The following is a 122,441-nucleotide window of genomic DNA, read 5'->3' on the forward strand; positions in this document are numbered from 1 at the left end:
ATGTGTGCAACAATAAACTGTTAATAAATAGTTTACTAATGTAATCAGAATGTAATTTTTACCGTCTCTTATCAGCTATGATACAATATATAATTTATAAACAAATGATTTTATATTACACAAACTAATGATAAAATAACATAAATTATAGCATTACTAATAATTAGTAAACATTATTAATGATAATTTCATTGTTTGTTAACAGTAAAATAACTATTAACTAAAGTTTAATTAACTATCAATTTACCATTTATTAATGATGGTTATTATAAAGTGTTACCCAACCTGCTCCTGTAGGTTCTCCCTCTACAACATCCACAAAATTCACCTGTCCTTACGAGGAAAGCAGTACAACTCCTGGTCCAGGCACTTGTCATTTCCCGCCTGGACTACTGCAACGTTCTTCTGGCCGGGCGACCTGCCTCTGCCATCAGACCTTTACAGCGCATTAAGAACGGCCGAATTATTGCCCATCATTCAGCGGAGACTAAAGACACATCTCTTGAGGTTACACCTGCACCCCTCTTGAACTAACCTATCTGCTTCCCCCTTCTTAAAAAAAACAAATTCAATGAATACTACTTATTCCTACTGAAAGGCTTAGCTGATGAAGACTGTGCTGCACAGTTGGTTTCACTACTGTTGACAAAATGCACTTATTGTAAGTCGCTTTGAACAAAAGCGTCTGCTAAATGATGTAATGTAATGTCATATGTAGCTGCTTTCTCTACACTGTGGTAAACACAAGCTAAAAAATTAGCGCAAAGCTTATTGTATGGTATGAGATCCATTAAACTGTCGCTACAGGTAGCACACACCACCAGCGCTAGGCCAGGTCCAATATACTTCTCCCTGTGTTACTTGAGGGATTCCCCCACCCCAGTAAACATAGTGTCAGGTCATTGAACTTTCAGTCATGTGTGTATTGAGTAAGCAGAGCAAAGCCATGTGAGGAAGACATATGGCACTAAATATAAACAGATCCAGTGAGTTCACCGATTAAGCCATCCATATGCGACAACGTCACATATCCTGATGAGGAAGTAGGACCTGGAACATTTCCACATCTCTTTTCATTTGTCAACCCCACATGATGAATGATGACATTCATGCAGCTGAGATGACCCCAGCATGGGACTCTTCCCTGTGTGACATCAATTTATTCAGTGACAGGAAGCATAAAGGTCGGCTGTAAACTTGGATATAGGTAAACATTAACAACTAAACATGAAACTATGTGTCTCACCCTTCCTCTCACACATAAGCAAATATAGAGAAAGGTTATCTTAGTATAGCTCCAGCTGTTTAGGTTACATGGGAGCAACATAAAATTTGTGACTGGGTTAATACAATACTTGAGGGCCAGTTCTTGGTTAACTCAAGGCCTAAGAGGAGGTGCTGCCATGCAAAGCCTCCACTCCTGCTTCCAGTGCTGGTTTGAGTTTCTCTCACCATAGCAAGTTGCAAATTGCATAAAAATGGAAGTATTTGCCGAACATTATTTTGCATTATGCTATAAACAGCTTTACAACAGGATATGTCCTGTGCAGATACTACTGCTGATATATAAAAGCTGATTGTTTGTATTTGATATGACAGGCAGACAAAACTAATCTTCATGTCTGTGATGTTCATAATATCCACATTGTACAGGTTTTATTACAGTATAGTTAGTTAAAAACAAATGATATATCTGTTACAGTTCACTTTATTGCACAGCGGCCATTACTAACTGCACTGTTTGTGAGTGAGCTCTGTATTCCAATAACATCAGTATTGGCACTATTCCAAATAAACATTTAAAGCCTACAGGGAACTTCAGCCCTCTCAACAGGTTTACATTTGATGTTGACATTTGACTTTGCCCCCAGGCGCTGCAACAAACCAGCACAATGAATGAGCTATCACTGAGCAGGGATGGGCAATATGGTTCAAATCAGTATCACGATAATCATTGGGATATTTTTTAATATCGATGTATATCATGTTATGGCTGACATATGCGAAATCACATGTTAAATAATCAAATTATTTTTGATGCCATTGAACCAAATGGTAATGTTAGACGTGATGTTCAAGAAAACTGAAATTTTCAAACATGTTCCATACCTCATTTTGTCGATTTAAAAAAAACAAACAAAAAACCATTCGCTTGTTACCATCAGCCATCAGACTTGTGTGTCACAATATCCCAATATCACCATATAATCACTATATAATTCCACTGACAAACGATAATATTGAATTATCGCCCAGCTCTAGCACTGAGTATGGTCACTTTACAAACCTCATGTTTAGATTGGAAAAAGGAGCTTTAAAATGCCACAAATGTTCTGATGTCAAAAATCCAACTGGGACATTAAGCTGCACCTGCCCCTTGTCTTTAGTCTTTAACGCCAACACGGGATATGTCAGGGAGCACGGCAGCCTTGTTCTGTGTCTTCTTAGGTCCTGAGTCACTGTCAAAGTCTTCTTCATCATCAAAGTCTCCAAAGTCGTCATCATCATCATCATCATCATCATCATCATCACTGTCCAAGCCATCCAAGTCCTTCTTCCTTAGCCCACATCCTTTCTTCTTCTGATTGCCATCTTCTTCCTGCTCTTCCTGCTCGTCTTCTTTTTGTGAGTTTATCCTACACAGATAAAAAACAAAATGAAGGAAAGTTTAAACTGGTGTATCGTTTTCTTGCACTCTTATAATACCACATAAGAGAAAATCCTCCGTCTGTGCTCTGATTGCCAACATGCTTGTCCTTAACCTCCCTCTCAGACCTCTCAGAGAGATCAAGAGGGTGATAGATGGGAAGGAAGAGATGCAGAACATTTGAATGCAGCCAATCTGTGAGGGACGCATGGAGTGGGAATTAAATAAAGCTCAAAGTGAAAATGCTGAGAATCAGCACTAACCCAATTCTGTTGTAATGTATCTCATGTCCACAGGATGGCGCACTTGTTAAAGGAATGTACTATATGTGGTTGTCTACAAGCAAACCTGAAAAAATATCTAGCATCATGAAATGAAGAATAAATAAATAAATAAATAAATAAATACAGAACATTTATTTTTACACATTTAATCTTTGTCCAATGACAATACACATTGTGATATGAATGGCCTCTTTTCAAGTCACTGATAGTAATGTGGAGAATAACAATGCTATGCAGTTGTAGCATGGCACATTAAACAGATATAGGTTTTAACCATCAAATAGCAACAGAAATGGCTAATTTATGTAAGGTCAGAACACAAACTGACTTCAGAACCATTAATCCTCTGTATGTTCTTGGATGAATCAGAATCCCCTGTTCCCCAGCAACGCCTGTCAGCTTAACCCACTCTATGGCATCTCTCTCACACACACACACACACACACACACACACACTGCAAGACAGAGAGAAAAAAGAACAAAGTCATACTCTCTCTCTCTCACACACACAGAGCAAGAAAGAGAGAGAAAAAAGAACAAAGTCATACTCTCACTCTCTCTCACACACTCTAATGCAGGAGCACTTACGGAATGACGATGTCCTCTTTCTTCCCACACTTGGCGCAGAGCTCTAGCTGAAGGGAGCAGGGCTTACAAATGATGTGATACGCATCCTTCACAGCCTTTTGAGAACACTTGACACTGAAATAAGAACACAGACACACACAGTTGAAACAACCCCGATTATCAGACAGCATTTGCCATCACTTCCCCACTTTTTTTTTTTTTTTTTTACACCTTAACTGTTCTACTAACAGATCAGACCACTTCAGACACCCTTTCTCTTGATCAGTTAGTTACAGGAGAGCAGAAAGGATGCTGCCTCCATTCTGTGTGCACCAGTGAACTCACCATTTTCTGGGCTGTGTTAGTGATTTGTATTTGTTGTACTTGACTTTCCACTCCAGCACCTCCTTACAATGTTGGCAGAGCCCATCATGGGTCTTCGATTTTGCCTTCTACAATTTAAATGACAGGAGCACAGAGATAATGTAAATAAACGTTAGAAATTGTTTTAGATTAGGCTACTATGCCTACATTACAAGATGGAATTGTTGATCCTTAAGGGGAAGTTGCAGCGACGAATAGAGGTGTAGGCTGGAGGAAAAAAAAGAGTAAAAATAGGTAATAAAGGAGTAATATGTATAAATATAAAAACAGATTGCATTGTGCGTCTCTAAACCCTTCCCCACGATTCTAAAACAAAAATCGCTTAAGGATAGCTATTGATTACAATTGCCAATAGTTATTAACTCGAAACTCAAAACAATGGCTGTATTAGCTGAGTGGTAATAGGCCTATAACTTAATGTATTAATTCACAACCTCTACGTTATTTAATAGTTAGCTAAGTATCAGTAGACTGGCTAACCACGCGACTGTTATTTCAAGCCTTTTCACATACCTTCACTTGCACAGTCGCTCCATATTTGTCGTTTCTGAAGCCAGTGCTGTTTTGATACTTCTGGCGCCGCGACCGAGATACATTACCTTTTTGAGAACTCATCTTATTTACTAGTTAGTAACACATATGTTCTCATATAAAACAAAACTTCCTAACACAAGGCATGCCGAAACACTGACCCGGAAGGATTATGGAAAATTCGTGAGACGTCATTAAGGTCAAAACTTGAACCCTCCGCTTTTCTCGGCAGCAGTAAAAGTTAAACAGGGAGCTGCCTATCAGATAAAAATACATTTCTTTCCAACACTCTTTCACATTTTGAAAAAAATATTTTACGTTTAAAATAAAATACATATACATCCATGACGTCACTCAATAAAGAAAAGGAAACGCCTCGAGTGATACTGATTGGGCTTTGCCTTTCAATAGTAATTTCCGATAGGCTTCCTAAAGAGTCAATCAAAGAATTACGTCATCACTTTGCGGTTTCGACAAAGACCACCCATAAATATCAATACGTCATACTATTGGTGGGCACCTTTGACCAGCCTCTTGACTATTGGTTCACACAGCTGTCAATCACCACATCTCCTTCCCTAGAAGCTGAAGACATCAAGTGAAGTGACAATCGCAGCGATAGCGATGTTTCAGAGGCAAGCGGCACTCTTGTGAAAACCTTTGGCAAACCAGCACAGCCATCAGGCAAGCATTGACTTAATTTTAGACCTTTGCTAATATTACCCATGTCAGCGTTTTGTTGTATAGATTTAAACGTTGTGAATGAATCAACCTTGTTATCGTTCAGGACCATATGAAGACCGAGCGAGCGGAAGAAAAAGAAACGGTAGTTAGTTTTTGGGGTTGTCTGGACCGGAGGACCTAGCAGTAACGTTAGCTAATAGTAACTCACGGCTGCGGTGCCAAGAAGGATATACACACTCAAAGTGACACCGCACCGCCAACGTTAGCTTGCAAGCAGACGACACGAACAGAGGATAATCTGGCCAAGGATAACCTTGTCAATCTCTCGGTGTCAAGAAGAAGATAAGTTCATTGGTTTGGTGTGAAGATAAACCGAACAACCGTAACGTTAGCCAGTATTGTCATCTCAAAATAGAAAGAAAACAAAACAAGCGTCCAGCCACCGTCCAGGTAATGTTAATGTGATGGTTCATATTTTCATCAATATCACACACACACACACGTACGTACACAAATGCACGTTTAGCGTTGCTGGACAATTAACCATTCACACCTGTCAAAATGCTGTCATTGCATTGGAGATTAAATTCGCACAGTTGTAAACTAGCCTACATTCATTGTAATCTCGTTGAACAGATTGCTCCCTCCACCACCATATTACAGTGCATCAGTGTTAGGCTCCATTCTGCCTCCATGGCAAAGAGATTATGGATTATTCTGGGGAATATGTGAAATAAACAGCCTCTACAATTAATTGTGCTGCGTGCTCCATTTGGGTTGTTAGACCTTGCAGCAGAGTAGCATTCATAGATTAGCTGGATCTGAACACACACACTCACACTCACACTCTTTAATGTATCATTTCAAGTGCCTTCTCTGGAAGTCATAGGAAATACAAGCCACAGCGCGTGAGCCATTTCTCCCTATTCACAGAAGGCATGTGTAGTTCACAGAGTATAGGCTCAAACTACAAGGCTGTCTCCAGAGGCACAAAATGACATAATGAGCTTGCAAGGCATTCCAGGAAGACCATAAGATTATGTCATCTTGACCAACCAGCTTTGGTCTCACCAAAACCAGCTCCGCAGACATCTCTATGTTTGGTACTACAAAACAAAAGCATCCTTAACATCTAAAACATCTAAAAGCGAGCCTTGGGTGGGGGTATGGGTGTGGGGGATGAAAGAGGGAGGCTTTTTAGTCAATACTGTCTGAGTGGCTGCGGAGCCTTGAGGCAGACGGAGAACAAATACTCATCAGCAGGACTATATCTTTCCAGTGATCTTGGCTGAAGAGAGGCCATACATTCAGGGGAAGGGAATCAATAGTGAGTGTATAAAATAAACAAAAAGAAGAAACTCTGAGCAGGCTCCAGGCCCGGGAAGTTCCTCCTTTTCCACTTAACAAAGACGACCGTTTATGTGCACAGAGAGAACATCATTCAATAGTGCGGCTGCATGTATTCACTGTAGCTCGTGGCTTTTCCTTGTGATCAATCAGCAGGGGATGCAGAGACAAATTAGTTGGTTAAGACTAAGAACCCAAATCTGTTGTTTGAGAGGGATAGACTTGTGTTTTTAGCATCCAGTAAGGCAGGCTATGAGAATGATAGAGAGGGGGAAAAAAACAAAGGAGAGAAATGGTGGCGCTAAATATCAAAGTGGCCATCAATAACTCATTCTGTGGTTCTGCCTGACTGATCACGTTGATCCTTGCCTCCTGGATGTTTTCCCCCACACTTGCCTTCTCCTTCAGCTTAATGTCGTTCTGTCTCTCTCACTCGCTCACTCTTAATTCCGAAAGGCAATAAAGTTCACAACTGTTTCTACTGCTAACACCATTCCCCGCTCTCCCGCTCCACAGTGTTTTGAGGATGAACCACTTATCCCTCAGCGAGCTATGTTGCCTGTTCTGCTGCCCGCCGTGCCCCAGCAAGATCGCCTCCAAGCTGGCCTTCCTGCCCCCAGAGCCCACCTACAGCCTCATGTGTGACGAGAGCGGCAGCCGCTGGACCCTGCACCTGTCCGAGCGCGCCGACTGGCAGTACTCGGCCCGCGAGAAGGACGCTATCGAGTGCTTCATGACGCGCACCTCCAGAGGGAACCGGATCGCCTGCATGTTCGTCCGCTGCTCGCCCAGCGCGCGCTACACGCTGCTGTTCTCCCACGGCAACGCGGTGGACCTGGGCCAGATGAGCAGCTTCTACATTGGCTTGGGCTCACGGATCAACTGCAATGTCTTCTCCTACGACTACTCTGGTTACGGGGCAAGCTCTGGGAAACCCTCGGAAAAGAACCTGTATGCTGATGTAGATGCTGCCTGGCAGGCACTCAGGACACGGTAAGGAGAGAGGGTGGGATGGATGGATGGATGGATGGATGGATAGAGGAGGGGCGGAGGAGAATCTGTACACGGATGTCAGTGCAGCCTGGCAGGCATTCAGAACCTGATGATAAGCCACGGATGGATGAATGGATACTATCGATCGATAGTAATGAATGCGTGGATATTAGAGTAATAGAATAGTCTGTATTATGGGTTAACATATAGATACAGGGGAGATAGGAGAACCACAAATGTGTCTTCTCAGAACATGGTAATTAGGGACAGAAGGATGAATAGAAGGATGATGAATAAAACCTAAATGGTGATGTAGATGATGCTTGACAAGCACTCAGAAAATGGTTTATGATTTATGCCACATGCGCACTTCGAGGGGGTGAACTGCTTCTGGAGACGGTTTGAAAAGCATCGCTCGGCTTTAGCTTGAACACCATGAATGACTGTCGAGACGTTATCCTTTCTATCACATGTTGTAGTCTTGCATACACTGTGTGACAGTTCAGCGTCTTTATACTCTCAGGTTTGGTTTAGTTAAATGTTCCTTCTAATTTAACTTTTCTCTATATCTTGGGAAACTTGAGTGACGTTTTCAACTCTGTAAGCAGTGAGGAAAGAGTCATTTACAGCTTTGCATTGGTGAACAATAAACTGGTAAGCGTTCTGTTTTTCACATCGTGTGAATGTGTACAGTCATGGGAAAATTGCAGAAGTCACAAAATTAAATGTTTCCAAAACATTAGGTGTTAGATTAGGTCAGCTTCACCCAAAATAAAGGCACGAATTTGTTGCAAAGCTGTATCCAAGGAAAATGTACAAAAATGCATTAGATATTACATTTTCATATAAGGTACAGAGAACCCCCTGTCAGAACCCAGCAAGTGAAGAAGGAACAGCTGGATTAATAGAGGAAGGAATGTAGAGTCAGAAGAAACTGGGCTGTGATAGATTGATAGAAAGGAGGAATGACAGCAGGATAGATAAGGGGGAACCACAGAGGCATGGAGGGATAAGAGTTGAAGATGTGAAGGGTCTAGAGAGGAGCTGGGTGGAGGGTTTAGATTGGACTTGATAAAATCATGGGTGGAGGAATGCTATTTTAGTAGGAATGACATGATGTTCCTGTAGGCAGATGAAGTGAGCGTGGTTTCTTCGCTGATGTTGGCTAGCCGTATGCAGAAAAACTGTGGGCGTGTGTGGGCTTTCCGCCTCATCTTTTGGCTCTGCAGGCATGGAACCTGCCCCCCCCTCCACTCCCTCCGTCTGTCCGTCTGCCCAACCCCATGTCCCTTCATCTTTCTTCCGTCCATGTATCAGAGGCTCTGCTGTGTAGCCTTGCTTATCCTCCCTTTTCCTCCTCTCTCTTTCTTTTGTCCTCTCTGACCTCCTTCCATCCCCCGCTCTCCTCTCAGTCCATATCTTTGTAGCTGGCTTACTGGCAGAGCCTCTCTAAGTCCCAGGTGGGATCTCACCAACATACACAGAGACACAAACACAAGACACACATATTTTCTCTCTCTTTCTCTTTCTCTCTTTCTCTCTCTGCATAAACAAAAGGGCACACACACACACCTGTCCTGTCAGAGGACAGGATATAGAGTGGGCGGAGGAGTGTGTGTGTGTGTATGTGGAAATGACGTGTCCACTATGTTTGTGCCTTTTTGTTTATGCAGAGTTCTGCGGATGAGGGGGAAATAAAAGTTCATCCAGTAGGCCTAGTTGTTGTTGTTGTATACTTCCTGCTGGAAGACAAACAAATGACTCTGAGAGGGCAAGAGGGGGAACATTCAGGGAAACAAAAGGCACGGAGGGAAGAGAAGAGCCAAAACAATGTGAATCAGAAGGAGGAGAAGTGGAGTGTTGAATGCTCATCCTGAATGAATGTTGACGCAGGTCTGTGTTCTTCACTTGGTAAATTAATGTCAACACTGCAGAGATAAAAAAAAAAAAAGCCTGATAAATGTCATTGGGAGGGCCACCGCTAACAAAATGTTACTGTTGGTTTGTGTTAAATAGCTGCTAAATGACCTTCGCCTTGACTGTCAGTACTTCTTTATATGTGCCACTTTGTCCCAAACTAGCTTCCAGTGCATAGAATATAGTGAGCGGTCTCCTCTGTAGCAGATGCCTTCCTGGTCTTAAATAAGGAAGTTGGCGAGCTAAACAGGAAACTCATTATCATAAAGATTCTATATACAGGAAATAGGCCACTGCTGTGGAGAAAAACCTGCTTTTCTGGTGGCCAGACAATTACTAGCTGTGTGTGTGTGTGTGTGTGTTATCCAGCACAATTCACATCTCTGACTCTGAAACCTTTCTGCGTCTTTTCACATTAACACACTGTGTTTGAGAGAAACAGGACTATGTGTATAGCTGCTGTGTTGTCGTGCTCTCTTTGTTTGCCTTAATTTCTTCTTGTCCGACTCGTCTCTTTTGTAGTTTTACCATGGAACCTCTTGATCCCACACACAGTCGTGACCGGCACAAAAAATTAGCTTTGAAATTTCATTGAATCTCTGCAGAAAAGAATTGGGCTTTATCAAGTTATGCTTGATTGCTCTTGATTTTTGTGTGTGTGTGTGTGTGTGGGGGGGGGGGGGGGTGAACCCTCACTGTTGGCTACTATTTTCATGGAAGCTCAGTCGTGAAGTCTCTTTGTGTGTGCTTTTCAGACACACTGCCCCGATTGCTGCCTCCTCTTCCCTGTCTGATTATTTTTCTGCACACTGTGTGGCCTGGCCTCTGCGTTCATTGGCTGGTCCCCAGCTCCAAAGACTTTGATTGGAGGAGAGTTCTTCTAACTGCTAAATCTTTCTGGTGTTGAGTCATTTTGAATTCAATTCAGAAAGCTTTTGTTATCAATCTAGTGTATTGACAAAAAATGGGTCTTTTTATATTGTTTGTCTCAGTCTTTTTGGCCTGCTAATTGATGTTCCGCATACAGCCTTGAGGTCTTTGTCACTTTGCTTCTGTCAGCCTGCATTCAGCTGCAGAAAGCAGTCAAGTCACACTTGACAAACTTGATAACCAGGGGTTGGATCCCTTTCAACTGTAACCTAAGGCCTAATAAAGAGTATGATCTGTCTCAATTACTTTGACATTGAGTTGATAAGCAAGTTTGTCTGCTGTGGCTTACAGTACAGACAGCACCTACTGTAGTACAGACAAACACTCACACATGCATCACTCAATCTGTTTTTGTGCCTGAAGGCTGCCGTAATCATTGCTTTATTGCTTTTTGCGTGGCACACTTATTATTCCATACCTGATTTCAGAAGAGCATGAAAGCAGACAGAAATGCAATTGTGATGCGCACTCCTCGCCACTTGGGTCTGTGTACGCCCGCACAAAATCTAAAATGTGAATATAACTTGACTATTATATAGGATCATAATTTGTTGGCATGTGTTAATGTATAATAATGGCAGTAATATTGATATTTAGTCATGCAATCCTCAACTGTTATTTGAAGTAGGCTGGGCTCACCCTTGCATAACAGCACTAAGACTGTAGTCACGTCCAAACTGCTGCTAACTGATTTGCCTAGGCCAACTACACATTTACACTTATGTCAGACAAGGTGATCATTTGCCTACTATCGTCAGAGACGATAGAGCTTTCAGAGTTGTAATAGCTCTAACCGACTTTTGTGTGTCTATGCATGATGTGAATCAGCCACTTGTCAACAGAAGGGAGCGCAGGCATTGGGTCTTCTCTCAGGAGTATCCCAGTCACCCGGTCCAATCCCAGTGTAGCATAAAGTCTTGGGAAAAACTCTTGAAGATCAGATGATGGGCGTCCAGGAACCAGGACATGACTTGAGATTCACAAGGTTTCAACTTATGTGTAGAAGCGTATGTGCAGGTATCCCGTGCCTAGCTGTCCCGTGGTTTACGATCCCTCAGCGATATTGAGTTAGTCTATAAGCTACCCTCTGGCTGTCAAACTAATGACCAGTGGAACTGGGTTAGGTGACTGAGCACTCTTTGTTCTTTCTCAGCAATGCCTTGTTACGCACTTGTACAGTTGGAGTCACACCGTCAGGTCTACTAAGTACACAGATTCACACAGTGAGGCCCACTCATTAGTACAGCTATTAGGCTACGTTAAGTCTATACGCAGTTAACATACAGGCTACTTTTTAGCATTAGGTCAAGGACAGAACTATCCCATACAGAGTTGGCCTCACACACAGACCTGGCTGTCTTGTATCACATGCCTATACTCTATAGATAAGAGTGCGCATTTTGCATATTTGTATTTGGTCTTGGGCTGTGTGTGTAGAGTACTATTTAATCTATATCAAAAGGTAATGTAGACTTAAGAGACCTAAGAGTAGTCTTAAAAAAATTATATTGTAACTAATTTTACAACTACAGTGTTAAGTCAGAATTACCATAATATCATGTTTTGTCAGCTGTGCTGCCCAGAGTCTCGCCATCACATTCGAGTGTGTTGTAATGTTTAGATAAGCAGTGTTTTTATGATTATTGCTTTTTGAAAGTACATGTTTAAGTTTATACAGTATTTTATCAACTGGTGTCAGACTTGATATGTAGCAGATGATTAATGTATTTTTTAATTTTAAATTTCAAAGGAAAACTAAACATTACATACAGGACAGTACACAGTAAATGTTACAGTACTTCTACACCTTCACCCCCCCACCCCCCTCCAGCTGCAGATTATTACTGTGTCATGATAAATTCCTTGCAAGATTGTGTGTCTTTTGGAGATCTTAGGAATGCTAATACCAATTATGTCAGGGAAAACATGTCACTTAAGTTGCAAGTCTGAATCCCCATCATGTCATGACACTTATTATTTTGGGGGAGCACCATCCCACTCATGCTGCTGCTTGAGGAGTGCTTAAAACAAAATATGTCTGAATAATTCTGCTATTAGGCTACTGTTTCCTGCTTATTTTCTGTTTGGCTTAACTGCCTGTGACTATGCCTGATGGTGTCTGCACCTAACTCCTAATTGAGTGTCTGTGTGATAGAAAGAGGGCACAACCCAGCCTTTTAACCCTGACGCTGAACATGAATCAACTAGATTGTGTTTATCACATCAAAAGGCCCCTCTGCATGGCCTCGCTTTAGTAGACTGTCTACATCCCTCGTGCATGGCTCTCATGTTAGATCAGACGCACTGCCTGAAGAAGAGAATGGCCCTCATATCTCTCTCTCTCTCTCTGCCTGTGTCACTGTCTCAGTGTCTTTCTGTAATTTTTCAGGGTTTTTTAGAATTTGAGATTTTGAAAACACAGACAAATCTACCTCCTCCCGAGTATCTACATAGGCCTACTTGTATAGCCTGTTTTACTGTTCTCCTTGGCAGCCAATTGGCGTTTAGCTAACTGTTACCCGCACCTACTTGGCCAGATTCTGGAGCCTAAAACCACACCGACACACACACTCTCTTTTGTTCAGCCGTGGGAGGAGAGGAGAGGCACTCCCTTCACCTGAGCAGTAAGCCGGTCAGATGATTCAGATATTATATGAGTCAGCAGGTTCACACACACGCGGCCTCCATTATAATACTAATGATTGCGCATACTGTCAGTAGGAGTGTGTGTGTGTTGTGTGTACCATTTGCTCAACTACTATCACATGGAGAGAGAGCGAGGAGGAGAAGAGGGTAAAAGTTATTGACGAGAGGAGAGACAGAGAGAGTAGGACCAGCTGACAGAAGCCATCAGCCCATTTCCTCTCTCTTACATACACTGTGTGTGTGTGTGTATTTTCCACTACAGAATAGCGCTGTATCATTTTCTTTTCACTCTGAACTGGAGGCGGGCCAGCAGTCAATCCTGCTAGTCTAATATTGACTGGTAGCCTAGCAACCGATTTCCAATGAGCTTTCAGACTGAGGCCTTCCCATACTGTGGGCAATAAAAACAAACAAAAAACCCTCACATCCTGGTCAATCATCGTATTGATCATAATCAAAACATCATCCTTCTTCTCTGCCGTTAACACACAAATACTCACACACAGCCACACAGAGGGGCAACCCACTGTGTAGATGAATTATTTTCTTTCCCTCTCCTGTCATCGGCTGATCGGGCCAGTAGACAAAGGCTGCTGTGTCTGTCTAGTCATTTGGGTGGAGTGCAATCACTCACCTGGCCGACCTCCTTAAGCACAGAGACAGGAACCAGGCCTAGTAATGGTATTTGCTGGGTACACAACGAGCAAGTCTACAAGTCTCCTGGCTCTCTCATTCTCACCGTCTTAATATTCCATTCATTCTTACTGACTTTAGTGAAAGGTGTTTGAACGTGGAGCTATACACTGTGATCTCAGCTCAGCTGTTTTGTTTACAAATGTGAATAGGCAAGGACACGGTGGGAGGAAATGAGTGGAAAGGTACAAAGCACAATAAGAGATCATTAGTAAAGGCTTCACTAAAATATCCCGCTGCTGTAGTACAGATGGTACGCCAATCTATGAAAAAATTGCCATACAGATGTTTAGAATTTCTTAAAATATCATAGTGACTGTTGTGCGATGAGAATATTTTTGGTCTGCAGGGAGCAAGAGGTGGGCAGCTGAGAGAGAGAGAGAGAGAGAGGGGGCGAGAGATAGAGAGAGAGAGAGAGAGAGGATGTGATGCATAATAGATTGGATTTGTGTCAGGAGACTAAATTGATGAAGGTTTGGGGGAGGGGTGTAACCACAGAGCATGGCTGGCTGTGGCTAGGTGAAGTCTGTTCGAGCTCAAATTCAGTGGAGTAAACAGTGGAGTAGTGCTAGCCTGTCCGAGGATTCATCCTGTGTCCAGTTGGGCTGGTCAAGGCCTGCTGTGGTACGCTTTAACACTAGTGCAGCCACAGATCTGACCTGCACCCTGTCATCCCAGACAAGCTGTTTTTTCTTTACATTGCCTTTGCATTACCCGGATTAGTTTCAGCACACGCCACAACGGTTGATAGAACCAGAGGGGGCAGGGGGCGGCAGTGTAGGATGGTGGTTAGAGGACGCTGTCTCGTGACTGGAAGGTCACAGGTTCGATCCTCGCATCATCCACTGTGTTCATAAGCGTGTGTCCTCGGGCAAAACACCCCATACCCGCTCAGTCGCTCCGGATAAGAGCATTGGCTAAATCCCTAAAACCTAAAGATGTAAGTAGAGCATGTTCAGCTTGGTTTGGCCTTGCTGCGCTTGCTATCCTATATTGTATAGCCTGATGTGCCATGAGTAAGCTGTCAGATGGTTTCAATTTACCGTCCCCATATCAACATTGCATTGGCTGCACAGTGTTGTGACATCCTTGTGGTGACTGTGTTTGTGTGTCTCGGGATTGGCCAGGCTGTAGTGGCCTGATATCGCTGATATGGAGGAGAACATGAACAAGATAAGCATTATCCTTTTAAAGATAAAAGTCTGCTCTAGGCCTGCACTGTTTAAACTGTTCATAACAGATGACAACAAACATGCAAGACTACAATGACAAGACAAGCTCTAATCTTTGACGTGAAGTTAACAGGCCACAGCTGGAGGCATTGCTGTCCCCCGTTCAACTTTAAGATGGGGTTGTAGGGTCCTAATAATAGGAGCAAAGTCACAAGTAATTCAGAATCCATTAAGATCCAAGGCTGCTTGTGAGCAGTGTGAGTGTGTGTGAGTGTGGAAAGTAAGCAACCAAACAACTGATTTACTTTCATCTCTCCTGGGCAGGATTAATATTGAGCATCAGCCCGTAAACCATGGTTAGACTTACCAGAATGGCAGAGTCATCTCTGAAATGGTTTTTTTTTATCCTGGGTTCTGAGAAAAGACTGTATGACCTATCCTACTTCCTCTCTAACCAGTTTACTGACCTTTCACCTTCCCCTCAAGCTATTGTTCACAGCTCAACAGGAAAAGTGGGGTGGCTCTTACTGCAAGATCACTGTCCTTTAGCCCAGTTATCTACACCTTAGCTAGCAAGACGAGAAGGGGCTGTTAGCACTTTCTCTTTCCGTTTTTGTTTTTTCATCACATGAACACTGAACCAGATAAAGGTAGAAATCTTAATTGTCCCGCTGTCATCAGGCAAGAGGATTATCTTTGGGATCGAGGGCTTCCTGCACATCTCTAGTGAATTCCGTGTTCACAATGATTGAGCTTTTGTTTTTATGATGACAATATATTTCAGATTACACAGCACATGATAGGTCATATAGTGGCATTTACCTGCAAAGAAATAGTAAAACAGCTGTCTAAATTTGATGTTTTTGGAAGCTGTTGAACTTATCAGCCCCACTCTCCTTCATCTCTCTTAAACCTCCAAATTGTTGGTTACTATTATTATTATCGAGTCAGGCTTTCAGTCCATGAATTGTGTGTACTATAACATATTCAGCCAACCTCCAGGGTTAATGGTGATCTAACACCGCAGCAAGGCTTTCCCATGCCGTGCCAGTATTTTTCACCCCTATTTATACTTTGTGAAGGCCAGCTCACACACCAACTCTTCCTACATTGCTGTTAAATGACTGTCTACAAATTTGACTGTGTGTGTGTGTGTACATTTCCATGTCCTAGCTGAAGTGGATCTGCCACGATTGAGATTGACTCTTACACTTGAGTTAGGCCTAAAGCCCTTTATGGCAGTACATCACTGCAGGCGTTCCTTTGCAAAGGTTGTGTCAGACTTGTGATTGTAGAGTTCCTAATGATAATAATATATCACAGCACTGTTGCGGTTGTGTCAGACTTTGGTTAATGCATTGTTCATCACAGCGTGTTATTGTGCTTCAGTGGTAGAGTCTATGCTAAGTCTGTAATGCTAGTGTTCCTAATTATAATAGTAGAGTAGTGTAGAGATTGTGTCAGACCTGTTAGGGTTGTTTACTATGCAATGTCCAACAGTGGTAGAGACAGTGATGCAGTGTTCTCGGACTAAGTTTCAGGTCGTCAGCTGACTGCCTGCTAGAGTGGGTCACGTTCTCCATAATCAGCTGTGGAATGTCTTCTCTTCCCTTTTTCCCCCTCTCTCTCTTTCTCCCTTACCCCAGTGTCACCGTCGATGTCTCTCTCTCTCTCTCTCGCTCTCGCTCTCGCTCTCGCTCTCGCTCTCTTTCTCCTAGTTTTGTTCTCTGCTGTGTTCTAGTTTCCCCTCCAAGTCACGGCGGGGCTCCAGTGGTGGTCTTCTGTTCATCTGCTTCTGGAGGCAATAGAATGCCAAATTCAGTGGACCTTGGCTGTATCATGTCTGTGTGTGTGTGTGTGTGTGTGTGTGTGTCTGTGTGTGTACGGGCGCTTCTTTCAGAAGGCTATATAGGTTAATCAGTGAATCACTGTACCATGACGTTTTATCTGATAATAGCGTGTGAGTAAGGCTTTGTTGGCACACAGGTGTGTGTTTGCTTATGGAACAGCATGGAAATGGGAGAAACAAAAAAAAAAAATACAGCCACTCTCACTATTTTACCAGCCAAAATGCTTTAAATAATAGAAAGGGTCTGATTGGGTGCCTGCCAGCGTCTGGTAGCATAGACAAGCTTACCGCTTGGCCGGTGACTAGTGTAAATCCCCCCCTGTTCTTGATCTTTAGTGAAACCGTGATATTCTGACATTCTGTGTCCTTCTCCCAGGTATGGCATCCGTCCGGAGAACGTGATCGTGTACGGCCAGAGCATTGGCACCGTGCCCTCCGTGGACCTGGCTGCTCGCTACGAGAGCGCCGCCGTCATCCTCCACTCCCCGCTCACCTCTGGCATGAGAGTGGCCTTCCCCGACACCAAGAAGACCTACTGCTTTGACGCCTTCCCAAAGTGAGTGTACTGTACAAACAGATGGCGAGTGACGTGCATGAAAACACAAATACACGTGCTGCACACATCTATTAAAAGGCCCTACCCGCTCCCTGCACAGTTATGTAAATACAGAGAGGAACACGTGCATTTAAAACACTGCATAGTGTTGCATGAATTTGCACTAACAAAGACACACACACACAGACAAGCAGGATAAACATGCACTCATAAATGAACAGATGTGTCAGATGAATTCAGAGAGTCTTTTTCTATGAATGAGTCACAGCGCTTAGTAAATATGCTCAATAGCTTCCTCTGGTGGTCAGTAGGCAGACTAGCTGCTCCTTTTCTCCATTACTCAGAACTTTCTTCTCCTCTTTTGCTTGTGGTGCATTTTCAACATCTGTCGTTAGTTTTTTGCACAGTTTATTATTACAATCACCCAACCCAAGTCTTCCTTTTCCTCTTTGTCTCTTCACATGTTCTGTGTGTGCATGCGTGTTTGCGTGTGTGTTTATCTCTCCCTAACTGTCCATTTCCTTTTCCTCCCCACCTCAAAGCATCGACAAGATCTCCAAGGTGACGTCACCGGTGCTGGTGATCCACGGTACAGAGGACGAGGTCATCGACTTCTCCCACGGCCTGGCGCTGTACGAGCGCTGCCAGCGGCCCGTGGAGCCGCTGTGGGTGGAGGGGGCCGGACACAACGACGTGGAGCTGTACGGACAGTACCTGGAGAGACTCAAGCAGTTCGTAGCGCACGAGCTGGTCAACTTGTAGAGGAGCGGGACGAGGCGGGGGCGATGGAGAAGAGGGTGGAGAGGGAAGCGCAGGAGAGGGCAACCGTTCACAGCACCTGGAGCGCTTTAAACAGTCCTTAGCCCGCAGACTGGTCAATGTGTAAAGGATTTTACACATTGAGAGAGAGGTGTCATGTTTTTGTCTAAGAACAAGAAGATGCAGGTAGAAGCGGTGTGTCGCTGTGTAGTACTGAGTCTACGGAGACAGACTTCTCTCAGCATCCAGCGCCTCTCCACCTTGGAAGCCCTGTTCCCCCGGGCCGGGGGCCTGCCAGTACCGTCCACTCCACATGCTGCAACTGTGAACTTTAAAACACTCATCCTTTGGAAACCCATCTTTTTTTGTTTTGCTTTTAGATTTTTTTGTTCTTTTTTATCATGTTGAAAATTGCACATAGTGGTAATGTGTGAATGAGAGAGGGAGCGGATATGTGCACAGCAGAACGGAGAGACAACATACTGCGTGCATACGTATGAAAGACTGTGTGAATGTGTGCGTCACATTTTTGCTGCCTTTGAGAAGGTCCGCGGTCCTTAGTGGAGACTTCTGACCAACTATTCAGAGGCTTTTGAGGTTCTGAGGAACTGGACTGGACCAACATGGATCGGACTGTCTCTAACCCAACCGACCTCCGTCTGGCTGTCAGGTCAGGTCAGGTCCTACCCACTGCAGTCACCATGGATTTCTTTTTTTTTTTTTTTTATTGTTTATTATATTTTTTATATTATACATAATATTTGCACGTATCACATGTGACTGAGAACTGTACAAGACAAAACTGACATATGATCTAGCTGTGCCAGTGTTGCCAAATGTTTAGTATAATATATTGCAGAGACTTAGAACAGACACACAAAGAAGTGTACTTTGTACGAATGACATCTAGAAACATCTCCAAAGCTCTATTAGCTGTGTAAAGACTTTTTATTATCATTATCTGTTTAGTCTTAAAAAGGTACAATCGGCAGTTTGCTGTAACAAACCACAAGAATATGATGCAAGATGGCGCTCTGTCAGCAGCTGATGTAGCTGTATATCATTGAGTAATAAGGCGTGGTGTTGCCTTGTTGCCTCACACTCCTTTGTCTTTTTAAAAAGTTTTTCCACAGTTCTTTCTTCTGAGTTTACCTTGAAATATTGTTGCTGTAAGATCAGTATCACTACATTGTAGTCGATGAACTTTGTGTTTTTCAGAAAAAAGAAATGCTGGACAGTTCTGTGGACACGACAATTGACCCCGCTTTAAAAATAACAGCAACTATTCAGACTTTATAAAGCCTTGATACAGTAACTCTATTATGAAGCCCAATTTTGACACAATGTCATTTTGTGTCATTTGGGTCTGAAGACATTAAGATATATATATATAATACTTACTACTATAGATCTCTCTTATGTACCTGGATCGGATCTTTCTAGATATGTCTTTTTATATGATAAAGTTAAACTACTGTGACAGCAGGTAACTGTCTGTGCTCTGATCAAGACTTATACCACTAATGCCATTCAGGACTGAACAGTGAACGTCATTAACACGGTTGGTGTTGATTCATTTTTAGTTCAGGAAGTGAAGTGGATGTGGTTAAAAAGAAAATAATGTTGTAACTTTCTTTTACGTTAACACGTTGTGACTGAAAGCGAATGGACACCAATCCTGCTACATGTGTACTGGGAGAAATGTTTTGCGTCAGCTCAGTCAGCTCAGCATTAAAGGCTGTCACCATAGACACAACTGGAGCCTTTTTTTGCACATATATTTTGTTGTCTTAACTTTCTGTTATCCTACAGTCTGCATGGTATTTCTGGATCCATTGTTGTTTGTTGAATTGCCCTTTAATGCTGAGTGAGGCGACACAAAGCATTAGCCAGTTGCGTTCATTGTACTGAATACTCCATTAAGGCGCTGTCGCAGCCCTGAAAAGCAAATGTCGAAGTGCTACTGCATGCCACGTACGGCTAGTCTCTCTAACGCTATTGGCCTGTTTAACGAACACAGAACTACATATAAAATCTCAAGTAATTTTCTTCCAGGTGTTTTTAATACCTGGGATTGGCTGAGCCTGTGTTCACAAAAGCGGTCAAATTATGTTGGTAAGTGACAATTAGCCAATAAGCCCATGGGTGCTATTGTAAACCTTCAGGTCTGATTACTATAGGTTGAGAGGAACTGAAGATGACTGGTGGTTGGTTGTTGTGATGTTTGTTAGATTGACCAAGATCCGTTAGGATTGGTTACTGTTGTCGTCAGGTGGTCTGTTGTGATGGAGAAAAAAAAAACACTTCTTAGGGGACTCAACACAACTTCTTTTCTGTACTTAAAACCAAGGTCATGCTTTCTTTACTTTTCAGTTTGTAAATAATATTTGTACTGGACATGTTTATTTTGATTTTGATTTTTCTTTCACAAGCTTTTGTCATTATTTCTCAACTGTAGTCGTTAATACTACTAACTGTTGGTATGACAATTATTAGACCAAGGCAGGCCGTTGTTTTGGCTTCAGATGACCTTTGTACTTCAATCCAGTCACCTTGACTGATGTCATCTATGATTTGATTAGATTCTTTTGTATAGCATATTTCATTACAGAAGGAACTTATATGTAATAACAATATTGATTATAGTTATACTAAAATGGATATAGAAAATAAAAATGGTATTTGAGAAGCAATTTAATTTCTGACTGTTGACCTTTGGTGGATTGAATTTCTCCCTAGGGCCCGACAAGATGGCAGCACGACATGGAAAGCTGCTATACCTGATACATAGAAGGCATTCAGTGAAAGATAAACCATACATGTTAGAGGCACACAGTAAGCTGTAGAATTGACTCATGTTTTGAAATAGAGAAATGCGGTATACAATGTGAAACAATAGAGTTTTCATATTTGAAATGGGAAGGAGGCAGTCACTCAATTAATTATTATGAATTCCACCTAACTGGGGGGAGGGGGGTTGTCAGACAGAGGCAACACAGTCATATGATAAGACACTACAATGATGTAGATAAAGATGCAGGATAAAGCTTCTTTATTTCAGCTCTGCATGATGGCTAGAGATGGGTCATATTGTACTATTACAATAAGTAATGCCATGCTGTTGTATTTGATTGTTTGGTGACAATAAAATGGTACAATACCCCCTCTAGTAATGATGGAGAGTCACCCTCTAGCAGTGATGGGGACTCACTCTTATAATGATGGGAGAGAGATCAAGTCCTCAGGACAACAGAGCATTGTTTTCCTGGTAAAGCTTGGATTAGGCTCGACTACTGTATAATAGGTTGGCATTTACTGTCAACAACAGTCTTATTTCACTATGCCTCTCTCCTGAGTCATGGGACCAAGAGAGTTTTAACTACAGAGTTCCTACGGGTTACAATGTTTACGGAAAATAACTTCAAAATTAGAATGCTCTCTTCATATGGATATGCTCAAATCTGTAACTGTTGATTTTTGCTTGTGTTTCTTGCACAGAACCAACCAGCATTCCCACATTACCCTATGTTTTAATGTTGAGAGAGATAATAGTGGACAATGCCATTTTCTGCCCGGTGTCTCTACCTGAAACGCAATGCTTTCCCCAAGTCAACTTTAAGAGATAATATTCAAAAGGGGCAAACAGACCGTTCCCCTTAACAAATAAGAAAACTATGTTAACTTGAAACTGCTTTAGGTCAGGAGGTCAACCCTACCGCTTAGGTTCAGTGGCAGTAACAATACAGGATGAGGAGAGGAGTGGGAGACTGCTGAGAAGTTATGGGAGAGGAGAAAGGGGGAAAAATCTACTGGGTGACTGCAAAGAAAACAAGGGATGAAAAGGAACAGGAATGGCTGTAAAATGATGTTTCTTAGACACAGCAGACTCTCTCTCTCTCTCTCTCTCTCTCTCTCTCTCTCTCTCTCTCTCTCTCTGTCTCTCTCTCTCTGTTTGTGAGGGGGCTAGAATTTTACATTTCCACCTATGCATTTTTTAATTCAACTTATAAAAAAAATATAATTCCTAATACGTCGACAACATCAAGATTCAGTTCTTCGGTTCTATTTACAAGCCTGTCGGACTCCCTGTCCTACCAAAGGGCGGATGGCAGACTAGACCCCCTCCTCTCCTTCTCTCACAACAGCAGGCGGCAGTGTGGCTCAAGTGAAGCCCCACCCCTGAACCCCTGCACTCCTCCAATGCTGCTCGCCCTCCATCTCATGCTGCGTTCAAGAGCTCCTTGTAAGTTCCTACTTCTGATTTTGGAAGTCGTAAATGCGACTTGTCCGCGAATTCAGGTGTTTTTTGTCGGAAATAAAAACATAATAGACCCTGCAACAAAATTTTATTTTTTTAGTGGCTGTTGTTTTACATTAGAAAGCAAGCGACACAGAGCTACTTTGTGTTGCAGCAGCAGAATAAACAGGGGACCAAAAGTTAAACAAACAGTGAAAATGAATGTATATAACAAAATTATGTGCATAGAATGTCAAACGATAACATATAATTATAGTAATAATAATGGTGGTAATAACAACTATAATAATAAAATCAAAAAGAAGAAGAAGAAGAAGGAGAAGAAGAAATAATATATCAATTGTTGACTAACCCTATTTGCTCCCCTAAATGTCACATCTCGACATCTCGGGATCATACAAAATTCCTACTTTCTAAATCCAATTTTCCACTTTGTTGGGCCGTTCGTGAGCGCGCGGTCTTCATAATTCCGCTATTCCTCGCAGTACCTGAACGCAGCATCACTTCCTCTCTCCCAAGCCGCGCCTGCTTCCCTCTCGGTGGGACGAGGGGCTGACCGACGGACGACAGCCCCTTAGCAGAAAAAAAAACACCATGTGAAGAAAAAGTATATAAAAGGGACAGGGAAAGCAAACGGCTGTGGTCAGAAATCATTCATTCGCCTCGGCACCGGGTCAACCTTTTCACGGCACGGCACGGCACGGAGCGAATGGACAGAGGAGGAGAGGAGCTGGACAGTCTCACCGAAGGTACGACCTCACCGTCCGTGTACATTGTTTCCCTGCTCCGCCGCTTGTCTGTCAACCATTGGGGGGTGATAGAGGATCCACTGGCTTGTTTGTTCTAGTGAAGAGGCTCCGGCAGCGTTAAAGCATGTGCGATAGAAAACACAAGGTGAACTTCAGAGCTTTTTCTGTTTTTCAAGCTAGTCCATGCTGTCCAAAAGTTTTGGCTGCAGTCAAGTTTTGCTACGTGTCCCGCACACACCTTGTGAACTGTCAAGTGTGGACAGATAGCCCACAACCCTAACGAAAATCACTGTAATATTCCTAAAGTGTGTCTGTGAAACTCAGTGACCTTATCAGACGTTATGGCATTTTTATCTCCTGTGGTAGCATCTCCTGTGGTATTTCTGCCTAGTACCTGCATGATATTTTAAAGTTTTGTTGTTGTATTTGAATAGTATCCTTCTGAAATGTATTATCGGGTTGCAATAGTTCTTTATCGTAGAAAGGGTGGTGTGGACTGTGGAGGAGTCACTGTGGCCAAAACAAGCCCATAAGTCATCATTAGTCACGAATTAATCTGTAACAAATGTTTTTTTATCCTTTGGTAGGCTACTGCTTATGCTTTCAGTACACCTTAGAAGCAGTAGGAGTAGTGGTTGTAGTAGTAGGAGTGTTGTTGTTGTTGTTGTCCTGAAATATTGCTTTGGCTTATACCTCAGACTTAATATAGGAACACATGGCTTGCTATTCAGTTCACTGCCACTGTTGATTTCAAAAGTAAGGGATTATTCTTCAACTGAGGAATGTGTGATGGCCTATCCCGGTTTGATTTCAGTGTTTCCCTACTTCTGTTTGGTATTCAGTAGTTCTGAAGTGAGGACAACCTGGGAATATGGGAATAGTGAATCACTGACATATATCTCCAGAGCAGAGATGTATGTCCATGAGGTGCTCACCGCTCAGTCTTGTAATTATTGTCATTTCCAAACGATGAATAGCCTAAGGTGACTAAGTCCACAGCTCCATATGGTTTGACAGGACAGTAGTAGAGGACCAGCAGTAGCATGGCCCTTTTATGGTGTGGAATGTGAATAATTTATGATGGGCAAGCGTAAAAAACCCACTGGTCCTCTGTAGTATGAGATAGGGTTATAAAGGCCGATGTCAGAGGGATAGTCCCATTCACAGAGCCACCACTGACCTTGTCTAATGCAGGACACAGACTGCAAGGCTTGGAAAACGCAAAGAAGGTTTGTGAGCAATGTAATTGCCGAATGCATGCATGACTTAGATGAAAATGAAGTATCATGCATGTTTGATTTACTTCAAGGAAGGTTCAGAGAGAGACTCTAATGGGCCAATTTGAGCTGAATTGGGTAAAAGTGCTGTTTTAGGCCCAGCTTATATCGTAGCCTACATGAATGACTGGGCCCTCTTTGTGGAGTCTTTGATTATATTGCTTTCTTTATGAGATGAAGAGGTTTGTTGTGCTCTGGGGTAAAATGATGAGATGTGACTAATTGGCTTGGCAAGACAATGGTCGGCTGTGTGTCTGTGTGTGGGCATGTGTGCATGTGTGTGAAGTATTGATACACACAAGCCAATACTGGTTTCAGAGGGATGATCTAAGGACTGAAATGAGTTAGAAGAAATTAGTTAGTTACAGGGTGTCTGCGGTTTGAATGAGCCTGTTTCGGACAGTTGTTGTGGTTATATAGTTTTAACGACCTCTTAAAAAGACTGGGTCATTCTTCAAGTCATATGCCCCGAAACCAAGGGATGAAGCTTCAACTTGCTGACATTTTGGTTATGAAGCCCTGTAGTGGAGGTTAGGGTTAGGGTTAGTGGTGCATGGGTGTTTGGTTTTTAAAAAAAAAGTGCCATGGAGGCCTTTTTTTTCTGCAATGTCATTTCCTTTCACCCTGTGTGTATGTGCAGGTGTGTGTCCGTATGACCTCTCTGTGTGTGCGTGTGTGTGTGTGTGTCTATGGTTGCGGTCTGCATTGTGCTACTTTCTTCATTTGTGTGAAATAAAGGGGGGGACAGACTGGGGCCAGAACACTCTCCTCCTTCCCTACTGTAATTGGTGCCATCTGTTTTCGCTGTGTTAACATAGTCTCGGGAATGTTGCGATCCATTATTCAAGACCCCCTTCATTACTGTGGACAAGAGCAGCCAAGGTCACTGCGTCCGAGCCAAACCAGCCAGAAGACCTGTTGAATGGTTGAGAGGAATTGATTAATAGTCAATTTCAGGCTGACTCCCAGGATCTTTACCTGGGGGCGATGAGCGAGATGCCTGGTGGCTTATTGCGCGTTTCCCCAGAATCAGCCCTTTTCTGTTCCTTCGTCTCCTGCTGTTTCTTTAACTCTCATTTTATGTCCCTTTTTAGTGTCTTCCTCCTCCTTTTTGACCTCTAGGCTACTACTTCATTCACCCACTCCTATCTATTCTCCTCTCTTAACTCTTTCCTTTGACCAGAAAATGTAAATGTTTTTTTTTTTTTTTTTATATGATTTATTTATGGGTTTTTTCAGGTTTACAAATCAAACAGACAAAACACAGGTACATCTCAATACAACACATGGAGCTTCACAGTTACAACAACAAGAGAGATTAACAAACAACAAAGACGAACAAACTAAATAAATAAATAAATAAGTAAATGCATAAAAGGGGAGGAAAATATATATATAAAAAAGGGGGGGGTATTAAGTAAGTTATGGTTAAAGAGAGGTCGTGGTGTAAATACAAAGGTCAGATAGGTAGGTAGGTCAAGGTCAATACTAAAGAGGGGAGAGATAGAGGTTTTTCAGTCGGGAGGTGGCGGAATAATTTGAATGCTATCTCTATATATTCTGAAAAGGGCTGCCAAATTTTATCGAACTTGGCTAGGGAGCCTCGTAGGGTATGCTTGATTTTCTCCAGCTGCATAAAATGCAGCACATCCCCAACCCAACACGAATGCGTGGGAACATAGGGACCCTTCCAATTCATAAGAATTAACCGCCTTGCCAGTAGAGTTAAAAATGCCACAAAATCCAAAAAATATTTGGGCAGAGGTGACTCGGCTGGCAAGACTCCAAACATAGCAACAATTGGGGAGGTTCAATGGGGACAGAGGTGACTTTGGACAGAGTGTCAAAAACAGACTCCCAAAATGAAGAGAGAGAGGGACACAACCAAAACATATGACAAAGATCAGCTGGGGCCTGCCGACATCTATCACATGTAGGATCAATGTCAGGAAAAATCTTTGCCAGCCTACACCTAGACCAATATACCCTATGGACCACCTTACACTGCAGCACCCCATGTCTGGCACATATGGAGGAGCGGTGAACTCTGTAGAGGATAGCCTCCCAGGTCTTATGATCTAATTCAAATTGTACGTAATGTGAAAGAATCGGGGGATTATAGCATGGATATCTCATTGTATAAACATGTAATGGCACCTTTTATAATTGGATCTTGTTTCAGAAGTGAATCAATGGGAGAAATTGGGGGAATTGCAGGAAAGCCTGAAAAATGTTTGCGGACAAAGTTACTTGACTTGCAAGTATCTGAAGAAATGGGCTCTTGGAAGATCATATATATTTACCAAATCCTTAAAAGAAGCAAATATGCCATCCACATACAGGTTACTGATGGTGGAAATGCCCTGACTGTGCCACAGATTAGAAAATGTAAATGTTTTAACCCAGGTGATCCAAAAGTGTTTTGCTGTTAAGGCCCCCTGAATAGATGCACATTGTGCCATTTGTAAAGATTTGTCCCCACAGACTCCCATCTAACAAAACATTGTTATTAGATATGATTTTTATTACAAAGTTGGATATGCTTAATACTGTAGGTGTGCAGATATCAGTGGGGAAATTAAAGGTCTAATTGAAATATTTGTTCATATACATTCTCTCAGTGTGTTGACTGCTAATAGCAAAATTCAAGTATTCCACATTTTCCTGAGGACTCCAAGGACCGTCTTCAAGGACCCCCCGTAGGTCCCTGGATCCCACTTTGGGCACCACTGTTTTAACCCACATTCTCAGATGGTTTACCCTTCAACCTGCCTCTTACTCCTCTCCCTCTTTCCCCCTCTTTTCCTCTCAGGTAGCAGACGGATATACCATGCCGACTAATGATGGCCCTAGCCGCTTCCCAGTCTTTGTGGCTCCGCCCAACGGCAACCACCAGCGGTCTCCAGGATATGTCCCCGGGCGGGTGGCTCCGGTCCGCTCACCGCCACCTGCCAAAGCTCCGCCACCGCCTCCACCGTTAAAACCCCACGGCCCGCCTCCAGAGCGACGAGCCACTTTCAGCCTGTCGGAGGAGAACCAGCGTAGGGAACGTGCTCAGAACCTCCGGAAGAGAAAGAACGCATTCATCTGTTTTGGAGTGTCGCTCGGGGCTTTCTTCCTCACCCTCATCCTCATCCTGAGTCTCACAGGGGGCGACGTGTTGGACGGTCAGTGTTAGGAATTGCTGGTCCAGATTTTTGTGATTTATTAATAATATATTGAATATTGTTTATTTAACCAGTGTGCAAGTCCCAGTGCCCAACCTCTGTGTTACAACACATCGCTGTATGGATTCCAAATGCAAAACCAAAGAAGATTGAGTTCAATAATAGTTCTTGCTCAATCCCAGAGGCAGGAATTCAGTTTATCTGCTGCTACTACTGCTGCTTTAGTTTTAGTTTTATTGAAACCATAAGCAAAACACTGGCCATTGAGTAGAACTCAGAGAACTCTACAGTTCTGAAGTCTAAAACACTGACATTTGATATCAGTACTGCATGGATATCTCTGCCTTTCATTTGTTATTTTATTAGTCTCTGTTCCTGATTTGGACCACTGGACCACTGTCCAGACCAGAGCTGGTTGTTTGTATGGATTCACACTGGGTACAGGTGACTTGCCCACAATGCTGCAATTCTCTCAGTTGGCAAAGTTATTCATTCTTTTAATTTTACAGTCTATTGAAAACAGAGACATGCTATCAGCAATAAAAAAAAAAAGAGCCAGATGTTTAGATAGCCAGATGTTTAGGCTGACTGGCAATCTGAAAATATATGGTTTGTACAGGAATTTATAAGCAGGAAACCTGCTAGTTTGTTTTTCTTGCTTAGCACTTTCTGACGCTTTACCCAGAGCAAGTGTTGGTGACACTTCACTTCAGCAGGTCACATGACTGTTGATGGACACACTTTGGCTCTTGTGGGGATCAAACTTGTGATCGTTTGGATACAGGACTATCTCTCTAACCCTAGGCCACCCACCCTGCTGCACATACAGTTCATGCTGCAGATACCCTCCAAGTATATTTATATATATCCCTGTCTGATCGATTGTATAGATTTCTCAGATTTCTCGCTGATTGATTATGTTCACAGAGAATTGTCCAGACCACAACCCGTCCCTGAGCAGCTGGAGCCCAGGCCACCAACCAGAGAAGGCTGTTGTGGTCCGGAGGGGAAACTTGTTCCGATTGGATGCCTCAGCTACCTTCCACTCCCTAACCATCCAGTCAGGAGGTAAGCAATCATCAGGATGCATGATTTGTTAAGCAGAATTTTGTGTTTCGATATTGATGGATTCACATTTGGAATACACTTGTTCAAAATACAACCAGGTAATTCCTCTAGAAATGTAATAAGTACAGTAAATGGATTGTTACAGTTTGGCAGATAAGATCAAGTTCAGTTTAAGGACGCTTGTGGATGTAGCGTACAGTATGCAGGTGATTGAACACTGTTTTCCTCCCTCTGACTTTTCTCAGGTCGGGTGGTTTTTGCAGACAACATTGATGGCTCCAAAAACATAACCTTGAGAACACGGCATATCCTGATAGAGGACGGTGGAGCCCTGCACATTGGTGCGCCCAAATGCCGCTACCGCTCTCGTGCCTCCATCGCCCTTGTGGGGCGCTCCGACGACAAGGCGGCCCCTGAAGTCCCCGGCCTGGGCCGTAAGTTCATCGGCGTCCTGGGCGGCGGGACTCTGGAGCTCCACGGTACTGAGAGAGTTTCCTGGTCTCTGCTTACCCGAAGTGTCCCGGCTTCCGGTCTGGCCACAGGGGGTTACGCCTTCCAACGTAACTTCAGCCGTGGCATCAACCTGCGCGTGGTTGACCAGGACACGGCCGCCGTGTTGTTCACCGAGCGCTACGACACACACGAGTCCCGCAACGACAGTCGACGGCTCACCCAGCTGCTTCGATCGCTGCCGGCAGGCCGCATCGTCACTCTGGCTGTAGGAGACTCAGCTGTCAAAAGTCTTCTGGAGGAAACCAAGAAGACCATTGAAGAGAGGCTTGGCAGCAGCTATGTCTACGATCTCAAATACAGGTAAATAAAGCCATGAATTCATGGATTAGTATTGAAGGTATTGACTAGAGCTTTTTCGGCTACAAGTGAGCGGCTGTTTTCAGCTCATTGTAAGTGTGTTGCAGTGAGAAATGATGGTTTATGTCCTTACTCAGATTTGCTATCTATAAATTAAAGCTTAAGCAGCACAATGTCACTCTATAGAGGAGCTTTACTTTCTAAAGTGTAGAATTGCATATCTTGCTCCCACAACTTGCCTTATAGTGTTTGCCTTAAGGTGCATTCAGACTACTGCCTACAAAAGCTACAGAACGGTCTGGTGTACCAAGCTACACTGTTGCCAACGGAGCAGAAAAGTGTTGCCCAGGTGGTCGCTGGCGGTTCATGTCGTTGTCATGCCGGGTTCACCAACTGATAATGTCAGACTGTCATAGTGTTGCATTTGTCTCATTTTTATTTTATTTGGCAAATACTCGTTCTTCTAATTCAGCAAATAAACAATGATAACGTAAATATAACGACCCTACACTACCTTGATTTGTTTGCGCTTCACCGCGTCATCAGAGCATGGAAAAAGGTTAAAGTCAGCTGAACTTCAGTTTGTAGCTGCGCTCGTCCGACGCGCTGCTACATTTTACGCTCTGGCATTTGTAGCTTTGTGTTGCCGGCTTCCATTGAAAATCAATGACTTCCTGTTGCATTGTAGCCACCATTAGAGCTCCATAGCACTGTGGGCTACTTCTTAGTGTCTGTCTCAGTGTGTGCAAGAGAGAGAGACAGAGAGAGAGTTTTTGTGTGTGTGTGTGTGTGTGTGTGTGTGTGTGTGTGTGTATTTGGGGGATGGGGTGGGGTGGGGTGGCGGGGGATGCAATGTGGATGTCATGCACTTCAAGATTCACTCCCTCTGAGACTAAAATGATGGATAGGCCTAAGCAGGTTGCCTTGAGTCTTATTGATTTTTGTAATGTGTGATGTTGTCATCAGCTTAGCCTAGATGTTGGGAATTATTGGAAATTTGAATGTACAATTTATGTACTGTACTTGGGTTTGATATGTTAAGCTGTTATATTGGTCAGCTTCACCAACAAATCAGGTGGCCAGCTTGAAACTAGAACTACGCTAGTTTTCACTTACATTAAAATACCCTATCCTTATATAACTTCAGATCAGTTATTTGCTACTTGCTATCATGTTTTGACAATGACCACCACTCTGGATGTGTGGCTGACCGGTGCTCACCGTATGGATCTACTCTGGGCTGCCTTGATGAGTGGGAGCCAGTACTCAAATCCGGCTCGGAAATTATGAATCTCCTCGTTGAATGCAAGGTGGAGGTATTTGATGAGCAGCACCTCTACGCTTCATCAGATCTCTCTAGATTTGTGGTTGACTGCTCCCCACAGCATGGACCGACTCTGGACCAACTTGACAAATGGGAACCAGTAATCAGCATTGATTCTGAATTGATGCAGTTCCTTTCTGACCTGGAGGAGGAGGAAATTGGTAAAAAGAGGGGAAACGTTCAACTCTTGTACACAGATTGAGGCCGCTGCTGTAAGCACTGTCACCTTCCAGCAATGTTGCAAGGGAAAAAATGTGACCACTATCCTCTCTGCTGGACCTGACAATAAGACACCCTGATTCACCTGCTTAAGGATGGATCAACAAACCTCCTTCAGGCATCAGAGGCTCCAGCCATCCAGGTTGAGGTTAAGGTAAAGGTGGCAGACGACAAGGCAACAGCCATCCTGAACCTGGAGGATATCAGTGTATCAAGCACTCAACATCCACCCATCCAGGAGGCTGAAGCTGTAAAGGTCAAGGTGCAAACCTGCCTGATGGAGGAAATCCATGTTCCTCAGGAGATCCAGGCTGCAGAAAACGAGGCAACCAACAACCTGCACCAGGCGGCTGAAGCTGTAACCAGCCTACCTCAGGAGGCTAAAGCTTCATGTTCATCCACTCAAATGTGTGTGAGGCTGCTGTTGACAGCAAGGCTTCTGCCACTTTGCCCCAAGAAGCCAAAGACACCAAGGATCTGTCCTGTCTGACCCCAGAAATGACATGTCCACCTGTCCAGGTGGTCAAAGCTACAGGACTTCAGAGTTCCAGTGCCAAAGACGACCTGCTTACAAAACCAAAGAAGAAGAAGCGTGGCCTCTTTTCTTGGCTATCTTGTGTATTCCGGTGGAAGAACAAGAAATCGGCTGATGTATCCAGTTTGCAGAAATGAACAACTACATTATATTGTTTGAATACATTTATTTGAACACTACTGTTAGTGTCTTTGCACATTTCTTCAAACATGTGAGGTAACCTGTAGCCTAAAGCAGTGAATGTGTAACAGCCAATGTCTTTCACAGTGATGTAGTGAACATGAACAAAAATCATGTATAATTTGAGAAAAGCATCAATTTATGATTGTTAAGTGAGCCACTTGTAGTGGTGAGCTTCTACATGCACTGCGTCTCCCTCTGCTTCTACTAGCAGAAAAAAACAAAACGGAGAAATGACTACTACTGTGAGTCTACTTTGAAGACGGTTTTTGCAGTCCCAGTTTCAACTGTTTATTTCCTTGTCTTAACATCCATCCAGTTAATTTAACGTCAGGCTGTGTGAGGCTATGTGGAGAGGTTGGCTAGTAGTAGCTTAGTCTCAGCTGGAGCCATCGTGGCAGAGACCAGGCCAAGGACAATTCCCCGCCGTAGCTCCATTACTTGGCTATAAGAGATGCCACACAGGTGTGTATATATACAGTATGTAAATGATAAAAAGACATTTCATTGCTAGGTGTACCAGTTTCATAGTCTGAAAAACATATTTGTTCTTGATAAAAATGATGTCATTATGTTTAAACTTTAAGTTGTTTGATTAAATAATGACTGCTGGGACAGAAATCATAACAACAGGCCTTTGGATCTCTATGAGGGTCTTTCAAATCAAAGGCTTCCATGAAAATACACATTCAAAATGTCTTGATTGTTTTATATCTGTGTGCGTCACTGTTTTGGCATATGTGTGTTGTCAAACTGAAAGAGTGTGTGTGTGTGTGTGTTTGTGGTTCAAATGTCTCACTGATTGTGCCAGCTCTCAGAGAGTTTGTGTTCATTCTCTACGACATGGTGTCTGTTGTCTGCTTGTCTTTGGGAGTGTTTTGTTTACTCTTCGTCTCCTAGGGGTGATAATGATGGTTTATGAGTCTTTTGTTTAGCCATTCAAGTTTTTCCCCTTGTCTTTTAAGTCTCAACACTTGGACTGACAGACAGGCTGATACACCCTGTCCTTCAGTGCCATTGCCAGCATCTCGTTCCAGCTCCGTCTTCCCTGGAAAAACGGCCTCTTTCATGATCATCTTTTTCATCCTGCATATCCCCCTGAATCGTTGCGATGCATTCCACTCCCTGTTTCCCCTGTATTTCCTCTATGTCGTGTTCTGCCAGGAGAGGAAGCACGTGGAGGATAATGGGGTTATGGTCAGGGAGTTTCCTGGATTTGTGCGAAATCTGCTGACTCAGGAGATTTAATGTCCTTCATGCTTGTGTTCCCTCAAAGGACAAATACTGGATGTTCGACAGAGGGTATAGCCTCATCCACACAGAGTTAAACTTTCTTTTTGCTCATAAAGTTTGTTTTTGCTCATAAAGTTTAGGAGCAAATTGGATTATAGTTGTACATGACATTAGATCTCTTGTCTGTCACTGTCACTCAAACACACACACACACTTCTTTTTTCTCCCGAAAGTCTTAGAACAGCATTTCAGTCAGAGTTATTTGTAGCCTGGCCTGGTCCCTGGTTGGTTGAAAAGCCAAGTGCTACGCCAGATTCTCCAGTGTCACATTTCGCCTCTGGGGGTGGGTGCCAAGGCAACACAGAGGTCCTCAGCCCAAATCCACTCACATCCAGAGCACGGCAGTTTAAATGGATCACAAGACAGGGCCCTGTCTGTGTTAAAAAATGTGCGTGTGTACACTATTCTTATCCTTTCATCATTTATTCAGCTGGACATTTACGTGTCAGCTATGGATGGCCGCGTGGATACACATACACAGTGGATACACATAGCATGTAGTTATGAGACAGCATGCAGTTTAATGTCTTGTTAAAGTCATACTGTGTTAGACTGAGTGATGTTAGGCTGAAAAGATTGGTCATCTAGGATTCAGTGTAATGATGAAATGTAGATGTGTAGTGTATGGAATGGAGGGAGTCCAGTGAATGTAGCTGGAACATACTAGGAAACCGATCATGGAGCTTATTTTTCCAGCGTTTTTCCTATTTTGCACCAATGCTACATCAGCACGCCATAACATGCTGGTCAAACCCCCTGAAAATGCTCCTGGTAATGTCCAACAAATGTACACATATGAACAAGCACACACTCACAGACCAAGAGACCTTCATAAATTGACAACAGTAGCTCCAACCATTCCTTCCTGTGGCAGACACATCAAAAGGTGTGTTGGCTCCTGCCTCGTGCCTGTTGACCCTCCTGTCTTTCATCTTTCATCTATCAGGAGGACACTCACTCACACACACATTCTGCTGGTCTTTACTGAATTCACCTCTGGCCTCCACATGTTGTCATTACTGGTCAAACAATGAGGCCGTTAAAAGGCTGATGCACGTCAATTTGGGCATGTGCCAAAAGGAGAGAGAGTGAAAATAAACAATTGTATTTATACTCTCTCCTGCTTCCTATGTGTGCCTCTAACTTTTGTGTTTATCTATGTCTGTTTTACATAAAGTGTACACACACACACACACACACACATATACACAGGCTGCGTATCAGCAGCCCAAGGACAGAAAGAGGCCTTCTTGATTTTCTCCAGCAGGAAAACCCTCAGAGAGCCACACACTGGGTCTGTAATGACAGGGCAGCGTGGATCCCCAGATGGATCCTGTTTGTGTGTCGGTGGGGTGCATAGTAGCCTGGCACAGGGGCTCTTTCATCTACATGAAAATGTGTTTGGGCTGTGATTGTGCTGGCAGGACTAGTTAGTTATGAATAGGGACAGATATAAACACAGTGACATATTGGAAATGAATGGCATCACTAATTTCTACTACCAATTCAGGGGGTCTCTAAAGATTCTGAATCTTAAGTCATTCTGGCGGTCATAGTAGATTATACCTGGTCCACATTTACTTATGACAGCAAATGTGGAAATGGTTTCCAGGGAGAGCTCCTCCAAGGGGTTGAGCTTGTGTTTTGCCACTGCTGTACTGTGTACAACTGTGGCATGAGCTGCTGGCTTGACTACAGATCCATCATCGTACCTGATGAAACTGAGCTGGAGAGGCTAGTGTGAAGGTGAATCTAGGAAACTGCCTCTGGCACTCTTTGTGTGAAACGGGCCAAGCTCTGCCTCAGTAGAGATGTGAGACTTGTGCTGAAACCGCCTGCCAAATATGAGGCCAGAGATAAAAAACAAAACAAAAAACTGACCATCCCTCTAGCCTGTGGCTGCTCTTTTTTCTGACTGGGTGAGCCCATAATCATTCTCATTTACCAGAAATCGAATAATGGGTCATGGAGATGGTATGTAGAATGTCCCAGCTGTGTAGTGGCCAAAATCCTCTTAGTCCAACACTATGAGGCTGATGTGTGTATTGTAACACAAAGTGAAGGTTTCTGAAAGGTTACAAGCTGCGAGAAGGTCATATTTGTCGGGGAGAGTTAGTGTTGATAAGAAGTTTAAGGTCATGCAATAGTCTCAAAATGTTATGATATCCAGGAATGGCAAAAAGGCTTTGAGGTTGTTTTGGAGTTGTTCAGCTGATGCTGGCGGATAAAGCTGCAAGAAGTCATGCTTCAGAAGCTAAAGGCGTGACGTTTTGAAACGTCCAAGCCAGCGAGTTGCAGTACAATGCCTTGTTTTAAGACATACACCCTCAAACTCACGCCCAGTCCCTTTCGCCATCCACACCCTCCAGCTCCTCTGCAGAAATGATTTCAGTCTCTCCCTCTCATTTAATCATTCTAATCTCATTTAATTTTTTATTTTGACATTCCTGCTTCATACGATAGTGTTTAATGGAAAGAGAAGGGAGGGCATGCAACAAAAAGAAAGAAGTAAAAAGTTGTATTTTAATGTTTTGTTTGTGGTAAAAATTATCCCACTGAGCCATAAGAACATTCCTCATGAAATCCTCTGTCCGCAATTTAATAATTACATAACTTCCTTTCTTTAGTTTTCTACCTCTCTTTGTCTTTTCCATTATTTTATGCCATTCACCCTGTTATCCAATCCCCCGCTCCTCTCTCACCACCCATCTTCCTCCCACCTTCTCTCATCCTCTCATCTCTTCACAGCCATTACCTCTTCCATCCTCTCCCTTCAGGCCATTACACTAGCGAATAGTTTAATGTGTGTGTGTGTGTGCATTATGGCCCGTAGCTTCTGTGGTCTTAGTGGAAGTGGGTTGTGTGTGGTAGACTTGCACTATCTCTCCCTTACACATCCTCACATGGTTTCCTGCACCAGATTTCACTCTGAATGATGGGCGCACACACACACACACACTTCATTATTCAATCGAGGTCACACCCTGTGTGTGTCTGTCTGACTAACTGTCCCATCTGTAAGATATTACATAAGAATGACATGAATGTCCTGTTATATTTTCACTCTCAGCTCCCTATACTGGACCGGTCTGCTAACTGCTGCTCTGCCGCTAGCTAATGCAGCTACTGTCATTTTCAGATTAACATATTGGTTAGGATCGTCTATCACCAATCATGGGTCATGGTTGTTGATAATGGTAGAGAGTTATATTCTCATTCATCAAGCAGTAACAGACTGCTACACTGTCATGAAACTGTTGTAGTCCTACTGTAATAAAAGTGCCTTTTAAAAGCACCACTACAATTGTATTATTAGCAATACCATGACTATTCAAAATGATGCAGTATAGCAAAAGTAGTAACTTCTCAATGAGCCTGTAAAAGGATTAAGTCAAGGCTATTTCGGTGTGTGTGTGTATGTGTGTATGTGTGTGTGTGTGTGTGTGTGTGTGTGCGTGCGTGCAGAATTGAAGGTGAACCCAATGCATGAGTCAACTCTTTTCAACTCTTCAATCCAGACACACAGACATACACACACAGACACAGACACACACACACACACACACCCACACACACACAGCGATCAGCCACGTTTTTCATTAGGGAGAAAGATGAAACAAGTGACCTAATAGTAAATCTGTGATGAATGTTAACAGTGAGTTGGCAGTGGGAGCAGCTCAGCTATGTGTTGATGTTGATTCAGCTTTATTGCTGCACTTTAAGGCCATCTCAGTCATCAAAAGAAAGATTTTGGAAAGCGTGGCTAATGCTCTTTGAATGTAACGTATGAAAATCATTCCCTCTCCCTTCTACCTCTTTCTCACTTCACTTTTCTCTCCCATCCATCCCTCCTTTTCTCTCTCCAGGCAGGCATGGGCTCTGGTCTCAGTGGTAGGCGGTGGTAACGCATCGTGTTCGGAGGACGTCAGGGAACATGAGAACCACGACACGGGAGGGAAAGCTCTGGCCAGAAGGAACTTCACCACCGTGGACGGAGTGGGTTTCTCCGTCACCGCATACAGCGAATGGAGGAACGGTGAGAAGCAGCTCATGGTGGAATCAGTTCAAAACCAGTTTGACAATCAAATAATGTATGATTCATCGTTGACAGCAAATGAGAACGATATATAGTGAGCATAATGTGGCTTTTGTCACTGAGCACTATTTTCTTCCATAGGTTGTCTATTGTAGAATGTGTTGCTAGCTCGTTGTTGACAACAACAGGCTTTTAATAGCATAGAAGCTGGTACTCAGGTCAATCATGAACATGAAAGACATTCCTGAGCATGTGTGAGCGACACTGGTTTTGTCCCCATGTTGTTATGACAAATACCAGGTCTTAAGGCAGGTGTGTGTGTGTGTGGTTTGGGTGAGGCACTAGCACATCCTGTCAGATGGTTTGTTTTCCTTATAACCGTTATTTAATGCAGCCATGCACGCCCACACCTTGTAAAACACATTTTGACAGTTACATCATTTCATTGTAAAACATAAAATGTAAAATGACAAAGCATGAGAAAGGAGGAGATTCATCAAAAGAAATGAATTTCTATTTTTTCTTGTTGAAGTTGTATCCTTTTCTCATATTACCTAAAGTTTTTGTTGATAGGGAGAGGGTTGAGGTTTTGATCACTGTCTACAACTGAACAGTACAAATAATTGCTGTAAATATACAGATTTCTTCCCTGATATTCGTTCAGAATTAGTATTTCTTTACTAAATGTGTCCATGGTTAATGAGCCATACAGCGGCCAGGATCCAAATTACTATTCACTGGAAACAAATTACTATTCAGTGGAAATAAATTACTATTCACTTCACCCTTCAATACACAGTGGTGTCGAAATACGTACAAATTACTATTCATCTTTTGTTCTCTCGTCTAATTGTCTTGTCTCCCCATCTGAGGGTTGTGCAGATTAGATGGAGGTTGGGACTTGGGAATAATATGAGCGCCAGCTAAAAAACTCTTTTATCACTCTATTGTTCTTCTATTAGGTTTCTCAGTCTCAGTGTAATAAGATTTTGCTACTGTTGGTGTGAAAAGCTGAGGGGATTTTCTTTTTTCTTTTTTTTTCTTGTGAGGGTTTACAAGATCCTTTATGGCTATGGCCTATGATACCAGATAAAACTCTGTTGTACAATTTAAAAAAAAAAAAAAAAGCATGTGTGTCAATGTTGAAGATAAAGGTTTTCCTAAATTCCTGAAAAGTTATTGGAAATAGCAATTTGCCCTGTTTAGTGTTATACTGCGCTCCAGATCTCCCTGCCTCTCATGTTTCTATAAAATAAAGCTGCGGTTGTTGTTCGCTCCCACCAGGTTTCCCCATCTCAGGCTTCCAGGTGGATGCAGTGGACCAGGTGGTGCTGAACCTGCAGGATGAGGTGCAGCAGACCTGGCAACCTGGGGATCAAATTGTGGTTGCCAGTACAGACTACTCCATGCACCAGGCTGAGGAGTTTACCCTGCTGCTCTGCCCTCACTGCACCAGCAGGCAGGTCAGGATACAAGGTGAGAGGGGATATAGCTGTGTGTGTGTGTGTGTGTGTGTGTGTGTGTGTGTGTGTGTGTGTGTGTGTGTGTGTGTGTGTGTGTGTGTGTGTGTGTGTGTGTGTGTGTGTGTGTGTGTGTGTGTGTGTGTGGCTTCCAGTGAGCTAAAGTTGGTTTTGTGTGTGTGTGGAGGGGGTATGAGTGTGTGTGTTTGTCCTCTGCTGCTTGTCTGTGTGTCTTGTAATCTGACTCCACCATTTATAAACAGAGAGCTATCACTGTACACCAGCAAAAAAATGTAAAATGACAGAGAGATAGAGAGAGAGTAAGGAAGAGATGTGGGAAATGGAGCGTGATGGACAACAGGGGAATGTCTGGACTTTTTACTTAATATTGTGACGAGTTAAAATAAGAAGTGATAGCTCAAAATGTACCTGTAATATCAGTCAATGTAAATATCAATTTATCCAAAGCTACACAGGTTTTTTGGACAGCATATTTTAGATTAAAGTTCATTTGGAGACTCCAGGCTGATATACCAGTGGAACCAGCAAGCTGATAAGATCTTACACCAAGTTGTTACTGCAGTTGATTAATTTGATTAGCAGTGCTGCTAATCCTGAGATCAGATGGATCATATGTTATGTTCAGCTGTTACGGTGATGTAAGATTACCAAAAGATAATAAGAGATTGTCAGTTTATGTTTTGATAGTAACAGCAGCTTGTACGGATTTGAAATCATTGTCCCCCCCACCTTCTTCTGTTCCCCGTTCTCTAATACTCTGTTATTCTCTGTCCATCTGTCTGTCAGCAATGTTTCCTCAGCTCATTCCTCTGTTGTCAACAATTACCAACTCCCTTCCTGAAGGGAGAGGAGGGGGTATTAGCGTGTGTGTTCCTGATTTTGTGTGTTTGCCGTGAGGAAGGGCTGAGCAGCTGGTGAAGTGCTGTGCAATTTCAGTGGCAGCTGCACCCTATGGGCAAGGTGGCTGCTTTTTGCATCGTCGAAGAGCTGATTATTTTGTGTTTCATGTGTGTTTGATTAGTTTGTGTTTCTACTCCTCTATTATTTTGATTGGGTTTTTTTGGAGTGTGGGTAGCTGTCTGTTTATGTTTGTGTATGTGCTGCTAAGCATACTTCCTGTAGTTGGCAGTTGGAGGCACGCCATTTTCAGAAATACAATACCTCAGTTTAGTTAAAGTGCCACTACCCATTTGTTGCAACATTTTGATTTTGTTTTAACGGCAAACGTTGAGCAGTTTGTCTTGTACCACCTGAGGAATGTTCCACAACAAATTCAAGCCAAATGGTGTTGAATGTTGCTGTTAGATTTCATATCTGCTGTGCTGTTATTCAGTGTTTATTTTCTTTCTGCTTTCTCTGGACGAGACGCATGGCGGAGATTGACATTTGTTTTCATGCTCAGTAATGACTTGCATCTTTTCATCAGCTTTGTCCAATGCTGTACCAGGGGTTTTTTCAGATTGATCATCGAGCCCCTTCCACCTCTTGGTATGCATGTAAGCTGTAATGTGTCACCATGGATATGTGTGTGCGGCAGGGAGGCCTCAGTATAACCACGTCGGAGAGATCGTAGATGGGGTGGACATGCGTGCCGAAGTGGCTCTGCTCTCCAGGAACATTCTCATCTACGGAGAAATGGAAAACTCCTGCTATGGAAACAACGGGTGCCAGTTCTACAGCCACGACACCTACGGAGGCCACATCAAGGTGTGTGTATGTGTGTGTGACGCGTGTGTGTGTGTTTACAGCATAGGCTCTGTGTTTAGACTGTGCCGCGTGTCTGTTTTTGCTGATGTATGTGTCTGCGTGTTTCAGTATAACTTAAAAATCCTCATTTAAGGTCACTGTGTCTGCTATAATCTGCGTGACGATTTCCATATTGCTGAGCTAAAAGGTGCATACATTATATATTTATACACCGTCCTTAATGAGGGAGAGTATTCATGTTCCCTTTCAGTACGTTATGTGAAGAGCTCTTTTCCTTTTCTCTTTCTTGACCTAGTTCTCTCACTTCTAATCTCCCATTCTCTCTCTCTCTCTCCGTCTCATCTCTCTCTCCTCATGCCAAGCTCTCATTTGCTTGGATGCCACTTATTCTTCATAAGACACAAAGTCTATAAATCTCCTTTGTGAACAGTGAAGCACTGCAGACAGATTAAGGTCAAACACAGTGACAACAGGAGCATCACAGGCTCCCTGACTTACATGTGTGCGTTGTATATAATAATGTATATTTATTCACTGTCATTTGGTTAGTGATAGTTACAATTTCATTCACTTTGGTGGTAAATACACAGTAACATTCCTCAGGCTTTATGTAACTGCCCCCCTTACGCTCAACAAAATGAACCCTCTTGTTGCTCATCAGTTACCAGTCTGGTGTCCAAGTGTGTGTGTGTGTGTGTGTGCGTGTGTGTGTGCGTGTGTTTGAGAGAGAAAGGGAGAGCGAGAGAGGTTTCTGGGTGTGTCAGAGAAAGAGAGAGAGCTGGCTGGTATGTACAGTGTGTGTGTGTATGTGTGTGTGTGTGTGTATGAAGTGGGTGAGTTACAGTTAGATGGAAGGATTGGCCAATACCTCCTTAACAGGAACCAGACAGTGTGGATTATGCCGTACCCACAAAAGACCTCCAAGAGAGCATTGTACAGTGTATTTGTGTGTCTCGGTTTATTTGTTGACATTGATATTTAAGTTTAATTGTTCCTCAGCTCATTTGTGTTTTGCGTGTGTGCATCCCTGTGCATATTTAGCATTTAATTCATGCCTCTATAACACGTCTCCTATTCATGAAGAGGAACATCAGTGGTTTTGGCCCTGTTTGATTCAGTGGAGCTCGGTGCCAACAGTGCTATAGTTCATATCCTACTGGGACCATGGGCAAAAAAGAGAATAACACTATAGACCCAAACATTGCAATGGGACAGGAGTGGATAAATAGTTAGCCTACTTTTGAGACATAATACGAACCTTGTGTTACCCTCCGCAAGGCCAGCATTATTTACTTTGTGGTATATAATAGCTCACTGTTTTTACTCGATTGATTTTAAATCTCTCTCTCTCTCTCTTTCTCTCTCCCCCCTCCTCTGCTCCCCTTATCCCCCCCCCCCCCCCACCTTCAGATCTTTGGGAACTTCTCGTCGGTGCATCTGTCCCAGGTGGAGCTGAGGAACATGGGCCAGCAGGGAGAGAGAGGCCGCTACCCCCTCCACTTCCACCTGTGCGGGGACGTCGACCAGAGGGGAGGCTACTGGGAGCCCACTTATGTGGAAGGACTCGCCATACACCACTCCTTCTCTCGCTGCCTCAGCATCCATGCCACCAACGGACTGCTGGTTAGTAAAGAGAGAGAGAGAGAGAGTGTGTGTGTGTGTGTGTGTGTGTCTAATGTCTGTGAGAAAGACGAAAAGAGAGCTGTAGGCACATCGGTATGTTTGGAGGATGTATGAGACAGCTCTTGCTAATGAGTTCCATGTGATTCTGGCTGTTAAATGCACATCAATTACAGCGTCCATCACTAGATTACTGTAATGGCTTCTTTCCGCCTTTCCTTTTCTTCCTCTCCCTTCTTCTTCTCCTTAATCTCTCTCTCTTCAGTCCTTCCCATCTTATCCTTTTCTCTATCCTACCATCCTCTGTCTTACAGTCTCTTTGGAGAGAGGTAGAATGATATTTGTTCTTTACCTTGGGCAGATGTAGATGTTTTTATTGACTTTGTTATAGATATGTAAAATCACATGAGGAGAGAATCTACCTCTCATGTTCACACAAGTACGTCTGGTAAACAGTTAAATCATAATGTCTTTGTCTGTGTGTGTGTGTGTGTGTGTGTGTGTGTTTCTGTATTTGTGTGTGCTGTACAAGATTGCTTGCATGTGTGTGTGTTATGTCCCCTCTTGACGTCAAACGGTGATGGGTTAACTTTTGTCCTTGAGGATAGAAAGCATTCATCCTAGCTGCATTGAGGAAATGGAATTTACTAACTTTCGGATAACATTGTTTGACTCGACTGTTTTTCCTGTTTCCCTTCTGTCGCAAGGACAATGTTAATATTCTCTTGTTGTGTATGCTCTTCAGCAACTGTCTTCATACCATCATTCACCACAAAGTTTCAGTCTAGTTTGATGAAGTATGTTGCATTCTAAGCATAAAAGTGTATTTTTTTTCTGTCTGGTAGGAATTTTAAGTATTCTAAGAGGCAAACGCATCTGACAGCTGGAATGTACAATGATTTTTTTTTCAGTATGACTGGAAGTCAGTGATTCTAAGATAGACTTAAACATACACTTTCTATAACAACTTTCTTTAAGAATATATTTCCAAGGTATTTACATTTAAAAGCATTTAAAAGCTTTTAAAAATGTATACTTCTTCTCCTTTAAGTTCTTCTCTCTCTGACCCAGGTGAAGCACACCGTGGGCTACGACACCTTGGGTCACTGTTTCTTCCTTGAGGATGGGATTGAGCAGCGTAACACTTTCTACCACAACCTGGGCCTGCTGACCCGACCCGGGACCCTGCTGCCCACCGACCGCAACGAGACCCTCTGCACCAGCATCAAGGACAAAGTCTACAAGGGCTACACTCCCTCACCCAGCACAGAGTGCAAGTAAGAGATTAGGACTGTGACCTGATATATCTTGGGTTAGAGATGTAGGTACAGAGCAAGTAGAGAAAGAGTGACTGAATGATTCTCTGCACCAGCATTGAGGAGGGGTGAGGAGGAGGTCTTTGAGGGGCTACACTCCCTCATCCAACACTACAGTAATGAGTAATCCAGAAAGAGATAAAGATAAGGGGTTGTAGGTGTGGTGATAGAGCATGTACAATATGTACAGAGCAATGAGTATCTAGGACTTGGTCTATGGAGGTATATAAAGGTTACACACCCTCAGTGAGCATGGAGGGCCAATAAGAAACTGCACAGCAAAAACGTCAGTGTCAGTTTAACTCTGAGAGGATAAAAATCAACACTGTGCCAGTGTTTATATAAGTCCACATCCATCAGAGTTAATTCAACACTTCTGACAGTTTTGAACAGCCGCCCCAGAGCCATATCAGCTCTATGAGTGGACAAACAACACACCAATCAACACTTATACACTTGATAATAAAATAATTGTCACTGAGACATCAACACTCATTAACACTGAAAGATTTGCTGTGTGGGTTTTTATTATATCACAAGTTATACTGTAGTTGTAGTGATACTGCTGTTGTAGAGAGAGCAGTGAGACTTTCTGCACCAACATCATGTACATAAGGAGATTCGCCCTCATCTAGCACCGAGTGCAAGTAAGAGACAATTTCTTAGTATCTCTTGATATAAAATACCTAATCGATCTATCCATGGTAGCCAGCCACAGCTTTAATTTAGGAACTGCGGGGCTTGGCGGCTCTTTAGTCTAAGGATAATAGTAATGACAGATAATAGCAAATACATGCTTGCCAAGCACACAGAACAATTGTTATTGTAATTGCTAATGTCTTTATATTCTAAAGTAGCTTGATAGTCATGTGGGAAACATAAAGACATTGAGCAACTATCTTGTCTTCGAAAACAGTATGGCCAAATGAACACAAATGATTTGTTGCATGTGCAAATGTGTAAGTATGTGAGTAAGCCTGGGGTACTGAAGTCAGTGTGGGAAGATGGGTGAGATAGTGCAGACAAACTTTGAGAGAAGACAGAGGGTCCATGTCCGTTGTGAGAGAGAAACTGTAACTGGTGGTGTGTGAGTGAGATAGCGGCGGAGTGGTCTTATCCATGCAATAACAACCTCGCCTCTCTATGGGATGTTTTTATGTTGTCGTAGGAGCAAGAAGAGGGCCTCTGTAAGGGAAGCAGCAAAGTCTGTTTTCAGGAGTGTGTGTGTGTGTGTGTGTGTGTGTTGGCAGCGCTGTCTCCGTCCAGGGTTGATGTTGGAGAGGAGGATTATTGAAGGAATTTTGAAGGATCACAGGATTGTTTGATCTCTCTCTGCTCATTAGTCAATAGTCTCTGATATGCCAGTGTACAGACCTTTTAATATCTACTCCTGCTTTTGTGTGCGTGTGTTTGTCTGTGTCTGTGTCCGTGTGTGTGTGTGTGTGTGTGTGTGTTTGTTTTCCAGGGCAGTTTCAACATTCTGGATTGCCAACCCCAATAACAACCTCATCAGCAATGCAGCTGCTGGTTCTCAGGTAGTAATATCAGAGCTATATTAAAAAAAAACAGCTTCAAAATAGCTTTTATTAACTGATTAATGAAGAAATGAATCAACCAGCAAAAAGAGACCCTCAGTGATGCTCGTAGTATATTACATGAAGCTACACTGGCTTAGGTGTTCCTGAACTTAAAAAAAAAAAAGATTTTCATGCTCATAAAAATGTGATCCGCCAATAAAATGGGATTTAACAGGCTTTAGTGTCTGATAGAGAGATGCAATAAATGTAGTGAGATCTTGTCTGATATCAGAAAGCAGATGACGCAGATCTCTCATGATCCCACATGTTGGTAGGAGGTATTCGCATGATATCCAGGTCCTTTATCTGCATCTGATGAAGTGCAAGCTTTTATGAACCCTTGAACACTGATGAACTCTTAGGCCTGGTTTGTGCTTTCTGTGTGGCTCAATCCGCTGGGGGCATATATTTTGAGCCCAGAAAATTGATACAATACATTGCAACATAATTTATTTTTTTTATCACCGTATTATTTCTCTACTCTCCCTTTCTGCCGCAGGACGCTGGCATATGGTATGTGTTCCACAGCTCTTCCACAGGAGACTCTCATGGGCTGGTACCAGAGACCAAGGCAGAGCTCACACCTCTGGGAATTTTCTACAACAACCGCGTACACTCCAACTTTAAGGTATTATAGCTGCCGCTCATCAAGTGCTGTCCAGGTTTGGAAACAGCCTTGAAAAAGCCCCAGCATTAAAAGACTGAACAAATATCTCTACACCAGAGAACCAGTAATTCATTTTCACATACACATTTCACATCCTGATACAGTAGCACAAAGCGAGGGTTTTCTTTCCTCTTTCTTGTCTTTCATACTGACAGGAGAAATATTTATGACCTTTAAACAGTATTGCACATAATTCTTTGCTTAGTCACCAAGCCAAGAAAACACACACATACACACATACACATATACACACAGAGGTAACCTCTACAATAGCGCTCTGTTGGTGTGTGTGTAATGACAGAAGCCGGGCAGGTGAACTGTAAGTTCTTTGTCCAGTCCGACCACAGCAGCCTCTCTTATAGAGGAAGGAGCCCCAAGGCTTAAGACTATACTTCACTTATACCACAGGACCAACGCAGAGCACAGGTTTCCATATGTATTACATATATACACACACACACACACACACACACGCTACATTCTCCCCTTAATTCATTTGTACAGTTCAGTTTTTAACCATAAATTTCAAGTCAATTCATATATATGATAAAAATAGAATACATATCACTTTTTATCACTTTCCTCACTTTCCGCAGTACCCTATACAGCAGTAATCCTCTAACTCTGTTAGCCCAGGATTTAAATTTAGTACATTTTTTATTGCCCCTGGACCCACACTCATGAAAACATACTAGTGCTCTTGTGTGTGGGTCCAGCAGAAACGGACCTGTGGCCCATCCTGGATCTGTACTCGTGGTTTTAAAGAAAACCTGCCATACATCATTTTACTGCAATCATATTGCGTCTTCCCAGGCAGGGCTGTTCATTGATAAAGGAGTGAAGACCACCAATGCCACCGCTGCCGACCCCCGGGAATACCTGTGTCTGGATAACAACGCCAGGTGTGTATGTGCATGTGAACATGTGTCTATGGGCATTTCTCTGTGTACATGAAATATACAGTGTGTCATCTCTACAGTGTTTAAAACAATATGAATTGCTCTTAAAAGAATACATCTATAGAGGGGGAATTAAAATGGGGCAGGATGTTTGTGTAGCTAAATGGATTAGTGACTTACAACTCACTGATATATGTTTTCACATATAGCCTATGACTGTGTACTTTTAGGGGCTCTGTGGTGGATGACCATAAGCATTAGGATATGGTGTACAGATATATAAATATTAAGATATTTGTGGCCCAATAATGTATTTGCATTACGCCACAACCTGTGACTGTACAAGAATGAAGTTATTTATGGCTCACTAGTGTATATGTATGAGGATATGGCCTGTGACTGCAGGGTGAGATAGACAGCCTTATGACTACTGTGTTACTGCATTTTAGTGGAGGGTCTGTCAGGTTCGTGTTGACAGAGAAAACAAGGCTTCACAGATAGAGTTTCCACTCTGCTGCTCTCTACCCAAATACAGCCCTCGACCAGACGGAAAAAATCTTACGTCTCCGCTGAGACTGCTGCCCACTCTCTCCGTGTGTGTGTGTGTGTGTGTGTGCGCGCGTGTGTATACGTGTGAGTGTTTTGCTTGCTTAGTGGGTTTGTGTAGGAGATCCCTGGGTGTATGTGTGTGCATGTGTGTGTGTGTGTGTGGGGGGGGGGGGCTTGGTATTAATCTGTTTATATGAGAGAGAGTGCTGTGTACTTGATTGTGAGAAACAGTAGGAAGAGCGTGTGTGTGTGTGTTTTCACTGCTGTATGTGTCTGTACTGTAATATATAGTGTGTAACATCTGCATGTTTATACAGTATGTGTGTATGGATTCATGGCCTGATGAAGGTATGATGACAGGCTCCATGAGTAACCTTCATATTTTGAATATGTTAAATCAATCTAGTGCATGTGTGTGTGTTTTTGGACTTCTTAATTAGGACCAAATGTCTTCACAAAGATCGAAAGATGAGGAAAATCCTCCAAAGTGAGGACATTTTGCCAGTCCTCAATACTGTAACGGGATAGTTTACAGTTAGGGCTTGAGCTCATGGTTAAGGTTAGCTTTAGTATTAGGTTTAGGTTGGGATAAGAATTAAGGTTAGGCATGTAGTGGTGAGGGTGAAAGTTTAGGGTTAGGGAGTGAACATAGTCAATGGAAGGTCCTCACAAGTATACTAATACCAACCCGTGTGTGTTTCAGATTCCGACCACACCAGAACGCTGACCCTAGCCGCCCTCGGGTGGCGGCGCTCATCGACACCCTGATCTCCTTCAAGAACAACGACTTGGGAGCGTGGATACGGGGCGGTGACATCGTCATCCAGAACTCAGGGTGAGGCGGCTCACAGGCTGTGATGTCATCAGTGTGAGACCAGCAGCCAGCTCATAGCTTCTTCCAGACGACTGGGGACTGGGAAGTGTCTGACTTGGAAGGAGAGGCACGGAGCGGACTGTGTCATCACAAAAACCTGAATTGGGGTGTTGAAAATTTACGCTGGGTATGTGATGTAGCCCCACCTCAGACTCCTGTGATGACACCATCCGCTCCTCAGGGCAGAAACATCCTTATTTTCAGATGTAATTAATGCACCTCTATACACTGTTATCATTTGACTGAAATTGCCCTCTCAGATCATAAGATAAGATAGCACTTTATTGATCCCCTTGGGGGTGCCACAGCAGCAATTGGCAGAACAATGCCAAAGAAGTCAAGTACAGGAAGGTAATAATAGAAAAGGGGTAATAAAATAAAATGAAGGTAATTCACATAATATAAAACTATAGAGACATTGCAAATAAATGCAAATAATAAATGCAGATTCGGAGAAGTCCATGGATATATTCCAGAGGTACGTAATATCCATGTGCAACATAGTCAAGATAGTCAATTCAGTAATTATCTGATCATCATTATGAGAACAACAGTTAATTTATACACCGATATCAAGACTGTCAATAACTGGTCCCTGATTGGCATTGGTTACTTCATTACTTGATGACTCCACTCTATGCGATAGGTAGTTTCTTCACTTTTTATTCTTCACAAAACCAAGGTTAGTGAGGAAGAAAAGCTGACACTCACTCAGTGGGGGATAATAGCAAAATACTCTCTACTTCTCTCACCCCTTTGTTGCCTGGACAGGCTCAAAATCTTTCAATAACAGACATTTTGTGAAACTAACACATTCAATTTTTTTTTCTCTGAACAGCTTTGCAGACAATGGAGTGGGATTGTCCTTTGCCAGGTGTGTACTCATCTAAATCACTGTGTTTATGGCACCCTCATGATTTTATTCAGCCGTGCTTGCCTTCCTCCTCTCCCTGCCAGAAGAACTTGCCAAGAACCACCTATGATTGATAGATACTGGGCATGTAGCAGACGCTTTAAATTTACTGTGTGGCCACAAACGTCTCTCTTGCATAATACAGCGGCATGCCCACTTCTCTCCTCTCCTTGCTTCCCTAAATGAAAAAGCATAACTGATAAAAATGCATGACTATGTTTTGTACTATATGTCTGTGTAAGGCTTTTCTGTGGCCATGAATTCCTCTCTCTTTCACTTCCGCTCTCCAACTGTATTTGTATGGTATTTGTGTTTTTTTTTAAATAGATATATCCATTTTTTATCTCCCATTTTTCTCCATTTCTCCCCTCTCCTTTTCCAGTGATGGCAGCTACCCAAAGGACGAAGGCTCCAGCCAGGAGGTGACCCAGTCTCTGTTTGTGGGTGAAAGCCGAAACAGAGGGACCAACGGAGGCCAGAATAAATACTGGGGCCTGGGAGGGGCTGACGGGAAGATGAGGACACTACCTAAAAACAGGTGAGAGGGAGTGATGGGAGGGAGGGATTAGATAAGAAAGGGAGGGAGTATGGAGAGAATGATAAGACCTGTGAGGAGTTGACGGCAAGATGTGGACGTTTCTTAAGAATGGGATGTGGGAGGGCGAGGGGAAAGAGACAGGCAGAACGAGACAACGTAAATAATTCAGTAGGCGAGATGCGGCGAGGCAGACGGCTCGTCAGACAAATGGACAGAGGATCACTGACAGAACTGACACAGGGTGCAACAGCTGGTCTTACATTTGTGACAGGAAGTTCTGTTTTGACTGACTTCCTTCATGTGGTATTTTAGACGTTTTGTGAAAAAAAATTGGTGATAACACGTGCGTGGCTTCTTGGAAAGGGATTACTCAAATAGAACTTGTTGATGACTGAAGCATGAGTTGTTTTTCTTTTTCTTTTTTCTCTTTTTCTTTTGGATTTTAAGCTTTTGAGACACACAACTTGCATTGATTTCAACTGGATATTACCATTTTTCTGCTTTGTTTCTATTATTTCCAACTTCTTGTGTTTTTATTCAGCTTGTTAAGGGAACATCTTGTTAATTCAGTATCAAAATGAAGGCCTCACTTACAGTGCTCTCACTGATACGTAAACTACATAAGGAGTTATACAGGGCCAAAAGCAGGTTGAACACACCATCAGCCTGAAATACACATTTACAGTTAGTCAGTCTCACACTAATAGTAGCACACTGACAGTGCCTGAAAATGGACTTCCATTACCAGGCAATTTATATTTATTTATACCCTCTATGTGATGCCATGTAGTGCTGAGTGGACCTTCCTAATCAGAGTGGAGTTTTGAGCTTCATGTCCCCTCAGGGCTTCCTTAGTGAGCTGCCTCTCTCTCTCTCTCGCTCTCTGTCTCTCTCGCTCTCTCTCTCTCTGTCTCTCTCGCTCTCTCTCTCGCTGTCTCTCACTGTCTCTCTCGCTCTCTCTCTCGCTGTCTCTCACTGTCTCTCTCACTGTCTCTCTCTCGCTCTCTTTCTCGCTCTCTCTCTGTCTCTCTCTCGCGCTCTCTCATCCTCTCTCTCTCTCATCCTCTCTCTCTCTCATCCTCTCTCTCTCTCATCCTCTCTCTCTCTCGCTCTCTCTCATCCTCTCTCTCTCGCTCTCTCTCTGTCTCGGTCTCTCGCTCTCTCTCTCTCTCTCTCTCTCACTCTCCCCCTCTCTCTGTCTGTCTCTCATCCTCTCGCTCTCTCTCTGGAGACTGTTACACAAGAGAAGAGGAACGTAAACAATGGGCTGGCAAATTGCTGCCTGCTCTAGTTTCAACAACAATGGCCCTTGTCTGTTTGTGCCCACTGTCACCACTGTGTACAGCTTTACAACCATTTTACAGGTTCTTGACCGCACCGTGACTTCTTGCTCTGTCTGTTTGTCGTCATCGTGGTTACTTCACTGTTCCTAGAGAGAAAATGATTCCACTAAAATGGATTAGAAAATATGATTCTTTAATTGAAGTGCAAGTCCAAGAAGTTCTCATTAATTAGTTATTACATAAGAGTGTCAAGTCATGTTTATTTGTGTAGCTCACATCACAACGTCCACATTATGAAAACAATAAATGAAAACGACAACTTTAGACACTTCAGCTGAGGACAAGGAAAAACTCCCACGAAAACCTCATCAGGAAAAATAAATGGAGTGTGACATACTGGAACATTTTCCTCCAGCATGGAGTGTAGATATAATTAAAATATCCATGAGCATCAGTCGTATTAACTTCTGTCCATCTGTCCATCTCTTGAAGTGAAGTTTTGGTTTTCTAATGTGTGGATTTCACCATTATTGTCATTTGTATAACACACTGTTGGTGAAAGAATAGGCATGAATACAGTAAGCCTTTTTGTCTTTACGGATTAACTGATATTCAGGTATGATATTCAGATGGTTCTTTGAATATTTTAGTGCCTTGGAATCCATCCTTGTTCATATCATGTCTGACATTTCTATAACTACAATGTCGAATGTCTTTTCTAATCATGGATTCATCCCTCTCCTTCTCCCCTCCAGGACGTTCCCAATCCGAGGTTTCCAGATCTACGACGGTCCGGTGCGGTTGACTCGCAGTACGTTCCGTGGATTCGTCCCCACGGCAGAGCGTTTTACCAGCGCAGTGGGATTCAACCTGAAGAACACCTGGCAGCTCACCCCACGCAACAACTTATCCCAGCTCAACTTTCACTCCACTGTTAGTATATAAACCGAGATTCCCTAAGACTTGAAGTGCATTGTGAGGCATCATAAGCACATTATTCAATTAAATGTGTTGGAAATGTCTAATATTATAAATACATAAGAAAACTGAATCTGGTATTGCTGTTATGAGATTGTGGCTAGCCGTACAGAAAGCAGTCGGCCCCTAGGGTTTTGGACATTGTGCATATTATAGCATTTTATATCATGTTTTGATTGTAATATGCTCATAATGTGCTTATAATGGCTGATGAACAACATTTCAAGTAAAATATGACCCTAGTTTTTCTTATTTCCTACTCTCATTTTTCAAAGTCATTCCTAACTTGGTTTGTTTCACCATATGTCTTGAATTCATGTGATATTTTATGATAAATAATCCCATGTGGCTCATATGGTCTTGTTTTCAATCTTGTATTTTGGTCAGGTCTCTTTTTCTTCTCCTCTCCTCCTCTTTCTCCGTCTCTTACTCGCTTGCGCTTCCTCCCTTCTCCTCAGAATCAGTGCCGTTAAGAATAAGCTCGACCACTGCTTGCTTTGGCGGTTTGCTCCTATTTGTTCTTCACCCCCCCTCCCCTTGGCCTGGATCACAGCTCGCTCAACAAGAGTTACTGAGTTGGCACTTATTGGAAACAGTGGTTAAGAGAGGAGAAGGAAAAAGGAGACCCCATGCAGAGTCTCTAGCTGAAGGAACCCATTGTAAAGCACCGGTGCCCTCTAGTGATGGTAGAAGTAACAGCATGGTTTTCTGTGTTTTCGCTGGTTAGTGAGGTGTTTACATTCTCAGTGAATGAAGCTCCTCTGTGAAAAGCCACTCATCAGAGCACTGCTTTGCCTCATTCCAGTGCTTTTTAAATCTTGTGTCATAAATTGAAATAACGGGCTGAATGTGGCTAGAAGGAGATAGCTTATCATGGTTGGAACTAATGTAATAGCAAGGTTATCTTGCCATAAGATAATCAGTGGGAAACTAGCAATAGTGTTGGAGGCAACATGCCCAAACAAACATTTACCAGAGGTGGCACTTTCCTGTTAAACAAAGAAATAATATACTGGACTGATAAAGCATGATAAAAGTTGCATGATGGGCTTCACAACTAACCTTGCAAATGCCATCCTCAGGTGGGTCTGAGGGCGTTCTTTGGTCGCCCGGGCCAGTGGTTTGAGGAGAACGACCTGGATGGTGATAAGAACTCAATCTTCCATGACGTGGATGGGTCGGTGACGGGCTACAGAGACACCTACGTCGGCAGAGCAGACAACTACCTGATCCAACATCCTGGCTGTGCCAATGGTTCCCAGTGGAACGGAGTGATCTGCAGCGGCCGCTACTCTCAGGTACGGCCGGGGGATCGGCATGACAGGGTGTCTGCACGTCCTGAAGAAGTCTTAAAATGTGTCCAATTATCTAAATTCAAGGTATTGAATACTTACGTATAGCATTTTAAGTTTTAAATTCACTTTTAGAAGTCTTGCAGTCAGGATATTTGCACACCTTCTTTGCAGATGCAAAGGGAGAAGAGTAGAGCTAAATGGAAAGGAGAGTATGCAGTGTGCATGGAGTCTCTCCTTTCTTAAAAACTGATGTACTGCTTTTCCAATAAGAAGTCAGCCTAATTTTAAAACCTCTTAAATTCCTAACTATATATTTTCTAAATTCAAGGTTTTAAAAGGTCTTGAATACAGTTAAATTCACTTTCCCCAATTTATAGTGAATAATTATGGTGAATAATTTCACTACCTGCTACAACGTCATGGTCATCAAGAGCAAATTCAGGTCAGACCTGTATTCTAATACGTGTACAGTGGATTTCATTTTCATGCTTTTTCAATCATGAAATTGGTCTTATATTTTATTCTATTCATTCTAACTGCATTAAACAGGTCTTACATTGAATGTAGTGAAACTTGCGGACACCCAGCGTGAACCCAGTGATCAGACTCTGATAGATTCATTGTACAGGATTTTTTGTTGTTTACCTTTTTATATAAAATGTATTAATTTAACCTGTCTACTCTTGCATTACTCTTCTTCCTTGTCACCCTGTCATCCTCATGTCACCTTCATGCACACCTCCCTCGTCACCTTCCTCTCATCCCACTCTCTCTCGTCCACCTCTCTCTCCTCCACCTGTTTTTCCCATGTTCCCTATCTCATGCACCCCTCCTCCTCCACGTAATCCTGCCGTACTCACCTCACCCCCTTCTCCTCCAGGTGTACATCCAGACCCAGGGAGCTCCCAGCCTCAGTCTGTCCATCAGCAGAGACGAATACCCCGACGCTCCTCTGGTGCTGAGGGGCATCAACAGCCAGGGGGCGCTGTCGCAGCAGTACCAGCCCATCCTGATGATGAGCAAGAGCTACACGCTGCACTGGAACGGACCGGCACCCAGAGAGGTCGTCCTCTCCCTCATCAACTTCAACAAGTGAGTAGACAGAAACGGTGCTGTAGTCGTGGAATTTCTGGAATATCATGGAATTTTGAAGGGGTATTCCAGACTGGGTAGATCAGGGAATTTGGTCAATTCTCTGGGGAAGTCAGGGAATATTTACAAATGATTCACTTTACAGGAATATACTGGAATGTATTTTACAATTTGCCTCACACCCTCATTGCATTAGATGGTGGTTAGATGGTTTTCCACTGTTTTATACATTATATGGCCACTTTTCCACAGCAATCCAAGCTGTAGTGGAAAACTGACTCTTTACCCCATTAGAACTCTTCCTGAGCTGAAAAACAACATTTCCATAACCTGAAAACTGTATTCCTTCCTGGTTTGTTAATGTGCCAACCAGTTATGGAAAGTCATGGAGGGAACGCTGTGTGATGCATTTGTCTTTCCTCTATTTTCTTCTGTCCCCTTCCTCTGTGTGTGTGTGTGTGTGTGTGTGTGTGTGTGTTTGTGTGTTGGCTGTGCACGTGCACTGTTGCCTTATGCATTTGCTTTCAGCTTCCATTTCATGCTCTTAGGTAATCTCACAGCAAATGAAAATGACAGCTGATTTGAATAGTTGCTAGTTAAATAAAAAAGGCTTACCTCTGTCTTACTCTCTCTGTCTCTCTCTCTCTCTCTCTCTCTCTCTCTCTCTCTCTCCTCTCTCTCTCTCTCTCTCTCTCTCTCTCTCTCTCTCTCTCTCTCTCTCTCTCTCTCTCTCTCTCTCTCTCTCTCTCTCTCTCTCTCTCTCTCTCTCTCTCTCTTCTCTCAGAGGTGACTGGGTGCTGGTTGGACTCTGTTACCCATCAGACACCACGTTTCAGATCATGGCCGACATCAACGATCGTCAGAGCAACAGCTTCGACGACATCACGGACTACGGTACTGTGCCGTCCCTGGCAGAGCTGGAGAAGAGACCGATGGAGAGGAAGTACTTCTTCGACCGCAGCGTCGGGTGAGAGAACAGAACGAGTTGGAGTCCACCTGTCTGGTTTTCCCCTCTTTCCCTCTGTCCCATCCTCTTAGTCTTTTTTACCCCTTTCACACACACACATGACCTAGGAATATTACAGTATGCCTTGCAAAAACAGACATGTTTACATACTGTGTTCAACATGGCGGACAACATGATACTCCTGACACAGCGTGACACGGGTTGAGCACTGAAATGTCACAGCAAGCAGAGCAGAGTTTGACCCGGCTCTTGACCCTGATTTGCGGGATCGACCCTTTCACACTGAGGGTCGAGGTGTGTATTTCCTGGGTCACCAGTCCGGTGTGAAACGGGCATAAGGCTTTCTTTCCATAAATTTCCGTCCTTCTTTCCTCTTTTGTCGCTCTTTGGCTACCCTCTTTCTTTCTGTGTATTAATCTCTCTGCCATGTTTCTCTGCCTCCTTCCTGACCTTCCTCGGTTCCTCCCATCTCATCCAGCTTATTATGGCTCTACCTTCGGGCCAGACACGGTCGTGATGGCCAGAGCTACTGCTCAGTGAAAGGCTGTGAGAGAGTGAAGGTTATGGCCACAACGTCCTCCAGACAGACGTGTAATTGTACAGCCAAGGCCTACCCCAAGTACGCCAAGACCCCCTCAGCAGCGGTCCCTATGCCAGCTCTCAACTCGCAGCCCTGCAAAGGCTGCGGTGCCAAACAGGTTTGTGCATTGCTATATTAAGCTGGTCGTTTCATTAAATTTGAAAGTGTTCGGCTGATAACGCAGCATGAGGAAAGCTACCGCTGTTGATCAGTGTAAACACTGGCTATTTCTAAAGTGGTGTTTGTCCACCTGTGTGTTTGTGTCTCAGCTGGTGATCTCCAGTGAGCCGTGGACCTCCTACCTCCAGACACAAATCAAGTCCCTCAGCACCAAGGAACAGCAGAGTGGAGACAACAGCTCCTTTATCACTGTGAGTACCACAGGGCTCAAGAAAAACAATAACACCTAACCTCCTAATCTTTTCCTCTCCTATGACTGGACCTTGTGGATCTGTATTTGCAGAGTTAATGGCTTTGCATTAAGCCTGATATCTTTAGGACACATACATTACATGCTTTCACCTGTCTGTCTGTGTTTCCATGTCATCTGCCAGGTGAATGAGGTGAACATGGCCTTCTCCCAGCCTGGGTATTTCCTGGTCTCTGTGGATTCCTGCTCTGGGAAAGTCACTAAGAAAACCTCCTTTGCCAAGATGGACGCCAAGATGGAACAGTATCTAAAAGCTGGAATACCAAAGAGGTGAAGCCAGGGAAAAGACCAATTATTTCGTTTTTTCATCATATCAGCTTTTGGGATTTTAGTGGCTATACAACATCACAGGATAGCAGAGTTTTGCACATTGTTGCTTAATTGATTGAATTTGTCACCTGGATAGGTCAATCATGCTCATGGCAACACGAGGTCAGCCAGAAGGCCTGGTTGGTGTAGCGCCATATCTGGTCCCCTTTGGTATGGCTAAGCCTGCTGACCTGCACAGAAAAGGTTAGTGTCACTCTCCAAAAATCTCTCTCCCTCTCTCTCTCTCTCTCTCTCTCTCTTGCTCTCTCTTACATCCCTTGGCATTTTTGATGTGTGTAGCAACTGAATCTTAAACTGGAAAACCTCCTCTGATCATCGTGCGGCTGTGCAACAAAAGACTTAAGCACCTTTTATGGATTCCTACAAGGAGTTACTGGATCTTTCGTCACATATTTATATTTGTCTCTTCACAATGATGGTATCTCTCTCGCTCTGCCTCTCTCTCTCCCACCCTCCCTCTCTCCTCTCTCTCTCTCTCTCTCTCTCTCTCTCTCTCTCTCTCTCTCTCTCTCTCTCTCTCTCTCTCTCTCTCTCTCTCTCTCTCTCTCTCTCTCTCTCTCTCTCTCCTCTCACTCTCTCTCTCTCTCTCTCTTTGTGGTTTAATTACTGTAGGTCAGAATGAATTATCTTTTTCTCTTACACTGTTATCGCTCCCTCTCTCACCTTAGAGAGTCTGGCACTCTGGGGGTTCCAGGGTGGTTCCTCGCCCCCTCCGTGGGTCTTCCTCCAGGCCGGGCAGGGGGATGAGGTCCTGGGGCTGCAAGAGCGCTACTTGGCCTTGGGTTTGGAGGCTTACGGCTGTCCGCCAGCTGGAGCCCAAACACGCAAAGACCTGGAGCTGCTCAGAACAGCCACGGGACTTCAGTGACCAATGTGAACTACACAACTTAACTACCCAAAACACACTTGCACACAGATACACATACACATACAACCAGCTGATGAATGTGAACTGCTGAACTTTTAATTTATTAACAATGGCAAAGATGTTTACCGATTTGAAGTGGAGAGGGGGTATTTTATTATGAGCGGGGTGAGTATTTTTGTGATTTTGTTTGTATGTGTGTGTATGTGTAAGTATGCCTTGGGGAGGACCGTCGAGTCAGTGCACTTTCCTTTTAAACACACAACTTGCCTTATCAGCCAAAGTGATCGTACGGAGCATTGCAATAACTTTATTACATTTATCATGGTCAACAAAGAGAAACAACACTATATCATAAACAACCTTTACATCTACCCTACTGAGCTTATTATTTATTATTTAGTAAATGAAAACTGAGAATGAATTGGATTCAATCTGAAAATGGAACAGAATGCATTAGATACACCGAGGCCAGAAGGAAATTATGAAAACAAATGGCAATGTACCTGAAAATGAGACCATGTTCGATTAGAACTGAAAATGAAACAAGATAGATTAGATATGCTCAGGTCAAAGGGAAATTATGAAAATAAATGTCAATGCATCTGAAAATTAGACCAAAAATGAACACGTGGAGACTTTAGCGATACAGGGCCAGTGGGTTAAGTGTGTTTGCTGTCAAGAATATTTATTCTAAAACGCCAAAATATTAAGTAATTAACTCATAACAAGCCATATTCATGTTAAGCTTTAAATGGTTATGTAGACATACTATAGTTTTGCAGTGACTTGAATTTCAAAGATATCTGGCTGTCTTGGTCGACCTGCTTTTCTAGCTTTCCAATACCCAGAAATGCCATTAAAGAATTCATTTCTCTCTTTCCAATATTGTAACTATCCCCCCTTCCTCACACACATCCCTTGGCATTTTCGATGTGTGTAGCAACTGAATCTTAAACTGGAAACCTCCTCTGATCATCGTGCAGCTGTGCAACAAAAGACTTAAGCACCTTTTTATGGATTCCTACAAGGAGTTACTGGATCTTTCGTCACATATTTATATTTGTCTCTTCACAATGATGGTATCCCCAGTGCTAGCCGCATGGGCAGCACAGATAGTTTTGTTTTTTTCTTCTTTTTATTTTCTCTTTCCTCAAACAGAATTGAATGTTTGTTTACCTTTCATCTGCCTCATTCATGATCTTTTGGTGTGCGTCATTGCCAAAACGAAGTGTTAAGATACAATACAGGGTGTTTGTTGTGGAGGTGGCACCCTGACTTTACAGTAGTGAGCAGGAAACACATACAGATCATATACCAGCTGTAGGGCATAAGGCTTTATACTGAGACTTATATAAACTTTTAAAAGGTGATTGGTTGTGAGCAGGGCTCCCCCACTGAGCAATGAGAAGTACCTATCTGTGATTGTGTGTGTGTGTGCGTGTGCATGTGTGTGTGTGCATGTGTGTGTGTGTGCATGTGTATTGTATGCATGTCTGTGTGAGTGCATGATTGACTGTGTGAGGTAGAGAGCGATCCTCTGGAGGACAATACCTTGTTGCCTTTTAACCACTCTACTGTTGTAAAAAGAGCAAAAGAACATTAGAAAACTGTTTCCATAAATTGCCTTTCGTTCACTTGATGTTTTGAAGATGCACAACCGGAGAGCTCTTAATCTTTTCAATTTGAAGTGAGCTTTGTAAATATGGTGTTGTTTGATGTCATAACTCAATATGGAAATGTAATGGAAATGTCAAACAGGTTGTTTGTCGATAGTGTGTGTATTTACTGTGTTTGTGAGAAAAAGTGTCTTTTTTTGTCAGTTGAGTCATTTGCAAGAATTTCTTAAGTCAATTCTTTCATCATGAAAACTCAATGTTTCTTATTGCCAAGTTGCCAAGTCAATAAACATTTATGCTTTGTGATAAAACCATACTTCATCATTTGCTTCTTATTACTTCATTAGATTTTTGGTATTACAGTAGCATAAATGTTATGGATTAAAACTTGCAAGTGGATGTCAGGAGCTAGTAGAGAATACCCTCGCTTGAATTTGATTAATGCAAATGATTAATGGATGAAATTATGTACACATATATTTGCCATTTGCTTCAGTTATGCTACCCCATCACTTGGGGGCAGCCTAGTATCTTTCAGGGAGTCCTGCCTTCAACTGTGAAATTCGCTTTAACACAAATCTCAACATTTTCATATGTCAGATGCTGGTATGAAATGGGTTGGAAAATTAAACCGGTACAGTAAAAATCTTCTGAAATGATTAGAGGGCGAAAGAGAGTGGTGGGATTTCAAAGAGTCTGTGTAAGACAGTGTGTAATCTCCCAAGAAAAATGAAATAAACATTGCCTTTTTCCCCCAGCCAAGCCAGCTGTTAGCACGCCGACAAGATCCCCACCAAACTGTAGCCTTGAAACAATTAACATTTTATTTCACAATATCAGTAGCTAACATGGTAAGTGGACAGAGACGTATTATAAAGTCACTGAGCAGATATATTTCATTTTAATGAGCCTCTGGAGACGCCGATAACATCTTCAGTCAAAGATGTAAAGATGGCAATTATAAAATGATGGAGCGGAGGGGAGGTATCCACTACAAGTTAATTATGGATGAGGGACATTGCTTAAGTTATAGGGCTAAAGGAAAAGCTTCCAGTAAGAAATTAAGTATGTAGTAGTAGAGGAGTTCATTATCCACAAGGGGCAATTTATCATCAGTTGAGGCTTAAAACAAACACACAGGAAGACGTACGCCCTGCAGGTAAACGGACGCAAAAAGGTTTATAGATTCACACTGCTGCTCATATACTGGTGCAGAACCCATCTTTTCTGTGTGTGTGGTGTGTGTGCATGTCTGTGAGGCCCTTGAAAAGAAAAGAATATAAAAAAAACAAAAAACGTCATGGTCCAAAAAAATATGGCCCAGTCATTACAGACTACAGTCGACCATATGGCTCAGACTGTGGATTTGCTCGTCCCTAAGTGTCTCTCTTCCACCAAGAAGACAGAGAGCTCCCACCCACTTCTCACCGCTCTGGAAACGAGAGTTGACAGATTGGTGTGACACGATTCACCGGCGCGACGCTGCAGATGAGGACAGCAGCTTCACCCGGGCATCTGCCATAAGGGGGAAGCCGGTGCTGAGATTACAACCGCTTCTCTCTCTTTGTCCCCCCCCATCGATTCTCTCTGCAGAACAGTAGACTTCAGGTCGACCTGGACACATTAAAGCTGCTTTTACATTCATCACTGATCTGCTGTGACTATAGGCAGCAAGTATAATACACAATCTCATGAGATCTGCCGAGCCCACAACATGTTTCAAAAGCATTTAGATGGGCTGACATTTGTATCTTTCTTCTTTTAATAGCCTTTGAATATTCTGTTTCTGTGTCACGTGGATATACTGTGAGAGTTTCTTTATGGTTGAGTTTCAATTATGTAATGCGCAGGCTTTTGAACTGTGGATAATACAATTAGAGAAATGCCATGGCTAAAAATATGACACTGTAGAAATGTGTGTGCTGCAGTGTGGGCGGTAGCCTTTAGCAGTACATATTGTTTTTTTTAGAAGGGTATAGCAACACACAATCCACATTGTTGCCCTTCAGTAGCTACTATATATCTTTTCATATGTTTTTTTCTTTCTTTTTCACACCTTCCGGGTTCTTTTCCCCTTATTCCTGACCTTTCTTCTGACTGGGAGTTTGGATGAAAAAGAGGAGCGAGACGGCAACAAGAGAACGTGTGAGAAAAGAGAAACTAGAGACAAAACATGAACATCTATTGAGAGGAAGCCTTAGCCCTTGCCCACACCTGAGCACATCTACCATCTATTCCTATCTATATCCATAACACCCAGGCAAATCGATATGCAACAGAGGCCCAAGCAATATACAGCAAAAAGTGATATGAGCACTGTGGCTTATTGTATTATTATTATAAGGAATTACTACTGCGTTTACTCCAGTGATGAATGCCCACTTTAGATTAGTGGATTAGTGGCATGTGTGTGTATAGAAATTAAATATGTGCAAGTCAGTGAATGTTCCTCTTTCATGTATTAGTCTTAGCAGTTTGCCTAGTTCAGCCAAGAGCTTTATAGCTCAACAGACATCAGCTCACTACATTCAAGGTGAGTTTATCCGGATTCACTCACCACACAGTATAATCTTTAATTCCGCCATACAGTGGTTTCAGCGGTTCCAGTGGATTCCCTGCTGATGCACGGTGATGGTGGTCCTGAATAATTAAACAATTCTGACAGCCATGCAGGGGTCTGTTACCATGACAACCTTTCTCCCGGTGTCCTGACTGCCCTGAGGAGTAACGTAAATCTCCTGTCTGCTTAATGTCACAGCAGCTACAGCGGAGCGCCACACAACCTGTTGCAAACAAAACACCGGCTGATCAGGGAGTTAGGGTCAGTGGGAACTTTTTGATTCACATGTCCGGGCCTCAGTTTCCCGTGTGGTATATGGCATGAGGCATTGATAACTCAGGGAAATGTAGAGTGATCAAGGGTACATATGCTGTCAAAAGTTACTTTTTGTTTTGGTTTGTTCTGTGAGAAGAAAAACCAGAATAAAATAGTGCAAATGAGCTATGATGGAACCAGCGATGATTAGTTCTGAGTAAAGTTACTGTGCATTAAAGGCCACAGAAACCAACAGCAGAATCAAACACAGCTTTATTCAGCTGTTGCAATGCCTTAGGAGGGAGGGAAATACACTTTTCATATTTTGTCACTATTCATTATGTGTATCACAATATATAGATACTGAGTCTTTCATAGCAAACGGTCTGAAGTTCTCATGGCAGACAACCTGTTGAACTCCAAACTGACCACAAACAGCTTTAGCACATGGTTCTGAGTCAGACCAGTGGTGGGTGGGACTGTTTTAAGTTCACAGTGGGAATATTTTAATGATGTCCATAATCTTTTCTGACAGTATGTTGACGCATCCACAGTTCTGAGAATGAGACTCCCTCCACCACACACACACACACACACACACACACACATAACTGTATCTCCTTATCTCCCTCTCTCTCTCTCTCTCTCTCTCTCTCTCTCTCGCTCTCTCTCTCTCTCTCACACACACACACACACACACAAGCAAACACACAACACTACTCGGGGCTAGTCAATTACCCTTTAACATCAAATGCTTCATCAGCTCCCCAGCCCATTAGACAGTGAATTAACCTTATCTACCTGTAGATGAAGAGGTATGGGTGTGACAGTTATAGCCTGGCCCCAGTCAGAGCCGCTGCTAGGAAATATGCCGTGTTCTTTCAACGCAGCGTGGCGCCAGCTTATCGGGCCCCAAGAAACGCAATAAAAATGGGATTATGACGCAGTTAGAGGTATTGTCAGAAGTGCTTATACCAGATTTTAATCATTCACTCAATTAATATGTTGCTACGTTTTGTCGTTGCCGACTATCAGGGGCTATGAGGTGTTATAACACTAAACCCAGCATGGGATTTAAAAGCCATACTTCCAGTACATATTCCCAACCTCAGTGAGTCTCAGCTGATCCGTGTTCGCTGCAGTGGTGAAAGAGTGAAACAGAGTTTGTTAAAGCATAAGTCAGTGGGCTTGAATCATTTAGTAAACTCAAAAGTGAAATTATTCCACTTGTTTAACAAATAATGAACGATCCTTTCATTTGGTTGAATTAATTCTTAATTTTGTTTTGGCTGTAAAGGGACCTTGGCGAAAGCTATTACGGCTGAAATGCATTGCTTTCACCAGAATTAAAGGATTTGTGTCAAGGTTGAGGATTTGTGGAAGACTTTTGCAGCTTATATGTATTGGTTTTAGCAGAATTAAACACATCTAAAGGTTCAAGACTTTCTTTTCTTTTATGTACTCCTTAGACCACCAGCTATTGGTAGAGATAGGAGGAAAGCCATGAATGTTTGGCAGTCTTGATGGTATGATGTTGTTGATGATGATGATTTGTCTTATGCTGCTTGCTACTACTATGTCGTGTGCCTGTCAGTTTAATGTTGTTTTTAATACTTGCTATGAAACCATTTTGGACAAATTAAGTTGAGCTACAGTTACCAAACCATAATACTAATCATCGTTCCAGATTTTCCTGTGCTGTGGCTGACCAAAGAACAGGCCCTGGGGCTGCTGCTCGGCCGAGAGGCATTGCCCAAGGCTGTCGCTGATACCTCTGATCATGCAACAGAGCCAAAACCAACTTTGTGTCAACCCTAAGGGCCCAGGCAGAGCCGCAGGGGGATCGCAGGGTAAATCCACTGAGAGACTCCCTCTGTATTTAGCCTGTAAGCTATCCCCAGAGGGATAGCTTTCAGAAACTTAGTTTAAAACACTGTTGTGATAATAACATTTCAACTCACTGCCTCATTATGTGATGCGATTGATCGGCTCAGTGTGTGTGTGTGTGTGTGTGTGTGTGTGTGTGTGTGTGTGTGGACATTACCCTGGTAACCTGACAATGCTGTTTGTGTATTTAGGATTGTGTAATTGTCCGTTGTTGAGGGAGAGCTGTGTCTTTAGTCAGGCCCACCGTCATCACACTACTTTCTGATTAGTTATAGATTTTCTGTGTCTTTTGGTGAGATAAAGAGAAAGACAAAGATCTTAATGTTCTCTGCCTTGGCACAATGTTGATTGAGTGTCTATGGAGTTCTTGCCCCTGAATCACAAATGAAACCCTATACCCTATGAACCCTTTAAAACACACACACACAAAAAAACACTTACCATACAGCCAGAGGTTTGGACGTCTGTAACCTATCCTGTTTTCTGGGATCTGTTTGTGTCCAGGAGAGGATGTATGGAAATAAAGTCTCCTTCGGCAGAGTAATCTGAAGTATATGATTGTTTGACATGTGTCCGGTTACTCCCAATCAGATGTGAAATTATTTCACCATCAATGAGGAGAAACAACTTTTAGGAAGGTAGAATGATTGACATATAACATTTTTATGTGAGTTCTTGCACCCAAATAAAATCTGGTTCATACCTGTTAGCAACGCTAGAATATAAACTTCATTTTGGTGTGACAAAGCAACATAGCATCTTGTGGCTCCATAAAGTCACTGTCCATTCATTCATTGTCTATGGAGCAGCCTCTGATTTTATATCCCAGTGACATCACAAGTTAAAGGGTTTTCTCTCTTTCTAGCGGAGTGGTGCAAGTTCACAGACATTGACTGAGCTGTCCTGGGGCACAGAAACAACATATGTGAATTCTTAAAATGGGTGGCATTCCCCTTTAAAGGTGATATGAGATGTTCCTTCATGGAGGTTTTAGTGACATTGTTTCCTATTAAATTTAAAATCTCCCTCTCAACTAATGTTAAACAGGAAAACCTAATTTTTACATCTTAGGGTCATACTGGTGAACAAGCTTTCAATGTCCTCACTATCCCTTCTTTTCTTTTCACCCTCACCAACACTGTCCTCCTCCTCATCAACCTCCTCCACATCTTTGTCATCCGGCTCCTTTTCCACGATCATTATCGCCTCTTGTCATATTTATGGGGCCCAGGTTTAGTATTTGTAATGGGTGTGTTGAATAGAGCCACCCCCTCAGTGTTACTTACAGAGAGGTAATTGATTACTAATTGCTACACTGTTATGTGGAGCTACTGTCTAAGATGCTACATCTCTCCTAATTGCTTTTTCTTGTTCGCCCCTCCTTTGCTCTGATCTGTCTCTCCCAGATACTTGCTCTTTTTTTGATCTGAGCATCTTTCCTTTAATTTTATCTTGGAGTGTACAGCTTAAGGGGTTTAGATTTATGGTGTGTGTGTGTGTGTGTGTGTGTGTGTGTACGCAGGTGTGCGCCGTTGTATGATGGAGTGGCGTGGAAATGAATGAGGCCTGATCCCGCCGGTTTGTACCTGATGTGACAGACCACAATTGGATGAGCCATTTTACAATCTCACCCCTGCATCACCGCAGACAGGCCGTGACAGGCGAGGGGACAAAGTGGAGGAGAGGCAGGGGGAGAGTGAGAGGGTTCAGAGTGGATGGATGCAAAGACAAAGCACGGATGAAGGGGAGGATGGAAAGACGAGAGAAAGGAGAAAGTGAGGGGAAGGGAAGGAGCCATAGAGAGAAGAGGAGGGAGGCACTTGGAAACGAGGCATAACAGAACAAGATTGCTCAACAATCTGAGGGGGAGAGATGGGAGAGAGGGGTAATGGATCAAAGAAAAAGAGGAAAGCAGATTAGGATGGAAGGATATCGATGAGGCAAGGGGAGGCGGGCTGAGAGGGAGGAAGTGAAGGATGGGGTACAGTATTGACAAGAGGAGAGGATAGAAGAGGAGGCGGAGAGAAGGGAGGAGAGGGAGGAGAGAAACGGTTTCCAGGCGACATGATCAGCGTCCCGGGGCCCTAAAATGATCACCGGAGTGACAGGGGCCCCTCGCTATCGTCCCAGAAGACTCTCCCCGCCCCGCCCCGCCCCCCGCCCCACACCCCCCCTCTGTTACTGTGGCATCTGAGGGATCTCTTCATTAATTCATAATGGAGCGCTGGGCTAAATTAGCACTCGTTAGCCACCCGCTGTTTACTTTTCTTTATTTGCTATCATTAACCCCCTCCTCTTCAAACTGGGCTGTGTGTGTGTGTGTGTGAGGGATTTGGGGTGGGCATCATAACACCCTCACCTAGCAACCTGCCCCAGGGAGATGCTCAAAGGATCCGGATCATTCGACTCTACACACACACACACACACGCACACACACAGGGTCTCCCACCCTGCACCCCCTTAGAGTAACTGGTGACTCAGGTGCTTCCGCTGATGACGCTCCACTTGTCAGATGCAAGCCAGGTCCAGCCGACAGCCGGGTCGACAGGGATAAGTGTTTTCCTCTCTCACACCCCTCTCTCTTTCCCTTATTGTCAGTCACCTCTGTTGAACAACAAGGCCTCGCCAGCTTCTTTTCAGGGAACAAGGTGCAGACGGACGGGCGTCAGCCAATGAGGAAGAGGAGAGGAGACCGGCCGCATCACTGGAGGAAGAGGGACACCGTTGCTCCATCCTCATGATCGTTTTGGATGTTTCTTTAATCCCCTGAGAGATGTGTTCTTCTTCTTCTTCTTCCTGACCTTTCAAGCCCATAGAGAAACAAGGCTGGTCAGCACAAGAAGAAATCAACAAGTCCCATCCGGGAGCAGCACTAAGTTGAAAGACTTGAGACAGTTTTCCACTTACCAGATTAGGTTTATTATGGTAGTTTCAGCTGGCTGATTGGTTTTTGGCGTTGAAGGAGTAAGGAGATGATTGTGGGATGTCTGGATTCTAGTCCTTGGCCCAGCGTGTCTCCCGGCCCTATACAGATGTGTTCTAATAGAGGGTGACAGCGTTACACGTACACACACACACACAGGGTGCGTCATGCCCTGTCCTCCAACACGCCTCCACTAGCGGAGGGACGTCTCGCCCACCTGTGGCTTCTGACTCCTGGAGCCAGCCATCTTCTCTGTCAGCCACCATTTCTCTCTCCTTCCAATCATCCGTTTCTCTCTTTCCTCCTGCGGTTCCGAAATAACCCGGCCTCATAAATTTCCATTGAACTTTCGAGAAGGAAAAAAACAAGTACCTTGGCTCAAAAGAAGATTCAGAGGTCCGAGACGCAAGCAAAGTAAAGGCGAGAGGAAAACAATTCCCAAAGGAGCCTCACAGACTTTCAGAGCGGTAAGAGTTCGGCCATTTTGAATTTGATAGCTCGCTTCGCCCCGCACTTCCAGCTGCGGAGAAAAATTCACATTTTGTTGTTGTTGTTTAGTTTGATCATGCAAAAGCTTTAGAAAGACTTATAAAGACTTTCTAGCTGAATAAAATGGACAATGATGGTGATTATTGTACAGATAGACAGAGAGTTAGAAAAGTCGTAGTGGATAAAAAGTTGTATAAATGTTGATATGGTGGTTTGGAAAATGTTCAACAAAAGTGCTTCATTTGGGTTACCGCTGCTGAGATTTGTTCATCTTTTGAATTTGTATTAGCTAACATGTATATAATGTTGTAGCTGGGTTCTGATGATAGCTGGAGCTTATGAGAAAAACGGAATTATGTTAGCCATAATAACAGATCAGTGCTGAGAAGTGGTCGGCTGCTGGTGCGCTAAATAAATGATCACCGTCTCCCTTTTCCCTCTCTTTCTCTCTCTCCACCTCCATCTGTTGGCTGTTGGACACTGAGGCAGCCATATGCTCTCTATGTATAAATCATCCACAGTGTTCCTCTCCCTGTTAATACCCTGATAAAACATGGATTTAGCACATTTCTTTCCCAGAACAAGCCTTTGAGGGCTTCTCTATCTCCTGTACTGTATGCTGCTAACATTACCAGAGTGATCTTCTGTCCTCGTATGCCTTTCCCTCACTCCTTGTATTTGCTTTTCTTTGGACTTATCCTCTGAGTGCACTTAACCCCAACTGTAATCACTTGTCATAGTTGACCTTTTGTTTTTCCTGCACACCTTTAAAGCCTCATGCCCACAACTATTTGTACAGAACACTGAAAAGGTGCATGTCTAAAGTGTTAACGCTTGTGTACTCAACGCCTGCCAAACTGATAATTAGGGCCAGGCATAGTTTTATGTGTTTTTTTATGCCTTCATTTTCTTCATTTCTACCATGCAAAAGTGACTGGAGACAGATCATTTGCTCATGACCTGGACACTTCTCCCTCCATGGAGAATCATCATTATAACTTAGACAAATGATGAACAACCCAACAGAAGGGATGTGTGTGTGTGTGTGTGCACAGATGTATGTATGTGTGTGTGTGTGTGTGTGCACAAGCTTAGCTCTCCTCTCCACAATTCAGTGATTAGTGACTTGTCTCCAAGCCTGTGTGTGGCTGTCGTTGAGACACAGATGAGCTGTCCCTGTATGTGCCTCGTGTGGAGAGCCAGAGAAAGTGAGTCATTCTCACACACACACACACACACACGCACATACATATGCACACACATAACAAACGCATCATTTTGTGAGCATATTTAGAGTATCATCGGTTTGCTGGCCATCACTGCGGCTGTTGTCAAACAGCTCTCAAGATGAGCGGGAGTGTCACTAGCAGTATAGACACTCGGGTGACACTCCTGTGTTTACTGGTGGCTCATCTCCTACTACAGCATGACAGCTAGTGTGCCTCCTGCTTATCAGGATTAACGTGATGAGTCAGTCCCATCTAGATTCACAGACAGGTTGAAAGGTTGAGAGAGATAAGCAGATCGACACAATACATTGGTGCAGAGGTGAGATCTCTGTCTTAGAGCTAGTTATACTTCACCGTAGTGTTATGTGTAAATAAGTGGCTGATAACATTAAATAGGCTTACTTGAGAGAATGCACAAATTCTGGCAAACAGACACACACATATTGTCTGTGGATGCTGTGTGTGAATTATTGATAGCGTCAGCCTGCTTAAAAATGCATCCCCAACCTTTCTATCGCACAGAGAGAGGAAGTACCAATTAGTGTTCGGATGTGAGGGGAGACAGAGGGTAATTATCAGTGGGGTAACACTGCAAACACAGCAGCCCTCACACTCTTTTTGGAAGGCACATGTGAACCAGACACACTTGTTTTATCCAACAGACTGCAGGCGCACAAATCCCAAATTCATACGCGTATATTAAATACCATAATGTTAATCATCGTCCCTAGTTTCCATCACATGATCCAGGTGGTTTGGCTTTAGAGGAGGGGAAAGGTGGAGTGGGGGTGAGAGTGAGAGAAGAGGAGAGATGGAGCGGCAGGTTTATGAAACACAAATGCGAGAGGAAAGGGGGGGTGAAGCCTGATTATGAAAAGATTGCTGCAGAGACAAAGGAAAGCAAGGAAGGACTCAGAGGAGCCACTGATCACAGACTATTTGATGTTCAAGAACAACGCGGTCTTGAATTCATTGAACACATTTTCAAGATTGATTTGCTCATTTGAGCGAGGTGGTTACATGTCAGTGTCTGAGTATGCCACTTCCAACTGAATTAGTAGCAAACCAACGAGGGATAGAGGGATTGGAAGTGGGAGAAAGATGGGAGAAAGTGAAGAGCAGGAAGAGAAATTGAGGTCAGGGGTAGAGAAACAAGAAACACCTCGCCCTGCTCATGTCTAACTGGCTGTAATGAAGCTGGAGAGGCTGATGACCAAATCTTGTATAGGCAACAGGCAAGTGTGAGTGACGAGAACTGAACTGTGCCACAGTCTGTCACACCTGTCTCCTGCCATTAAAACTAGCAGTAAAGAATCAAATGTTGCATATGTGTGATTACTTGCCATCAGTATGGAGTACATGGATGGATTCTGACTCTGAGTGAGCGTGGAAACAAATGAATTTCTTTTTTTTTTTTTCAGTAATGGTACTTTTTAGAATATAATTACAAATTACAAAGTAACACTTTAATTGGTTGAATCAGTTGTTTGCTCAGTGCCCCATTAATATATTGATATTTGTAGGTATAATTCTGGATATTCCCCGCTGAGCTGTCAGTAGATCTATGTCAGGGTCAGTATGGATAAGACAGGGAAGCTTATAGCATCAGTAATCACATCAGTAGCGCCATAGAACTGAATAAATGTCACCATGAAGTCAAGTTAGAGTAAAATAGGTTTCATCATGAGGGTTAGTAAAGCAGGCGTAGCTCCTCAGTGTGTAGGTGAAAAGGCGCAGCATTCTGACTTTCTCCTGCAGTCACATGTGTGGACACATTTCATGAAGCTTGTAAGCACAAAACACGCCAAAACTGTAGAGGTTAAAAGCTGCTCATTTGGGAGATATATTTTGGTTTGTGCTTGTCTTATTTGTGTGTGTGTGTGTCACCTTTACTAAGGTGTGACTGCATCGACTGTTGCTCTGCTCTCATGTGCATGTAGTGGTATGTGTTTGAGTGTTTCATTATAACCTGCACTGTCTTTTTCAACTCTAATAAAACAAGGTATTTATCTGTGCATCTACAATGCTACTTGTCTCTGTTGAGCTGAATCTGAATTCTCTACAGTTTGCCCCCATGTGTTTGTCTACCTTATTTCTTAACATTTTTTGATTAATTCTGGTTTAAAACATTAAAACTTTCAGGAATAGCCTACTAAATTTAATCCTTATATCAGCTTTCTTAAAGTGTTCATTCAAATTTGTGACGTGGCACTGAGACTGAAATTTTTAAAACAAAAATCCTGCTGGAAATTGACATGAGAAAAAAACAGCTTGCAGTTAGCCTTGAAAGTACTGTACGCAACAAGCCTTTGTTTTCATCGCATTTCTATGTGACTCTCAGAATCTTAGCTCCTTTTACAAAACCAATATGCATATTCAGAGAATAAATGAAGATAAAGGACATTGTGATCAGTGGTGACTGTGGTGAGTTGTGGAGTAGGCGTGTAGAAGAGAAGGAACAGACTGAAATAGTGATGAAGAAAGGATCAGAGATGGAAGGAAAATGGCAGTTTTGTGCAATTATAAAAATACTAAAAAGACTTACGCAACGTTTTCTGTGTGCTTGCTTTCAACAAATTGCATCATCCTTACAGTATGGGGTCAAGAGATCCTTTGTAAGGGAAATAAATGGCAACACTAATCTGTTTCAGTTACAAAATAAAAAATAAAAAAAATCATTGCAGATACTTCTGAAAAGAAATCATATATGAAGATTTTGATTGCACTATTAAAAATACAAGCATAATTCTACATTTGAAACAATTATTATGTTATCCAAATTGCAGTCTGTGATTATAAGTTATACATTTAATTTTATATTTCATAGATTTAATTAAAGATTTGTTTATTATTAGGATCCCCATTAGCTGTGCATAATGCAACAGCATTGATTGGATTGTGCTGCTTGCTGATTAGAATTTAGAACAGGTAATAAGTAATAAGTTGCATTTCAAAGTCACCCTCTCATCTGTACTGGGATGAAGTTCAATAGATACACCTGATTTTCTCTCTTTCTTCTTCTCTCTCCTTCTTCTCTCCCTCCTTCAGAGGAAGATGACGAGGAAATCCCACACCAGGAGAGTTCTGACCCCGCTGTGTACAGAAATGAAGGTAGGAAACCTGCTCCCTTCGACATCATGTTAGATGGAGGGCAATGGATCAGAGGTGTGCATATTCTGTTTTCTTCTTTTCATCATTTCTTCCTACAGCACTATTTATATATTTATTTTTTATATTTATTCCTATATCACTTAATGAAAACCCTGTATGATCTGATCAGCATCTGAAATTCTTTTAATTTAATTTCAGCAATACAAGTTTCACAATAAACCACATTTTTTGCTGTTAATTTCAGAAAATACTGTGTGATATATTTAATTATTGACATCTCAGAAAGAAGAAGAAGAAGTTTACAATAACATGTCCATGCCCACGCCCACATCTTCCACATCAGTCCAGGAGGTTTGGAGTGGGATTTGTTGGTCTTTGCAACACCTGCAGATGCTGTCTGTGGTTTCGAGACAATTTTCTAAATGTGGTGTATATTTCCCTTTCATGTGCTGAGGTCAACCAGAATGAATATGAAGGGTTTCATTCCAAAATATATACATAGAAAGACTCTATTCTTAAATATCTGAAAAGCTCAAATGGTGGCAAACAGGTCTTTAGTCAGCTAATAACTTCAATAATGTTCTTTAATGAGTTTTTTCATCGCAAAAGACCATTGTCGGGCAGGTTTTAAACTCCGTCGGTCATGGGCGATGAGTTTGGGATGAAGGTGGGTACAGTCGGGCAGTAAAGACCTAGCTTCATAAGTTGGTGACAGATAATGTGAAAACTGTTTTACTGATTTCAAAAGATTTAGAAAAGCACAGTCAATATAAAGTATAAAAACTGGATGAAACAGCTTTCAACAAGGAATGAACTGTGTGTTCCACAAGCTGTCTTACTGTCCTCATCAGTTTGTTTATTTAAAGACGGTTGAAATAATAACATATCAGAATCTTTTTCACTATAATGTGGTATAGTAGAGTGTTGTTGAAGTGGCAGTTGTTACATGGTCTCTACCATTACAGATCAGCTATTGCTATGTGGTACTTCGAGGTTAAAGGTCGAGCATTTCTTGATTTTAATGGCCAGTGGGACAGATAAGTGGACACTGTGATATAATCTGACATTGTGATAGTCATTTTATTCTCAACGCATTTCACTGTAACTCTAAGAGGAATGTCTTGTTGTTTCTTATCAAAACACAATTTAACACAATTAGCATCTCTTTTAGAAAGTAGAAACCAGACAAGCAATTTTTCTCAAGTGTTTTGTTATTCCTTCAGCTATAATGGCAGCTCTTTTTGCAGAGGCATGCTTTCCTCTTTTTTTTTTTTACATCTTGTTAAAGTCTGAGCTTGACACTCTACGGGAGCCCAGAAAAAAAACAACATTCTGCTAATCAGACAGCCAATTAGATAGCCCCACAAAACAGTCACTTGTTTAATGGAATGACTTAGAATTAACTAGAATATTTTGCTTGGGCAAAAAACTTTCAGTCTTTATTTTTATTTGTGTATTTATTTGACGTGGGGCCGTTTACACACATGCGTGAGCTTGCCACTGCCATAGGCACTGAATGAGATGTTGTTTTAGATTAATGTTTTGCTACATTCCTTCCATACATTACTTTATCTTTTTTTTTTATCTCTCAGAAATTCCTTTTCATATTGTATGTGAAATGATAAACATATACTATGCTCAAACATATGCTATGCTTTTTCTCTGTAATGAAAATTTCGGGCAATTCCTGCTGTCTCTTTTTTAGGAGATCAGTGACTCTAAGCTGACAGCTATGGTTTGCATTAGTGTGTGTGTGTGTGTGTTTGCATGTGTGTGTGTGTGTGTGTGTGTGTGAGGCAATACAGTGATATTTTTGCAAGTGATTGGTGGTGTGAGTGCTGTTTGTGCAAGGGAATGTGTGCGTCTGTGGATTTAACTCATGTAAGTGGAATTGTATGTAGAATTGTACTTGTGTGCATACGATGATACATGGGAGGATTCTAATGAAGCATTAATGATGCAAGATCAAAGTTTTCTGGCTGGTAACCATGGCAACCCTATGTAGGTGGATCTTTGATGTTAAAGGAGAGGGTGGGGGTGTTGGGTGGGGGTGTTGGGGGGGGGGGTATTAAAGGGTTCACAGACAGGGGGGAGGGAGGTGTCAGCAAGGTGTCAGCATGTAGAGACAGACTTGTCCAAACTTTAAATATGCGTCAAATTTGCTCAAAGCTCCTTGGGTGTAATTCTTCAACTGTCTTCTCATTTCTACCTTTCAAAGAGTTCCTGTTTTGCTTTTTCACTCTCCGTAACTATGGGTCCATCCAACTGTCAAACAAATTCTACACAAACTTTGGAAATGTTGCAAAAGCCGAGACTTGAATTAGGTGTGTTTCCATCGGCTGGGTTTAAATGAATAAATAGGCTTGTAGCAATCTGTAAGAAATACCTGCTTATGTAAAAACACAGCAAAATAAAATAAAATGTCCCTCTAAATGGGTTGAAAATGTAATAAAACCTATTAATTGAATATGTGGCTTTATAATATCACATTATCACATTATTAAATCATCATCAGTACATCATTACATTATAAGTGGTGTAACATATTTTAATTGATGATGTAATAATAGTATCGACTATGTACTGTAATAGCTTTTAATAATAAGAAAATATAATAAATTCTTACATTATTAGTCAATATTGTTACATAATCAGTTAAAAATATGTTACACCACTTATGAAGTAATAATTGCCAGTTAATGTAATTTATTACATTGAGGGTTTTTTTAACACTAACCCTAACCTTTCAACCCATTTAGATGGACATTTTATTACATTTTGACAAGTTATTACATCCAGCAGTTATTACATTATCACTGCAAGTTCCTTAAATGTCAAAGAATAGATCAACAAAAAAATGGAAAGTCTTTAATTGATTAGTATTGTTCAACTTTGTATTGCTCTTTAGTGTCATGTCAGCTACTGTTGGCCATATTTAATTCAAAGACAAATAAAGAAATGCACTTGCCAGTATTCTAATGCACCAACTGGCCATACAACCATGCTGCCTTGTACATGGGAGCGGCAGCCGTTACGACATTTCTGAGAGGTTGTAGTGGGCAGATATTTTAAAGTCAACATTTCAGAATGATCAAAGCCACTTTTGTGTGTAATGAGAAGCATTGATTGGACTGATCACACCAAGCCTACAGTATATGTCATTATTTAGGCTATTCAACAAATGTGTTCCCATTGCAATTCATTGCATAATTTCTTTACTGACAAAAAACTGCTTTCAATTTGTAATATTGAGGAAGATTTGTGAATTTTGCCATTTCCATTCAGAATTTCTAATTCAATACATCATAATTTGAAAAATAGCCTGGATGTCTCTCAATCATTCAGTACAAATAGTGAGGGAGTGCTCTCAAAGCTTCTGTGGTGTAATTCAACATTTTCTCAACGTGATTATGTCTTTTTACTCCCTCTGTCTCTCTCTATCTCTCTTTCTCTTCTTCTCGCACACTCTCTCTTCCTATTTTCATCCATCAGGAACTCAGCCTTTTCTTTTCCCACTTTCTCTGTCTCTCACTTGTTCAGTCACTCACTTGCACAGTTTTCAGACACACACTCACACACACACACACTCACACACACACACACACACACACTGGTGGGTAGCCTACTCCCAGGTGGGTAAAGGGTGGTGAGTGGTTGTTGGGAGCGACAACAATGTCCCTGGTGTCCAGAGAGTGTCACTCTTACTTACTCTCATGTGTTTCTCTCTATATATCTCCATCTCTGTATCTTTCTTTCTCTCCTTTTCTCTTTTTTTTTTCAAAGAGTTTGTGAGATATAGGGCTGGGTATCATTTCAACATTTTCAGTAGGTAGCCTACTGGTACCGGTTGCGGTACCTCCATTTCGATACCGGTGCCAAATCAATACTTTTTTCGGTACTTATCATGAGGCAATTAGTTTTATTGTAAGGACCAATTTGCAAAGTAACAACAAGCACAGCGTACAGGGCGCTTTTATTTTGAAGTTAAGCTTCGGCATGCGCGAGATATGTTTATACTGGGGAAAGTACTTAGCTAGTACAGAGACACACAGAAAATTTGCTTTTTTTCCATACTGTATTGTTTTTACATCGTCATGAATATATTAAGGAGAGAGAGACAAGACCCACACACACCTCCCTGGTAAGTCAAAGTTACTCCATGAGCAGTGCGTTCCCCGGGAGACATATTTTGAAATTAACGTTAGCTAATGTGCGTAGTTGTCAGACCCTTTAGGGGGCTTAACGTCAGCTTGCGTAGCATCGTCGGGCTAGGCTAGGCAAAAAAGCTAGAAAGATTAGCCCTGTTCATTTAAATAAGTGCAAGCTAACGCTAGCTAAAACAGAGACAGAGACACCTGCACCAAGTTATTTAAGTGCCGTGTAAGTTTGTGTTATGTGTAGACGCGCACCTCTGTAAAGACTCGTTGGTTGGCTGCACCAGATCAATACAAATGTATCGGCAATTGGCACCGTTTACCTCAAGTACCGACCTGAATCGGTCGTCGCCAAATAAAAGTACCGACCTTTGGTGTAACTTGGCACTAGTAACAGAGAACATGGGCAAAGTCATTATATAGCCAGAAGATGAAAATGTGTTTTGTATCCTTTGATGAACAAGAGTTTTAAGCATTGTAAATTGAGTGACTGGACTCAAAGAATAACAAGCAGTTTTCTCACTATAACCCATTATTCATTATAATCCTTAAGGGCTGCTGTAGAAGAAATGCTTCTGGTTCTTCTCACCCTCTGTCTACTCCACAACTCCACAGCAAGCCATGCCTTTTCATAGCACTTCTGAAGACTTTGAGATGTGAAGTGTGAGAGAAGAAGATGAAGAAAAAGACGAGAACAGCAGAAAAACGAAAAGGCAGAGTAGTAGATTACAACTGCTGGTTTTGTTTGGTATCACCCCTTAATCTTCAAATGCAGCAGAGAAACGGAGGTTCGGGCAGCTTAACCCATGAGCCGTGAACTACATTGGTGAAAGAGAAATAAGAAGAAGAGGAGAGGGGGAGTGTGTGAATGACAGAGCGAGGAGGAGGGGGGAGGAGATGGAGGTTTAGGGGCTGTGGGTATTCAAAGCACAGTGTTCAGAGTGGGAGAGTGACTTACTGAACAGGGTGTCTGTCTCTCTGCCTCTCAGTCAGCTCAAACCAGCTCTGCGCTATATGCTCAACAGGAACCCCGCACTCCAGAGACTCTAGCTTGTCTCTTCGTTTCTCCTCTCTCCGATAGCCCTCTCTCTCTCTCTCTCCCTCCCTCCACCTGTCTTGCTGTCTTTCCCCCTCTGCTTTTCTCTGTTCTTTCTCTGCCCACTGTGTCAGCTCTTTCTTATTATTTCCTCTCTCTCCTGCAGTGCCTTTTGCCCTAATCTCAATATTTTACCCTCCTACCCCTCCCTCTCCCTCCCTCCGTCCCTCCTTCGCCTCGCTTCGTCTCCCTCTTTCTCTTTCTGTCTCTCTCTCTCTCTCTCTCTCTCTCTCTCTCTCTCCCCATGAGGAGGGAAAACAGCATCAACAGCAGAGCCACAGTAACCGGCACATGCAACAGGGTGCAGACAGCACCCTCTGCTCCGCCACCCCTCCTCTCTGACTCTCCACTCTCCCAGAGGAAGACTAGCGGGAAGAAAAGAAGAGAAGAGGAGAGCAGCCAAGCAGGTGACAATCTCCTTCAGTCTTTTAAGATCAGAGGAGGAAAAAAAAAGTGAAGGGAAACAGGTGGAAAGGAGTTGGAATTTCTCTCGCACGCTCTTCCAAGCTGAGAAAGAAGAGGTAAAGAAGGAGAAGAAGACAGACTGAGCGAGTCAGGCTAGTTCAGAACGCAGTGGAGTTGAGGTTGAAGTGATGATGCCACCTGTAGCGCTAGTTTGATTAAAGAGCCTCTGACAGCCTCCAACCCTCAGTGTGGCTGCTGTACTTCCCACATCTCCCTGACCAAGTTCTCCACACCGATGGCTTCCAAGAAGAAGTGGTCTGAGCGGAGGGAGCTGCGCCGGGAGCGGCCGTTCTCCACCCGGGATGATTCATCTGTCGCGTCCGGGACCTCTGGGCCTGGGCGTCCCACCACTAGGGGGCGCTTCTCAGAGTCGTGGAAGAGGCTCAGCTCCAGAGGGGGGTCCACCAAGAGGGGGGTGCTCAACTCTCAGCAGCCACCGGTAAGATGCATCGAGGACACACAGACCCCCTCTGCATGCTCCCCGCCAGACCAATCAATGACCTGGGTGCTGGGAGGGAAATGGGAAAGGAAAGGCTGGTGTCAAGATGGCACAGTGCCTGGGGGGAAGTTAAGCAGGAGGGAGGGATTAAGAGGTAAATGGGGTAGAGGAATTTGGAGGACAGACTGTTTTGAACAGCAGGTGGTATCATATGTTTAAGGAATACACCAGGTTTTGGGGAGATTGGCCCGTTGGTCAATTTGCCAGTTAAGTGATGAGAATATAGACGCCAAAATCACCCATGTGTCCTCCGTAAATTATTCGCTCCAGTGCTCCATGCTAACATTTTAGCATGTTGAGTGATGTTAGGTTACTAGCATTATTCAAAGTAAGAAGTTGATGTTTTTTATTATATACCCTGTAGATTCATTCAAAATTATCAAGTCAGTACAGCTGATGTAGCGAGGTTTATTTTTTTAACTACTTCTGGTGAGCACCCAGAAATTTATTCGTTGCTCAGTGGCTGTACAAAGTCTCCCATCGGCCATTACCTTCACTTCCTATGTAAACAGTGAAAGTAGTCCCTGGTAGTTCAGAACACTATGCTGCTTTAATATAGAATTTTGTTTTATATATATTTTGTACAAATTTTCCATTTCCTACATAAAACTGCAATGCTTAGCTGCATATCATGTAACATCACTTACCATTTAGCTGCTTAGAGCTGCTACAAGTTCTCATTTTCTCACTTTTGTGATGATGCTAGTCGCCTAGTATCACTCAACATAGTGTATGCTAAAGTGTTAGCATGGAGCACTGGAGTGAAAGATCTACTGGGGACACATGGATGATTTTGGGGTCTAGCATATATTATGTTCTCATCACATAAAGCTGCTACCAGAAATTTTAAACTTGATGACTTTGGTGACTTGAGTCCCTTAGTGGCAGTGTTTTACATCACTGAATACAGCTAACCTACCGGAACAAAGCAATATAGTAGAGTGGATCTGTTCTTGTCTTGACTCCTTGGTTATGCTGATTATTCCAAGACTGTAGTAACTTCGACTTCAGCAGCATTTGATGCTACACACCTAGCTAGGCACTGTGGGACTGGACAGCATCTGGACTTGTCTGTGTATTTGTTCCCCTAAAAACAAGTGAGGCAGTCCTCTTCTTGTTTTGGTTGAGCCCCCTCCTTTGTTTAATCATATCCGGGGACACATAGAATAAACCAGTTTTCACGGCAATAGTCTCTTTTTTCCTACAGCCATTATGCAATGCTATCAAAATAAACTTGAGAATGATATATTAAGGTTAATATTCGACATGTAGTGACTTTAATGTGTTGGATGGATGACGGGCCAATCTCCCAAAAACTTGGTGTATTCCTTTAACCCTCAGCACTCATTTGATGTTGGAGGAAAAAAAGGAGGGACAGCAGTGCAAAGGAGGGGAAACTAACTGTGCGTTCAGACTGTGAGAAACTTGGTTGATGGGCCACTATTCTGACTGATTGTGAGAGGCTTTCATTGCATCTATGTAGTGGTCTTGTGCTGCTACAAATATTGTAATTGATATGCAGTAATAGCATCACTAAACAATTATCACATTGTTTAATAAAACAGGTTTGATATATTTGTATAGTGCAGACATTACCAACTCTGCAAACACAGTTGCCGTTAGACTGAAATAATTTTTATTTGGAGTCGCTTCACTAGTCTCATTAGAACAGCCCAGGCTTGATTTTAATGAGTTAACATACTGTAGCTTGCTGGCAAGAGCTAATTAGGTAGCTAACATTAATCAAAAATAAACAAAAAAGTTCCGCTCTCCAAGCATAATTTTTGAGACGTTTATTCCTGGTTCAAATAAAAGTTGTAGAGAAGTGGCTAGCTTTGAATAACTGTTATCAACTTCAAGGAACTGTCAAGGAACTATTGTTCATGAAACAAAATCATATCTGTTGGAAACAAGGAGGCACAGAACTCTGACTGGCTGTTGACGGCCGATAACTGTGAAAATTTAAGCCGTGGCCAACTTTCCTCAGCTGAAAAGCTTGTTGAGTATTCACCCATCATCTGAGTTTCCCTGGTCACTTCCCTGGTAAATTTGTTGATTGTGTTACTTGCATTGTGAAGTGGGATAAGAGTGAAGTTAGGGGAGGATGGAGGAGCCTGGAGGCACAGACACAGTTCAAAGTGGGACTAGGCTCAGGTGATGCAAACATGGGGACAGTTGCTGTCATACCTGGTTAAAGGAAGTGGATAGGGGTGTAACTGTAGCAAAAGTAGCACTGAATGCCATGAAAATGAAGAAGAAATTGGTGGTTTCAGTGGTTTCAGAGGTTGAGGACAAGTGATGATTTGAAGAGAGAAAAACAAAATCTTCAAAACTTTTGGGTAAATACACCTGTAGAAACAGCAAAAGTGATAGTATTTGTTAATTTCCTGCAAGGTTTTTGAGATCTGCTGGTGAAAACTATTGACTGATGAATTTGTCAAGAGGAACCACTGAATAAATTGGAAACTGGTTGCACACATATACATAGACATACACTCTCTCCCTAACCTTCTTTCTCTTTTGCTCTTTCACTCCATCCCCTTCTTTTGGCCTGTCTCCTGTATCTGCTTCAAGGCATCGGGGTGTTTGGAGCGTGCTGAAAGTTTAATGTATATGCTTTTGGCAGCTTCTGTCTGTCTGGCTAGTGGGAATAATTTCTCCACAGTTATTCTGGCAGTGATTAAACTTCTCTGTGATATGGATCTGGGGTCCCATCCACTCCACTATTTTTGAAATGTAGAACTTTATTGATGTTTATGGATCAAGGTCAGGATAACTAAAGCTGGCTGGGGCTCATGGACTATCACATACTTACCCAATCTGTGGGGTGATATTTGGCAGAGATTTTAGAGCTGGGAGATGTGTGTGAGACAGAGATATGAGCAGAGAGAGATAGGAGAGCCAGTGCTGGTTTTTCAGTTGTGCCCCAGTAACCAAAGCCATTTTACATTGTGCACAAATTCCAATATAACAATTTTGGAAGAAATCTTTATTTAAGCAATGCTAAATGTGAGGTAGTGGGTTATCAGGCATTATTGTCATAGATATTATGAGGTCTAATGCAAAAAGGAAGATATGGTTAATTCTTTTCACAGATCCTAGATATTTTGTGACATTAGAAAGCGTGTATGTGTGCACTGCTCTCTGTGCTTTAGTGTGCATTTGTGTGTGTGTGTGTGTGAGTGCAAAGAGAAGCTAAACTTGGCCCTGTGGGGATTTGTGTTGCTTGGATATGAACCACAGAGTGATACTCCCACAACACTACTGCTAGCTGGGAGACACTTCAAATCATTATTATGACCAGGAGGGTCTGTTCTTAAGTGTGTGTGTATGTGTGTGTGTGTATGCGTATGCGTGTGTGTACACGTGCGCAAGTGAGTTATTGAGTGAGTGAGCCAGTGTGTGACTGACTGAATGAGTGAGAGACAGAGAGCGAAGCAGCAAGACAGAGACTCTCTGAAAGATAGAAATTGGAAGACAGAGCGAGCGAGAGATGTAGAATTACTCCACAGGAGCTGTGAGAGAATTCGACACTGTGGAGTTGGACTGAATGAGTGAAATACAGAGGGAGTGAACGATCCAGACAGAGAAGGGAGAGTGAGCGAGGGGAGCTTTAAGAGAATTCGACACTGAGGAGTTAAAGTTTGGACAAGTCTCTTCTGCTAGCTAACACTTCCCTCGATCCCGATCCTCTGGCACCTCCCTCTCTCCTTTATGTGTGTGTGTGTGTGTGTGTGGAGAGCTAGAAAGAGTGTTTAGAGAGGAATAAGAGTGTGATATAATGATTGTGTCTCAGTTTATTGTTAGCGTGTGTGTTCAACCATGCTTGTTTCTTTATTGCCATGTGAATGCCCCGCAGTTCATCAAGCCATCTGTGGATCATGGAGGCCTTCTGCTCGCTGCATCTAGAAAAACCCCCCTCACTTTCTACCACATGATTTTGGGTTTTGTCTGTGTGGTGTTTGTGTGTGTATGTGCATGTAGTCTACATGACTGTGTGTGTGCAATGCCTTCACGAACGAGCATGTGTTTATGCTGGTCATGAGGACTCTCCCTTGGAGAATATAATATATAATGAGATAGGATGGTGGTGTCAGGGCCCTTGCGGCTCACACTATCACTGATAGTGTTTGGCTGTAATGAGCTTCATTTAATGCCACAGTGGGATGACGATAGGCTTCAGAACAGACATTTATGCCCGCTGTGATCACCCCTGCCACCAGAGCATGACTTCAAAAGCCCCATAACCCATTTATCTCCTTTCCTCAGTGGTCTTCAGCCGCTGTGAGACACACTGGTGACCAATTCCTGTTCCTTTAGATTTTGCTCATGTTAATAAAATTAAGCAACAAATTTATTTCATGAACTTCATTGCAACTTATTTTAATGAGCTTATGATCAAACTGAAAATCTTTTGATTTGACTTTACTTTGTTGGGTATAAGGCATACAAGACTTTGTGCAATCCTTGTGCAATAAAATCTTAATTTTAAATTTAATCTAAATCAATTCCAAAGCACACTCGGTCTATAATTTGTTGTGCTTTGGAATTTTGTTGTTTTGCTGAAGCTTGTTTTAGCACCAAGAAGATTTAGAAAAACCTGACCTCGACTACTATACTGTATGTAACAAGTTCAAGATCTTTTAGTTAACCATACTGATCTGGGACTGTTTTCCCACTTAAGGCATTATGACGAACGCAGTGTCATATCTGGACTACATGTCATATGAGGACTACTGTAATCATCTTCTGAATATATACAGTAACAGTAATACTCATATTCTCTTTGTCCTCCTCCACTGAAGTCTTTGGAATTCCACCCCCTTGAACCCGCACCAAATACCCAATCAAGTTATGTCATATTATGGCTCCACTACCTCTTTTTGCTGTTGGTAGACAGTTATTGGCTGTAGAAGGGATCAAACTTGTGGCTTTTTGTTTCTGGGACAGTCTGTCCATCTGCTAGACCACCCTGTCAGCCCTATTTGTTTCCTGATTCCTATGACCCCCAAGTCCACACACACTAATCAGGGTCTTACTGCTCCGACACCCTTTCACATCCCTCCTACACAACACCTCCCTCCAACTCCCACCATACGATTATTACTATAGACTAGTTATAACAAGCTGTCCATCTCACCTCTCTTCACACCTATTTTCATGCTCAAGCATATATGTATGCCATCTGTGTGTGTGTGTGTGTGTGTGTGTGTGTGTGTGTGTGTGTCTTTCTGCCTGTGTAATTTCAACTGCCTGTGCATGGTACTTTCAATAAATGTGCATAGTACTATCGATTTTTCATTGTTTAAATACACTGAGACAAAAAGCTGGTTGGATTTTGTTATTGAAAATTCAATTTGTACTTTTTGGATTCCCTGTTCCCAGGGGGGAGAAAACTGAAAATGTGTGAATGCTTGTGTTGGATTCTCATTACAATGAACCCAAGTGTGATATTACTTTATGAGACAGAGGTTGGAAAGACGCAAAGAGTTTTGTCGGTTCCTATGGAAACGGTTTGTGGTTTGGTGATTTGGGTTGTATTCAGAGCGATGTTTTTTGAACAAAGTTCAGTGGTTCACAGACTTAAAAGTGTTTGCTGCTAGTTACAATAAAAAAAAGTTGGGAGTTGTTCAGTCGTTCTGCCTCATAGCGTGATCAAGTTAAAATGCGAATGATCACCTTTCAACACATTTTAGTTTTGAAAAGCAGTGATCAAAGTTTGGAGCTCTGTAGGCTGGTTGCTGGGAAACAGCTGTCTCTCCCACGCTATAACTGGAATTTAAACCATTTTATCACGGCAGTACTGTACATTATTATTATGAAGATACAGATGAACAATGAAGCTTCAAAGCATCTATCTTTAACAAGCTCACTGTCCGATCTGAAGATATCAGAATAACGACAATAAGATGTTGTAAACATGTTGTCCCTCAGGAATGATATACGCACCTCTTGGTCCAATCAGTAATAAGATGCATCATCGCTTAAAGTTTCATCAAAATCAGACCGGTGGTAGCATTTCAGTTTGAAATTTTGACCTTTAAATATAGCACCTCCATCAGGCCAAACAGTGTAATTGAATGCCAGGACATGATACCAAAACGCAGCATCCCGGGTACCAGAAATGGAGTGATGTGATTTCTTCTATTAGCACCAGTTAAAATCTCGGCTGCTGCTTTCTGTACAAAGCAAGTGTTATTGGAGACTCTTTTGATGGGAGAAATAAAGAGAGTGGCAGTAGTCTAGGCGAGAAGAAAGAATAGTTTGAATGACTTTCTCCAGATTGCTGAACTATAAAAATGAACTGAACTGAACTTAAACAGATGGAATAAACTCTTCCTTTGTGCTCATTTTGAAAAATGCATTCTAGTTTCATGATTTCATTACAATGTTTTGGAGAATAGATCACACTGTTTCAGGAGGAGGCTGTCACTGTCTTGCACTGAGCCAACACGTAACATACACCTCCTAGATCTTTTTCTATCATTTCATTACATGTTGTGGAGGTGGAAGATGATTGATATTGAACAACTCATGCAGGGAATCTGGACAAGCAGTTCACACTATTTTACCTGGTGTCTTGCATCCTCTATATTGGCATTTGTATTAATAGGATTATTATTGCTGTCAGTGTTTACATTGTTACTAACTTCATCAGTGTCAGAATCAGGATTATCATTACTGTTAGCCTAAGCCCTGTATACAGTTTCAGCAAAGCCTAGTTGAATTGTTGGTAGTTATGACTAACCTGATGGATGTATATTTTATTTCCGATTTGTTTCAGACCACACACCTACCTTTGATGCATGTCATAATTGGGTCTACTGTACTGCTGTGCTGTATTGAGGATAAATCAGTCACTAAACGGTTAAAGCTCCATCCTGTCTCCTGTCTAGTGTGTTCTGACCGACACCCCAGGGCGAGTGCTATCCTGAATATTTCTCAACCAGAACCCCCTATCTTTCACTGTGGTTTTATTCAGGATGAGTAGACTGTCTCTGTCCTGCAGAAATTGAGAGCACTGACTCTTCCACTTCAGGTCTTTCTCTATTGAGTCTATAAATATCATTTTTGTCCTGGCCCGGGTATTACGTTGTGACCATGAGGATAAATTAAGAAACCATTAAGCACACTGTTATATTGCTAATGTGAACAATAGAAATTGTGAGGGAGCTCAACTCGGTTAGCCAGGGAGACTCATATTAACAGTAGCTACTTTACTGACATATTTCTTCTGCGTACGTGGGTGATGTGGCTAGCCACTGTGAGGTAACGTTAGTGCTAAAACCAAGTGTGAAGAAAGATGGACAATACAGACAGTCTGGCAGTGGCACTTGCTTGAATCCTACTTACACTGTTGCCTTCGTAAGACTGGTTATAATTAATGTTTCACTTCATATTAAGTTTGTTGCACTTCTCTAAAAAACATTCATATCATATTTTTTCTTGTTTAGTGGAGGCCGTAACCCACTCCACTCGTCTGACTACTATTTTACCCTTGGTCCTGGCTGCCATGTTAGACCCATGTGAAAGGAAATAGGTAGTGCTCTTACTTCGACTGTGGCATCTTTCACAATAAAAGTCCCATTCAGAATCAGTGACCTCTGAGTCGATTCATGCAATTAAAAATCCTTTTTTGTCGGGGGACAATTTAATGAAGTTCAGTATTTGAGGGGACATGTCCCCTATGCCCTTGCTCAGTAGTGTTACGGTAAGTGGCAACAGTAAAGACCTGGCAGAAATCATCAAGAGGCAGTTAAAGGTGCTTGAGCGAGTGGGAGCACTAGGCTTGGCTTGTTGCATTTCCCTAATCTCATCTCCGCCATTAAAGCTGCACAAGGCAACTTTGCACATTCCAAATGTCAGCGAGATTAAAAAAAAACTGAACTCCAATACCCATAAATCATGAATGCCAGTGAGTTCAGCTTTCTCAACTCACTCACTGCTGTTTAGGAGACAGAGTTTTGCTCTTGTTGTAAGTTTTGATTCATCACTTCCTGAAGGCGGAGTGTCCATACCCAATGCCAGAATTTAATTTGGGCAAATATTGTGAATCTACAGCGTCTCATTTAGGGGGGATGACTTTTTCTATTTCACTCCCACTTTGTGACAGATAAGACAGATAAGTATTTTTACATAAAAATCTTGCTTGTGGCTCTTTAAAGTTTCCTAAAATGTATATTCAACCAAGCGATGAACCATCCAAATGGTTGCATTACAAATTTAGTGAAAGTCAACCCATAAAACACCTTTTTGTTATAAGTTTATCTGCTGCATGCCATGTAGCATGGTCCCTAAGGTGACTTGCCTCTTATGATCTTACCTGCAGTGGGGGCAGTTCATCCAATACGGCTTATTCCAAATCCTCAATTAGTTCTTTGACTTCCTCCCCTAAAGTCTTACTGTCACAGGAGACTTGCATTGGCTTTATCTGGCAGACGTAATTTTAATATAACCTCATTCGCAGGGTGAGAAACCCAGCCCTTTTATGGGCACATTAATCATAGTAGTACACAATCAACAGTGTGGGTGGATAATACCACCCACAGCCTATTTGTAAATCATTAGCCTAGAGTAATGTGCCTCACACTAATTAAAGAGAAATAAAGTGGCAAAGGGAAGAGAGGCATGGAGATGAGAGAGAACCATCTGGGGAAAGGGCAGTGGGAGGCAGACGGACACAGACAGATGCCTGGGAGATCGTAACACAGAAAGCCTTGTCTTTTATTTGGAAGTTGATCTGAGTCTCATTGAAAGTCTGGCACAACACAGTAATTGGTCTCTCTTTGTAACCATCATGCCACACTTTAGACTTTCATTTCACATTCTGCTGGCAAGTCGGTGGGGCTGCGTCTTAACAAACCTGAGGCTGGGCTGCTGGCATGCCAACACAGCTATGTACTCGACATTTTAATCTGCTTACCACATGTTTCAGTGGCAGACTGGTAGTACAAATAAGCTGGTTGTTTGATGGTGGTGATGGTGGTAGTAGTGGTGTGTGTGTGTGTGTGTGTGTGTGTGTGTGTAGTGGGTGTTGACTGACATCCCTGGCAACAGTAACTTGGAAACAGACTAAGTATCGTGTAGAGTGTGTTTAAGCAGTAAACGCGGTGGGAGGTGTCAGATAGTGGGAGAACATGCTGAGGAGACAAAGCATCTTTTGGGAGGGAGAGAGCACTTGTTTGTGTTTGTGTGTGACTGTGTGTGTGTGTGACAGTGCGTGTATATGTATGAGAGAGAGAGAGAAGGAGAGAGAGTGTGATACAGATGGAGCTATAGGTGTGAGAAGAATGAGTCAGCAGGGTGATTTTGAAATGTATAAGGGTGTCAGATGTTACAAACAGAGGTGTTACATTTTATTTCTTTCTCTTTCTCTTTCTCTCTCTCTGTCTCTCTCTCTCACACACTCTCTCGTTCTCACACACACAGACACACACGCACACACACACACACACAAACAAAGTGTGTGGCACCACCCTTCCATTGTTCAAGGCTCAACTATTTTGAGATCCTCTCCATAGATACCATTCAGAGAGATGATGTGGATGGTGAACTTTGCAGGCTGGAGAATAGGATGGGCAAAATGAACTTTGAGGGCTATGAAAAGGAGAAGGAGGGAAAAGGAGGGCTGGAGGACAGGTTTTGATAAGGTCGCAGGGCAAACTTTTGTTGCCTCTGCAATGATTCCTCAGCTCACCTTGCTGAGGTAATGCCCACAGCTGACCTGACAGACATCAGTGTGTGTGTGTGTGTGTGTGTGTGTGTGTGAGTGTGTGAAAACATACACTTTCTGATGGAAGGTATACTCTGTGACCTTAAAGGATAAGGCTGGTGTTTTTTAATGCATTGCTTACCGTCAACAAATCTTATGAAAATAACAAAATCAACAATGCGTTTGCTCTACTCCCGTTACTTTCTGACTTCCCACGTACCGTTTTTAACCGTCAACCCGGAAGTCATTGGCTCCAATTGTAAGATAAAAACCTTCAAGACGTCACTTCAGTTTGACTCCAGTTGCCTCAGCGTCTCTGTGTTACAACCCGCCTAGAGCTACAGTACCACTACTGAGGTCTGTCTGGTTGCCAGAAATACAGGGAAGCTGAAGGATTTTTTTTTAGATAAAATATCACATTCTACACAGTCATGAGCTTCTTGTTCTCCATATAATCCTGATAATGCCATGCAAATAATTACACATGAACCACAGCTGACAGAAAATAGGTAAAGTGTCCTCAGGAAAATTCTGTGGGGAAAAGGGCTGTTTCTCTTCTCTCTCTGCCTCATCTTTCCATCCCTGGATCAATTCCTCCTCTGTTTTTTCTCTGCGTGATTTAAAAGAGGAAGAGATAGAAAGACAGTCCCATAATCCTTTCTCTCTCTATAAGGCTTTTGGATCATTTGTTATGGTGAACTGTAAAAGACCATTGTGAGAGGCTAATGAATCAAATTGAAAGGTGCATTATATTGCTGTGATTGAAGTGTGCTTTTGTCCTTACGTTAGCTTTGTCTTCACTTTCAGGTCCTTGCCTTCTTGGCCAGGACACTAATTCTGAATGGCAAGGATATAGAAGTGCAATCTGCTCTGTGTGTGTGTGTATGTGTATAAGTGTGTATGTGTGTGTGCGCCGTGCCTATGTGTGTGTAAAACAGTGAAATCCGCTCTACCTGGAGTGTGGGATTAAAAACTAGTGTCTCAAGGGGTTTCTTATCTATTCCACAGCTGTTGGAGGACTCCCACACACACACACACACACACACACACACACAGAGAGGGAGAGAGAAACAAGGACATACATCCAATACATGCACTGCAACTTTGGGATACACACATAATTGACCAGATAGTGTATTACATTTAAAGATTCCTACATTATGACTATATCTCCATCAAAGACACACCCACACATGGAACACCAAGGCGCGGTGGAGTGAACAGACAGCCCTAAACACACTAGGCACGATGACTTGCCAGTGCAAGATGGAGCCGCTCACAAAAGAACACGATTTGAGTTGCTCCCCTTATGGATTTGTCAGATTACTGGCATGGGTCCTGATCAAAGCTGTTTTAAACCCCCCTCTGAGCAGCCGCACTCTGAATTCCTTCCGCTAATTTATCCTCACTCAGACAGAGAGCGGGAGAGAGACAGGAGGAGAGAGGGAAAGAGGGAAAGAGGGAGAGACAGTCGGAGACGTTTCAGCGATGCTCAGTCATGCCTCAGTCCAAACAGCTTTCATTAGACAGTTCACATTAGATTACAGCTTTTTTGTATGCAGGAAGAAACCATACGCCTTTGTGTTTTTTTTCTTTTCTTTTTTTTAACCCATACTCCTCTCAGAAATACCTGTAGCTTTTTGTGAGTGTACCGTTTACACCGTTCGTACCTTTCACATTCCCTTGCTCATTTTGGTATGCTGATGTGATGAACGAGGTTTGAATACGAGTTCTCTGCAAGCCACAATTGGCTTGTGTTGACTCCATGAGCTACGGCCCATACTTATACAGTCACTTTTAGTATACAGTATATTTTAATGCTTTACTTTATCATGGTTTTAGTGGATTTTAGTGTACCTATGCTTTAGTATCCAACATTAGTACTTTAAATTTCTGGAAGTTACTGATATTTCATGGATTGCTTTTGCAATAATGTATTTGAACACAACTGTCACACCAATATAGCATCAAAACTGAGCAGACCGCATTTCGGTTTCATCCAGTCACTCCTGGCCCTCCTCAGTCCTGTCAAAACCTAGACACAACAACAAGTAAAGACCTACAGTAGTGAACAAAACATTTCTTTCACTAGCTCTTTCTTTTTTAATGTAAATTTAGACATCTTTCAGTAGAGATCTGTTGATCTGAAGCCTGCGTTGCACCTTCACTTTGAACTGCGCCTTTGAAGCTTTGTTGTGTGAAGCCATGAGCTCTAGTCTTTGAGGCTAAGCGTGTCCTGGTAAGTATTTCCCGGTGTAGCGGTGTGGCGGTAATGATTGTCATAAAGGCCATTACCAGGGGCCCTGGGGCCACAGGACTGCAGGGTCCAGCTTTATTACACCGGCCCCACAAGACGGTAATTACACTATGTCTACGTTGCTACGGCAACATCAGGGTTCTCAGCGGGTAATGCAGAATTTATGTCAGGCGAGTGTGGCATTTTGTTTTCATACACAGTGTTGTGGGTGGGCATTTGGGTTTGTGTGTGTGTGTGTGTGTGTGTGTGTGTGTGTTTGTTTTTGGATCTGCACAGTTTGTGTGCCGCATTCTCACAGGGCCTCGTTTCAAAGAAGGAGGGACAGAACGGAGGCTGACCCATTAGTTGTGCCTGGGTGTACCATCATTTATTTCACCTCACTGGTTCCATCCACACCGCTGAGCAGCGAGAGCTTGGTCTGAGGACAACCTGGAAACACTCTTGAACGCCAGCTATGTCAAACACTTAGCCAGTGCTGCTCAGACACAACTGGACTGAACCAGACTCATCCAAACTCGCCAGAGGGAAATGATCTCATCAAAATCACAGGAGCCTTACGCCTTGTGTCTGTCTTTCATTAGCTAGTAATGGCAGAAAAAGCAGGAATGATCCTGAACAAAATCACAATATCCTTCATCCAAAACCTCTGAAAGTCACTCAGTATGAAAGTTTCACTAGAAGTTTGTCAACTTGATCCCCCCAACTGAATCAGTGATCAAAAGTCTAGTCAAGCCACACACAGTGCTGGAGGGTGAGGTTTTAGGTCTAAAGACGCCACTCTGCTCTGTGTGTGTCGGAGTGCAATGACTGACTGTTCATTATTCTGCCTTCTGACATTGAACCATGTCTGCATTGCTCTGTTGACTCAGAAGATTAGATCGGCAAGCACTAAAGCTAATCTGGCATTTATAGATTTGTGTGTGTGTATGTGTGTGTATGTGTGTGTGTATATATGTGTGTGTGTGCGTGTGCGTGTGTGTGCACGAGTGTGTGTTCCGACTCTCCATTGAGTATTGAGTTGACAGGGACATTGGGGAGCTGGTATTACCAGATGGGCACTGCACTGATCTCCTGTCTCCAGAGAGAGAGAGAGAGAGAGAGAGAGAGAGAGACTATCTTGAGAACAGTGCCATTTCTATCATATTTTCTTTCCATCATATCTTATTTCCATCTTACCTCTCATTTTTACATATAAAGTCAATATAACATTTTTATCCTGATCCTATCTTATCCTGAAAATTATAATTATTGTTTTACTGTGACCATAACAAAATGTTCTTGCTCCTAATTGGCTCAGTGATATACTCAGTATTTTCTTGGTGTCAAAATATCCATTGTCTTAGAAACGAGTTGAGTAGCTCTGGTGGACAGATTAAGTTCATGTCTTTTTTTTTACCCAAACTGAGAATCTGTTTTCCAAGCCTCATTTCCATTGCGAGATTCAGATGGAAAACTTAATGTGTGAACTTGGAGGAAATATGGCTAAGTGAAGCAGCTTTAATGTAGGCACATTATGCAAAAGAGCAATTCGGTTGTGGGCCTCCAAGATTGATATGCATGAAATGAGTATACCTCGATGTTTCTCTCAATTGGTTTTGCCACCCCATTTCTCTTTCTCTCCCACGCCCTCTCTGTTTCTTTCTCGGTCTGTTTCACTCTCTGCCTTCACTCTCTGCCTTCACTCTCTTCTCTTTATAAACGTCTCTAATTCTACTCTCAGTCAGTGTCAGTCTGGTGTGTCTCAGTAGGACTACAGGTTTGTTCTCTGGCCATGTTTCGTTGTCACACTCCTCTGCCTCATTGGACACAAAATGGAAGACTTCTCACCCGAATACACTTCTTGAAGAACTCAAAGCATAACTCCAGCCATTTTTGACCTAGACCCTATTTTCCAATAATTTTCCATTGTACTGATTGATTGAAATAGCACTACCTCCTTTCAAAGAAGGAACCTAATTGAATTAATCTTTGCCCGTAAAACCTGTCTGTTTTTGGCAGAACATAATATACTAGGCTTCCATTTTGATGAGCATTTATAGGTTGTAAATGTCGTTCTCTGAGCATCTCTACTGTATTCACTCTTTCTCCATGGATTGCTTACCCAAAGCCCCACAAAATTGCAGTAAATGTAAAATTAAATTTACTTAAGACAGGGGCATCTCAGTCCAGCTGGGTGTTTGTGTGTGCATTTGTGTGAGACTTAAAGCATAATTCTGGCCATTTTTGACCTGGACCTCATCTTTTTCCAACATAGACTTATTGGTTCTGATTGAATCTTGACAATTGCTTCACTATAAAGCCACTTACGTCTTGCTTGCCAGGCTGCATGGCTCTACATTACAGTCCTATAGGCCCAATAGACACGCCAAAAATTGACCCCAAAAGCACCCATAGCATTGAACAATCAATGTGCTGAAAAAGACATGGTGTATGACGTAAAAAGATGGTTGTTAGGTTGTTTCTTTGTTACAATAAACTGTTAGTAAATATACCTTTGTGAATCTATATTGCGGACAGTACAAAGGCTAGATGGCATATTAGCACAATATGATTCCTTTTCCAAGAACTGCCAGTAGTCCTAATACATTATTCAATGCCAATTATGCGGACAGAGTTCCCATAATTGCACCACGCTGAGTGCCGTTTATGCCTTCCTCAGTTCTGGGGCTGTTTGAAGATGCTGACAACTGCCGAAGACACACACACACACACACACACACACATGTGGATACACTCACGGTGCACATCATGCATGCATGCCCACAAAATGCACGCACGTACACATACACTACAGTCCTATCATTTAATTGCCTTATTTATTGTGACGGCTTAGCTAACCTTCACACATTTGAAAAGCTGACCTGACACTTTCAGTCACGACATCTGCTTAGCTCTCATACTCCACACAGAAATAAATACACACAGGTAGACAACAAACAGAACAAAACAGAACAGAACAGAACAGAACAGAACACACGTGGAAGACACTGAGGCACTTTCTTTCTGTGTTGTTGTTTGTAAGTATCTGGAGTTTGAGAGGGTGAGTCTTAGCAGTAGCTTAGTTAAGCTTAGTTTAGTTTAGTGTAATTATTCTGTCATTATGTAAACCTGTATTCCCATATGACTTGATTGGCTTTCATAGATTCAGCTTCTGGGTAGATGGTGCTACTTTTCCCCCCTATTTTCCCCATTTCATATTTAGAATTACCAGTGAATAAAGATCAAAGAATTATCTAAATGCCACATGAACAATGTAATTACCCATCACCTGTAATGTTTGTTCATCTCTATTGACATGAAAGACCCAAAGCAGGTTGTCAGTATGAAGGTTGGTCACACGCTATTTGGATAGTCCAGCGCTGATACTTAACTTACTATCAACTAATATGTCACTAAAAAGTCCACTGAGTTTTAGGTGATATTCACAGACAGTGTGAAAAATCTTAGGGTTAGGGTTATAGTCTGTAGATATACATCAAATTAAGTGGCATTTTGTTGAACATCTACTTTTTGTCACCTGATAGTTGGACTACCCACATAAAGTGTTAGCTGTTAACTACTTTGTTTTCTAAAAGCAGTTCAGTCGGCAATTATAGTGGATAGATGTGGCAAAGGGTTTTGTTTTTGCTCTGCAGGGACAAATGACTCAAAGTGGAGAGACTGCATTTCGGTTGAGCTGAATGCAATCATGCTTAGAACAGAAAACTGTTAAGATATCGCAACGCTAAATCTGATGGAGCTCTTGCTGTCTCTACGGCAATTATGTAATTGTGAGATATCTATTATTTCACTACTTTCCATTATGGGGAATGCCAAATGCCACAGAACATTTTTAATGCAGAGAAAAGAGGATTGACTCTTGCTGTTCCTTTGTCAGACTACCTCACAGCATGGAAACGAGAAATAATTTGTGGTAAACTAAAAGCTTGAATTTATTCAGAAGGAACCGGGTTTAAGTAAGGGATTTCTCTCCCTCCTTCCACTCCATTTTCTTTCATTCTTCTCTGATCTTTCTTTTTTTGATTCCTCATTCCTCTCTACCTCCTTTCTTTTCTCATCCATGCCTGTTGCTAGTCTTTGTTTCAGTCTTTTCAGCCAAAGTGACCTTTCTCCTGTTTTCTCCTCTGTTTATCTTCATCTTGTTGTCACTTCTGTTTATATGATCAAATGTACCCACCTATCTCCCTACCTACCTTCCTATCTACTTTCCTAGCCACCTACCTCCCTACCTCCCTATCTACCTACCTTACTACCTACCTACCTACCTACCTACCTACCTACCTACCAACGTATGTACCTTCTTACCTACCTACCTTCCGATCTACCTACCTACTTACCCACCTACCTACCTTCCTACCTACCTACCTTCCAATCTACCTACTTTTCCTAGCTACCTCCCTCCCTCCCTCCCTACCTAACCTTCCAATCTACCTACCTTGCTTCCTACCTATCTATCGACTTATCTAATATCTTACCTCTGCTCTATTCTCCTTTCTTCTCCTCTCCTATTATTACTGCTATAAGTGGGTCTCTTTCCAAACATTGAAGCACTGGCCTCAGCTCTGAGCAAGATGGATAGATAGACTGATGCAGAGACTCAGATCGAACAAGAGGCAGGTATAACAGAGAGAGGAAGAGTAAATGTCAGGGTTGAAAAATGTTGGCCTGATTTAATGGTCGCGCTGACAGATGCGGTAGGTGTATTGGACAACTTGTGGGACATGAATAACAACTTGGAGTTTATAAAGGGCAACGTGTTGAACTGCTACAGAAGTTTTAGGAAGCGTAAAAAAGTACCGGGCGGTTACCATAGTAACTGAGTGAGTGAGAGTGAATGTGTACGTTGGCAAAGAAAAAGTGGAGAGAAAAAACATCATTGCCTCTCTCCAGATGGAGGAGTGTACCCGACCCAGCAGAGGTCTTCCTGCTTCCTCAGGGCAAGGGGAGTGGGGGGTAGCAGTGTGTGTGTATGTGTCTGCATGTGTGTGTGTGTGGTGGTGGTGGGGTATTGAATTGTCACTTACCCAGAATCCTCCAGGGGATGGGCATCACAGAGAAAAGGGAGAAGAAGCCAGATTAGATAGAGGTTTGGCACATCAATCCACATAGACAACTTTGTTATCACATACCTTCAGTCACTTTTTCTTTTTTTAACTGAAAAACTGACAGTATAATTGTGTGTGTGTGGACGCTTTTGTCACAGAACCACTTGTACATACATTTTCAGCATGGGCGGCCCCAGTGGGAATCGAACCCCTAATCCTGGCAGAGAGAGAAAGAGAGAGAGAGAGAGTAATGAAGAGGTTGGTTGGCAGCAACAAGAAGCGAAATCCTACACTTAATAGTACGCCCTAGATGCTTCCCCTGGTGTAAATACCATTACAGTAAGCGTATATTAACCACTCTGAGTCATCCCAAATGGGAATTGAATCATTGCATCGTCGGTGGTGCCAGCAGAACGCTCTCTATACCATCTGAATCACAGCTATCTAAGGGGAATCAAATGGTGGCTTTTCTGTGTATACAAAACCCTTGGTTCAAATAAAACATACAACTGCAGCGCATCGAGCAATGTGCCGCTCTACATTGAGAAACAATAACAGGCATCTTGGCACATAAATTATTCAGGACACTTCCCAAACAAACTTGTATTCACAGATCCTCTAACACTTAGATCCTCATGCTCAGTTTCAAGGCACATGTTGCTCTGTTCACAGATAGCAGCTATTGTAGGTGTTGCATTAGGTATTTAATGTTTCTCTTTCTAATAAATTCTGAGGTAATGATGAATTCTGTTGTGAAGTTGGTGGAAAGTCAAGCCGGACGACGGCTCTCTGGGGATTTCCATCCATTTGAAGCTGGGGGGGGAAATAGGACAAAGAGTGAATCAGAAGACGACACGTGTTTTCATGGTTTGTTCTAGCATGGATTACTGTAGGTGTTGGCACTTATGCAAACACGTGCACATACGCAGACTCTCTCTCTCTCTCTCTCTCCCTCACTCACACACACACACACACACTCACTAACCCCCCCACCCCCCTCTTCTACAGATACAGTATATCTCATACAAATGAATAACAGAAGGGAGGATTCACATTTTCAGTAAGCATCATTAGGTGGGAGCAGCGTACAAGGGGCTCCTGGCTTTGACTGAGTGACAGGTGGAAATGGGTTTCATTCTCGCTCCTGTCACAGGGCAAATAGGTGGTGTGACAAGATCTGCCTGTAGCAGAGATGTCTTAGAGTAGACATGGCATACAAGAGCACACCCACACAATCGTATCACACACAAATACGCTCACACACGCTCAGACTACTTGCAGGCATAGGCTAACATATACATATTCACTGACGCACACACTCATACTCACACCCATATATCGTGATACAGAATAAATCCTGAAATCTTACTTCTTTATCCGCTCAAACATATCAAAAGAGAGCAGAGTGACTTTGTGCCTCAGCTGCAGACCTTATAGACATGCAGTATATTCTGGTTATAGATGCTGTTGTGAATTTAGGACATTTTAATTTGTGTGGCCATATGGGTTGAGGTTCTTGTGTAAAAATGCCATTCACACCAATCTTGACTCGCACCAAGATGAATTTCCGTGTAACACCCCTTCTCCCACTTCAGGGAGCCATCTAAAAACATGTAAGAGATGAAGCGTTGCTGGATATTCATTGTTTTGCCTCCACCATCCGATACAAGCCCTCAGCACTCGAGCACTTAAGTAATTCATAGCAAATTGCCTACAGACTCGCCTCCCTCATCTGCCAAGTTAAGTTCCCTTTGGGAGAAATGAATCACCATGAGAGAATTGAATCTTCTCTTGTCTGGTCTTGTTCCCTGCCGGTGCTTTAATGTCTTTTGAATGTTGTGATAATTAGTGTAGCCAAGAGGAGTGAGAGGATAAAATATACAGCCTCTCTCTGTCTGCAGCAGGTGTGTTGAACTAATGCCCCCTGGTGGTTAAAGTGTGTATGTTGCTCTTCAGGCAAGCAGATGAATGTAGACTTGACTTCACCAACTCATTATCCTGATGTAATTAGTATTCGGTAGGCAGTTGCTTAGGCTTTATAGTAACTCCGTTCATGGATGATTCGGATGTGATGATTTTAGAAAGTTCTTCCACATTTGAGTCAGGTTTGAAATGAATGCTGGGGCCGAGGCTGGGACAGGTATTGTGCATTAGAAGGTTGCCATCTAGAGCCAGGAGAGGGACAGTGCAGCGCTGAGCAGTAGATGTGATCGCTGAAGCGTTTCATGGGGTTAGATGGAGAAGGGTGAAGCGAGAGGGATGGGAATAAAAGAGAATAGACAGGCTCTTTCTCTCTCTCTCTCTCTTTCTCCCTGCCCCCCTCTGCCCCTCACCTCACCACCACCACCCCGTCTCCACGGTGACCAGCTGTATGGTTGACAGACAGATCTCCCATGGGTCTTTGCGGTCCCCAGGGGAGATAGTGGTCACTGAGGTGGATAGTCTTAATGTCAGTCTGTGACTCTGTCAGGGCCAAACACCCACTGTGACTGTGAGGTGGTGACTCAGGAGAGAGGCTAATTAGGACAACCACTGATACAACATGCTATCACTGATACAACATAATAACAAGACGGTAATCGAGATGCAATTTAAGAGCAATGAGGCAACATTGTGTCATATCATAATGTGTTGCATTGAAGCAACTTCCAACACTTGGAGTCGTTACTATAAATTTTACTTGATATAATAGTAACACTAGGTTCCACATCGATTTCATTATTATTCTTTATTCTTTATTTGCCTCCAGGATAATACTGACAGCCTGCCTACTTCACTGAATCAGTTTCTTTAACTACAGTTGAACTTCCTTTTCCCTCAGGTTTCCCTTTCATGCAATTGCTAATGTAAGAGAAACAGCTTTTTATGTATCCTACGTCCATGTTATAAACATACCCTTTATTTGCACAGTGTAATGCCTCAGCTGAGCTAGAGCATGTTTTTTAAAAGAACTTCAAACCTGAAATGCCATTTTGTTATGACGTTTCCATGACATTATCATTACCTTTGCCTTTTATCATTACATTGCCTGTTATCCACATTTTCCTGGTGACTAACCATATTTTCAGTAGCTAGGAATCCCTATTTTTATTCAACACTTTGACACTCGCTGTAGATCTGAGCAAATCCTAGCAAAATATTTTATAAGTCCTAGACCTATAAAAATATATAGAGTTCAAAAGTTTTAGGTACTTGATGCAACTCCATTGCTTGTGACATTAATTTGGACAAATGATTTTTCTTTTACAATGATAGGTTTGACAAGCGGCATCATGCTTTGTCATCAACACCTCTGATCCTCCAGTGCTTTGATCTCCGCCTCAGAGGATCAGATCACATTGAATCACTCCTCAACCAGTCTGAACATGCCAAAGCTATCACAAAGAGAGTGATCAATTTGTGTCTTCCATATCTTTTGTTTTGTGTTTTCTAATACGGTGAATCCGTAACTCCCTGTAGGGGAAAAAAACAACGTGAGCAATAGAAACAGAGATACACCAAATGCAGAACACCAACAAAGAAAAGAAAGATTGAAAAAACTGGAGGGCTGGATCATTATCACCTGTCTGCTTCATAATGAAGCATTCCAGCCTTTGAGTGCTGTATAGGCCTAATGCTGATAAGCTTTCTCTATTGACGATACATGCTAGGTTACTATGGCTCTGTGGATGGTTATAGGGTGAATCAATAGCATTTATTAGCTGTAATTTCACTCTAAGGTGAGGAGGGGAGACAAATCAATTAGCCTGTGATCATACCTAAGTTATAATCATAGTATTTTATAGAAGATGATGATAGAAACATTATGTCCTACTATATCTTTTGCATTGATTTATGTGCCTGCAGGCAGGGAGAGAGGACACACTGGAGGTAAACATATTTTTCTGCCTCTGTCACACATTTGTTATTTAGTAGATGAGACTGTAAAAGAGATAAAGTCTAAAGCCTATATTCAAAATATACTGTATATGATTACATTTACTTTTTCTTAGTAAAAAGGACTTCACTTTGCTAACATTTTTGTATCCAGGGGCCAATGAGGTGCAGTCCATTAGTGAGGGTTAGGCATTAGTCAGTAATAGTGAATGTTAAAAAGAGAACACACACACAAACACACAAACACACACACACACACACACACACACACACACACCAGACCTCACTTTACGGTGGAAGGGAAGCAGAGGAAGAGAGGGGGTAGAGAGAGACAGAGAGAGAGAGAGAGGAGGCGGGGCTGAGAGGCACTGAAAAAGAAATAGGATGGATTTATGTCATATGATGTTTACCTCAACAGCGCCGTTTTGGAGGGATTTTTTCATTTAACCAATTTAGAGCTTGAATATGATCTCTAGTGTGTGTTCAAATCAGGAATATAGGTCATACTCCCATTTCTTTGTCACACTACCAAGTTGTTCCATGTGTTTCCATATTCAAGCTCCAGCTGAATTCACTCTAAAAGACAGAGGTTTGTACTCCGCTTCACCCGTTTCCTTCTCAACCACCATACAGTGCAACACTTCATCTCTTTCCTCTCTTCCCCCTCTCTCCCTCTTGCTTTCTCTCTCGCTCTCTCTCTCTCTCTCTCTCACTCTCTCTCTCTCTCTCCCTTTTTCTCCCTTTCTCTGTCTCTCCCTCCCTCCCTCTCTCTCTCTCTCTCCCTCTCCATCTCTCCTCTTTTTTCCCTTGCGCACAAGCTCTCCTCTTCTCTTGCGCCCCATCTCCATCATTTCTCTCTTTTAGCTTGTGGATCCATTGCATGTTGATCTCATTCTCTCTCTCTCTCTCTGTTTCTCTCTCTCTCTCTCTCTCTCCCTCTCCCTCTCTCTCTCATCTTGGAGACAGTAGTGTGCAGCCTCAAATCTAAGCTGCTGCCTGTCAGGCTGCTCCGTTTATGCGCTCTGCGCTGCTCTCCTTTCCTCTCCTCTCCTCTCTCCTCTGCGCTATACTGCACCGCATTGCACTGCTCTCTTCTCTTCTCCACCTCTCCTCCTCCTCTTTCTCTCTCCTTTCTCATTCTTTCTCTGCCTTCATCACTCTTCCACTGCACTCTCTTCTCTCCGTTGCACTTTGCTTTGCTCTGCTCCGTTGGTTTGGGAAAATACTGTATGCTCTGGGTTTTTTTTCGCGCCAGAGCTGGGAACACTCGGGCTGCAGGTGGAAGAGGAATCAGATGCTCCTGGTGCTCCAGATTCGGCTTGGCTCGGACCCTGTGGATCTGCGCGGGCCGGAAAGGAGGAGAGGGAGGGGAGGGAGGGGAGAGGGAGGGGAGAGCCGCCCAGGTGAGAGCTTCATCCGCTTGGGGAAGTGAAGGTTTCGAGGTGGTGGCGGCGGCGGTGGCGGCAGTGGTTGCTGGTTGTCCGTCGAGGGTCATGCCCTGGGACCTAGGTGTTTTTCGTCGGTTGGAGTTGGAGACCCCCTCCCAATTTTGCCCCCCTGGTGGGGCAGTGTTGATCCTGGCGCCGGGAAAAGCCGCCGGGCACCAGTGGCGGCACCGGGAGCAGCGGGCACCATGAACCAGCTGGACGCACCACGGCCGCTCAACTGGACCATCAGGAAACTGTGCCATGCAGCCTTCCTGCCATCCGTACGCCTGCTAAAGGTAGAGAACACATCCAGGGAAGGGAGAGTGGGAATGAATTGAAAAATAGATACCTGGGGAGATGCATGGTAAACTGTGTCAGGCAGCCCTTCTGCTCTCTGCCTACTTTCCCAAGGTAGGTTAGGGGAGGAGAGGGGAGCGACAAGAAGAAATGCAAGAAGATGGCTGGAAAAGGTGCAGTGCCACTTCTCTGCCCTCCTTTAAGAGTGCTCTGTGAAGAAACCAGTGCAAGGGATGCAAGGCAGGGCAGGAGGAGAAAGGATGAAGAATGGGAGACAGAGAAGGGATAGAAGAGAAGAGGAGAGTAGGAAATGAAGACAGGGATGGGAAAAAAAAAACTCAGTGAGAGGGGAGCATGGAGATTTGGAGGTGTGGAGAAGCGTATAGAGGCGAGGATGAAAATGGAGATAGAGGAAAAGAGGGAGAATGATGCAAGAGTGACATGGAGAGAGTCAGAGAGGGAAAAAGAAGGGTGAGGGAGAGAAGTGGAGTGAAAGAGTAACAAAAGGAAAGATGGAGAAATGAGTGAGAAAGAAAGATGGAGAGAAGATGGAGAGGATGAGATGAGAGACTGACGAGAGCTGGAAGAGAATCAAAGGGGTGTGAGGGTGGATTACAGGAGTCCAGTGTTCGGGATAATGGGAGGATGGCACAAAGGGTGAAGGGGAAAGGGTGAAATATAGAGAGATAAAGAGATGAGAGGCGTGGATGAGGGAGGGAGGGGGAAAAAAAGGGGAGATAGTGAACAGAAGAGGGAGAAGATAAGGGAACAGAGGATTAGCAGTGATGGGTGGGGAGATGATGGATAGGACCGAAGAAGGAGGTTCTAGAGAATGGGTGAAACAGACAGGATGAGGGAGAGTTAGATGCATGGACAAGTGGAAAGGAACATTATGAACTCTCGTTTTGCAACGTCAAATCCCAGTAGACTGTTTCAGTGTGTTGTTTAAATGGATATCTCTGTTCAACTATTCAGTTCCATGTCAAGCCCCCTGCATCCCTGTTGGACTTATTTTATGGATTTTGTTAGATTTAAGGTTCAATAAGAAAACTGTAACACCTTATCACCTCATCATCCAAGCCGAGGTGTAAGAGCATAATGTGTGTGCATGTGTAAATGAGTGTATATTCGTCTGTGTGTGTGCATGGGTGTATGTGTTTTATAGCCTCTGTAGATTATCAATTCCCTCTGGTGGTCTTGTAGATATCCAAAGTGTCTTTTTATGGCTTGTTTACAGACAGTTGTAGACTCAAGCCTCATCTTTATTCATTCATCTGCTTTCAGAAACGAGTTATAGGCGCTCTATAAGAGGGTCTATTGTTGGAGCTCTTGAATGCCTGTTCCTCACTCTCCTTTGATCTGGCTTTATCAAAGTGTCTCACAGCAAAGTGTTGCTGTGATGTTGAACCAGGCCGACACACAACCAGAGTGCCTGGGCTCACATGTCACACATTTGCATTTGTATAGCCTGGTTAAATGAATATCATTGTAATCCTTGATTGAATGTGCGTGGGAGGTTGGGTTGGGGGGTGAAGGTGTGTGTTTGTGTGTGCATGCGTGTGAGGATGCATATGGTGCAGCTGCAAGCACGTGTTGTTTAAAGTCACAATGAAAGGAAAAATGACTTTTTCATGTTCTCAGCTAATTTCCTCCCATAGTATACACCTACTTAACAATAAATGCCAAAACATTTATATTTTCTTGTATTTTAATATGAAAATCCCATTTTACTTGCTGGAAAACAGTGTATCTTTAATGGTTGCTTCATTCTGTGCCAGTAGGCGTGATTAAAAATTCCAACCAATGAAACCATCACAGATTTTTGAGAAATCCCACCTATCCGCCCCTCCCAACAAATAAAACTGCCTTTTCCTCCCTAACTGATATCTCATTGGTTCACATTTTCGAATGACCCCTCCCCCTGTTATGCCCCGCCCCAATATCCTGTTTCAATAGGAAAGACATCAAATTAAAGAAGCACCATGCTCTCAAAATGCTGTTTCACTGTGACTTTAAAGCTTTATATGAGGATGAAGTCTTGTGAGTCTTGTCTCTGTGTATGTGTGTGTTTAGTCTTTACTTAGATGTATGCATATGTAATATGCGTTGTGGCCAGTGTATCCAGAGCACCTTACAGTCCCATAAATACATTTTTAGCATCGGTTGCCAGAGTAGCAGTTGAACCTCTAACCTTGGCAGTGTTAGCACCATGCTGGCGCTACAGAGCAGTATAGTCTCTGATGGGGCTAACCGTGTTTATGTCATTCCTCCTAGGGAGACATCAGGATGTCAGTGTTAAATTAACCTAATAGGCCTGTCATTATTGTTGGACATTTCTGCACGACAAGCACTTTCCTCCCATCTCCCTCTAACTTATTACCTGCCTGCTGCTGCCAACTGCATCCTCATGTGTGTGGGAAAATGTGTCTGCACACATAAGTGTGACCACAATTTATAGGGCTGTCAGAGATGCTTTCTGTCTTCCATGGGGAAGAAAATGTACATGACAGTTTGCGTGTGTATTTGTTTGTGTGTGAGTGTGTGTTTGTGCGTATGCATGCTTTCCTATGAATGTGTACATTTATGATGCAGTGCTATAGGCACAGTTGAGGTTGCAGCAGATAATATACAGTCTATATGCACCGGTCTGTGAGTGTAGGAGTTGAACCCAATTGGTCTGGTTAACATGAGAGTGAGTTAATAACTTGGTCGGTTTAATGAGCGTTGAAATGCTCAGTTAAGTTTGTAATTTGTATGTTTGTTCAGTTAAGCTCAGTTAAGTTTAGTTTGAGCTACTGTAGCAGAGGTGTACTGTAGATAACTTGAAACCTAAAGGTATCATGAGCAGTTGGTGATGCTTATGCATTATTATAGTAAAATCAGACTATATATTACTGATATGAGTAATAGTGATTTCATGCACTGAGACATTTTACTCCCCATCATGACTGTACCATCTCTTCTGCCACCTCCTCAAAGCAAACACCAATGAATGTCAGCAAATGTCATGTACACACAATCAGGTGACCTATACACACACACACACATACACACACACACACACCCTATAGGTTTTATGATTGGATAGATGCGGTTAATCAAAAAATCATTACCAGTTCCACCGTCCTGTTAATACAGTAACCCTCCCCCGTTCCCCTTAAGCTGACCAGGTAACTAGTGGAGCTCTGTGTGTGCGTGTGTGTGTGTGTGTGTGTGTGTGTGTGTGTGAGACAGTCCTGAAGCATGCTCAGATATTGATCATTTGAAGATATATCATTTTCAAAATGACAAGAGCTGTAGCTGATAGCGGTGATGTGGGATTGACTCTACTTGACACCTTATCCATTAGAGAGCTGATGCTCTCTAATAGTGTGTGTGTGTGTGTGTGTGTGTGTGTGTGTGTGTGTGTGTGTGTGTGTGTGTGTGAGAGAGAGAGAAAGAGAGAGAGCGCACAAATGCATTTGCATGAGTAAATTTGTGTCTGCAAACGTGCTTGTGTGTGTGTTTGTCTATGGGATTTTCTGTGTACATGTGCATATGTGCGTGTGTGTGTGTATGCTTGATCGTACCGTCTTGCATGTAAATGTATGCTTACAGTATAATTACTGCATGAAACACAAGCATTTGTTTGTGTATGTTTGCCTGTGTGCTTGTGAATGTGTGTGAGTGTGTTTGTGTGTGTGTGTGTGTGTGTGTGTGTGCATGTGCATGTGCATACATGTGTATTTCTGTACACAAAGATGAAAAAACAATGAAGTGTAACCTGGGGGATTTACAATTTAGTTCACAGCTGTATAGTAGAGCTCAATGTCACAGTGAATGGACTTTTAACTTGATTTTTTGCTTCATTAGCGGACTAGCCTAGGTGGATTTACAAGTCAGCCTCAATAAGGATGAATGTCCTGTCCAGTTATATAAATAAATATAAATATAAATATAAATGTGTTTCAGTGGGAAATATCCCCAAAATACCTGTTTGAGTCTCCTGGGGCAGTGGTGCTATAACTCAATAAGTCTCTGGCCCTATTTATTAATGATCCCAAAAGGACAATGAATCAAGTTTGCACTGACAGGAGTATTCAACAAGTAATTAAATTCATTACAACAGCTTCCTATCGACCTTTAAAATGACAGAGCAATTGGTCGAGTGCCACTTCACCGAAGAGTAATGTCTCTATTAAACAAGGAAGGGAAAGAAGTGTTTTTGGAACTAGGACACTTAAGAAAGGGAGACCAAACACACCCATTGTTTACTCAATGCAGTCATACTTCATATTTCCCCCTTTGCATATGCGTTGATACAATTCAGTGCCCGTCTTTGGTGGATGTGGTTGACATTGTAGATTTAAACAAATTCGTTTTGTTATTTCAAACTTTCTCTCTGTCAGAGCTTGTGTCTGATTTCTGAAGTATTGATATATCCGCTACACTGACACCTGAGACTTTTACAAGTTTAAGCTGGGATTTTCTGTGACAGATGAAGACTCAGCGGGATAAAGTGTGATACAGGGCAACAGTATTGGACAGAAAGTCTGGAATTGAATATCTGTCTTCTTTCATCTCCTCCCAGTGACTTTCATACTCCTTTCATTTTTCACCTAAAATCTATCTCTTTCAATCATGTACCTCTGCCTTTTTTTGGCTTTTAAAAATGACAGTTTCTCTTATCTTTCACATTCTGATTGTTTCCTGTTTTATCTTACTCTCCATCACTATCCTATTTTAAACTGTCTTACCTTCCTCTCCTCTATCACTTATCTCTTAAGTGATTTTTATTTCACATCTCCCTACCCTCTCAGAAAATCAGATAGTGAGATAGTGTTAATCCTTATCATGACTTAATGCCTTTGCTGTAGCTATGCAGTAACTGTGTAGAGAAAAGAGGAGAGAGCTTCGTACAGTAAAACCCCTTTCTTTCTCTCTCTCTATAAAGTCGTTCATTTTCTGCCCTCCCTCCCTTGTGTCCTTGCATCTTTTTCTATTCTTGTCTGTCTTCCTCTCTCTCTCTCTCTCTCTCTCTCTCTCTCATTCTCTTTCACCCCAGTGCTTCCCATAATCATAAAGCCTAGATAACACTCCATCTTATGCAAAATACATGGGAGAGGGAATGCTGGCGCTAAAGAAATAAATATATCTCTCTAATGCTAAAAATAAATTTGCACTACATAAAACGGCACACTGTTGCAGTGCTTTATATCTTCTGGCAGGGGTGAAAGAAATGAATCTGTAGGGAAATTAGGCTTAACACAACAATCTAAGATATATATTAATCATCTCAATACACCATATGACCAAGTAGCAGAGTACATCCTGTCACCCATAGGTGGCACCACCCATTACTGTATCTACTGTAGATGGGATGGATAGATCTCAGCATTAAGATGCAAGTAAATTTGTGTGGAACCAACCAACTGGAAAATCCCAAGGTTCATCCTAAAATCAGAAAGAGTTTGGTATGGATTAAGGGTGCTTGTATTATATTTGTGTGTGTGTGTGTGTGTTTGTGTGTGTGTTTGAAGTGCTACTATATATACTATATTAGTATGTGTAGTAGCATATACACATAACCTTCATAACACAGAACAATCTGTATTGATACAGATCAATGTGTGTGTTGATCCAGATGTTGCACCAGTGCAGCACCTCAGCTTAGCTCTGTTTACATGGACTCATGAGTGCAATACATTCACATCTTCTAGTCAATGGGCTGACAGCACATCTCTGTTTAAATCAGTGCAGTTTGATACGATACTGTGTGTACGACATGTCTTTACTGTCGTGAACCGCTAATCAGATTTACCGTGCTCTGTCTGAGCAGCTAAACTGCTATAATGTTCACAGAATGGTGTTAATTTCCAGGCTGAGCTGACTCCCTGCACTGGATTCCCTCTGTACTCAGCAGAACAAATGTTGTGCTTCATCAACACATTCTGATTAATCATTAAGATTGGGACAGCAGCGATCAGTCCAATTACAGGGCTCTGGGAAACCACCGATTATCAGATTCAGTTTGCCATGTCGGCTGATATTGACACTCATAATATGTGCTTTACATGAGTATCTTTGTGCATGGATCTGTGTGTTGTTCACTTTGATGCCATATTTTCCCTTCACTTTTCACATTACATTTGAGGTCACTCATGTTTTCCTAGCTCCCCATTCTCTCTCTCTCTCTCTTACCTCCACACTAGCTGACAGATCCAAGCGTGTTAGGAACAAATGCTGTTTGAGTGTGAATGAAACTCCGGAGCAAAGAAAGTGTTGTCACACACACGCCTAAGGGACGGTTGCTTCCCCTTCCCTCACCTTCCTGCTTCTTCTTCTCTACTGGTGTGTGAACAGGCCTCAGCCTTACAGAATGTCTCAACGCTTGCATGTTTATGTCTCAATTAACCAACAAATACTGCGTTCATGAGATTTCAATTAAAACATTATCTCACTAATGAGGCAAATGGAGAACATAAGCTGCCAATTAACACCTCATTCCTTTCTTCAGGCACACAAAGACTTTATATTTTCTATTTGGCACGGTTCCCACGCAGTATCATGGGGAGTAAAACAGGCTGTTTTCAAATTTGGCTTTTATGCTTTCTGAAATGACACACTGTCTACGTCTTAAAAAAGAAACTGACTTCAGGAAACAATATGTCAGCTTTCTTTCTAAATGTATCTGTCCTGAATGAAAGCAGCAGACAGTACAGTATCTGCCAGTTAGTTGCTTAATCATTCATGTATGCTGAAATGATGCCTTTTAAAAGCTGTAATTTTAAAGTAAATGTATAATTTGTAACTTGGTTTGTCACTTGTATCTTTCATTCCCTTTTCCATATACAGTACATTAATGTGTGCCATTATCCATGTACTCACACATGCACATGTTCTGACCAGTGCTAGTCAGTGAATAAGTTCATGTCTTCACCAACTAACTCACACTCACTCATACACAAACACACATACACACACAAATACACACTCCACCCTCCCACACATCCCACCTTGTAGCAGCAGCAGCAGCATCCATGTCATGATCAGTAGAGTTATGAACCGTGAACACTGACCTTTGACCTGTAAACTGCCAGTAGGGATTGATGGGCTAGAGATGGAGGGCTATTTGATTATGTATAAGGACAGTAACTCATGTATCCTCCTCCTAAGCTATGCTTTATGGACTCTATCTGCATATACTTAACAGGAGATAGAAAGTGTGACACTGGTCTAGGGGGAATTTATAGTGTGCATTTGTGTATGCGCTTGTGCGAGTATGTGTGTGTGTTTCCAAGGGTGCATACATGTAGTTTGTGGCTGTAGGATTTTATGTGCAGCTGCATGCATTCAAACACTCTACCCACTGCTTCTCTCTACCCACAAGTTACAGTTGGTTTACCTATAGTGTTGAGGGTCCTAGCCTTTCGATTCTTTCACTCTCACCACTCTCAAGGATGTAGACGTGGCGACGGTTAATTCTCTATAAGGGGAATGCCAGGGAGAAAGGCTTTGGTTGAATGCACACCCACTATCTTATTAAATCACTCTAATCAATTAAGCTAAGTGCTGCCGTCTTAGTGTGTGCTTAGAATGGGAAATGAGGCTATTGCATATAGGACGTTGGAGGGAGTCTCTCTCTCTCTCTGTGTGTGTGTGTGTGTCTCTGTGTGTGTGTGTGTCTGTGTGTGTGTGTGTGCGTGCATGTGTCTATATGTGTTATGGAGGGGGGTTGGTTGTGGTCGACTAGTGCACTATGGATTATTCATATATGCATGGATCCTTGGAAAGTAATTTACAGCTAATCAATAGGTCAGCAATAAATCAATAAAGCCAATAATCAATTTCATTTCATTTCATTTCCATTTAATCACCTGTGATGTAATTCTCAAGGCTGTTAAGATAATGAAAAGGCACGCTAGGTGTGAGGGAGGGTGGGAAAGTATGGAAATTGCATCCTGAGCTCAGAAGGCTAAAATCGGAAGGTTACTAATCAAATGAGAGCTGAAGCCGCATTGTGATTGAGGCGTGTGTAATCAATCTAGCTGTTGTTCATGTTGAATTGAAGCCAGCCAATCAGTGCTACTTTGGCAGTGTGCTGAATTGCAACCAGATTGTCGAAAGCCTTTACTTTTCAAAATCAGCACCATGGACAGCAGCGGCACAGCATCTCAGCCTCTGGGTCAGACTCTCCAGGCAGCAGTATAGTGCAAATCCCAGTCTGAGATGGAGACTGAGATCAAGACTTTATTATTTAGCCACCATACCTCTGAAATTGAAAATTAGCTTTAGTGACAAAGTTGGAATGCGTAAAAAACCTCATCTGATGGAGAAAACCGTTCCTCAGTTTTTATCTCCTTTCCATTTTGCAAATACTCCGCCTCCATACGAAACACTTTATTTGTATTACAGTATGTACTGTAAGATTTGGCATTCAGAACAGTGTGAGAGCTGCAGGCGGCAATAGCGGGGTGCGTGCGTCAGTGTGAGTGACAAGAAATGACATACAGTATGCACTCATTAGCATCTGTACTGGATAGAGTCTCACCTATTTAAGCCTCAGACAAGCTGAAAGGACCCAAAGTATGAGCATGGGTGTCTCTGGATGTTTACCAGCAAATATCTGAGCATGTGGCGATGTGTGAGTAACTGACATGGCCCTGGTCAGTGTGGTCTGAAACGTTTAGTCATGACATGATTTCTCCATATTTTAAGCTGTTGAAAAGGCTATACAAGCTGCTGGTTGCAGTGTGTCAGCCCGCACCACTTCCTGACCCAGTTCAACACTCTGCCAATTGGTAAAGAATTCATCCTTTTTGTTCGGGGTTTTCCCCTATTTACCTGCTCCAATTGAAGTGCCATTTATCATGCAAAGAAGACAGATAGAGAAGAAAGAATGTTATTGTTTTCTCTCTCAGTGTACCGCTGATTTAATATTATTCTTCCGCACGACAGGAGATCAAATGTTTGGTGCTGTGCACAGTGTGATCTCCTGCATAAGTGCTTACCTTGGCTTTTTATCATTTTAAGGCATCAAATGAAAACCAAAAATTTGTATTAGTTTCTTTCATTTTACGGTTTCCTGCACATGGTTGTTGTTTTTTCTGCCTCAGAGGTTTATTGTTGAATTTTAACACTGATGAAAGCATAGCCGAAAATAAGTTGGAAAAATAAATAAATTAATTAATAAATAATTGTGATATAAACAGTTTTCATATCGTACAAAGAATGTACAGAGTGAGGATTTTGGTTGGTTACTAATGACCCATTCCCCATGAAAAGATATAAATAGCTTTAGTGTCTCTGGCACCTTGTCTATTGTGTTGGAGGGCTGGTGCCGCAGTGTGACAGCCAAATGAAGAGGAGCGATAAAAGAGTTGTTTTTTTTAATATGGAGAGTGTTGAAAGAGAATAAGATTCTTCATGACAGGCAGAGTCTTTTAACAAAATGCTTTGATCTGAGAGAGCATTGGAACAGAGCTCTCTCTCTGCCTGTCCTCCCTTATGTAATGTCTCATTTCACCACTGTTCTCCATCTGTATCTCTCTCTCTCTCTTCCCCTCTCTCTTCCTCTCTGTTCCTCTCTCTGCAACTCCATCTCCCACCATCTCTGTCTCAGGCCGCTCTTCAACTCTTTCTATCTCGTGTTCCATTTATCGGTAAGGAAAAATACAAAGTCGTCTAACCCAAAGCCACCAGAATTTGTTGCATATTCATACAGTGGACTTCACTCCTTTCACCCTGTTTGATCACATTGTCTCCATTACATCTGCTCTTATTCAATGGGATAGACTGACAGACAGAACATCATTCTTCTCTGTCTCATCTTCTGTCTCATCTAGAATTACCACCAAATACAACACTGGTTACTACTCCACTTTACAGAATTCTGGTCGATAATTTTCAGGATGGAAAATGCCCAACTGATTGGTCAGTCCTAAAAAACTCATATTATTTAAATAGTGTATCTAATTCTGTTTCTGGCACTGGGAACTAATTACACTCTCATGTTGTTGTGTTGTCCAGCCTAACCTTACACTGTGCTGCACTGCATATTGATCGGAAAAGGGACAGCCTATTGGTCATTGGCCACACACACACACACACACACACATACATTCCAGGACCCAAAGACAAACATATACAGTACACATAACAGCATGCTGCAAACATCTACACAAATTCACGTACACACTTGCATATCCATGCATACTACCCCAAATGAACACACTCTTGCATACAAAAGAATGAACATTTATTTGCCTGCACACACACACACACACTGGCTCAGACTTTAGTTTAGTCAATAGCCAAATGATCTTCTCTCAGCCTGTGTATACTTCTTTATCCAAAACCCTTAACACCTTTTTATTGGTAATCAATATGTAGTCAGTATATAGTGGTCTCTCCCAGGTCATTAGCTGTGAGTGGTGGCATCTTAAATCACGCTGGCGCAGCTTCAGTACCCAGTTGCCTCGTCCCATATGTTTCCCTCTGCCTGCACGCCCATATCGCACTTGTACACATGTATAAACACATGCACACACACACAGACATACACACACACATGCCAGCACCCAAAGGCAAAAACATACTGCAGACGTCATATACACACCTACACACACATGCACACACCCACAAATGAACACTCACACTCGCATATAATTACACCAGCACGCTTCCACACACACAAGAACACACATGCCAGCACCCAAAGACACACACATATTCATGCTATGGACATCAAACACACACACACACACGCACGCGCACACACACACACACACACACACACACACACACACACACACACACAGACACACACACACAGACACATGCACAGGTAAACCAGCCAGGGAGACAATATTGTTTTGCTGTGTTTGTGAATCAGCGATTAGCTTGTTTCCGCCCTGGTTTGGGGTTGTAATGATACTCTAATAGAAGTGAATTCCCTCTCCAGCGAAATGGAGGCACTGGATAAAGAGTCTGTCCCCAATGGAGGCATTAGGGTTTTTTCATACAGCTAAAATGGTACACACATGCACACACACACACACACACACACACTCACACACACATGTCTCATGAGGAGCATAAGAGGTCTTTGAAGCTGGGCTGTAACATTAAGCCTCCATTTTAAAAGCTGGTGTTAAATAGGCTGAATTCCTATGTCACTGTGGCCCCCACAGGAATTAAAACCACGCGCATGGAAATTGTCTTCTTTGCTTCTGTTTCCCCTCCCTCTTTCTCTCACTCTGTCTCTCCTTCCGTCTATCTCATTCTTTCTCTCTCTCTCTTTCTGTCTATTTCTCTCTTCCCATCTTGCTCTCTATCCCCTTCTCTCTCACCATCTATCACTCTCGCTCTCCTCTGTAATGAGATACACAGCTCTAAATCTCATGGAAAAGCTATAGGACAGCACCCCTGGGAGTTCTACCAGCTACACTCAGTGTGTGTGTGTGTGTGTGTGTGCATAAGTGCACCTATGTATCAGTAACAGTTTGTTTGCAGTGCATGGCAATGTATACTTTACCATCTGTTTAAAACCCACAAAACATACAGGATGGAGGAGGGAACGTGACTGAGAGTGTGGAGGCAGAGAGAGAATGTGAGAATAGACCAATTTTATCGAGAAGGTAAATGAGATTGTGTGTGAGTGTGCATCTGTGTTTGTGTGCGCATGTGTGTGTGCTTTCATATGTGCATTTGTGCCATTTGTGTGTGAGATAGTGTGTGTGTGCTGGTGTTGTATATGTGAAGGACACGAGAGGGAGGTGTGTGTGTATATGTGTGCATATGTGCCTGCATGTGTGTGGCTGTAAATTGGATATTGGGACATGGAAAATGAAAGTGAACAGCATGGCCACAGAGGGCTATTTTTGTCCCTCCATCCATCTCTCAGTCCTTCTCATGCTCTCTCCCGGTTCCTCTCTCCCCCTCCATCCCCCCAACTTTCTTTCTGCCTTATCTCTGCTTGTCTCTTCTCTCTCTCTCTCTCTCTCTCATTCTCTCTCTCTCTCTCTCTCTCTCTCTCTCTATCTCTCTATCTCTCTCATTCCCCACCCTGTCCCTTGGGATAGCTGTGGCCATATCAATCCAGTCACCTCTCCCAACCTCCCATCTCTTATAGACCTGTGGTCATGCTCCCATCTCAGATTGCAGTTACATTCCCTACCCTGAAGGGATGACTGTCATTTTACATCTAAGAGGATATTATGGCAGCGCTCCACTTTGCCTTCTGGCAGTTAAAGTGCAAATTTTACAACACTCCGTCTAAAATTATCTATGCAGTCCACTCACCAACCATTTTCATGCTCAACCCTTTCAATGTCCTGCAAAACTCTTGAGCTGAAAAGTCAGATTTTCAATCTTTCCCAGATTTATTACATCAAATTTAGCTATCACAGAAGTAGTCACCCTTGTTTTTTTACATTCTTACTGCGCTGATGTAGCGCTGTTGTTATGCCCCCCAGGCAAATTCTTTGGAAAATCCTGCAATACTTATGCAGGGTTTCCCTCCTCTCCTATTCATCTTTTCCTAACCCAGTTCTACAGTAGCCAGCTCAGCTACACTACTTATATCTATATCTAAATTTCTGCCACAGCTACAGTAAAAGTGTCTTTTTTCATACTGTGAGAAACAAGGTTTACTCTTGCTGACCAGATAGGTAGCAGGTGGAGGTTTTAATGGAGGGGAAATGTACAGTATAAGATTGAATGTTGTCAGAAGGTGAGAAGAGAGAAATACTGAGCGGAGAGTTTTCTCAAGAAAAGATGGTTTCACAGAACAGCTTTTTGTAGCATTTCAGTGTGAATGGTTGTTCCCTCATGAGCACAGAAGCCAACATTTCAAAGCATGGATTACCATTTCTACAAACCATACTGTACAGCTTTGCACTCTTTTATATACACTCCTATTTACACCTGTGCCCTCAGTTATTGTCCTGATATTTTGCGTAAATACATCATCCACACTGTCTTTCAGTTTTTCTGAGATATTTTGTACAGCGTACACATACAGTATGGCTGTACTAACACTGTGCCTCCCTCCAGAGTGTGCAACAACATTGGTAGAACATCAAGAGGATTATACACTCTGTGAGTACAACCAGACTTAAACCGCGCTGTTCTCTCTGCCTGCTTTTCAGCCTGATCCCAAAAGACAGTAGGAAGCTAGGATGCATTTTCTTTGGAGACAAAAAACGGAGAGAGAGAGAGAGAGAGAGAGGAGTAAAGAGGAAGAGAGAGGAGGTGGAAAAATAAAAGCAGAGACGAGGAAAGGAACGGACATTAGAGAGAAAAGAAGGAAAATAGAAACATATAGAAGGAATAGAAATCAGGAGCAGACGGAAAGAGGGACTAAAGATAGGATGTAGGAAGTCGGCGTAGCGGTGTGTGTGTGCCCAGCGCTCAGTGGGATTGTTGGCTGGTGCCGTGCCGCCTGAGCACCAGCTCCAGCCCTGCCAGCAACCTTATGTAATGAAGCTTTATCCCTGTCACTCCGCAAGGGTGAGAGGTACGCCGCGCTCTCCCTCTCCTCTGTCTGAATGGCATAAAGCTGCGTTGAGCTGGTGATCATTAATGGGGAATACATCGCGGCTCCTGAATGGGGCTCACTTGCTCAGCTGCTTGTTTTTTTGTAAGAGTAAAGAAAAGCGTCTTGGTTCTGAATTGCCCGTGCTGTGTGTTGCTGACCGAAGCAGTTGTGCTGAAATGCGTGTACTTCGGCTGCCAAAGAAGAAGCTCATCCAAGCATGACATTGGTCTTAGAAAGATCAAGTGGAGCTGTAATGGGTTTGGCTTTGCCTACTTGAAAGGGCAATTGACAGTGTTAAAGATGAGAGCGGCCATTTTGGTGGTGATTGAATTGGTCTCTGCTTCATTGATATGCTAATCAATGTAAAATCCTGGCCACTGTGGCTCGCAACAGAGTAGGCAGGGCATCAGCCATTTAATATATGTGATCCAGGCACTAAATGGGCGTCTTTGACTTTGATGCTGTTTGACATTTCACACGAGCTCTACACTAAATGTACCAGGTTGGTTTGAGACCCTTAAACTCATGATCCCCACTTGCTCTCTCTTCCTTGCTGCGCCTGTTGTTTTGTCCTACTTGCAAGCCAGTGAGCCACTACCACAGCTAACATGAATTTTGACCATCCCATTTCAGGTCAAAGTCACAGTGTCAGGAGGACAGATGAACATAGTGGATGTGGTTGAGTGGAGCTTGGTTGAAACCCAGAAGAAAATCCCTTGTTTTTGCTTGTCGGTCAGGAGAGGTCATATTTGGTTCAGCAGTGTGAAACACCAGAGAAGGCTTGTGGAAAGACATTTTTATGCAGTGTTGGTCCATTACTTCCCATCCCTTATGGCATTTTACAAATGCTTTTATCTAGGGCTACTCATTGCCCCATGAGAGCTTATCCATATTATATATTTTTAGAATGGCTGCCTGTGGTGGGAGGCGAACCCTTGACCTTGGCTGCGTTCATGACATACTCAACCATATGAGCTTTGCAGAACCAGCTTTCTTTTCCTCATCTGTTTTTGTTTCACATGTGTACATGCACGTGCGTGTGCATGCTTTTCTGTGTGTGTGTGTGTGTGTGTGTGTGTGTGTGTCTGGTAAAGAGGGTCAGGTGCTGAACAGTAGCTGCTGCCAAGGGAGGCAGACAAAGAAAGCCTAGACCACAGAGAGGCTGTAAATGAGAGTAGCTATTTGGGGAAACCTTCTCACACTCCACAGTGCTGCACCGCAGGTGCAGAGAGGAACACACATGACTCATTTCATGGGCAGACACCGACTCATACTACATGCACAGAGCCACAGCTACACGAAGACGCACAGGACATATGCACTGGCATATGTACATGCATATATTGATGTGAATTGCAGACACAAATACACACAAAGTTGAACATGTGTGCATTAATCCACATGCTCAAACATGCATCTGCACACTCACGCACACACGCACACACGCACATTTATATCTTCCGATCTCTCTATCGCTCCCATATTTGCATGTTTGTATGGAGGCATTTCCCCCCATGGAATTGAATAGATTGATAGAAGGGAGCAAGCGAGTGAGGTGGGAATAGGGGAAAGAAAAGCAATTAAAGCGGCAGTCAGATTGTAGCGGTGCAGCAGAGCATCGGATAGAGTCAGTCCCGGGCTTAATTACGCCTAGCCTTCACCACGAGATGTGTCATCACCGCACGCCAGATGAGCCAGGAGCATGTGGTCAGGCTTCATGTTAATGCGTGATCTGCCACTGCATACTATCACACATCTGATATCATTCGGACAGAAGGAAACTGGTCATGGTTATGACTGTGAGGTGTGATTGGAGAGCTTTGTATGAGAGAAGAAAAAAAAAAAACAGGAACATTGTGAGGTGCTGACTAATGGGACATGTCAAACATCGCAAAGAAATGACAAGTGATAAGGGTAAGATATTTTTACTGTTTGTTCAAGACAAAAGCATCTATTTTTGTTTTTTGATATTTTTAGTCACATATTTCATAGCTCAGTTTCAACTCTGGTTCAAGCTCTCTTTAAATCTATCATTTCTCTCAGCACCGGTGTACTTAGCTTGTTATGTTCCTACCCTCCCTCCCTTTTCACTTCAACGCCCACCACCCTCTGACTCCTCCACACCCTCACCCTGCCTTCGCATGTCCCTCTGTCTCGGTCTCTGTCTTACAGGAACATGTCTGTGGGCTGACAGGCTGACAGCAGGGAGGAGAGGAAAGAGAGAGGCAAGAGAGAGAGGGAGATGAGAGTCGAGAGCTGGGAGGTGATGAGGTGTTTCAACCTGAGGAAAGAGTGGAAAAATCCCATTGTCAGAGAGACAGAGAAATAGAGAGAGAGAGATTGAGGGCTGAAGGCGGTAATGAGTTGCTGAGAGAATGAGAGAGAGGATAAGTCAGAAAAGGGAACTGAGAGTCAAAAGGTCCAATGTAAAGCAGAGCAAAATAGGAATAGAACAAGAAAACAGTGCGATAGACACCATTTAGGAAAAAGAGCGGCAGGAGGGCAGAGGAGGACGGCGAATGAGAGAGGGAGACATGTCAAAAATAGGAGGGTGAAAACCTGATAATGAGCGAGGGTGTGAAAGAGACAGGCTGAGAGAAAGAGGGAGGAAAAGAGAAAGAGAGAGGTTTCACTCGCCCTGATCCTTAGCCAGCTCTCTTTGCCTTATCAGTTTAGTCCAGACATGGGAGACAAACATGTACCCACAATGCATTGTGGCTCTTACCCATCCGCCTGGAAAGAACCCCTAACCCCGTCCTATCAGGGCAAGGTCGGCTGCCAGCGCCAGTGGCTCTTCCTCTCAGGGTTCTGGGAAAGATTTACACGCTCGGCAGACAAGGCAAACACACACACAAACACACACACAAACACAAACACACACATATACACGCCTGAGACACGGCTTAATCAGCCAATCAGCGCTCAAAGTTAGGCCAGGTCACATCACTATCTGCATCGCTGTCTGGGGTGGCAACAAGAGACAGGGATGAACGCACACGCACACGCACACACACAAACAAAGTACAGTACAATTGACATGCATATACACATGCACAAAGACATACAGACATGCAGACACCCTGGCAAACACACACACACACACACACACAATCACAAACGGGTAAACCAGCCAGATAGACAATATGGTTTTGCTGTGTTTGTCTGTTTCAGGGTTTTAATGACACTCTAAGTGAATTCGCTCTCCAGCAAAATGGAAGTACTGAATAAAGTATTTCTCTCCAACAGAGGCATTAGGGGGGTTTTATACAGCCAAAATGGCTTTTTGAACATTTTGCACACATCTACACACACACACACACACACACACACACACACACACGAGTATGCATGTGCACCAATCATTCAGAAATAGACCTCAGCTGCACTGAGTCAGTCACAACCACAGGCAATAGTTAAGGGAAGCTGATAAGTATGCTCTCTACATGCACACATTACTTAGTGCCACTACATTTATCACAGAGCTTGCTTAGCGACGTGTCCTTTACGATGAACTGACCTTAAATACCAATGTGCATTTAGAGACCATTCAAACGTGCAGCTCCAGTTTAGGCAAACAGTTAGGTCACTTGTGAAGGCCACTCGGTGTGTGTGTGTGTTTTCTCCCATGTGCGCACGAACCTTATCTTTGTGTGGGATCAAGGTAGGGCTTAGTAAGTGTGACCCTATCGCTGATACACATTGATGAGTTGGTTGATGAGTTTGCGAGGCCATTTCCTCAGCTGAAGGGTAAAAGCCAGCGGACTGTGTGATGTCATTTCAACTTGACACAGGCGTGAAAAATCAACATAAAAGCCTTTCGAATCATTCCTCTTCCATTTGAAATTAGATATTGTGCACGGTTTGAGAGAGAGAGAGAGAAACGGACAGAGAGAGAGGGAGGGAGGGAGGGAGGGATAAAGTGACTTGTGCATTGTGTGCGCACGGGTGTGAATGCACTGTGTTAAAACTCCCCGTGGAAATTACAGCGAGATGAGATGAGATTCTCCATCCGCAGCACGTAAAAAAAATTGTTATGCAAAAGCGAAAAATCTCATGCGAAGAGACAGCAGGAGGAGGGATGTGAGTCTTCGCTCCGTCATTCCCACTAGCCGTCATTATGCACATCTTTTGCTTTCCCGGGCATATCCCATCATGTCATTAACAACATTTACCTGTCAGGATAGATGACGTCAGGGTGCACAGAGGAGGACAACACAAATGTTTGCAGGATGACATTGCGTATATTTGTGGTGAATCGGTGTGGGTGATTTGCTCCGTCCCGTGGTCTCTGTCCATCTGTTGCAGATTAACCTGCGTCTCTCACTCAAGCCAACTGGTGTGTTCCCACGGTGTTGACCCAAGCGCAACTGTTTGATATACACTCTACATGACAAATAGACTTCATCTGACCTAGATTAGCAAAGGTTAACTCATGGAAAAAGAAAACATAAGTTGGTATTCATTCGATGGCTATGACTTTCTGGCGGTTGATTGGTGATTTTGCAGGAAGCTGTCCCAAAGGCAGCGCTTCAGGTATCTGTAAACTTTCCCAAAAAATACTGATTCATTGGTTTAATACCTTCATCGAAAAATGACCAGGTGAAAGTAGAAACTGAGATGCTTATTGATCTTCATGTTTGGAGAGGTGTAATGTTATCATTTATGAAGTTGGAGGAGCAATAGATTGACCCTATTTGGTGGAGTTTGTACCAGACATGTTGTTTTATAATGGTCAAATCCACCTGAACTCCAGAAATGCCCAGGTACACTTGATGGACTTGTTTGAAATGCCAAAAAGCCTGCTTTAATCTTACAAAACAAGATGGCAAAATGGCAAAGATTTCTGGGCAAGGAGGAAATTACAATAACTTTTGAGATACAAATTTCATACAGATTTAATGAAGTTAATATGGAAATTTGTTTGGCATTCCTGTTCTTAACATTTGAGCAAAATCTCAAGGCGCACTTGAACTCTCACTTTATTGCACTGTACTTGAGAACTATCAGGTCAGTAATATCTGTACTCACTGTCTTACTGGTATCTTATCAGTGAGAAGAGCATTTCACCATCATCTACTAAATATCTTTTCTATTTCTTTGGGAGGAAGTGAGAGACAAAAATTCTAATTATTTGTCTTGTTTTGTATTAAAATACAGTTAGTTGTTAGCAAAAGCATGGCAAACTTTTTTTTATTTATTGTGCTGGGTTACAGGGTGCAGAATGTGAAGAGCGATCACTTTCTGCATTAATGTGGGTAGCTGCGTGGGAAGCTGCAAGTGGGTGAGAAGGTTTAGCTGCGGGTCTTGCTTGAAAATGAGATGCTTTATCTAAAAAGGTATCTGGTGTCAGCAGAGGATAGCTAGATAAATGTATGCATGTAAGAATGGTTGTGGGTGTGTCTGTTTATGTGTATGTGTTCAGGGTCAGCGGTCCTGTGGAGCACAGCTGGTGGAGCACAGGCTAAACTCCACTCATGTTTACTGTAAATCCCGCTGTGAGCGCCGACATTTTAAAACCTATGGATTTGCTGACCTAAAATGTAAAGGCAAGTTATTTACTGTGAAAACAGACTATGGCACACATCTGCTTTGTGATACACACTATGTGAGATCTATTGGAAAGAGAGGGAGAGAAAGAAAATGAGTGAGCAAAAGAGAAAGAATTCAATGTGTATACAATGCACACACTGCACTGTGATTGTGTGTGTGTGTGTGTGTGTGTGTGTGTGTGTATGTGTATGTGTGTGTGTGTGCGTGTGTGTGCGTGTGTGTGTGATTGGGGCAGTCCTGATTGTCTGATTATGTAGGTAATGGTGCTGTCCTCCCAGACCCGTCTGGCCTGACAGTTCATTTCACCGGACATAGTGTTAGCTTGACACCACTAATCTCAACAGATCAATGCACACACGTACATGCACACACACACACACACACACACACACACACACACACACACACACACACACACACACACTCACACACACACACACACACACACACACATGTACACACACATGCATACACAAGAGTCAAGATGCCAATAAATGAATATCTCTTTTCCATCCTTAACTTATCTTAAACAAACCTGAGCCAACCCATGCTGCACTGAGCTGGCCTTTATCCAGTGAGGACATAATTCCCAAACTCACCCAGGCTGGCAAACTTGTTTCACCTTATCAGTCTTCAGGACCTCCATTTAACAGGTTCCTCATTTTCATACTTAAAATGAATATTTTTCCTCACAAATATTATATATATATTCATATTCGCTCTTCATTTGCAATTTATGTCTACATTTCAAAGCATTTCAACGGATTGCTTGTGAAGTGTTAGGGTAGCAATAACAATTCTCACTTCATGAGGTTAAACCAGGCAAAACTGAATACTGTACTGCGCTGGCCTGCTAATCCATTCATTACAGCTGGCATTGAGCACTGAGAATATGAATTAGTCTACCTGGGCTGTATAATCGACCCTGTTAATTAACCCTGCTCTTTGAAAATGGGCCTGTAGTCACTGAAACTAAGATGACTAGGCTTACTTTATTTGTCACTGGAAAGCATTCATTCATGTTAATGTTGCACCCCTACACTGTCTGAACTCCCCCAGGTATTATATAACCGATTTCATAATGCAATCTTATAATCCTTTATCATTACACTGCTAATTCTCTATTCAACACTTCATCCACTGGACGGCTCCAATACTCATTTGAGCTCCCTGAGATCACTAATGTTGCAACTCCAGATTAAAATCTGTTTATTTATGTGTGTGTGTGTGTGTGTGTGTGTGTGTGTGTGTGTGTGTGTGTGTGTGTGTGTGTGTGTGTGTGTGTGTGTGTGTGTGTGTGTGTGTGTGTGAGAGACAGGATATGTTAAACTACAAAATGCAGTCAGTATCTGTTTCTGAGTCATATTGATTGTGGTGCTGTCTCTATCATAACTTATTTTTCTCTCTCTTTTTCTCTTTCACCTTTTCTTTCTCTCTCTCTCTATGTCGCTAATTAAAAGGGATTTGTATGTTCTCACTGCAGGGGATTATTCTTGCGGAAGTCGTGATGTGTAAATACAAGCCACTTACTGTACCATTCACTTCCTCTTTGTCCAATTAGAGGGCATGAAACAGATCCCCGCTGAGCAAGGGCCTATAGAGCACAAACTGGTATTCATCAGCTGAAATAGGCAAGATGCTTCTGGTTGTGAGTAATCACAGGTTGTTTGATGAAGATGGAGATGAGCATGGACGACAGATTTCAAAGCCATGCATCCCCTCCCCCGCCCACACTCCCACAGTGACATATACATGTGCAGATGTTGCAAATAACATCATCCTTTCCACCTCTGCAAAGATGCCTGTTCACACCTTGGTGGACTGATGCTATGCTTGAATCAGAGCAAGATACAGAGAGATGCAGAGAAAGAACGCGAGGTGCAGAGAGGGCAAGACGGAGAGATACAGAGTCTTTCTGTGTGTGTAATGCTGATTTCAGCTGAACATCTGGCAGAGTCGTAAACATCAATATGGTCAGTGAAAGAAAAATGTGGGGCTTTTTAGTTTCAACCAACCAAGTAAACACAGCAAATGAGAAAGAGTTTGTATGTGCATGTGTGTGTCTGATGATCTGATTTCCTAGTGTGCATTGTTGTGTGTGTGTGAGCGAGATAAATAGAGTCAGTAACCATGGATGATGAGACTCAAAGAGAAAGGCCTTTAGTCAGTGCTTAATTTGTAAATGATGAGGTCCCTGAACACCAAGGGGTCGGTGTTCCCGCGAGTCCGTGTGGAGGGAAAAGGTTCCGGAACATATCAAGACAACAAGCGCATTGGAGGCATGGTGCTGCTCAGTGCAGCCATATAGCTTACTGTAGACCTCACAGCCTAAACATTACTAAATGACCGACTATATGACCTTAGAGCTCCGACTACTGGGGACCTATAACAATATTTGATTATTGCATAGGCTACATGATGCTCATTTTTACAAACCTGCCCTTCAAGTAGTAGACTAAAGATATAACTGCACTGTGCACAACATAAAAATGCCCGCATAGGCTACTATGAGACATCCTAATCATACATAAAGGAAACTGCAATGGCTTCAACCATTTACCAGAGAAATTCTGGTTCGAGTAGTTACGTACCAATATTCAATACAAATACTTTCATAGGATATTGATTTTGAATGTAGGAAACAATGTCAGCGAATAATGCAATAAAACGTGTTGTGGTGCAGCTAGAAGTCGGCCTAAATGCGACACTCAGCTGGACCGCGCTGGTTTTGAAATGCCCACAGTGATGTGGCTTACAGCCCTTCACGTCAACCAATTCTCATGTTATTACCAATCATTTCTGGACACCCAACATAAGTGCAATTGCCCTCATATTTAACTGTGGGACTTACAGGTCCGCACTCCAAAAAAATTCTGTTTCGCAGTCATCTATGCAAATATGAATTTTGATTGTCCCAGCAGAGACCTAATAGATTACAGAATATGCTAATACGTTTACAAGCAAAAAAATCATGCTTACCTTGTCTAATTTTCCAAAATAGTCCACACAGCGGGCATATGGACAGCAAATTCAACTTTTAGCCATGACGCTGTCTGAAGTTTACCATAACACACTCTGCAGAGCAGCTCACTCATGTGACGTGATTACTATGCGCTTGTTGTTACGTTCTAATAGGGTAATCACTATCGTCAACTATTATGAGTATTACATGGCAGACAAAAAAACCCAAAAACTTTCATGCCACCAGGTGCCGGGTCCACGCAAATAGGTACCGGAATGCAGGTAGTCCAAAACCACGAGGTGCCGGATCCTGTTCCAGCAGGATCCGGCACAAATTAAGCACTGCCTTTAGTCCTCTGATCAGAAAGAGATGGAAAATAAGGAGGCGAGGAATAGACACTGACAGAAAGAAAAAGAACAACGATCGTGTGTGTATGCGTGTGTGTATGCGTGCGTGAGTGTGTGTGTGCACATATGCATGCATGTGCATCATCAAGTACATATGTATCACAGAGAAGGTTTAAGGTCAATTTGTGCCACAGTTTTTGTCCTCATTATCCTGTCATGTTCATAGTTAAGCAAACCATCGCCTCTGCCCATCCAATTAGAGCCTCAGATTCCCACAGCACACTGCCAGTGACACATGAACAGACACACCATTTAGCGTAATATA

The 122,441-nt window shown here is 42.7% G+C and overlaps 3 protein-coding genes across 4 annotated transcripts; 2 read left to right on the forward strand and 1 right to left on the reverse strand.

The window, feature by feature from the left end:
- Positions 1-1,690: 1,690 nt before the first annotated feature.
- Positions 1,691-4,580, reverse strand: cunh9orf85 (chromosome unknown C9orf85 homolog). The gene is made up of 4 exons (XM_071540327.1): positions 4,396-4,580; positions 3,844-3,950; positions 3,520-3,633; positions 1,691-2,636 (listed from the first exon to the last, which is right to left on the reverse strand). Exons 1-4 carry the CDS (start codon positions 4,495-4,497, stop codon positions 2,384-2,386), a joined length of 576 nt encoding a protein of 191 aa, XP_071396428.1. The 5' UTR covers positions 4,498-4,580; the 3' UTR covers positions 1,691-2,383.
- Positions 4,581-5,006: 426 nt separating this feature from the next.
- LOC139661758 (alpha/beta hydrolase domain-containing protein 17B) lies at positions 5,007-20,644 on the forward strand. Of its 2 annotated transcripts, none has more exons than XM_071540326.1 (4): positions 5,007-5,097; positions 6,961-7,437; positions 17,021-17,200; positions 17,743-20,644. In XM_071540326.1, exons 2-4 carry the CDS (start codon positions 6,971-6,973, stop codon positions 17,960-17,962), a joined length of 867 nt encoding a protein of 288 aa, XP_071396427.1. In that variant the 5' UTR covers positions 5,007-5,097; positions 6,961-6,970; the 3' UTR covers positions 17,963-20,644. The 2 variants fall into 2 exon arrangements, with proteins under 2 accessions (XP_071396427.1, XP_071396426.1); XM_071540325.1 differs by having other exon boundaries at positions 5,041-5,547.
- Positions 20,645-22,847: 2,203 nt separating this feature from the next.
- Positions 22,848-58,731, forward strand: cemip2 (cell migration inducing hyaluronidase 2). Its single transcript, XM_071540324.1, has 24 exons — positions 22,848-22,966; positions 27,056-27,410; positions 28,338-28,478; positions 28,724-29,291; positions 36,706-36,875; positions 38,160-38,351; positions 39,894-40,063; positions 41,474-41,686; positions 42,755-42,960; positions 44,465-44,534; positions 45,076-45,204; positions 46,057-46,145; positions 47,395-47,526; positions 48,404-48,439; positions 48,861-49,016; positions 51,055-51,232; positions 52,360-52,575; positions 53,453-53,664; positions 54,449-54,631; positions 55,110-55,329; positions 55,481-55,582; positions 55,766-55,911; positions 56,048-56,154; positions 56,640-58,731. The coding sequence occupies exons 2-24, from the start codon at positions 27,074-27,076 to the stop codon at positions 56,837-56,839; spliced, it is 4,173 nt and encodes a 1,390-aa protein (XP_071396425.1). The 5' UTR covers positions 22,848-22,966; positions 27,056-27,073; the 3' UTR covers positions 56,840-58,731.
- The last annotated feature ends 63,710 nt before the right edge of the window (positions 58,732-122,441 follow it).

The sequence above is a fragment of the Centroberyx affinis genome, unplaced genomic scaffold, assembly GCF_046629955.1.
Source record: "Centroberyx affinis isolate AG114_WGS23_722 - 3 ecotype Tasmania unplaced genomic scaffold, CSIRO-AGI_Caff_v1 ptg003608l_1, whole genome shotgun sequence".
Taxonomy (NCBI): Eukaryota; Metazoa; Chordata; class Actinopteri; order Beryciformes; family Berycidae; genus Centroberyx; species Centroberyx affinis.

Excerpts from the sequence above, each read along its gene's own strand:
- cemip2 (XM_071540324.1), top strand. The coding sequence starts at position 27,074 with ATGCCGACTAATGATGGCCCTAGCCGCTTCCCAGTCTTTGTGGCTCCG. Across the intron at positions 42,961-44,464 it reads TCACCCAGCACAGAGTGCAA|GGCAGTTTCAACATTCTGGA; the intron begins GTAAGAGATTAG and ends TTTGTTTTCCAG. Across the intron at positions 44,535-45,075 it reads ATGCAGCTGCTGGTTCTCAG|GACGCTGGCATATGGTATGT; the intron begins GTAGTAATATCA and ends TTTCTGCCGCAG.
- LOC139661758 (XM_071540326.1), top strand. The coding sequence starts at position 6,971 with ATGAACCACTTATCCCTCAGCGAGCTATGTTGCCTGTTCTGCTGCCCG. Across the intron at positions 7,438-17,020 it reads TGGCAGGCACTCAGGACACG|GTATGGCATCCGTCCGGAGA; the intron begins GTAAGGAGAGAG and ends TCCTTCTCCCAG. Across the intron at positions 17,201-17,742 it reads TGCTTTGACGCCTTCCCAAA|CATCGACAAGATCTCCAAGG; the intron begins GTGAGTGTACTG and ends CCCACCTCAAAG.
- cunh9orf85 (XM_071540327.1), bottom strand. The coding sequence starts at position 4,497 with ATGAGTTCTCAAAAAGGTAATGTATCTCGGTCGCGGCGCCAGAAGTAT. Across the intron at positions 3,634-3,843 it reads CTAACACAGCCCAGAAAATG|TGTCAAGTGTTCTCAAAAGG; the intron begins GTGAGTTCACTG and ends TTCTTATTTCAG. Across the intron at positions 2,637-3,519 it reads AAAGAGGACATCGTCATTCC|GATAAACTCACAAAAAGAAG; the intron begins GTAAGTGCTCCT and ends TTATCTGTGTAG.